Source organism: Cololabis saira, chromosome 9 (genome assembly GCF_033807715.1).
Source record: "Cololabis saira isolate AMF1-May2022 chromosome 9, fColSai1.1, whole genome shotgun sequence".
Classification (NCBI taxonomy): Eukaryota; Metazoa; Chordata; class Actinopteri; order Beloniformes; family Belonidae; genus Cololabis; species Cololabis saira.
In genome coordinates this window covers 35,268,948-35,413,126 of record NC_084595.1, presented here as the reverse complement: position 1 = coordinate 35,413,126, position 144,179 = coordinate 35,268,948, and the positions used below count along the sequence as shown (strand labels likewise).

The following is a 144,179-nucleotide window of genomic DNA, read 5'->3' as shown; positions in this document are numbered from 1 at the left end:
TTATGTGTCACACTATTTTTAACTTGGCTGAGTGCAATGAGCGTGGTGGTGACAGAGATACACCCCTCCTCCCCCAAATGGTTTGCAAATTTCTTTGGTGGCACTTAGAACCTCAAGTCCACTTTTTTTGGAGGGGAGTTTTCGGTGTGCAACTATTATGATGATCTGTGAGCAGAAATACCAATTAGTGTAAAACCAAATGAAAACATGGTTAATAGTTTTCCATTGGTTTATAAGAATGAGCGTTATGATTGCAGCCCCTTCTCCTCCCAGACTGCCACGTTTCTGCAGAATTCCTGGAACAATCAAAAAAAGGTTAAAAAGCAGTATTCAGTAAGGTGCAATCTGTGATTCTGCAATCTAGATTTCGCCGCTATTTCTTAGGATCAGAACCTTGGATGAGGCAAGTTTTCATCAGTGGGGTCTCAGGTAGCTTTACTGGGCCTCAACCATTGCTGTGTGTCTCCATTACCAGGAACAGCCCAAGACATGAATGAAATAACTTGGATTAGACACATGGGCGTAACGCTGAAAAACTATATGGAAAATACAATGTGTTGACTCAATATTGATTTAATATGGAAGATGACTTTGTTTAGCAAACAGAAACTTCTTCTCTTTCTTTTTTGCTACCATCGTTTTTTTTAAATCTATTTACCGTATATGCAGACAGAAAGCAGTGAAAGTGATGCAGTACCAACTACCAGTCAGCGGATTCCACCCGGTGCAGATAGAGACACAACAGCATAAAACACAGATCAGGAGGTCAGTCCTGGTACAGTTCCAGCCTCCTAGGTACATCACACCCCCGATACAAATGATTGTGCCTGTAACAGAGTTGTGCGGACCTTGATGATGACCATTCAATTGAATTGTAAAACATACAGGACGGCATCCCCCGAGGACCGGAGTTGCCCACCCTACTCTAGAGAGTGTTCCCAGCAGCTCATACGTGCGGTATCAAAAACAAACTTATTTGTCAATTTTACATTCAAAGTACTTAAGGACATTGACTGGCTTAGAGATAATAGAAGACAACAAAATAGTTTATGAAAGCAATTATAAAAGTGAAAGACCAGCCCACGCGCCTGTTCCATGAAAGATGTTCGCACACAAAACCATGTGCACGCCTCTTCCTGCACATAAAATGCGTGGTGAAATATTTGCATCTCATGCATTTCTTCACACCATGTGTATATAGTTGTTTTTAAAACAATTTAGCCCTGAGATTGGAGGAAATGGAAGCAATTCCACTGTGCTTTTTGTTTTCTTTTGAATTTGCTACTATAATTTACAGTTATTTAATGGCGGCTGCTGTAAATGACTCCAGCAGTGCATAAAGGTCCGACTTCTCTGGCAGTGTTGGAAGTACTTACTAATGTGACTTTGGAAGGAAACAAGTGTATGGGTGAAGTTCTGATTTACTGCTACAAGATAAGAGAGCACTCACATGCTGCTTAGGCTTTTAAAGGCTGTTTTAAAAACAGTCAACATGCCAGGCTCCATCTGCACACGTTTGTCTGATGCTCTCCATGCAAAGCTAACGCTTTGCAAAGGCAAAGTGCTCGTCAACTGCAGTTTTACCAGGGGTCCCTAGTTCTCCTTCTGAAACCCTGGCTCTTTCAGCAGATGTGCTTTTTGGCCTCTCATTTTTATGCAACTATTTCTTTCTTCTTTTTTTTTCACTTTGTGCGGTTTGCGGCTTTGAATTTTAAGAGCTGATCTATTCTCTTTTATTTCAGGAGCTGATTTCCCATTTGTGATTCCTGACCTTTTCTGTTGTAATTTAGGCCATTTGCAATGATTCTGTATTTCCATGTGTTATTTATATTCATTTAAACAGGTTGTTAAATTGATAAGAAATAACTGCTCATCAAGGTTGTGTTTTCTGAATTTGCTGCGTGTCGAACGAGGACAGGACAATTTAATTTACATTGTTCACTGCTCAAAAGGTAAAACACACTTAATGTCTGCTTGGACAAAATTTTACAATTTAAAGGTTAAATTTCTCTTAAAAGTTATGAAATTCATGTATGATAAATGACTAGCTGCATGATGAACAGCATTTTTCTCAAAGTTACAGATTCCCACAGTTAAAGTAGACAAAAGGACACATAAGGACAAATAAAACATGGACTCGGGTTCCCTGTCAGTTATAATGTCTAGTTTTTTTCAAATATCGACCATCAGATCAATCTCACATGTCTGATTACTGACAGTACCCTTGAGCCTGACGAATCCTTACCATTTTATACAAATGTTTTGTGTTTGTTTTTATTCGCCCAAGCGGACGTAGGGGTTACGGTGCCTGAATTTTCATTTTGTTGTGAATCGCCTCTATAATAACCCTCACCAACGGCACTTTGAGGGAAGCTGGAGTCCACAAGGGTCAGTAACTGAGAGATTATGGCCGTATGGGTCCGTCACTGTCATGAATGCTAATAAGAAACTGCACTTTTTGGACTGATCTTGAATCTGGGTCAGAGGTTATGGCTGAGGTCGAGTTTCCGAGGTCAGTAGGTTACAATAATTATTTTTTTGGTTCAGCTCACACACATTCTTCCTTTCACTGCAATCTTGTCACAGGAGAGGATGCTCACATCCTGATACAAATTAAAGAGACGAGCTTAGTTGTTAAACAGCAAACCGGACGGTTCTGGGTCTTGCGGGTCGAAAGAAAACTGGAATATGGATTAGTTTTTCTTTGTCACATAGCTCGTATCCAATGCAAAAGCCAGGTCCGGATGTAATGCTGCTGATGCCAATCAATGATACTTTTATAGAGCAGAAAAATAGCCTTGTCAGTGCACTCTCTCTGATTAGCAAAGCTCATCATTGATGGTATGAGCTATTGGCTGAGCGCATTGTCAGATGGTCCATAAATGAGGACAGGCATCTCTGGGACATTGATACTTGACTCCTGCGGACGGGACTACTGTTAGCTATGCAAAGATAAAAAAAAGTTCACAACACAATCTATTTTGCTACTATGTATGTTTTATGTTTGTTCCCTTGTTTGTTTGTATTGTTTGACTGAATTGTTTTTATGTTTTCTCTGGCGACTGCGGATGGAAACTAACATTTCTGCTAAAATCCGTTGTATTTACACTGCTTAATGTAGTGTTCATTAATATGCATTGTCCCGTCTAAATAAACTTTGATTTGACAACTGAAATTAAACAAGGAATAGAAGCTTAGAAATGTGACCACTGTCATAACAAGAAGAGCTTGTTCTAGTTCTATGGTGTGTGATGACGACCCATTGTTTTCATGATTGTGTTTCATTTTTGATTGCCTGTATTGTGTTCAGACAGACGAGTCTCATCACCGGATGGACTGGAGATAAAGTAAGTCCAGCGCTTGGTTTAAATAATAAAAAGTTTGTTCGATTGGTTGATTGATAAAACCCAACAAATACACTGTCAAGCAGAAAACATTTCAGATTTACTGCCGCTCACACCTCCTGCATGAGGACACCCTATTCTTAGGCAAGGTGGTGTAACGGCACCGTCGTCCCCCAGCCGAAAACTTGCTGTTTGAATCTCAGCTGGGGCCTTTCTGCATCAAATTTCCATGTTTTCTTCACAAAAACAAGCATGTTACGTAAGTAGATGATTATAAATCGAGTTTGCATGGTTGTTTGTCTCGTTTGTCTCAAAGTCGCCCTGTGATGTCCCTGGAAGAGGCTCTGAAAAAGGAAGAAGTGGGTGTCAAATCAGACATCAATAGATGTCTATGCAAAAACACTCAAGCCTGCTTGTGCTCCATAATAAAAGTAATATCTGTAATTATATTGCACAGAAAGAAACGAGTAGTTCTGGAAACCGTGTACGTGTGCCTGCCTGGTCATGACCTGATCTGGGCAACCGTTTATCAAATCTACCTCAGACGTGGTGGGTGTGCTGCTGTAAAAGTAAAAGGAAGCTTGAGGAATGGATGGTCTCTGTTCTGTGGATCAGCGTTACAGTTAAGCAGAGTTACGGTTCATTGAGGACGTCTCTCTGTGACCTCTTCATGATGTCACCAACTTAGTTGGTTTGTTTTTTCACAGCTGACACCAATACCTTTATGATTAGATCAAAATAAAAAAACATAGTTTGGATGATTCAGTCATGAGTAAAGGATGAGTTCTCTGGCATTTCTTCAGAATATTTAAGAGTAGGCGAGGATAAAATCCAAGATATCTAATAAAAGAATTAGCCGATTAACCATGATTTCATATTAAACATTGAATTTACTTTTAAGAATAAGTGTTTCCGTCTGTCTATGCAGGCATGTGATTTTTTTTAGATTTTTTTGACATTGTAGAAGTGCAAGAAAATATTTTTAAGTTTAATAGCAGTCAGGATTAGAATACTTTATAATTAAGATGTTAACACTTTAAAAAGAGTTAGAATGTTCAGAATTCAAGACGGCAGTGCAGGTCAGCCAGACCAGGGTGGACGTAGACCTTCGATAATAAAATTGCTGGGAATTTAATTTAACAAATGCTTAGCTGAAGGAAGTAAGGGAGTCAACATGTTTCCTAACCAGGTTTGAAATAATTTGTTACCGCAGGTTGCTTATTTGACGGAGCTTGTTGCATAAGCTCTTAGCTCATTGGGCTCCACTTGGGAATTAATCTCTGAAAAGCCCCTTTTGAATTCTGTTATTGATCAGCGCTTAAATTGCAACAGTTTCCAGTTCATTTGTTTTTATGATTCTCTGTAGTCATCTTTTACTTCAGAGACATAAATCACGCTCAGTGTGACGGACATAACAATGAGGCTGCTCTGCATTTTTCACCGGGATGTAACAAGGTGCTTTTAAACCAGTCAAATATCTGGGGGGGGGGCTTGGCTCAGCCGGTGGCGCTCTGCAGGCAGGTTTCTATATAACTTAGCCGAATATAAAAGAATATTTATTGTTGTTTAGTCCACATCTGAATACATATGATATTTGCTTTGAGACTATGATATTTTTTCTGCGGTGGCATAAAATCAATACCTTCTAAATAAACCTGAGTGGCGTCTCGGCTAAGGCGAGTTTGTTACAATGTCGTTTGGCTGGGCCTGCGGGTGCTTAAAAGGTGTGATGAAGAGTCATTCATCCACACATTTCAGACAGCCAACAACTTACTGATATGAAATAGAGCCTCAACAGCTTGTTATTGACCTTTATGGTGTTTTCTAAGTTATTTTGAGAAGTGAAATCAAGTTATGGATTGTGGCCTCACTGCTATTATCCACTGGAGTAGACCAGAGTGAGCACACCGTGTCCACGGGTTTACACGGGCTCAGTATTCGGTATAATGAGTGTGAAACGGAGAGAAAAATTAGCTGTAATTAGGATTAACAGTGTGAGCCTTCAGCATGAGCTCAGTGGTCTGCAGCCGGGGACATGGCACAGAGGACAGGCCGAGCACCGACTGAATCCCTCAAAGATGTGATTAATGGCAGCGGGTGTACACGTAGACACACAAACACAAACGCTGTTGGCAGCGCATAACTTAGTAGTAAGCCTCTTCCTGCGTTCTGTCACAAGGGATGGGGAGCAGAAAGCAGAACAGAGTGACTTTATAATCCCCGCTGTATTTATACTCCACCTTACTGACTTCTGTACTTCCCACCCGACTGCTTCTCTTCTTTCCATTGCTTCAATATTCCTCCTCGCCCATCTTCTATGTACACATATCTGATCATATATGGCTTTAGAAACATAACCTTCCCTCTTCTTTTACTTTTTTTTTTAAGTTTTATTTTATCAGGGTAACCTTTCGACTTTCTCATCTCATATTTTTCCATCTCATCCTGCCAGGGGCAATCTTGTTTTCGTCTTCTTGTTTTTTAAAATTCCATTGCTTCCTTTCCCCTCTTTGTTTCTCCCTCCTCCTTCTCTTGGAGCGGCAGCAAAATCACAAACAAGACGAATGAAATCTCTGGTGAGTTTCTTACCTCCTGTATATATTTTTTTAGGCTTCCTTTTTTGTAATTTACTGGGTGTGTTTTCCTACACCTTTTAATTTGGGGCTGTTTGACTATACCAGTTTTTTTTCTTTTTTTCTTCTTTTTTTCTTTTTTTTCTGTTTTTCCTTTTTTTCTTCTTCTTTTTTTCTCTTTTTCCTTCCTTTTTCCTTTCCTTTTTAATCTTGACATTTCGACTTTATTCTCGAAATTTTGACTTTTTTCTCGACATTTCGACTTTTTTCTCAACATTTCGACTTTTTTCACAAAATTTTGACTTTTTTCTCAACATTTCGACTTTTTTCTCAACATTTCGACTTTTTCCTCGACATTTCGACTTTTTTCTCAACATTTCGACTTTTTTCTTGAGATTGTACTTCAACATTATTCTTGACATTTCGACTTCTTTCTCGACATTTCGACTTTTTTCTCGAAGTGCATAATGAAAAAAAAATCTTCCCCCAGTTATAACTAATATAGATACATGCAGGATGTGTTGCCTTCATTCTCAGGCTTATACGAGACTTTTCATTTTTTGCGGCTCCAGACATATTTGTTTTTTGTGTTTTTGGTCCAATATGGCTCTTTCAACATGTTGGGTTGCCGACCCCTGGACTATACCAAATAGTATCTGATGTCTAGGACACCAGTATTGATGTGACGTAACAATCCTAATACTTTCAGTAACTTTTACTTGTAAACTTGTAAATACATTCCTCGTAAATAGTTAGAATAGTTAAGAGATGTATTGCAATTTTTCTTTCTAGCTATTATTTTTTTTCCTGTTATTTACGAGCTCTTCAATGGACTGGACACCTTTAGCCTGAGGAGACCTGGGATTTGTTCCAACAGGCCGTTTTAACCCTGAACAGATTGAAGCCTGTATAGAGGATGGAAGGATGCTCTGTAATTATCATAATTAAACTGAAGTGAAGACTACTGAAGCATCACACTGTTGACATACTTTTAAATGTATTTGTATAACCTCATACAAACTTATGTCCCACTGCTATAATGAGTTCACCGTGTTTCCACAACTGCAAGGCCAACTATACTATGAACTGCTGCTATAATGTGAGCCGCTCCAACCACTAATGTTCAATAGGAAATACGGATTTGTGAGACGTTTCTGTCGTATATTTCACATACACAGTACAGAGTACTCGGGATAGTCCTTCCTTGAATTTCACTGCTCTGAGCTAACATAGTAGAGTAAATGCTCACATCAGAGAGGTTGGCAGGGACTGGAGAGCAGAATGTACCGTCATGTAAAGAGGAAAATACAACCTTTTTAATTCTTCAGTTTTACTGAAAATCTTTTGTCCTCTCCAGATATTGACATTTGATCAAAAACAACCCCAGGAAGAACAACAGCATTAAGTCATCTAATTATGTATTTAGAGATTTTGAAAAAATAAATAAATTGGAAAACAGACCCCTGCTTGCAGAACCACCTTTAGTAAAACCAACTACTTTACGTGATCATTTTAAGTATCAGATCATTAATCTCCCAGGAGTCTGGCCCACTCTTTTTACCGTGTTGTGCTGCTTCAACGCTTACTAGTCTTTATTTAGCGCCATGAACATCAGACTTTAACGTGGTAACTGAGGCCTGCAGATTCTAACATGTAGCCCCCTTGTTTTTTTTTTCTTTCTTTTCTTGTTTTTCTGGGAATTCCAGAGTCTGACCTTTTGCTGAACTTGCAGGGGTAACTCCTGGGAAGATTGGCAACTGTTGTGAATGTTTTTATTCCAAAATAATCGTTCTCACTGCACAATGATGGACTCTAAATTGTTTGAAAATAACCTTATAACCCTTCAGAGATTGACAGGCAGCATTTTTTTCCTTGAATGTTATTGCTGATGTCTTTCCTCTTGGCTTTGTTAACACATGTCTGACTACTCCAGACCGGCAAACTATCGAGACTGCAGAACTCTTTGCACTTACCAGTCATTAATGAATGAGGTGCATTTCATCAGCAGCTCCTGGCTTCTAACTCTCCTCCAAACTCTCGTAGAAGCAATAATAATGTGCTTTTTCTTTTCTTTAGTTTTTTCTTTAGATTTTTGGATTAGTTTTGGAAGGAACAAAAATCATAACACAGTGTACTATGTGACATGCTGTTGATAAACTGAGTTTGTGTTTACCCCCAAATGATTTTTTGTTTCTTTGTATATAAAACCCTGGAAATGAAACACGACTTCTTTATCTTTGTAAATGACATTCACTGCTCAAATTTAGTCAATATGACACAGGTAGATCTGTCAATATTTGTTGATAGTTGCATCAAATTTTAGGTGAAATAAATACTGATAGCAGCATTGCTTCTCCTGGAGCTTATGGGTATTTTGGTAACTGGCCAGTTTAATGCCAGGTCTTATCCCTGATTTATATTGTATAGAGAGGAATATGTAAGTATGCATGCAACAAAGGTAAATAATAGTAGAGTAGAAATGGAGAGATAAATGAGCTTCCAGGCAATCCCTGATTGGATGTATGAATCCTGACTGAGAAGGTGAAAGGACGTCTCCTCTGAGGGCAATTTCTGCCAAGTCCAAGACTCTGGAGTTGGTAGGAAGAATGGTGAAGAATCATAAGAGGTCAATTTAAGACCAAAAAAATCAAAATAAAATGTATGAGGACTGAAATCTTGGCTTGGATTCATGTAACTATTGATTATTCCTCAGTACATACAGTAAGTTAGTGAGAGTGGAGAAATACACAAGGTTATCTTTCTTTCTTTCTTTCTTTCTTTCTTTCTTTCTTTCTTTCTTTCTTTCTTTCTTTCTTTCTTTCTTTCTTTCTTTCTTTCTTTCTTTCTTTCTTTCTTTCTTTCTTTCTCTCCAGGTGCAGCTTTGTGCTTCATACTTTACATCCCACACAGATTCTGGGATGTAAATTAATGGTTGGCCAAAAAATGCTTCAGGATTACAATGAACAAATTGTTTTTATGGCCTTCACCACTGCATTCACGCAATAAAAACAAGTTCAACTAGTTTAACTAATCCCTTCAGGTATTTGCTTAATTACTAGCTTTAAAAGTGATCATAAAACCATGAATAAACACCAAAGTGCTGCAATATGATTCTGCTGTTGTTACAACCAGTAGAAGTGCTGTTTTAGGCACTCTACTCACCACTCCCAGATCTCACTCTCTTTTTCAGGTATTACGTCTTTGCAGTAAAGGGTCACTGCTCACGCTTTTGCGACTACCTGCGGTAGTTCAGGCAAGACTGCGCCCATGGTTTTTTAATATAATAGCATTCTAGGTGGGGCTGTGGTTCGCTGACTCAATTCAGGACATAAGCAATCTAAAGTTTGCATAATCTGTCAGTTAAGCCATGTATCTCGTCCAAAAATAGTCTAAAAATGTGTTAAAAACTTTCAGTGGGCCAACTGCTGACTTCGTTGAGTCACATTTTAAGTTTCTATTTAATAGCACTAAACTGGTATTATGTGAAAAAAGCAATATGCACAAATGGAAAGAGACATGTTGCTCTTTGTCCCTTATAATTTTTTATTATCTAATTTTCTGCCTTATTGATTTTTCCTCCTGCGCCGTCTCTTCCAGCCCCATTGTCTTCCTCCTTCTCTGATACCACACAGAAGCTCTGACAACTCAGACGACCTGTAAACTCAGACAAGGAGGTTGAAAGCATATCTATTTTTGACATATATATGGGCATTTTTACAAGCAGTTTATACAATCTTTGGCCTTTGCTCCTCCTCTTTATTTCGTCTCTTCACACGCTCACAAATTGGATGGTAACTTTTACATGTTGAGTTTGACTGAATGAGGTCAGAGGAGTCATTCACAGCAATTTGCCGCGTGTGTGTGTGTGTGTGTGTGTGTGTGTGTGTGTGTGTGTGTGTGTGTGTGTGTGTGTGTGTGTGTGTGTGTGTGTGTGTGTGTGTGTGTGTGTGTGTGTGTGTGTGTGTTTAAAGAGCTCCACAGGCTGCTGTCATAAACAAAACAGAAGACAGCAATGTCCTGTGAATCCTGGAGTTCCCCGTTCAGTACTTTGGGGATTTAATTGCTCTCTCCCCTGTTTTGCTCTCATCTAAGTGTGTGTTTCGGTGTGTGTGTGTGTGTGTGTGTGTGTGTGTGTGTGTGTGTGTGTGTGAGTGTGTCTGAGGAAGACGACAGGAGAGACACACATTGCGAAAGAGAAAGGGGGGAGATTTACACTTCTGCGGAGTAACGGGGTAACAAGCACTTAAGCACGGGCATGGCCACTGGAAGGGGCGAGGCCTTTTCTCGTTAACTTTAATAAAACACTCCCCCAGTCAATGCATGAGGCAGTAAAACTCCTGCATGTAACGCTCTCCAGCTCCAGTCCTGCTGTATATCTGCAAAATTTCACTCTGCTCACACATATTCACAGAAAAACACTCCTTGTTAAAATATTCGTCCTCTACATTCATCATTTTTAGTTCTTCTGGTGTTACACCTTTTGAACTTGTTTTTCTTGTTTTGAGGGGTGTGTAAAATTGAATCATCATAACAACTTTCATTAAGAATAATACATGCATTAGAGTTAAAAAAAAAAACCAAGCCCTGCAATACCAAGACTACAGAGAAGATATGAGTGACTTTGAAAATGGAAATCTTTGTCCTGACATGGACCTGGTTTGATGAGAAGGGAGAGGGGAAACGCAGCGGAAATTAAATGTTCAGAAGGAAATGGGAAAACAAAGTGTGAAGGAGGTAGATAATAAAATCTGGAGGTAAAGAAAGAGTTAAGTTGGTAGAAGAAAAATCGAGCAAGGTCAGTGTGAATTTGTCCAGTCCTCTTGATTGCAGTTAAAGAGCAGTTAGATAATGTAAATATAATCGGTAGCTTTTATTCAGTTAATTTCTTGTGTTTTTGCATGTTTAGCACTTTATTATTGTATTAGCCTTTTTTCTTTCTCTATTAATACAATCACATGCTGATTATATTGAAGTCTGATCTTATTTTAGTTTCACTTATTGCTTGATTGAATGTTTTTGCACCACAGACAGCGTAAAGTGAGTTACAATTTCCCAGAAGTCAATAATGGTAATCCAATCCAACCGAATCATTCATCCAACATCTTAACACTATCCGTTCAAGAACATTCCCAACATAAACCTGAAGACCCTCAAACACATCCATTTAAGCAAATATCTTCTATAATGTTGGAATTGATTAATTAGGACTTGAAAAGTCAGTCCTTCTCCGAGATGCTGAAGCATTTCATCAACATGTCTGTGAGTTCCCTGAGTCTCCTCCTCCTCCAATTCTGCTTAATGGAAACCGTTTTTTTTTTTCTTCCAAGTTAATCTAATGGGACTTAAAAGATTAATCTTGAGTGTGTCAGGGGGTGCGGTGCAAGTAAATCTTTATCATACTGCCACAATAAACATAACTGACATTTGCATCTGAAGCGCTGAGCTACTCGAGGCTGAGGACATTGGTGTTTATTCAGGACTGTTTATCACATTGCAACTACATATGGGTGAACTACTTCTATGACGATGTTAAGGGATCTGATTGATTAAAAGGCTTTTAAAATGCAGTTTAGTAAATGCTTAATAAACAGGAAATCTTAGGACAGAATGTCTGAATGAAGCCAGAAAAAAATGGTGGTGATCTCAACATTCCCATTTTAATGAATGTGAGCCACATACTACTTACAGCTTAAACAGATGTTAATCACTTAATCAGATAAAAGACTCTGCTTTATGAAGTTTAATATATGGAGATGCACCCGTTCACATGCGGGCGCGCTGAGTGATGTGGCAGGGATGGCTGAGTAATAAGTCGGGATGCGATGCAATCTCCATCTTTATTAAGATGTTGAAAGACGTGGAGCCACACACACTCACCGTCACACACCTGACGCAGGGAATTTGCTTATGAATGACTGCACTCAAAAATCCGACTGAGGAAACAGTGAGACGACTTGAATGATTGCTCATGTGGATTCAACATAAGCAAAGAGGAGTAAACAGTTTTTTAAACATAATGCAACATGCCTTTAAACAAAAGGGTGGTGTGTATGGCGCTTTAGAAAAAAGCAGGAGGGTGTAGAAAGACTGGTTTTGGCTCAAGAATAATGAATAAAATGAGTGCAGATGGAAGAGGCAGATGGTTTCATTTGCGATGGGCAGCCCAGGGCTGCCATGGTGCTTGATGGGTAATGGATACTGCTCCATGGAGCCCATGGCCCTTCCTGGGGATTGTGGCACGATGTGAGTCACGTACTGATTGAGGACCAGTTTAGCATGTGATCTTTTAATTGTCCAGGTTAGGATTAGATGGGAGTAATTCCATCTTTCTCCCGTCTCTGAATGATTAACTAGACACGCCCGATTGAATACGTTGGTTATTGAACATAAACCTTTCATGCTCTCAACAACCTCTGAAATTAAATCAATTTATTTGACTTCTTTCAATCTAGTTTTACATCTCGCAGCATCTAATTCTCGGCCTCAACTTAATGTGGGCCACAGAGGGCAAACCTCTGAACTCTTCTGTAGTTTAAAGTAATATAACAATGATAGAAAAACCAGCGGCAATAAGGGGAAACATAAGGCAGTTGCCCTACACAGCAGCACAATCCTTGGATGAATTAATAACATTAACAAACAGATGTGAACAAGATAAGGTCAGTTAGATTTTATTATCGCTTCCTCTAAAAGCTGCAGAGATGTTAGTGTGTGCGAATTTAGTCGGAGATTCTTATGTAAAAAAGCGGCATCAACTTGCCTCAATTCTTCAACCTGATGTGCAGATAAACGCTTGGATGTATCTTTCCACGGAACAAGAAGTAACTAAACCCATTTGTCTCGTCTTCAAATAGCACAACAGAACAGTAAAAAGTGAGCCGCAGACATTCTCCAAAGGAGGGTGATTGTGCATTCAAGGCTAGGTTAGACTGATCTTCATCCCCAAATTGCAGGATTATCAGGCCACATCTGTTGGCCATTGACTGGCTGCATATGTTCTAATCATGATGTGAAGAGTAATTACCATTATGGGGCTTTGTTAATGTGTGAAGGAAAGACAGCAAGGGCACCGTTTTTTCATAATGCCTCACATTCCACGGGGGATGGTTGAAAGAGTTAAGAGTGACAGATCTTTGGAAATGTCAGGAGAAAAATATCTCACGATGCCCACATAATGGGAAACAGAAGGTGTGTGAGTGTTTCTGTCTTTGTGTGTAAGAGAGAGAGAGAAAGAGAGAGAGAGAGAAAGAGAAATGATTACTGTGAGGACTCTTGAAGTTGCAGAGAGATGTGTTGCGTATTCTGTTGCTTTGATTGTGCATGGTGCATGTTTGAAAACTGAACATAAGGTTGTTGTAACAAAAGTGTAAATGGTTGTGCGATTAAATATTCCAAATTCTTATCCTCATATGATCATGTAACACTTTGTAGGTATACTTTGGGTCTCTGTTTGGGCCATTATGCTACTGCTATTCACCATACCAGCATGGATGTGGCTCAAAGTCCTCCTCTCCTCTCCTCTCCTCTCCTCTCCTCTCCTCTCCTCTCCTCTCCTCTCCTCTCCTCTCCTCTCCTCTCCTCTCCTCTCCTCTCCTCTCCTCTCCTCTCCTCTCCTCTCCTCTCCTCTCCTCTCATAGACAACCCAGCGATTTGCCTTAATCCATATTGACTGCTCTGCGATGACCTCATGCCATAGGGTCCAGCACCGAGGATTTACTTTGAGACAGCCAATCTAAACAATATGATTTAACTTCTTTTCCTTCGGTACGACTGTGCGTTTGAGCACGCACATAGATGTGTATGTGCATGCGTGGAGAGCTTTACTTAATCACAAAGGGCCATCCCTTCTGTAGGTAAGCAAAGCTTTTCACTGTCGGTCTTGGACATGACGAATCGGACAAAGATGCAAAGTTAGAGATAAACCAAAGCCCGAGTGACTCCCCTGGACGCCCCACAGCCAAGACATAAAAGCCTCCTCTTCTTTCCCAACCAGTCGTTAGCTGACATGCCGACCTGACTACGCAGCCATGAACACATAATTTAACAGCAGGTTAGATTGCAGAAAGGGTAGGGTGGGACAGCTAAACTGCATGTATGCATTTACACACACGCAAACAGAAAAAAGTTAGACAATGAAGGAAAATTGTCGGGTGAAAGTGTTTCTGTTCTCACTCTGTGCAAATTAGCTCTTTGCTTGTTTGAGTGCATTTTTGGGGACTGCCTGCAAAGGTAAATATATGTCTGTGTGTATGCGCTGATTGTCTGTGCGTGTACGTTCTGAGTTTCTCATGTGTATAAGTTGTACCACCAGCTGGGCCAATTTTGGTCTCTTTGCTTAATTAATGGTTTGCCTCTGGCTCGGCTGTGCAGAGAGCTGCGCTCCGTCTACTCCTGCAGCTTTTGCTCTATAGGCACTGTTTACACACAAACACCGCATCCCTCTGACATGCACACCTACCCCAACAGGTGCACATAGGCAGCGTAGGAAGACAAAAGGAGAGCAAACAACAACAGCGGCAACAATGGATCCCTGACATGTATCTTCACAGCGGAAAGAAAAATCAAAAACAAAGACATGAAAAGTTTCCTGTAACCTAAACCTTGACTGTATAAATCGTTTTTCCCGACAAACAATTCTGAGCAACAACATTCTGGCATTGTAAAACGTGTTAAAAGTCACATTCTTCCTTGTAACTCAGTGTTTTTTCATTTTAATGACCCTCATTCTTTGTCTAACCTTTGGGTTTTGTTTGCTGGTCTGCCAAAAACAATGACCTCCCCGGTACCTCTTAAATCTGTCCTCTGCAATTCACCCATAGCTCCGTAATGCGGATGTAGCCCTTGTTGGAGCATTCATGCATTCTTCCCTTGTAGGAGTCAGACATGTGATTCACAATAATAGCAGAAAGCTCTAGAGATCCTCCACAGGATGGTGGTCTTTCCCCCCATGCAGCCTTATTAAGATGCATGTGTCTCAGAGACTTTCAAACGAGGTATTCCGTCTCAGAATCGAATGTTGTCTATATTGCCATATTCCCCGTCTCGATTTTCTCGTTCCTTTTATCTCCCTTGGGATGTTGCGCTTTACTACACCTTCATGGAAAAGACACCCACATGCAGGCTTCAGAAATGCACACAACACAAACATATTCCCAAATAGGGTAAGCACTTGGGAAATGGGCAATCATGCTGTGATTGCAGGTAAAAAGTACTGGGAGGAAAAGTTGCAACTTTCTACTTAAAGGAGCCGTCTGTAAGAAATGTCCAAAACTGGTACTGCAGTCACTTTCAAAATATTGTTGAGCGGCGTGTACCCTCCCCCTCCTCCCCCGACCAGAGGTTGCCAGGTAGGCTGCAGAATGCAGCAGGAACGTAGGCTGCCATGGCTGCGATAATTAGAGCCGAGCTGGCAACCCGGATGCCGAAACAATACTGACTTGGTGATTGGGAGATAGGTGGAGGGTGGAGCTTCAGAAACAATACTGACTTGGTGATTGGGAGATAAGTGGAGGGTGGAGCTTCAGAAACAATACTGACTTGGTGATTGGGAGATAGGTGGAGGGTGGAGCTTCAGAAACAATACTGACTTGGTGATTGGGAGATAGGTGGAGGGTGGAGCTTCAGAAACAATACTGACTTGGTGATTGGGAGATAGGTGGAGGGTGGAGCTTCAGAAACAATACTGACTTGGTGATTGGGAAATAGGTGGAGGGTGGAGCTTCAGAAACAATACTGACTTGGTGATTGGGAGATAGGTGGAGGGTGGAGCTTCAGAAACAATACTGACTTGGTGATTGGGAGATAGGTGGAGGGTGGAGCTTCAGGCCAAAACAAAAAATGACAACATAAACATCAGTTGAGGGCTGCAACTCCTCTTTTTAAACTGGAATATCCTGGCTTGAGTGCTGTTGTCAGTGACATAAGTATTTGAAATGAACATGATTTTTAAATGTCTGTTGACATATCGGGGTCATTTTATGATTTGTTTTATTATTGCTCTTACATACAGCTCCTTTAAGACCAAAAAAAAAACTATCACTTGGCTTGAACTTCAAAGAACCTCATGATAGGTACCATCATCATCTGCATTATAGGCCCTCAAATTATTTTTGTGTTTTTTCTTTTTGGTGTTCCTTATTTTTCCTCACCGTTGTCTGAGCAACTTTACAGAAAGTTTCATATTTCCTCATCCTGTGTTTAACTACTGCAAACTTTGCTAAACTAATACCAGCGATAAAGAGGTGCAAATAGAGCTTGGAGCAATAAAAGCGATCCAAGAGTCACCCGTAGGGACACATGACAGGATAACAACAAGCTGCTTCACAATAAAAGCCTCCTGATAGTTTACTGATGCACCACCGCTCTAACACAGCTTTACGATGAACAGTAAAACATAAAATAGGCTGAAATCTAAAGTATGAGGATGAATGGTCGTGGCCTCCTACTTAAAAGACAAAAAAAGGGTATAAATTGAAGTGAGCAAATGTTCTTATCGAGCGATCAAGTCAATTCTTTCTCTGTAGCTACAAGAACAACCAGGTATATCTTGAACCATAAAGAGATGTGCAGGACACAGCTTTGGTTTGAGGTGGGGGGATACGATTCATCTCTGGTCATCTGCTGCTTGGATCGGTTGTTTTGCAAGAACACAATAGCAAAAAACACTCATATGATGCACCGGATGGTATTTAAACACACGAACCAGGATTTTCAAACAATACTTGGAAGGTGACAGGACGAAGCACCGGTCTATCACATGATGGCTTCAACTATCAGATAAATTGGGTTAAGCCTGTTCAATAAAACTCCTGCAGCAAGTTTTTTTTCTACTCTTTAAATGGAAAAAAAAAACTGTTGTAAGCATCTTTGCAGACCTTTTTGAGTAAGTGTGCGTGATTGTTGTCACTCCCTAACCCCATCTCTTGCTCCCTGAATAGAAGAGATATTGCTCCAAATGAAATATCTTTTCTTTTTACGCACCAACCACGTTGTTTTTTTTATTTATGGACACCACAAGTCAGTACAATCTGCCGGATGCTCTTCTTGCCATTTTACCTTTCTTGAAAGTGCTTCAGCAAAAGTCCAAAAACAGGCGCTCATTTAAAGGTTAACAGGGTTGTTAAGATATATAGTAATAAACTTTAGTTCTTGTTAAATCCTACTGGCTGGACCATGTGATTACATCTTGTCTGGCCTCCAACAGTACAATGCATCTCTCTTCTATGTTATGTGTAATACTATTGATTTCTTATTTCTGTTCCTTACTTGTGCTTTCACGTGCTGTTTGCTAAGCGATAGGCAGAAAATCATTGCGGTTCAGGTTAGAAAAGATTGCAGTCTGACAATGTGCAACTCAAAAAAAAACTTCTCCTATGACACATTGTGGTTTAAAGAATGTTGAATTGCAGCATTTTTCTCTGGTGACTGGACAGGCCACGGACACATACATTAGCTCCAAGGCTTTTGACACAGATTCCACTTTGATTATCGTCTCACAGAACTTGTGAGAGTCCTGCATCAGAAGGTAAGTAGGGAGAGGCTTAGCATGATTTACCCAAGATGTGCTCAAGATATGACGGGATCACCGTCACAGTTTGGGATTTCACAGACTGAAATGATAATCTATTTACTTCACACCCTTCACACAAGGAACAATAAAAGAAAATACATATATAAAATACATACATATATACATATATATATATATATATATATATATATATATATATATATATATATATATATATATATATATATATATATATATATATATATACACAGGGGTGCACACAAGCCGGTACTCGAGGGCTAGTCTACTGCATGTTTTAGATGTTTCCCTGTCATCAACACACCTGATTCTAATCACTGGTCATCATCAACATGTCATCAAGGTTTACACAACTCTGTTGGTGACACAGCCTTGTCTATCAGGGTGGTGTTGAGGCAGGGAAACATCTAAAACGTGCAGTAGACTGGCCCTCGAGTACCAGCTTGTGTGTACCCCTGTGTATATAATATATATATATATACAGTGGTGGACAGTAACGGAGTACATTTACTTGAGTACTGTACTTAAGTACATATCCTGAGGATTTGTACTTTACTTGAGTATTAGATTTCTTTGGTACTTATTACTCTTACTTGAATACATTTCCAAGACAAATATTTTTACTTTTACTCGAGTAAATTTTATAGGAAGGCTGAAAAGTACTCGTTACTTTCAGGTCTGCTCTTTTTTCTTCTTCCCTAAAATCCTATTGGACACAAGCTGTTTTTGTCAAAGGAGGAGACCTATCACAGTGCACGCTCTCCACTGGGATGTACGTAAAGCGGAAATACGTCAAGCCTCCTCAAAACAATACCGCCAAAGTAGCCTGTGTTTGTCAAGACAGAGCCGCAACTAGTGAAGACATAGCCGCAACAATGGCTACGCCTGCGTCAGGAGAAGAAAGACAATCCGCTGAGTCGTCTGAGTCTGATAATGAGCCGGACTCGGAGCAGGGACTTTCACAAAATCCTTGGCCGTATCTTAACTCAATGTTTGAGTTCGACCGAGTAAAAAACGAGGGCACAGACAAACCACAGACATTTATTTTCAAATGTTTATTGTGTCTGCCGAAGCAGAACTACCTCTCTGCTTTCAACAACTCAACATCCAATTCTCATAAACAAGAGTTAAAAGATCCTTAAATTAATTTAGAAAAAATATAGTAATTTACTGATGTAGAAAATAAGAAATTTACTCTTACTCTTACTTTTACTTAAAGTAAATTTAAAAGCATTTACTTTTGGATACTTAAGTACCTTTAAAAGCAAGTACTTTTGTACTTTTACTCGAGTAATATTTTGACTGAGCTACTTTTACTTGTAACGGAGTAAATTTTGACCAGTAGTATTTGTACTCTTACTCAAGTACTGTATATATATATATATATATATATATATATATATATTTCGGGCCCATTACTGTATCATATATGTTACTGTAATTGACCAATTACTACACAGCATGTACTTCTGCAAGGAAGCTTAAAATTAATGCGTAATTTGCTTAATTAATTGCCTCGTTTCCTGGGTAGGGCAGTTGGGCTGTGTCTCCTTAACCTGCTTTTTGCCTCCTCCTCCCCCTCCCCCTCCTCCTCCTCCTCCTCCTCCTCCTCCTCCTCCCCCTCCTCCTCCTCCTCCCCCTCCTCCTCCTCCTCCTCCTCACCAGCCGGAGCCTCCAGGCCTGCGGTCCTGTGTGGATCCATTGGCGAGCTGTCACTCCTGCCTGTGTTCCTGCCTCACTGCTGGCAGGTGGTCTCATGTCCCGCCTAGGGCAGGAAAGGAAGTCACCAAGAAAGAAAGAGTAAAGGAAAAAGTTAAACAGAGTGAGAGGGGGCAGGGGTGAGATATTGCTACAGGTGAGAAGGTGAGCGTATTTACCATGTAGCAGACAGTGAGCAAATCGAGACACGCTTGTGCTCATTTATCTTTGAGAATGATTCACCGGCCTCCTTTCATCGCCACTTTTCCTGAAGATTTGAGTGTGATTGACGTGTGGGAGATCTGTTTTGTTTTAGCGCTGCTTAGACATGAGTCCGTTCCTGAACGTATATTTAGCTTAATGCCTGCTACGTCTATGCCTTGAGGCAAACATAATTGGATAAAAAGACTTTAGTTATTCTGGCCTGCATGAACTTGCAAACTACATGAAAAACTTTTGCGAGGAATTATATCATCTGGGCTGTGACAATGTTATGTCTCATGCTCTTTAGAATTATTACCGTCATTTTTCTTCAGGATCTCTAGAGACAAGAGTAATATAAGTGATTTTATAAGCCTTTGTCTCAGTCCAAGACATTACCTTGTCATCTGGATTCTTTGGTGGAAACGTTAAATATCCTGTGGACCCTGACCTCTGGATAAAAAAGCAGCTGATGGACACCAGATGTGTTTTTTATGGAAGCTGTCCGCCCTCACGTGCACGGAGTACTTTGCCGTACAAGTTGTGATGCATAACAAAGTCAAAATTTCTCCATTTCCTCTTGTTTTCTTTGGACTTCTGCTACATCGACCTTCCAGTTTCATGTCTCTTCTCCTGCAGAAAGAGATATTTACAGGCCCTGCCCACAAGCTTACAAGTTAACATTAAACTTCCATTATACTTTTCAGTCACACCCCTGAGCTGCTCTCGCTGTTTTCCAGCCGTCCACCCATGGAGACGGTGCTGTTTGATGAAGCTGCAGGGAAAGGTAAAGATTCAAAACAAAGAGAAGCGGAGTTGCATGAACACACCTGCTCCCCTGGGGTTGATAATTAGGAGGCACCACAACTATTGATAACTGTCGCTGGAGTTGCCAGCTGCAGCAATGCCTGAATCATTGCTTTTAACTATTGCTAAAGGATGCAGAGGAGAGAAAAGAGAAGCAAAACTTTTTTTTTTGGTGGCAACATTTCTTTTCAGACTAAGACCTTTTTTGTTAGGCAATATACTCTATTATTGCAGAACTGCCATGTTGATAGTGTGACTCTGTTTTTGCTTTTATTCATTCCAGTGGTAACTGAACAACAAATTAATTCAAAGCACATCATGAGAGACTGTTTATGATGCAAATGATTTGGTTCAGAAAGTTGCTGATTGGCACATCGGCCCCTTAGGCAACAACATCCATTTCAGAGGTGGTTGAAAGTCCTCTCTCCATCTAACAGATCTCTCTCTCTTCCTCTATGCTAAAACATCTCAGTGGAGGCTCGCCCTGGTTGGCCTCTCTGTCAGCAAATGTCACTGCTAATTATGACAGACTCCTTGTTCCCTAACAAGTCAGGGTTAGCATTGTTGAGTCTGTATGACTAGGTCGCATGGATGAATTGGGCTCCGGTGACCTCTCCTCTCCTAGAGGGTGCTGTTTGAAGGTAATTGTTCCAATATCCTGAGCTGCAGGGATACATAGTGTTGACAAGCTGGCATTAGTCAAATGTGGATGTTCAGGGGATTTCTCTGTGCTCTACTGGCTTGTTGACCTCCAGGTGTGGAAGTCTGGGGAGGTAGAAGTGTTACACTGATACTTATCACAAGGATTGTTAGCTTTGGTGATAACACTTCTTATGCATGTTTTTCACAGACCTTGGGGGTATGCGTTGTACAAAATGTTTCTAAATCCAGCTGAACATTTAAAGACTTAGTCTGATCCAATAAACCAGTATTTCTTTCCACTTATGAAGAGATAAAAGAGAACACTTAGTTTTCATATCAATTTCTACGCAACCTATTTCCAAAAAATGCAAGAAAACACACTGGGAAAAAAAAGTTTTAAATGATTTTATCGTACCCTATTTTTAAATAGCACAGATTTCAGTGCAGGATACCAAATATCAGCTCCTCAACAGTTTTTGTGTACTTCATTAGTATACTTTGTTCTTCATCATACGGCACACACCTTCAACCTTAGACACATCTGAGGTTCAGTTCAGCATGGACACTTTGAAACCACACTATTGTAATGTTTCTCAAAATGTGATTATTTTCCTGCTGAAATAACTGTGGACCTCCAAGGAAAAGAGGTCAATTTGACCGCATCCATTCATCCAAGCCAGGAGATTGTTATAATCTCTCCAGTGAGTCCTAGAGCTGCCCCAAGGCCTCCTTCCATTAGTAGATGTTTGAAGCACCTCCTAAGCAGACGCTCAAACCATCTTAACCAGCTCCTTTCAGTGAAGAGGAGTAGTGACTCTACGGAGTCCTTCCGTGCATTAATGTCTTCAATGATTTGATAGAGCAATGCCAATCACTCGTTCAGATACTGGTCACTTTCCCATTAATGTTCCTCACACTTCAAGACTCACAGTGCATTTCTGATGGTTCGCATTCATGCAGCATTAGACAAAATACCAAGCGATGTGTAATGCAGTCTTAACAAGGTCTCTGCTTTCTAAAAACATCATTTTAATGTTTTCTTTGAAGTTCATAAAAATGCCATAAAAAAATCATATCAACTTAACAAGCATCCTGTATTGTGTTCAAAACAGACTAGAAGTGGAAGAGGCACCTGAAAATATTGATATATGAACAAAAAGAGAGCAGAAGCTGCAGATTAAATACTTGTCAATTTTATTCAGATGCAGGGGAGCAAATGACTTTCAGCAAATGAGAAGTCAAATAAATGAGTGAGTGCAGCAGCTCCGACTTGTACTACATGTTAGTAGGTCCAATCTCGTCACATTGCTGTTGCAAAGTGCTGTAAAAAAGGACAAGGGATGTTGTTCGGACATGACATCAACACATTTAGTTGCATTGAGATTTTTTTTAACTGTATGCATCTCTGATAAGATTTGGCACGAACCCGTGCGCCATATGCCATCTGGTTGTAAAGCTTGAGCCTTTAATGGACGCTGCTTATATACTCGCTCATGACACCCTCGCCTGTCATTAATCTGCTGAATGTAGAACCATCATGAAATATGTTTCTGTCCTCCTTTGGCTCTCTCTTAACTTTTCTGAGCATGCTTCAAGCATCAAATTCTACATTTATTAAAATTTTCTACATAAAAAACAGACGTTATGTGAAAAAAACAAACAATAATTTTGTGAACTTGCATCTGTGTTTCAATCAAATGAAGAGAATTGCAGATTAAAGCTTTTGTTGGGTTTCAGAATATTTCCCAAAGTTTTGGAAGTAGAGTTTTTACTTAAAGCGTCTTCGTCTGCACATCTGGTACCAATTTTTTCCTTCTTTTGAACCATGTGAATGTGAATGCAACTTCAGCACGTCAAAAAGAATCAAATTGATTATTTATTCAATTATGGGTTATTTTGTGCTCCTCTGCACACCCAGTATGATCTAGTATACATATGATGACTAATGGTCTACTTGTCAGTTGTGACTATGAATGAAAATACTCACGTTCCAGCCCATTTCAGATGCCTTTTAACTGTTCTTTACTCAAACACATTCTCAAATTCAAAAGTGGTGAGTGGATGCTGATTTCTAGAGTTATTTATTCAGGTTTGTGTGAAGTGAATCTCTAATACTGTACATGTGTCATAGCTGCCCTCAGGATATGGTTTCACTAAAATGAAGCACAACAAATATTCTTGTACTAGTCACCACAACTGAAGGGTAAAAGTGGTAATGAAAGGCCAATATTACGATTACAAGCAAAATGGTGGCATTTTTTTTCTCACAGAGCCGTGTTGAGGATCACACTTTTTCTGTTCTGGGGAGTTTCTGCGACTGATGTTATGTTTGTGTCTGAGCAATTAAACTCACATCATCATACTGTTAGAGAGGAATCTGAATAACTTCATTTACAGCTTCCCTAATTTCATAAAGAAATGAGGAGAAAATGCAGAAAATCACGGCCCAGGTGTTGATATATTCCACTCCCAAAACAAATTCATAACTCACAGCAAGTAAATATATTAAGCACGTGAATAGAGTCTTATTTGCTGATAATAATACACTATTCCAAACAGAACCATGTCTTCTTATCAGATATAATTACACTAATCATTTCCTTGTCAGCAAAAAAACACACCATGCAAGTTTTCCCTCTATAATTTCCAGAGGCTGTACTTTCCTGTCTCTGCGTCTGTGATTATGCATATGGGAATGCGTTGAGGTGTGCAGACGCATTCGAACTCAAATCTGTGCAGCATGTGCTTGTGATTGCATGTATGTGCACACGTGTATTTCCGACCATTTGTGTGCAAATATGTGCACATACAACTGGCAGGAAACAGATGTCGGCACACTGAGCTCCTGTGTGTCCTCCATTCCTTCCATTTGAAAAAAAAAGCTAAATTATGAACACGAGAAGGAAACAGTCTGTCTAAGTGACTGAGTGATATCTGAAAGGGGAGGATTACTGTGGCGTCAGTGGGATATGAGGCATTTGCACATTCTTACAGATAGTCAGGAATGTCTGCCTGAGACAATGGGACCATGATTCACTGATAAATACACATTAGATTACTTAATTTTCGTCAACTTTAAAGTTTTGACACCTCAAAAAGGAAGATGCACTTCCACTATGTGTAAATGGAAAGCCTGCAATTTGTCAGTAAAGCTTTCTGTGTCTATCTGTTTGGAGAAAATGATCCTAATTTGATCATCGTCATAAGCCGTCTTGCAAGCTCGGATCTTGGCTTATCCTTTTATGTGTGGAATTACAAATGGCCTGATTATAAAACTTTCCACAATGTCAGTGAGAATTAGCAGGCTAAGCATACACTAATGCTATTGTACCCTCATCAATGATGTATAGCTGAGCTCTTCGGTGGTGGCCTTTTTCACAGAGCAACAGCCACCAGAGAACGGGGGTGAAACAAAGACAGACAGAGGCGGAGGAAGCATTGTTTGAAAGGAGAATCAACTGGTATTAATAAGAGACTAACGTTCCTTGGCTGGAAGCTTATACACAGAATGATCATCCTGCTCCTTTACTTTAAACAAATCTGGATATTAGCTTTGTCTTGGGCCTATGAATACATATTTCCTTTTATATTTCCTTTTGAAAGAAGAGTCATAAAGGGACAATGGAACATCCATTTCTTCCAGGACTTCAAACAGACATGAGTATATACGTATATACGTATATGTATATATATATATATATATACAAACAGACTCAAAAACAGTTTTTTCCCCAAAGCCATAATCACCCGGAACAACATGTAAATTATCCTTGTTACTGTCTTTTTTAACTGTGCAATACTTCTCCCGGACTCTGTGCAATATTCCTAAATATGTATATACTGTCATCTGTAAAAAAAATAAAAATAAAATAAAAAAACGATTCAAATGCACCTTAACCTTTTTTATATTTTTTACATTATCTATATTTCTTATATTTCTTACTGTTTGCACTAATGTTATTTGTCTTGCACTGGAGAGGTGATGCTACTTCAAATCTCACTGTACCCAGGTACACTGACAATAAAGGATTCTGATTCTGATTCTGTATATATATATATATATATATATATATATATATATATATATATATATAAGATGTAAGAGGACTTGATAGTTGAACAGCCCGTCTCCGCCCAGGTTTTTGGTCTAAGTGTTATTCAGAGTTGAGGATAGCCTCTCCTAATTGGGACCCTTATTGCAGAAGCCAGGCGAAGAACCATTCACATTAGGCAAGGGACAATGTACTCATAATATCTATATCAGCGGACTCCTGTCTTAATTCACTTTTATTACATCCATTCATAATGCTCTCATAATGATGAGATGGATCCCAGCCAAGGGATTTTCACAGTGTCACCTTTATTATCACACACTGTGATTTGTCATTTGCTACTCCACAGGTCCCTGTAATAAGGATAAGTTAGACTTCTCTGAATTAAATTTAAGGATAAAATGCCCCCATGTTATGTATTCTTTATCATTAACCCTCCATTCGCCCACTGGAAGCACTTGCACTTAAGAATAATACATGGGAAATGTGTTGTTTTTTTTTTTTAAATCAACATGAAAATGTACCTTGATATTGTTGTAGCTAATACCCTTAAATTTAAAAGCTCACATGCTTAAGAATGCACACGGCTCCACAAAAGTACCTTCCTGTTTGGTTTTATTTCCGTGTAGCAGTGAACACATCACACAGCTAGAGCTGATGTCATTACTACAGGGTGTCATAAAATATCAACACAATGCATCAAAAATAATCATAAAGAAATGGCCTACAACATTTGTCGCAGGCCAAGTAAACATTTATACTGCAGGGGCAAAGGGCTGTTTGTGGTTTCCCTCAGCGTATGAGAGCCAGCGTTTGTTCATTTAGCTGTGGACGGGGAAGAAAATAAGCGGAGAGCATAACTGCAAGGCTGCTGGAAAAACCGGGCGAATGTCAAACATAAAACAGCTGTTTTCACACCAGTGACGACTCGTAATGTCCAGATGAAAACTGAAATGTTCTTGTAAATTCTTTATCAGTTGACGGTACGTCCCGAAACCCCACGGAAACGAGCACATGCGGCCGAATTCATTCATCCATGAAAGTAAAACTGCCCCAGGGAACATTTACTGAGGATGAGAAACAAGACTTTAACCATTTCATGTATGCTTTGTTGTTTTCTTTTTTTAATAATTCATACATGAAATGTATGAATTATTAAAAAAAGAAAACAACAAAGCATTTTTTTCTCAGATAAAATTATTTTACTTTCAAAGACATAAAATAGATTTTTTCTTTAAATCCCTTTTTCATTTTTATAATTTTGAAGTTAGTTTCCAGCCCTGTGGATATCAATCAAAAAGTTCCAACTGAAGGATTTTTATTCTTGTCTTAAAATAATCAAAAAAGTTTAGTTGTTTAACATGTCCCAAAGTACATTTTCATTTTCAGGTTCATACTGTTTTGGCGTCTTCGGACGGCAGCATGGGATTGAGTTTTCAGTCATGTAAATGACAATATTATTAAAAAATGACTTAAACAGCTGTTCCCCAGTATGATGTTTCAATACTTTCTTTTATATAAAATTAACGGTGAAATTCAAATGTGCAGAAATTAGATTGTCAGCAAACAGAAAGTTTGGTTGATTGTGGTTTTCAAGCGAGTCTTTGGTATGAGGGACAGCTTTCCATCTGTTATAAGCAGTTCAGTTAAATTGACTTATTCTCCCCTTAGATTGCACCAAATAACAAAAGCCACGAGGGACTACCACTGTCCTTGAATTTTACTTTAAAAATCTGCAAAACTGTCTGTCTTTGGGGTGTTCAATACAGTGATTCAGTGCTCATTCAAGTTTTTTGTGTTTTTTTTTACATCTCTATTTTTTTTAGCATCCGTAGAAACAAAAGGCAAGCCATCGCTTCTGAAATGCTCAGTCCTCATCGGAAGCCCTTGTCCTTACATTGCTCCGTCGGCCGCACTGATTGTGTACTAATGGCAACATCAGGCCCCATCTGGTGCCCGTCATTTGGATTCAGGGCAGGGCCCGTCCCAGCAGATACATCCGATTAGTCCATCTCATCGATTTGTGCTGGCTCGTCATGACTTAGTCAACTCAAGGTGTCTCTTCTATGACATGCTGTCTCCTTGCGATTTAGTTTGCCAACACTCTAAGTGCATTGAGTGTGACAATAAAATCTTTAATCTAATATGCATCCTAAAGAGGGAGGTGGTGTGGAATAAAGGGATAGCGAGGACCCAAACGGAGGCGGGGGTGACGTTCACCACTGACTCAGATGTGATGGGCGTGACTTGAATCAAGTTTGTGAATGTACAGGATGCAGAGCTTAAAGTTATGAATTATCTGGGATTTCAGGTGTAACGTGGCAATAAATGGTTTGTCAGACTAAGTTATCAAGTGACGGGGATATACCACGCCAAGGGCTTTTTCCTACCGCTTTCTGAAACCTATCTCGTCATCTATGGAGGAAAATTGTGATTATCGTCTTCTGAAATAGACATCATTTCTTACTTTTATTTTTTTTATCTGCGCTCTAAAGAAATGAAATCCCATTTTCTCCTTGCATGTAACCCGACCTAATCTGTTTTTGCCGTTCAATAGTGTGAATGGGGTTACAGGGCACAATACATGCACAGTATTCTCAGTAATTCTAACCGGCACGTATCCCGTTGCCTGGGCTTGTGAGAGACAATCATATTTATGGACGTATGAGCTGTATACCAATGAGATTTGGAGCAACATTATCTGAACAGGTCTGCGTGCACACCCTCGGTAGGCTGCAGGCTCGATCTACTGTACTTCAACGATGCCTTTGCAAGGTGTCAAATTTTGTAAATCATGCGTTGTTAAGGTGTGGGGATGTTTACAAAATTTGGATGGCAGGGCATGATGACTCCAAAGGCATGTTGAAAGCATATTTAATTGTAACATGTTATGGCTTGTGACATGAAAAGCAGGTTATTACAAGAGAATAGTGCCACTTTGTCAGCCTTCGTTCGTGGTTTACGGTTTATTAGGCGGCTCACAAATAATCGACACACCTTTAATTTTGCCAAAAATAGAAACAGAACTGCCTTCTCGCCTTTGTGCAATTAGTCTTTTTAAAAATGTGTTCTCTAATGGTTCTGATGGAAAAAGTAAAGAAATGTTGGAAAAAGAAAGTATGAATCAACCACCCACTCGACCAGTCAATCAGACTCCTCATCTCGCCCCGCTGTGACCCTGGCTGTGTGAGTGTATAGATAACTGCACATGAGAGGAGAAAAATCTCGGGCACGAAGCCAGATACTTGTCATTTTGGCCAGAATTACTCCTATATATCAAAGTGAAGCTCTTGATGAAGCCAGTTATCCTTTATCAAAAAGGCATTAGCAGAACCATGACTGAAATTGACTTAGATGATAAAACCTCAAATTTAGATAGTGCTTAGTGGGATAACAAGTCCCTGTGTGCATAATAGTGGAGTTTACACAATTCATAGGAGAGAATAATAAGAGAGCAGCAGATGGAAGAGAAACAGTGGGGGGAAATATGGTTGTCTGTCAAAGTTTCATTCTACTTTAAAAGCAGATCCAATGATCACTGATGGTACCTCACGGTATCCTTACTCTCCTCACTAATCAACTGAATGGGAAAACAAACCAAACCCTTGAAAGATAGAGTTCAAGCCGTCTTTTGCACTAGCTGCAACATGTGGATGGAGCCGAAGGAAGAAAAGGGGGGAAAAGGGGGCAATTTAGGTAATGAGCACAGCCCCCTATGATAGTAGCAGCAGGTTAAGAAAGCGGATGGGGATGAGCCAAAGAAAATGAAAGCAGCTGGAGGTATATATGCTGTGAGCATTATTCAGTCATGCATGCTTGTTATAAAATGTGTGCGTGTGTTTGCATGCAAGTGTGTAGACTTTGTGTGTTGGAGAAAGATTGGACGCAGCAGGAGAGGAATGCAGACATGGCTGTAAAGTGGGTGTGAAAACAGCCATGTTCACTGACCTCAAGGCTGACCTCCCCACCCTTTCCCGCTTGGTAGCTGATAGTCTCCTCCATTGTGTATGCGTCATGTGCGCAAGGGACGCTTAACACACACACACACACACACACACACACACACACACACACACACACACACACACACACACACACACACACACACACACACACACACACACACAAAAAGAGCGAGAGAAAGAAAAGATTTAGAAAATGCTAGACACTGGCCAGAGTTTGTGTGATGATGGCTTTGTGTGGTGGCAGTGAGAATGCCCCCCTGTCAGTGTGTGTGGTGATAGCTGTAAGTGATTGGCCCCGAGTTTATACTACAGAAGGAGAACAGGTCAAGAGGATTATCTTAAAATATTAGCTGCCCCCTAACCTCCTTCCTCACGTCTTCCCTCTCCGTTTTCTCTTCCCTCGTCCCTCTAACTCTATATATGCAAACAGCACCTGTTGCCGTCTTTTGATTTAACTACATTTAACTTTCTTAATTTTGCAAGAATAAATAAATGTAGATTCAACTGTCACGGACTCAATCAAATGTAATGTTTAAAAAAAAGTAAAGTTTTCTTCTACTTTATATTGGAGGGAAGGCATTGCAGAGACTTTGGATAACCACTGAAAATATAGTTTAACTGCTGGAAAAAAACTGAAAAAGAGAAGAAAAAAAATATTAAGAATTTCCTTAAGCACGTTATAAACATATTTTATTAACTTGGTTGATTTTGTAGATGTTTCTTGTCAACTTGCACTAATTTGTTCCAGCATGATTTTGCCTACATGCGCACTAATGCACATCTTAATAAAACGCATGTTAGGGGTATTATTGCATCTAAAATCTGCGATCTATAATTGCAGATTTTGAGATGTCTTTTAATATTTTTTTAATCTTGCAAATTTTCTACATCAATTAAAAATAATCTCTGCGTATTTCATGTACTATTCCTTTCCAGTTTTACTTTTTTTTCTCTTCAGGGTGCTTCATTTGAATTCAGAGCTGCTGTGTTGGGTGTGATTAAGGACCGACTCGGACTCGGACTTGAGTGCTCGGCTGCAGAGAGCCGCCACAGCGGGGCGTCCTGACGCGGGAGCGGGGTCCCTTGAACCCAGTTATCCCCCCCTCCCTGCAACAAGACCGTCCTGTTTCATCTCTTCTGCGTGGAAGTAATTTCTCAGCATTTTCTGCCTTCTTTTTTTTGTTTCTCTGTCTTCCTAAATTTGTAGAATAAATGCAACCTTTTATAGGAGTTTGAAATGCTTTCGAATGAATCCACAGTGCTTAAAATAAAAGACCAATATTTTAGGATTTCTAGGCTTTTCTGTTGTCAAAAACATATAAAGTGTTGAATTGTTCTGAGTAAGAGTAACTACAGGACCTTTTTTTTTTTTTGCGCGTAATGGAACACGCGCCCGAATCTCTGCGATGTGCCGGGGGGAGAATCCAGCAGCGGATCATCGGAGTCGCGGCCACCTCTCTCCTCTGTCCCCTTCCATCTCTACCTTTCAGTAATTGAATTAGCTCGGTTTTGCGTGGGGGGAGGGGCCTTGCTTTGTTCAAGCGACGCCCCTTCAAATAATCCCAAACCAATGGGACTATGCCCCGCTCCGCCGTAACCAAACCCACTGGCTCAGTCTGCGTCTGGAGCTGCTGCCGCCGCTGCTGCTGCCCTCACCAACGCGACCAACAACGACCAGCACGACCCTGGCCACGGTGCGCGCCTGCCTGGGAGAACGCAGCACTTTTTTTTTTTTCCTCGCCCATGCACGTCGCACCATGTTGTCTCATATATGAGGAAGACACTTTGGGACGTGAGCGAGCGTGTGCGCAGAGAGAAGCGCACGGGAAGACGCAGCGCCGTGTGTCCTCTCCCCGACACCACCGAGCAGGACTCCTCCCCAGCCCGGCCACCGTGACACCTCCGTTTCAATCTCCCCGGGATGATGACAGTGTTTCTCACGCCGGACACGAACGAGCAGATGTAACATTCATCCTCCAGACTGCTGCTGGCTTTGACTGTATGGCTTTAAAAAGTTGCCTGGAAAACATGGACATCTGACGTGCGCAACCCACAGCGTCATTGGACACATCGAGCCCCCCTCTCTTTTCTCTTCATCGCATCTTGGGCTGACTAATCCCCTGCGTTTTGGATTTGGAGTAAGAAAGAGTGTTGAGCAGTTGTCACTGGCCGTGACACAGGCTGCATCCAGAGACTGCGTGCAGACGGGAACTCACTCACACCGCTGATCACACTGCCTGTTGTGCTGCGCTTTTGCGGCTCTGCGCTTATCTCACTGTTCGTGCATTAGACACTGAAACAAGGACATTTTTTTTCCCACCCTACCACGGATTTTTCCAAAGCTGCAGAAAAAACAAAAATCCTATTATTCACAAGGACCTTCGCCCTGCATCTGAGAGAAAAAACACAGTGACGCCTTCTTTTTTTTGCCACTTCACATCACCTTCAACCCAAACAAGTGTCATCTCAAGTGTCCCCCCCACCCCACCTTATGAATGGTCCCCATCCCTGCTTTCCTTTCGCATTTGTATTTTGAACTGCATCAGAAACACTGGACCACATGTGAGGGGGATTCACCACCTTGTCCCGGTTCAAGCGCCCGCAACAACTCGACCGACTGACGCGGACACTGAAGGAGGAATACGTGTTGAAGTTTGGGCTGTAGTGATGCTGCAAGTGGAAATGGTCATCTTCGTGTGCCTGGTGCTGTTGATGTGTGTGTTTAGCCAGGAGCCCGGGTCCAAAGTGGTGGCCGACCGCTACGCCGTCTTCTGGAACCGGACCAACGCCAAGTAAGTGCAGCGCGCATGCAGGTCTGCGCCGAACCGCGGGTTCCCGGGATCACACCGGTGTCCCCTCCGCAGTGAGGGCACACTGCCAGTATCTGTAGCCAGCACTTTTAGTCGAGGAGAGGAAAAAAAGTGATAAATGAATGTATAATATGTCTGGGTGTTATTTTAAATACGTGGCAGCTCATGAAGCAGGAGTAACCAGTGCGCAACGAGGCCCCGACGCACCATCACGGTCCGCTGTTGCGGCGCGCAGTCCTGGTTTCACTATATTCAGCTGTGGATGCTAAATCTCTAAAACCAGGAGAATAATATTAATAAGTTGGTTTTATGAGTTTGGTGGACTAAACACGGGCGTTTAGACGACAACGAACTCGTCTCAACCAGACTAAAGGTCAGGGAGGTCCAGATAAACGCTTATCTGCGCATTTATTTACCTTAATTCCCCGCTGTATTTACAACGGAGGGAAACAAACGGGCCTACACCGTCATAAACACCACAGTTCTGCTTGTGCTCCGTGATTCGGTTACTTATCGTCTTCCTAGCAGTTAAAAAAAAAAAAAATCCTATAATAAACAGTAGTCAACGTGAGCCCAGAACACGTATCCGTGAATATTCGAGAGGCACCACATCAGAATAACTACATGAAATGTCAAATCGACCTTTGGGCACCATAGAGACAGCTGAAGCCCAAGTGGAGGGAAAGAAAAAACCTTTTAGTGTTTCACACTCTTTTAGAGTTTTAGCCTTTAAAACAAATGTATAAAAAAGCTCTTGAATTATATATATTTTAAAGTTATACACAGAAGTTGCAAAAATGAAACAATTCTGATCAGTTTGATGGTTTTCCACTCAAAATAATGTCAATAATCTTTTTTCCTTTCTTTTTTATGTCTGAAACTATAAACCATTGTTTTGTTGCATGTGCACCAAATACAATGCTGTGCAGTATTGTGCAGTGAAATATTTAATAAAATGTCCTTTTCTGGCTCCCAGCAAATAAAGGACAGTTTTATTTGCTAAAATAAATAATTTGAAGATTAAATGTAGCATTAAATGTAGCATTACAGCAGTCTGTGCATGTTTGACAAGGACAACTAAGACTGAACTTTTTGAAAACTTTTAATTTATGTGCCTGCTTATTTTACACGGACAAGTTTCAGTAAGTGAATATTGTTTTGACTATTTTTCATATTGGTGATTAAGGTCACCTAGTCTTAATTTAATAGCAAAAGCATGCATAATGAAAATGATTAAAAGACGTTGAAAATGGATATAATTAGAAAGAGGTTACCTTTTTCTTTTCGTCTGTATTGAGAAAGGTGTTTAATAAAACACAACAACAAGCTAAAGGGAGTTGAGGGAGGATTTGACTTTCTGTCGTCTGCGATCGGCCACAGTTGTGAAGTTCAGCAAAGTTACGAGTAAAAGTTTGTCAGATGTCCTAGAATTTCAGGCGCCACTCTCCTCGAGCAGCCTTGAGTCAGCTTCGGTGTAAATTGAGCATGTTTGTTTCCAAATAAAAGTTTCTTCGGGAGTCCCGCTGTACAGCCTGTACAGCCCTGTATTATGTCTGCTTCTGCTGGAGTTTACTGAGATCCTTCTCTCAGCTGCCAGTGGCACCTTGTTTGTTGAATAAAAAGTGTACAAAGCCATTAATAACAAGGGCTGAATTTGTTACACAACTATTTAGATTCAGTCTGAAGTTTGGAAAAACATAATTTATTTCTTGAAACGATTAGTGGTCAGGGCACAAACGGAGCGCTGACTGTGAGCTTGCTGAAGCCGGGGCCAGTCTAGCGGGGTGTGTAGATCCTCGGCCTGATATGCCGCAGACCGTGACTGCTGTGTTCTTGGTCGCTGCTTTGACTCAGCCTGCCTGTTTATTTGTGGACCACTGTCCTCTATGGAGGGAAACACAATTTCGAGTCAGATCTTGATTCTTGCCGTTGATAGACATGCTTTCACTGGACTGCGTATTTTTTTAAGAAAAAAGTTTTGACTCCACTGGCTGCTCAGTTTACTCGATACCTTCCAGATGTGCTGACGAGTTTTCCCATTTTCAGTGACGGAGTAAAAGGTTAGTAAGCAGGGGAAAAAAATTAGAAATCTAAATAAATTGACTGTTAATCTCTTATTTGACCCAGTAAAACTGACAGAAGCAGAGGAAGCAGAGGAAGCAGCAGCGCTGCGAATCGCTGCTCCGCATGCTTGCACTTCTTGCCTTTTACTTCCTTTGAGCTCCAGTAAAACCTAAGAAATAGATAGTTTCCTGAGCCTCATCTGTTTCTGAAGCCCTCGCCTTGCCCGAGGAAAGGAAACAGGTTCTCACACGGGCTGTAGTGCTAACAGTCGCTGTGTTCTACTTACTCTAAATAGTTTGTTTGACTCTCGCTCCTGCAGGGCTGAGGCAGGAAGCCAGAAAAGCAACTCTAAAGCAGAAAGGAAAAGCAGAGAGGGCCAGATAGCAAACTTGTCTTATTGATGACTTGGTTAATATGTATCGAGTCCCTTTCGCCCTGCATTACTAGGAAGCTGGTGTGGCGCGGGAGCTTGTCTCTTTGTTCTGAGACTTCACGGTCACGCCGAAAGGCCCGCCGTTTGGAGAATTTACACAGAGAGCGCTCATGCACACAAATGCGCACTCCTGAGCCAAAGGCGGAGGTTACGTATGATAGTGGTAAAATAAGCTTAATATAATCTGCTAGGAACGTTGTTAGCAGGTGATTTAAAGGGTCATTTCAATGTTTTTTTTTAAAACTTTTTTAAAGTCTCACTTTTTGTTGTTGGAGTTTGATCATAATCCCAAAAAAGCCATTATATGCAACTTTTTCTTTCTCTGTTTGAAATTGGAAGGTTTTTTTCGTTTGTTTTTTGCAGACTTTCAGATCTCTCAATAATTTATAGCTATAGTTTGAGGTTTTGCTTTTAATTTATGAGGCCAAAGTTGGACGTTTCATATCACCGTGCGCTCTGCGTTATCCTCTGCTTGCTGACTTTACGACCTGAACTGTACAAGAAAGTGCGAGACAAGAAACGAGTCTTCTGCATGGCAATGTCTGCTGAAACAGTCTCATGCAAAAAAATACTGTGGAACATCTGCTTCCAGCTCTCCAACTGCAATCAAAGTGCAGCTCAAAACTGAACAAGAAATGCCAGAGAAGAAGCACACATGTAATTGTCTGCTCATATTATGCAAAACTGTTGGAATGTTTGAGCTGGAAAGTGAGGAGTGAGGGATCCAGAACCCGTTCTGTTACTGTCTGAGAGAAAGGATACGGTTGCAGACGCTCACAGCTCAGATCAGGAGGAATATCCAGTGGAAGATCTTTGATGAGAAGTGGATGTATAATGCAGCTTTTTTTCAGCACATTTACTTTTTCTTACAAGTCAGGTTTGTTTTCCAGCAACTGGAAATCATAAGCATACGGTTGATTATTGAGGATTACTTAACTTGTTTGTACGACTGTTATTTGTGCCACAGTTGTTTATGCTGCGTCTTTGTGGGATTGGGGATTTGGGGTTGATGGCGAAGTGGGTTTCCTAGCCCTTCTGCTGCCTTCATACCACCGTTGTCTCGCAAATGCAGCACGAGACCTAAAGCTTGCTAACTGCTTTGTTGTTCTGAATAACATCTTTATCTTGTCTCTTTTATGACGGATCCATTCGGATTTTTCCATCAAAATCTTCTAAATAGCAGTCAGTGTAAGAAATGTTAAGGTGTTATGTTTCCAAAAAGAGATTTCCCTCAGTTTAAAATTACATTTCTGCCTTCTGTTACTGCGCGTCAATGCTTGCGAGCGTTTAATGCAATAAGGGGGCAGACTTAGGCTCTGGTGACGTCTCAGCCGTAAAGTGGAAGACATGGCCTTTCCCTCTCGGCGTCTCCATATTCCTCCTCGCCTCTGCCTCTCTCCCGCGCTGGCTCTCGGCTGTCCACCTCACCCCGATTCGCTCTCTCCCACCTTCCCTTCCCCTCCCTCCATCTCTTCTTGCCAGGCACAGTAAATGGATGAATACAATTAGATATTTTCAGCGCCCCCCCTCATGGTTGACGGCGGAGAAAGACGTGCAGAGGTCAGGCTCACTCTGAGTAGAACGGAGAGAGAGGTCACGTACGTACGGCGCAGAGTAACGAAGCAGAAAGTTGGCCTGTGAATGACAAACTAGTAACTAACTCTCCTTGAAGTGGAAGGTGCTATATTAACATAAACACTGTGATGCAGTTGTGGTCATGCAAAATTCTCAAGGTGATTTGTATTTTGCTGCATAATATGAAGCCTGGCAAATGCGCTTTTTTCCTAAGTTGCTGCTTTCTCCAAATGTCCCGTAACTGGAGACGCCCACTTAGCAGCCGCGCCGCTGGTATCGCCCTGCTTTTGTGGCAGTCACGTCTGCATCATCTTTGTGCATATTTTCTGGTGTAAATGGGTGTACTCGTGCATGCAAAAGGGACAAATGTGCCATGACCAAACATAAGGTTTGTTTTGTTTCCCTTAGATTCATGGAAACAAGTGAAAACACATATTTTCCCCCTTGGCTTTTCATTTCCTGTCATACAAGGGCAGACCCCTCACTAAAGTACACAGTCATTGATGTTGAAAGTTGGTCTTGAAAGATGTTAAAATTACATGTTCCGTTATACATTTTTACATTAACTTTTTATTTATGAAACAGTCCTGAAAACCTCTAATTTCTAATTTTTTTTTCTCTTTAACACTGATTCTGTTGTTGTTTTTTTAGACTTAATCATTTTTATGCAGGCTCAATATGAGCTATTTTATGCTCACCTCTGGCTCTCGTCATCTCCCTTCATCTTTGTCTTAGAGTTGATTAGTTCTCGTTAATGACCCCTTTCTCTGTCATTTTTTTTCTTTTTTTTCCACGCCTGCGGTGCTGGCAGGTATGATTGCCAACCAAACAGGGAGCGGAGGGGACGTGGAGAGAGCAGAGCAGAGGATATAGAAAATTTAACACGAAACGTGTTGGAAAACCAGCCAACTGTAATGACAGTGTTGCACGATTTGATTCTTTTATTAGCTTTAAATGGCACTTTGTATTTTCTCACCAGACCTGTAAATGCACTTTCCGTTTAAATTAGTTTTTTTTGTTTTTTTCCTCTATTAGCTAGAAAATGAGCCCAGCAGGCAGTAGTCAATGCTTAGTCAATGTGCTTGGCAGAGCAGCTGTTCTTCAGCGCGCCGTGGAAGAGGGGGAGGACTCTTGGCCGTGACCCTTGTGGAGGTGCTATGCGGTGGACAGAAGCAGCCCTGTCGCCAGGGGTGCCTGGTGGTCAGGCTGTAGTCTTGGATATGCTAATCCTGTTGAAGCCAGCCTACAACTGGACAGAAAATACATCCCTTGTTGCAGTTCCTGTGTGTGTCCGTGTGTGTGTGTGTGTGTGTAGATTGGACATTTTTTTTTCTAAATTCATTGTAAGCCTTCTCCGCACTTTCATGTGAGCAATTGATACTGTTCCTTTAAACCGTTGTTTGCTGATTAATTCCCTCAAACATTAGAAAACTTAGATTTGCTCCCGATTTAAATAAATGTCTCCCATCTTTACCAAGGTCAACTGTATTAAATTGAGAAGAGCCAGAAATGCCTCTGTCAGTTCAAATGTTTGCTTATCCGTCAAAGGAGCGGCAGGATTTCTTGTCCGCGCATGGCGAACTTGGACTTTATTGAATGGACGGCTTCATTTCGGTTGCACATGTTCCCTTCGCTCGCCCTGGGAGCCACATATTAATGTCCAGGTTTTTGTTTTCAGAGTAATCGCTCTGAGGTCAGATGGAGTGCTGAAACGCTGCTATCAGCTGAGCGATCTGTCTCTTAGCCCCCTTTCAACCCTTGCCATTCAGTCCGCGGGGGAACATTCTGTATCGCCGCACTTGGAAACAATAACGTACTAACCAGATTATGAAACATTCACATGTGCAAATCGTGATGGGAAAAGTTATATACTTGCATGAGATCATCAAAATTACTGTTTCCCCTCTTTCTCTTTTTTTTTTTTGGCTGGTCCGTGGCCTTTATGACATATGACAGCCACAGGCACATGTGCTTGTTTATGCATGGGCTACTTTTTTCCTATTTTCTGACTGTCTCTGATTAACTCCGAATTTTAAACTAATAAACATGGTTTTTCCTGAAGTCACCCCACTCCAAAGTTATAGTTTCACCGTGAACTCCTTCATGGATTTACAGTTTTAAAAAGGAAGGAGGAAACGGGGAGAGTAAAATAATACATGGGCTTATGTTTCATTTTTAAGATGCCTAGAAAGCTGCAATTAACAGAAATAAATGATGGCTGAGGGTCCAATAAAGGTTGAAACTCCAGTGCAGGAATGTCGTTTATTGTGTGTTATAGCTGCTCGGTCTTGGCTGAAAATGGCGCTACCATATCCTCCTTCATGTCCTCTGCTCTGTAAGATGGAGGCTTGGAAGCAGCTGTTACTGGATGGATCTACCCCACGCCTACCCGAGAGGGGCGCTACTGAGAGGCGTCTGATAGCTCCGTGTGCCTTCTGCTCTCCACCCAAATCTTTTTAGGTGTGCAGCTGAAGTGAGAGCTGCAAATATTTGCTTCCTTCAAAACCAGCCCTCTCTGTTCTGATTGGACTTTGTTAAACTCAGTTAGTGTCAACGTCATATTACAGGCTTTTAACAGCAGCTCCCTGTACATGTAAAGTCCAAACATCTGATGAGGTTTTCAATTTTATTTTTTTTCCCTGCTTACTATTCAGCTGGAAACTGTGACGGGAAAAACGGTTGAGACCGTTCAGTTTTTTTTTTGCTAGACACATTTTCCACAGATAATTCCTTTCATGGTAGACTGGCTTCGGACCTTACGCTGCCGTTTTCCTTATTTAACTTGGAGGGGGGGGGGTGTGACTGGATGTTTTTCTAGCTGGGCAGCAGTGTGGAGAATAGATCCCAGAAGAGAACACATCTCCAGCTTGTGAATAAAGACCTAATTGACGGGTTGTAGCCAGTTGTAAATGACTCATGAGGTAATTCGTCTTCAGAGACAGACGGAGAAACACACGTACAGTTGTGTGGTCTAACTCTCCTTTTGATCTGATACAAGCTGCTTGGTTTATTTCCAGACTTTTATTTCCCTGAAAAAAACATATTTCAGCCATGATGTGCAGCTTTTAGCCAAAGATGGTGTTATCACCTCCCTCGCCTGAGTGCGTTGCGTATCCTTGGCCTTCTCATGTTTTCAACGATTATTTCTTTGTTTGTGTTGGCGGCCACGAAAAAGTGGAACAAAATCAGGGGGAAAGACGTACTTTTGCACTTTTTTCTCAAATATGTGTGTGCTTCCTTTAGAATCGGTAAAGTTTCCATTGATGGTGGCACTTGTCAATTGACCTGGCAAAAAATAAACACACAAACAAACAAACAAACACTCAGACAGTGTCGGGCTTTGCTTTTAGGTCTGCGGTCGTAGTGAGGCCTGCCAATAATGCGCGAGCTGCATTGACGGTCTAGCAGTCTGAATTGACAGTAGAGAAAAATACTAGCTGCCAGCACCCCCCTGCCCCCCGCCCTACTACACACACACACACACACACACACACACACACACACACACACACACACACACACACACACACACACACACACACACACACACACACACACACACACACACACACACACACACACACACCCATGCCGGGCTGTGATACTGAAAGGCGGCCATTGTTCTGGCCCCTCTGTCCACTCCAAATAGACCACGGCTGATAGTAATGTATGCATTTTCAAGGGAAGGAGAGAAAAGGGCAGGGCGAAGGAGAGGAGTGAGGGAGCATGGTGTGAATGGAGAAAGAGGACGGGAGAGGGCCCAGCTGAAGTTGGAATAGGGTTTTAGGACAGCAAAGGGTAGGAGTGGAGGGGTGTTATGCGAAAAGCCAAACATGGGTGGGGGTTGTCGTCGCTCAGGGGTGACGGTGTGTTTTTTTTCTCCCTTTTTTGAGTCACCTGTTTCCCTTTCCTCCACATCATCTTGTCCATACTCCTCCCCGTTCTTTCTCTGTCCTTGCCAAAGCTTAAGATCCATGAGCTCAGCGGCTGTCTGTCTTCCTGGCGGTGGCCACAGTTGTTTGGTCAGCGGTGGGGGGTGGGTGGGGGACTCCACAGCTTCACCCCGAGGATATGCTGTCGTCATGGCTTGGGTTTAGTGACCCTGGGGCTTTTTTTCTACAGAGATGGGATTAAAACCTGCAGGTTTAGACCCCTGCTTTGTTTCTCCCGGCAGCGAAGATTGCCACACACAGGGTGGCGTTTACACGGGGGTTGGTATTTGTGGTACCAGGTTGCATGTTGGTCTTAACTACTGCGACACATTGCACGCTGTGTCCTTGAAAGTGCATTTTCCCGCTGAAAAGCATGCATCAAAGTCAGAATGCCAGGGCGTGTGCAATGTAGCGGCTTAATGGAGGGTTTCGTTCCAAAACGCCGTATATCAGCTTGCGGAGACAAATTGGCACAACAAGAATGAGCTGCTTTTGTCCTCAAAACACATTTTACAAGCAAAGGCCGTAAAATGATGTGTTTCTCTCTTTGTGATGTATAATGTGGATAATTACGGATGACTGTAATTCAAATGGTAGAGGACACAATGCTCCTCTTATTTGTCTTTCCTTAGCTGCATGACTTTGAAGATGTGGGCGATGATAAAAGTATACGAGAAAGGAAAATAACGGACAAAATGAAGGCGATTTTGGCCTATCGCAGTGTTTTTCTTTTTTGAAAAAATGTCTCAAGTCATAATTAAAATTCCACTAAATTTAGCTCGGGATACTGCTACGCTGGCATGAAAAGCTCAATTTCTGCTCTCCTGGCTTCAAGGCGACAGATACTTGTCAGAAGGACACGGACTAAAGCGGTTAATAAACCACATTTAAATGAGTGAGACGCTGAGACTCTCATCCTCAGCAGAGTTGGGCTTTTACGCCCAGACCGGCGAGAGGCTTGTGCTCGCGGGCGCCCGTGCCTGTGTTTTGCTTGCGTAGTGGTTTGTGCGCATGTGTGAGATTGCGTGCGCTCGTGCAGTTATCCTGAGCCGACCTCTGCTTTAATGAAGCAGCAGAAGCGCGGGCCCGCTACTATAGCAGAGCACAGCACTATTCTTGACCCATTTCTCTGAGCCCGCTCCTCCGAGAGCTGCTTGATAGTTTTCCCATTTTGTGAAGTTGCATTGGGTGTGCGTGTGCATGTCAATCGTTGTTTATGCATGCTGGTTGTTCCTCATGTGTGAAGCGATTCTGAGCGTGCTTTTTTTTTTCTCTTTTCCCCCTAAAGAGAAAACGATTGATCTCCAGAATGTGTGATGAATCCCATCTTCACCCCCTCCTCTCATCTGTGCCCAGCTTTGACTGGTCGGGCTTTCAGTGAACATTATCTCACACCAGCAAATGTGACACCCCAAAGACCATGCACGACCGATACCGTACACACATACCACGTACACAGCACACCGCTCTGCTTTGGTAGGGGCACTTCATTATTTCTTTAGTGAGGTTCAAGTTGCAAGGAGATGTGGTATTTATCCAGCTTGTTTATTTTTTTTCTTCTAAATCAGCGAGCAGTGAGCTTTGGAGTGCAGCAGCCTTTGAACCGCGTCCTATCCCATGACTGCAGCCCAGGGTATTAACCCAGAACCACTGAGAGGCTTAAAAAGCCATCAGCTCATTGTCCGGAGACACAAAAAACCCCTTCCTCTAAAATCCCCCCCCCATCCTTCTCTTCTACTTTCCTCCTTCCCTCCTTTCTTAAGAATGCCTTGAGCTGGCCTCTGCCGGCATTCATATTAATCAGTTTTAGGGTTCTAATGAGATAAGTGAGACTTAAGGGGAGTCCCCAAAGTGGCCTAAGCCCTCCAGATAAACAGAGGTGATGAGCGCTGCCTATGGCTACATCCTCAGGAGTGTGTGTTTGTCTCCAGGAGAGTCATGCATACAAAAGTTTTTAAAGTCCTTAATCTCTCTGTGGGGCTTTGAAAACCAAAACATCACTAAACCCAGTTTAGTAAAGGGAAACTCATCACCTTGCTCTGTAAAAGCTGAGGTGGTGACTGATATGGGTTTAGCTGATTTCTTTGTTTTTTTTTTTTTTGTTTTGTTTTTTTAAAGGACTTGAAAGGGCAATTCATATGTGCATTTTACCCAAGTGTTTTTGTTCCTCACTTCTTCCCTCCTTTGTCTTTGTGTGCACTTTCCTCATACCCTCTGCTCCTTTTCCCGACCATCAATTATCCCGGGAAAATATGGGCCACCATGTTTCCTCCCACTCCTGCGCTGCTTGTGCCATATTGCCCTCTCAGTTGCGTCCTCCCTTCCGGCGTCTTTCCTGTCTCCAGGATTACCACAGATCTGTAACTGTACTGTCCTCGGGTCTTGGGTTCCTGCTGAGGTGACCCAGCATGCCCACCGTCAGCATTAAGCTCAGTGTTGTGGCTGCACAACTTGATTGACAGTTGCCTACACCCCAACTTTCTTTGCTTTGTTTTTTTTGTTTTTTTCTGGGAATCCTCTTGAGTTTTGCATCATACCCCTTTCCTATTTCTTTTTCCAGAGCTTGATTTGAAATTTTTAGGATTTTAGAGACTTAAAGTTGCATTCATTAGACAGGAGTGACTTGAGCTTCTCAGCAAGTATAGCCTTCTTAGGCAAATTCAGCAGTCTGTAATTATCTGCAGTAACTCTAACTGGACATCGTCTGGTGTTGGGAAACTGCTTATGGTAAGATATGAAAGAATAATTGTTTAAATCAAAGACCGCCGATGAAAAGGGGAATCATTTATTGTCATTCATGAACTTCTCATTCATGGTTTAGAGAAAAAAATGATACATTAGTTTTTTTTTGTGTTTTTTTTGGCTGAACTATTCAGCAGAACTTGTTCAGTGGCGACGACGCGGGTCTCCAGAGACTTCAGTCTCACCTGCTGTTCTGTTCCTCAGGCCGCAAAACCCGCGACCGGAGACATTCCAGCCAGGATTAGTGCGTGCATGTCAAACGGAAGCACAAATGGGAGACCATGAACTTTTTTTCTTTTTTTTTTCTTTTCAGAAATCGAAGGACATTTGTCTGATTTGAGCTGAAAAGGCTTTCAATGTATACTAAATTTAGTTGTGTCCTATGTAGATTTTTTACTTTGCAAACTGCAATGAGTTAAATTCTGATTAAAACTGCATCTGTTTAGTGTTGTAAAAAGTATTTCATTGAACAACAAAAACGTCAGTCATTAAAAGAAGCAGCAGCTGGTGTAAAACATTTAAGTGCATGCAATAAAAATGTAAAACTTCTTAATAGGTAGTCCAAAATGTACATGAGGGAAAAGGATGCAATCCAACAAAAATAAATAAAAGAAACAAATAAACGTTTATTTATATTATTTATTCCACCATGTGAATTTCTATTTATATTAAATAACTGCCTCTTAATTGTATTGATGTTATGATTTTATATAGTTATATGTATTATATTAATCAAGGTGTTCAAAGTCAAATTTAGTGGATTCAGAACTTTGCTATGCAGAATTTACAGTTAAGTTCTGAGGGAGAGGAAAAAAAAAACAAACAAAAAAATGTAAATGGCTGCTAATTATCCTGTTTAGTGAAAAGCCTGACAATTTGCTCATGTTTCAGGGGGATTTCATGAGGTACAGAGTTGAGGTAGACTAATAGCCTGTTGGGAAATGAGATGCACCATATTTCTCACATTGGATTAGTGTGCGTGCTTGGCTTTTGGTGGAGTGATGAAATATTCATTACTGTGTGTGATCTCTGGAAAGAGCCACACTTGAAAACCTTATCACGCAATCCGTGAAAAATCAAGTTACGGTGGACATGTTTAGAGCATGAAGGTGGAGGGTTCATTTCTGCTCATTTGGTGACTTTAAGCAAAAATATTCCTGATTCACTGTACATGACTGCACATGTTTTTCATTTTAGTAATCTCAGCATATGTGCTCTGCTAACTTTTTGTTTGTTCATTTTGCACAGGTATCAGTTACCAGGTCTGTGAAGGTGTCAGACTTGTCAATTTGTGAGTGACACAAGGCTTAGAGCAGCTTTAGAAATGTGCTGTAGCCTCATTCCCCCCCTATCTGTTCTCTGGCATGTAAAGAGCCGTGCGTGCGTACATTAGACCCAGGTCAGACTGTGTCTGCTGCCGTACATTAGCTGCAGAACATTCCTGCCTGTATCACTGGTAAGAGGAACATGGCACAAAGATGGTTGAATTATTCACACTCATAATCGGCCTTTATGTCCCCCTGCCAAGTCTGGCCCCTCTGTTATTCTAGTGCATAATTGATAGTGCTCAGAAGTGGAAAAGTTAGAATAGCAGAAATAATGCGAAGCGAAAGTGTAGTCAGGCGGCATGAGAGCAGAATGGCGGGCTGGTTGGGGAGGTAAGGGTGACAGGGGGATGAAGGTGGGCCCCAGTCGGAGTTGCGCTGTGATTGTGTTAGCTTGTACGGGTCCTGGGCCCAGCTAGGGGAGGATCGCGTGTGTAGGGCCAGCCAGGCAGACTAGTCTGGTAAGGGGGAGCGGGATAAGAGGGGGATGAAAGGAGGTGGGGGGGAGTAAGATGGGGATGCCGCGTAACAAGGCTTGACGCTGAGCCGGCCCAGAATGTGAACTTTTCCCCCTTCAAGCTCCAATGGGGGCAAATACACATATTTTAAATTTAATAGACTTCAACCAATGAGAAGGTTTCATCTTTTAACTGTCTAGTTCGACATGTTGCAATTATTTTATGCAGATGATTCATACTTCATTTTTTTCTTTGGACTTAATTCTGTATTTTTTTTTTTTAAATATATGTGCATGCTTAGACACCACACGGCAAGATGGTAAGATCAATAAATGGGAATCCTCAGAGAAGAGCAACGGTTGGCTTCTTTCCAGCATTAGAGGGAGGCCAGCTTTTGAGAAAATAAGATGGTTAAACCTGACAATGTTTACAGACGTTACACTATCAGAAGTATACGACGGAGTATTAGGGCCAAACTAAGACAAAAATTTTTTGGAAATTACGAGAATAAAGTCATAATATAATGAGAATAAAGTCGTAAAATTACGAGAATAAAGTCGGAATGTTGTGAGAATAAAGTCGTAATAGAATAAAGTTGTAATATTATGAGAATAAAGTCGTAATATTACGAGAATAAAGTCGTAAAATTACGAGAATAAAGTCGTAACATTACGAGAATAAAGTCGTAATGTTGCGAGAATAAAGTCGTAATATTATGAGAATAAAGTCGTAAAATTCTGAGAATAAAGTTGTGACATTACGAGAATAAAGTCGTAATGAATAAAGTGGTAATTTATGAGAATAAAGTCATAATATTATGAAAATAAAGTCGTAATTTATGAGAACTCTAACAGGAAGAGCAGTCTTCTCCCTGTGTTAAAATGAAGAATATTGAGCATCTTGTGAAGTTATATTTATATATTTATAATATATTACAACTTTATTCTCGTAATATTACGACTTTATTCTCGTAATTTTTTACGACTTTATTCTCATAATTTTACGACTTTATTCTCATTACATTATGACTTTATTCTCGTAATTTCCTTTTTTTGTTTTTTTGTTTGGCCCTAATACTCCGTCGTAGAAGTATGAAAGAAAAAAAAATATATATATTTTGCTTGACATTTTTTTTTACGAATCTCCAAATTAACATCATATTATTACTCATCTCCACTTGTCCTCACAATTTTATACCTTTTTAAAACTGGTGTTTCACATCTTTTTATTTATTTTTTCCTAACTTCAGCTTTCCCTGTGACTTCTTTTAAAATAAAAAGGACCAGTTCTTTGGAAGATCCAATCTGTCTCAGGTGAAGGTGTTAACACAGCCCCAGGTGTGGTTTGCTTAACCCCCTCTAACCCTTAACAAAGCCGTGCTAACTGCTCCGTAGTTGGGTCTTTTGTGTTCCGTAACAAAGCCCTTTAGCTCCTAATAACACCACAAGACTGCTGGTGTCAAGAGAAACCTGAGATAAGGTCCACATCAGAGGGCTGGTGGGAACTGTTTAATCCACCTCTCCAAACTAAACCAACACACAGGCAGGGATTGCGTTTTGGCAAAGTGTCCCGTTTTCATGGAGGGAATGGATGGTGTGAGCACGAGGAATGGTGTTGATGGAGAAGTAGAACGCCGGTAGTCTTTTACGGAGCTGGGAAGAAAAGAAAAACAAAAAAAAACCCACATCTGTTTGTGGTAATGCCCGCTCACGCCGTCCTGAATTTGCACGTACCCCTTAATAGCATCACGGCGGGATTACACGCTGCTCCTCTCTGATCACGTCTTCATCAGCTGATCCGTTTCACTGTTTGAGTTGATTTGAATTGTGGCTCGGTAAGATAGAAGACACAGAGCACCAAACAACATTGTTCAACAGAACTTTCCATTAACATTTAAATGAAAGCTGTAAATCTAACCTGTGTATATATATTTTTTTTCTGTCCACATCCCTTTTTGCAATATGTAAGAAAGTGTCCGTCGCTAGAGCCACCACAATGTGGCCATAAAGCCGTCGAATGGAGACATTAACAGCGATATGTCTCAGAAACTCATAAAACCAATTTATGAGTGCACTTAAGGCCCGTACACCTACTGGAGCCATTCTATAAAGATGCAGACTGAGATCGCAGCGAACTCCTCCCAATTACCCACATTTTAAAAGTAATAAATGTGGATCGATAAGTGATAGTAGGAGGTTAATCTCTGACTTTGCCCGGTTATTTCCAATCTCGGCACTCCTTTTCAGACTAAAATTGCTGCATTTACAAGCTTACCATTGATTTGTTTTATTGTTTCCTTCCTGCGGGGCCAAATGTATTCAGCCCTTTTTGCAGTATTCCTCCAGAGATGATGCCCCCCATCTTCTGTGTCGTAAAAGTTTCGATGAGATTTGAAAGAAATTGCAAGGAGTCGAACGCTTTCCGTCGCCATAACATCACTCACTTTCAGATATCCCGGATGAAGAGAACTTTAGTAAAAAGAACCTTCAGTAATCAAGACAACAGTATAAAGTAGTCCTCTCTTTCTTATTTCCTCTGTGTGTGGAAACTAAAGCTGCAGCGTGCTGCTGCACACATTGTGACCATCCAGCAGCAGGGTAGTGTATGCTAGCAGGCCTCTCCGGAGCTGCTTTCCAGTGTGTATTTATTTCAAGGATCAGCGTGCCGGCGCGGGAATGTTACTGGCACTGGCAGGTATGGATTAGATCCCTCTCTGTCTCACTGTGAAGTTAATTGAGGGAATCTTCCCCCTACAGTGGACTGGGACTATTTCAGATCTGCATGCAGATGCCATTTACAAAGCGCAGCACTTTCGCTTTTAATTTGAGCTGACAGTTTCTGACTCCAATCTGATGAGACTGCATCCAATAAATCATTTCTGTGACCTTTTACACACTCCCTCCTCATCAGACCAGCGCCCCCCAGTAGCCACTAAGGTAATTCTAGTAATATGATATGATGGCTTATTATGGTGCCACTAATTACATTGTACAGCGGTTAGATTTGTTATCTCGCTTGACCATCATTTGTCTTCACAGATGGTTTGTTTTTGCTTATTTACAAGTTAATGTGAAATGAATCTGGACTGCTGTTGCTGATATTTATTTAGTGTAATTGTTAAAAAGTACCTTTAATTGTTGTCCCTTTTTTATACCATAGACCCCCCCCCTATAATTTATAGATTTTAATTGGTATATTATCACAAAAAGTCTCATCAGCAATGCCCTCTCTAATGCCTTTGGATGGCATTTAGTTAAAATTCATACAACGCTGATAGAGAAATGAGCTGTTTTTTTTTAACACATTTGTTTATACATGTGTTATTTATGTGCACTTTTTAGTTCACAGATAATTAATTAGATGTGACACCAAAGCTCAGATTATCCATGTGTTTATTTGCTCCCAGAGTATATTGTGATTCATGAGCATTCAAGAAAAACAAATTGGTTTACTATTGATGTGGTATTTGCTTGTCATAGCCCATCATAGGAATTAATGTTAAAAAACACTTCAATTGAATATGAGTTGATTAAATCTCTCTCAGTTCTATTTTTCGCCCTGTCCATGTCCTTGAAAACCGGAGAGACAACATTGCCTCGGTACTTTCTCATTTTCCCCACAGAGTTTCTAGGTTATTGTGTCTGTTGTGCAAATGTTTTACTTCCACATATATCTGGACGCGGAATAATTCCTTGCCTTCTGGTTTTGTTTTCTCTGCGTCTCCGCTGGTCTTTTAATTGTGAATTTTTCCAGTGTTTTACAGCCCAGTAATGATTTTATAGCGAGCTGTTTTATACCGGTGTCCAAACCAGCAGCCGGAGGAAGATTTAGTGTGCTGTTTCTGTTGGGTAGTGAGCTCTAATTGGAAGGTCAGGAGGACGTGTTTGAGAGTAGCAGGAGATCACCTGCATACTGCAGATTTAAAGGTTATCCAACCCCACCTGCAGACACAAACATCTCTCTTTCCCTCTCTCTTGGGAGAATTTACACCTGGAGTGATTTACATTTTAAAATTAGGGTGAAACTTGCTCATTTGTCTTGCATGCAGATACCCAAAATTTCCCTTTTGAGGAGTTGTATAGAGATGTCACAGTAGTCTATATTGATTCTCTCCTTTTACAGTTGCTTTGACACCGGGAAGATGTTTTTCAGTCTGGTCACTTTGGTCTTGTTGAGAACAGCTGCTTCTGGTCCTACATGGCATGCCAGGAGGTAACCACAGCGTCGGCTTGGCTGGGAGGCTGAGACGTCTGTGTGCTTGATGCTATGAAGTATGTGTGTGTGTGTGCGTGCGTGCGTGTCTGTCTGTGGGCCTCCGTTTCTGCATTTCGTGCCACATTTTCGTGTCTATCGCCAGCCCTTCTCTCACGCTTGCCTGGCCCTGTGTCGTTGATGGGGTTTGGGTGGGGGGGGCCGTCGGGGAGTTGGGGTGGGGTAGGTGGCTGGTAGATAAGTGCTCGGTGTCTGGCTCAGACTGCTGATGTGGGCTTGGCCACATGGTGGGCCCACAAAAGGAGATCTCTGGGTGATTCTTGGCACGCGATATTTCCAGCTCTGCGTGAACGCACAGCGCTCCTGCTGCAGACGAACTTCCATTGTACGCTCGCAGACACCCACACACACACCTTTGACATTTGGGCCAGCAGTAAAGCATTTTCTTTTTTTTTTTCCTAGCCTTGAACGAAACACTCTAGAGCTGCATTGTTCATGTGTGTGCTTGTGCGCATCGTGGGTTTTTGATTGCATGTGTGTGCATGCGCATCCAAGCACTGGGTGCTTCCCCAGCCACCCTTGGTACCCATGCAGTTATTGACAAAAGAAGGAAAGGTGAGGTTACTGCAGACAAAGAGGCAGAATGTGCTGACGAGAGCATCCCAGCGAGAAACGCATGGAGGAGTGTGGTTGGAAGCGAGGATGCTGAGGAAGTAGGTCCACCACGGCCTGGTTCAAAGGAAGCAGCTGCTGTCCAAATCGTTTCAACCTCATCCCGCCTGTTCTTCTCTCTTTCAGTCTGGTTTCTTTTTCAAAGAGCTGTGTGCTGTTTAAGCAAAAAAATAAATACATAGATTTTTCTCCTCCCCCTTCAACCTCCTACATCCACCATCCCCCTTTCTTTTATTTAATACCCCATCACATGGCTCTCACAGTCCAAATCAATACTGCATCTGCATGTGGAATGGGTTAAAAAACAAGCATGCTCTAAAACATCTCACGGTTAGCTCAGCTCTTTGGGTTTGTTCCCTTGTTGCTACTTACAGTCCACCTTCTTGATGAATATATCTGTAAAATATATAATTATTTCATTTGATGTGCCTACTCACTTTGCTTGTTACCTTCCTCTCAGTGCAGCAGCAATCTAGTGCATAAAGGTGATAAAATAAAGAGAATCCTTTTACTGAGTCCCTCTTGAACCTGCGCGCCTCCTCCGCCCCCTCACCAAGATGGTTTGGAATGGGTTTGACTGCTTTTCTGTTTGTGAGTAATGAATTGTATTGGGTCTTATAAGGTCAGTGAGGAAAAAAAAACCAAAACACTCACAACAGTAACCCCTCACCCTCCTTGGATGTTGTGCATGGGCGGGTGCATGTGCATTTCAGGTGTTGCTAGTGTGAGCCAGCTACCCAGCATTTTTATGCAGAACTGACTGTATCTGCAGCATTCTCTGCTTTAACCTTCTATTTGTCCCCAGTCAAGCTTTGTCCTGCGAGAAACGAGCACGCATGAACACTTAAAAAAACAATGTCAGGGACCAAAACACAGTGACACCAGTTTTGCATCCCTGTCTCTTTGCTTGTTTGTCACCCCAACTGCTACCTGCCCCATTTGACTACATTCAGCGGCTCTGTGCAGCGACATTAAGAGCTGTCATGCCCAGTGTGCAGCTCCCATGCTGGGTCTGCTGTTTCCCCCGAGCTCCCCTCTCTGATGACAAATGACCTGTGTCTCAGGATCAGACATGGGAGCTGCTGTGGAGGCGGGGTTAGGCAGAGCTTAATAGTGTAAGGTGCCCAGTTATATGAACTGAATTGAAAAAAGGGTACAGACAAGGCAGTAAAAAAGAAAAGGCATACTGTGACAGTAGGGACTGAATCTTTGAGAGCTGAACCCTTTGAGGCGACAGCTGTCTCTTAATTGAGTCATTTTTTTTCTTTGTTATAGAATTCAGTATTTTATAGCAGCATATGTAAAAAAAAAAGCGGCAATTTGAGCTGAACAGACAGTATAATAGGCAAATAATTTAGCAGTGCATACTCCCTATGTGTGTATATGTATATGTCTGTGTTTATATGTATATGTGTGTGTGTGCATAAATATATACACACACATAGTACACACAAATACATACACACAAATGCACACACATAATGAACATAATAACACTCATCGCAGCACAGCTCTAGAGAATATTGCCTTCTGAGTGTGTCTTTGTATTTTCTGCAGAGACCTTTGGAAATGTGCGTCTATTACACATGCAGCTCAAGAAAAAATAACTTTGAAATTGAGGGAGTGGTATCACCGAGTAATTTAGGCCTATTAGAATAGCCACTGATTGGAGTCGCTATTATTTCTGTGTGTTACTGAGTAAATGGCCTCTGATTCACTGCATATTACAGGACGGGCAGCCCGAGGGGGTCGGTGTGACTAACAGTTCCTCTTTGTTCACACCAAGGCTTTCATCAGGGCTTCAAGACCCCCTTTTTCTTTTTTTCTTCCTTTAACTGAAATGCCTAATTTATCCCACATGGATCCCTATACGCCTTCTCCCCTTTACCTATCGCCCCCCACCCCCACCCCACCCCCCCTCCCCACTTTCCATTAATTTTTACATTCATGCAGCACATCAAAGACCTTCCTTTCATACTCTCACAGTCGTACGACTCACATTTGCACCTTCCCTAGCTGCTTGGCTTCATCTTCCCCAGTCGCTCATTCGGGCTTAGGTCTTGCTGATTCAGACAGCTGTCACTGCAGCATCAGCACTGGGGGCTACGCTCTGCAGACACTATGCAAAACCCCCAGACATTGTGGTGCGGGGGGGGGGGGGGCAGACACACGTCTAAGTATTCGTCAGGGATTTACATTCATTTACTTTATGAAGAATGTAACCAAAATAGGTGTTGCCTCAGCGTCATTTCACGAGTGAAAGGCTGGGTGCTATGATTGTATATGCAGAGAGATGGTGCCATAAAAGAGAAGTCAGAGTTACAACAGCTAGTGTTTAGAGATGAGTGCTCTCCATGTTGTTACCTCCTCTGCTCATTCCCTGTAATTGTCCCTGAATAAAATTGTTAGCTTTTGTGACAGATGGGATATGACAGCCATTTTATGGCCAAACGCTCTTCACTGATTTAAATCAGGAGGAAATTGACCTCCGACATGAACTTTGTGGGGATATGAATTACCTCCAAACTCAATGGAGCTCACACAAATCAGAAAGAACAGCTTTTAATTCAAGTTGAATCCAATGATACTATAGTTAGATATTGTTATCCTCCCCTTATATTTTGCGCCTCAGCTTCAGTACGTGGAAAGAGTGTGGTTGGCTTTACTCAACGGTTTGATCAATTACCCACAAGGACAGCAGTCTCAGCAACTGCTTGCAAAAACTGTGGCTTTGGAGCTTTGTGTGAAAATTGCATTGTTAAAAAAAGACTTGGTGGATATTTGTCACATTGGGTGGTGAGCGATCTGAACCTGTCCAAAACATATTAATATTGTAAGTGATATTTTTGTTGAATTTTGTTGAAAAAGCACCAAGTAGAATTTCCCTTTAGTTTTGCTGTATCGTGTCTGGTATCAGGCTGAAATCCATGTAAACTGATGCCTAAAGACACTGACAAATAAAATCCTTACTTGGGAACGTTAGTTGGGGAAAACATTACAGGATAAAGTCTGGAGTCAGTAGTACGGTCCAGTAATTATCCCTGCCACTGTTCTGTGTGCAATAGAGGACAGAGCCAAAATACCAAACGTATCAATTGGTTCATTTTTTAGCAATTATGGTTGGGTTGGCCAAAGCTGCTGGAATTAATTTGAGACACTGGAAAACAGCTAAATCTCAAGCTTTAAAACACAAGTAAATACAGTGGTTGATACTGCACCCTGAGAACTCATTCTTGGCGGATTTAAAGGCACCATGAAGGAAAAGAGAACTGCACGTTTGGATCTCTTATAAACTGATGTAAACCAACTTTCTCACTTGCATACAATTCCCTTTTTGTTTGGGCTACCCTGGACGTCTTGGATGCCGGGGTTGTTGTTGTGCCATGAGCGTTTTGGCTTTATTCTTTTTTTTTTAAATAAATCTTTCCATTGCTAATACCGTAACTGATTAATCAAAAAGGCATTTATTTGTATAAAGTGATTTGAGGTTTTAATTTAGTGCTCTATGCATGTGAAAGCCACAAGCTGCAACAGATCAACCTCCTTAAACAGTGCGGCTTGCCTACAAGCTGAAATAGTTGTTCTTTTTTCTCTGGGTGTTGAGAGATTTGATCTCTGATCAAGACCCTGATGGTCGTGGAGAACTTGCCAGATTTCTGTGTGTTTAAGTTCTCTCCGTGTCTTGTCTCTTCATATAATCCTGAACTGACTAAACACTGAAGGATGTTGGGTTGTGGGTGCTTGTTGTGGCTGTTGTGCTTTTTGTCTCAGTTCTTTATGACAGCAAGTTCAGGGTTACCATCTTCTGCAGAAGTTTTTTGGAACTGATGAGATGCCTTTTCAATGCCGCCAAGACTAAACCTCTTCATTAGACAGCTAGTTTTCTACTTTAACTCGCTTCAAGGCCCGTTTGACTTGTGTGCATGTGTCCTTTTTGGAGCGCGAGTCCGTTGTCGGTTGATAAGTGCGTGAGCACTGCTTGGGATGCTCAGTTCCTGCTGTGCCGTGAGGGATGGGGGCAGTACCGTCCATAGATTAAACACCATCTGTTGGCCGACACTCGACAATCACATTGGCCTCATGTACACAAAAAAACACAGAGACAACCTCGCATGCACCTTGTATGGCGGGATCTGTTTCATCATTATTTACCTCTTCACTTCCCCCCCTCCTTTTCTGGCATTCACCTCTGTCTTCTCTCACTATTTGTCTCTTTTCTGTTCTGACCTATTTTTCCTCCCTGTAACCGTGATTTATGTCCACCATCCTTCTCCTGTTTTACTTTCATTCGCCCTCCCTCTTACTCTTTTCGCACTTCTCCTGGACTTCCTAGTGTCATCCCTCTTTCTGAGTGTCCTTCGTCCGAAAGTCTTGCTTTTCTTTCCCCCTTAAATATCTCCCTCCCATCCTAGTAGAGTGTTCTGGTGTGAAAGGCTGTCATTAAAGAGATGCCCCTGTCTCCTGCTGAGTGTAATCATCTATGAAAGAGGACAAATTAATGTAACCACATCTAAAACTGGGGTGTGTGTGTATGTGTGTGTCACTGTTTGAGTGGCTCAAGATGCCAACATGGCCCACTTTGTATCGCCCAGCACTCACCAAATCCTTCTTCAAGGTCACATCCAGTCAGACCAGACTTTTTCTTCCTGCTTGTGTGTGTCTGTGTGTGTGTGCGTGTTGTATGCATGTGTGTGCATGTCAGCATATTGCAGGTCCCATGACTCCTGTACCTTTATGAATAGGGCTCATTCTCTGCTGAAATGCTGGCATATTTTTCAAATCTTATTTTTGAAATTGACCTATATCCCGCAGGCCAATTTCCCAGCAGCTGATATTGAACCCAAATAAATGTGTGCATTCTTGCATGAGAATAGTGCGCTTGTGTCAGCGATGCGTCGGCGTATACAAGCTCTGTTTTGGTATCAGCTTTCTTTGCATTTCGCCTGTGTTTGTGTGTGGCATCTCTGTTTTATCCAGCCTCCTGAGGTTCAGTGCTCTCTGGCTATTCTGAAGGTCAGAGATGACACCGTGGGAGAGGCGTCAGTCAGCACTGCCACCCCTCCGTCTCCCCCTCTCTCTATCTTTCCCTCTCTCCATCTTTGCTTTCATGTATTCTCATCTCTCTCTTGTGTGGCTCTTGGTATGTGGACATTATTAAATTTTCCTCCGGGTGGGTGACGGAGAAGAGAGGTGGGGATCAGGGGAGCCATCCCTTCTTTCCTGCTTTCATCTGTCTCTCCTCTTTCATTCCCACAGGGGGACTCCCGGTTGTTGGGTCCTCGCGGTGAAAAGGTAGCCCAGGAACCTCTGCCCTCTTTGGGCACTGCGCTTCATGACAGCTCCCTGATTCCATCTGGGGGTCAGATAGTGAGAAAGAGATAAAAAAAAAGAGTGTTCTCTCTCACATATTACACAAGCTGTAGTCTCTTTAAGGGCTTAAGCCTTACATGAGGGTAAAAACTCAATTCTGTCCTTCTGCTCTGCTCATCAAGCTTTCCTCCATCAATAAAAATAAAAAAAGTGCTTTGCAAGGCAAAACAACCTCCAGCATGGACTTCCTTTTCAAATTCACTTAGCATGCTTTTCCTCAAGTGAACACATTTAATTTAAAATACAGCGTTTGAGTTTATGTCTGCGGGTGCAAACATGTATGTATGCATTTTCCCTCTTATACATATATTTATCTTTATTTGTCGTTTTGTGCCGGGCTGTATCTTTTTTTTATCCGCCCTACTAAATGATATATCTCAAAGTGAAGGGATTTTATATGAAGTGGAAAGCACACTAGAAGAGTTGATTTAAGTCAGACCATAATATGCTATGAAACATCACATTACAGAGCAATTGTGTCACTAAAACAAATTGATAAACCAGTAGAGGTATTTGATTTATTCCTTATTTTTTTAGATTAGTAGTTGGAATATTTTTTTGTTGTTTTTTTGTTTCTATTTGTATGTTTCGGAATCAAAACACAGCCTTTGGGACTGTGGGTGTGATGCCACCAAACTGGATTTATATGAAGATATTACATATGTTTACATTCAGAAAATCAGAGCACAAGCCTGTTGAGCTCAATGTAAAAATGAGGACTCAAATCTTTTGTTTTATCTTATGCACAAAGTTGTTTGATTCAATTGAACGAAAACCCACAAGGTCTCGTTATTGTGCCTTTTATGCACTTGTTCAGTGTCTGCTTAGCGTTTTCCTGTTTCCTTTTCTTCTAATACTTGGGTGTGCCCCGGGCCCTTGTATCTCATGCTGTCTATGTTATTGCTGGAGAATCAAATGAAGTAATTTGATGTTTAAAATGATCCTTTCCCTCTTCTGTGAGCTGATTACAGTCTCTGTGCATTATATCAAAATACAGTTTATTTATAGATTATTCGCTCATAATTCCAATTAAGAAAATGGGCAAACATTAAAATGGTAGAAGTTAAATGTCATAAACTGTTTTCCATTAAAACAGTAAAATAGAGAATGGCGATATATTGAAGAAGATGTGCTATTTTACATGTTAATCCACTGGTTAGGCATAAAATCCAGCTGATTTAATAACAGGGGTATTGATGATGGAGCATTTCTCACTTTCACTAAATTCATCATCTCCCAAGACAATCAGGGGATTTCGTAATCTCATCTCGCTCTCCCCCTTAATAATGGTGGCTGCTTTTCATTTGGAAGGAAAAGTAGATGAGTCAGACGTGCAGTCTGTTTCTGTAGACTTTTGTCCACTGTTTTGTATAATGTGTTCTTTATGCAATGAGTTGTGAGTAAGCCCTTCACGTGCATTTGCCTAATGTGGTCATGTACGTTGGAGGTCACAGTGATAAACTGAGATCTCAGTACAGATACGATGTCATGACAGATATTGTGATTGCCACTAGTGAGCGTGATGTTTAAGAATCTTCCTGTTTTTACTCTGAAGTCTGCAGCTGGCAGGGTGGGATTAATTATGTGTTAACAAGAGTGATCCAGTCTCTTTTCATCCATCCTCAAATTATGCCTCTTTTCCACCTTCACACGTCGCCCCGCTGATTATACCTGACACTTACTTCTTCTCATCGTCTTAGATGACAAAGTGTTACTGTTGCGCTCCCACAGTCTCATCCCTCACCCACGGATGGCCCACATCGCAGCAGAGGCAGATATGAAACCAGGGGTGAAATCTGTCACATCTTCCCTTTTGTTCATGGAAGTAATTTCTCAGCTCCTGGAAAGGCAAGTGTGCAGCATCTCTTAGGGGTAAATGTGATTTATCCACTAAGCCATTGCTGGTGGTGGCCAACATAGCCACAGGAGCTGCCAGAATCACAATTAATGCTGATCTATCTGCTGGTTTGACTTTTAATCAACAGCAGTTCTAATGGCTGAAACCATGTGAGTTTTTTTTTTATTTTACCTAGTTTGAGAAGTTGATTGAGGGGACAAGGAAAGAAAAATGATAACCCCTATTTTGTCCAGAATGTTTTCTACTCTGTCAAGAAATAGCCATTTTTTCTGGTAAAACCTTTCAGAGCACATCCAAAATGAGATTTAATTTTGGCTGTTACACTGTTTCCTCCATTTTCAGGAGGAAATGATGGAAAGTGGAAAATAAGAAAATTCTAACACTGACCTACCCCATTACATCCCATTATTTTTCTTTGGAGCTATACTGGGCGGAAAAGCTCAGGCGTATAATAAAAAAAAACAACACTAGGCCTCCATGAGACATTGTTGCCAACAGAAACGAACATACAGCGTTAAAGTCCTGAACAAGATTAGGATGAGTCAGTGTAGAAAGGAGATGGTGGAAACGACTGCTGTAACCAAATGTTTGTCTAGGTATCATTTAATATGGGTGCACTGCTGAGTTACAATTAATTTGCTAATTAATTCATTAATGAATCCGCCTGTCATGATGGCGCCTGTTTTTTTTAGTTAATTAATTAATTAATTAATTTTTGTATTATATCATTACATTTCCCCCCCTCTGTCTCTCTTGCATGAATTAATCACAGTTGAAATGGGTTTGTTAAATTGAAGCGTAATTTACGAATGTTGCACCAATCACAATACCATCAGCTTGCAAGAAAAAATGAATCAATTTCATCTCTGTAATTATTGACAGGGGGGTAGGGAAGGGGGAGTGTTTAAAATACAAATGCCCGTTATTGGTTCTTTGATGCCTGTAGAGGCTTGTACTTTCAACAGGTTTGACAAGAAACATGATTTGCTATCATCTGGGAGTTTGCCCCTTTTCACAGCTCATCACATAGCACTACTGCACTGTTAAAAGCTAGAACAACCTAAAATACTCAATAAAATACATTTAATGGCGACACATTACGTAGTTGCTATATTACGAGTCTGGAAAAACCGAGGACATCCAAAAATGAGGCTTTAGGGGTAGTGTGCATGACGAAAACTGGTGCGAATTGAAACTTGGCTCCTGTAACAGGATGTGATAAACTCCAAGGAAGAACAGGTTGTTCATAGGTAACTTACTCACACCATTTAGAAAAAAGCACAAGACAGGGAATAAGAGAAACAATCTTGTGAATTAGTTTGAAAACTGTACTGGGTTTCATGAAAAATGTACAAATAGAGTGATTTTCTTTCTGTGACTGTTTCGGACTTTGCCATTAGACGGGGCTGGAGGTGATGTTGAGGTTAGACCAAGTCCTGAACGTAAAGCCGCACCATTTGCTGAGCTATGATGGTGTGTTACATTTGTGACTCCCACAGACTGTGCGTGTGCATTAATGTGTGCATTTTCACACTTCTACCATATCAACTTATGTTTCCACCACTTGCCGTATCTTGCAGAGCGGAGTCTAGGAGGCTACGGGTTCAGGCTAAGACCCTCGTAAAAAGTTGCGATGGCGGGCGATTGTGTGAGAAAGTGTTTATGAACGTCTGCATGGGGCGCCGGCAGGGCTGTGTCTCGGCTTGGGTTTTAATTCCAAATGGACGTGTGAGGACTGGCAGAGTCAAACATGTGTCTATGTGGGGGTGGTGTGGTCGGTAGAAGCAGTGTGTAACATGGTTATTGTAGCGTAATCAGCGTGGTGACCCGAGCCTGAGTTAATACTGAGGAGTTTGACCTTTTCTGTTGGCGGGAGATCAGGAGGGCTCTCCACCCCCCGTGGATTTATGGTAGCATTTTTTTCAACACTTTTGTTCCTCACAGAAACACGCATGTATGTATGCATGCACTCAAGTGTCTGCCCCCCCACCCCTCCATCTGAATGCCAGATGTGTGGTGTCGAAAATAGACAAAAATACTTAACACGAAACACACAGCACTTATAGGTGTCTCTTCAGCACCTACATTGGTTTCCATTTATACTATATTCTGCATATATGCGGAAAGTGTTAGAACGGGAAAGGCTAAAATATTGGCGATAGGGCTGTTCGATTTTGCCCAAAAATAAAATCTCGATTTTTTTCTCTCAAAATCCGATTTTCGATTACGATTACGATTATTTTGTGAATTGACAAAAGGCGAAGAAATGATTTCAAATATGCTGTTTTTTTATTGAACATTTGCCCCATTGGGCTTTAAGTGCAAAACTTTGCTCTTATTAAACCAAAAATGAATGAATAAAGTGCAAAACTCTGTAAAATAAGTTGAAAAAAAGTTTTAAAAAATATAATAAAATATAAAGTTTTATCTCTGAAAAAAAAAATCATCAAATCAGTACTTGCAAACATACAGTAAGTTATATTTCCAATTAAATAAAACAAGACATTTTCTAATTAAACTAAACTGGGTCTTTGCATGCTAAATAATAATGCAACCCATGAAGGAGGTAGAGGTGTGTAATGTCAGTCATTACATTTGCTACTCACATTTGCAAGTTTTTTGCAAGGAACACGAGCCGGTCTACCGCATCTGGCTTGAGGGATGCCCGGTGGCATGTTACAACGCCCCCTCCTACACTAAAGACCCTCTCTGATGGGGCACTTGTCGCAGGTATTGAGAGGTATTTCCATCAATCATTAATATGGTATCAATCATTAATATGTGTGCAGACAAGGTAAAAAAAAAATAAATAAATTAAAAAAAAAGTGAAAAATCGATTTTACGATTTTCACGTTTTAACATCGTTCTAATTACATAATCGCGATTACGATTTAAAATCGATTAATCGAACAGCCCTAATTGGCGATAGTGAAATGTGTTTTTGTTTCTAGGTGAAAACAAACAGGTTGGACGAGTGAAAGAAAAGTAATAGGGGAAAAAAAATGCAAAAAAAACGAAGAGCCGTTGTCCTCATAAAAGCTCACCTGTTGCTTCATTTACATTTGGAAATGCGCCAGGTTGCACCTGCCTATGCCTAAGGGAGATATCTGCATACTTCCATATCACAACTACTTACGCAGCTTCACTTATCTTTTACTGCCTTTTCTCCACTCTTTGACTCAATCTCAATTCCCATAACATTAGATGTTATGAAAGCTGAAACATCTCTCTCTCTCACTCATACCTCTTGAATCCTCCCAGTAGTATTAAATTTGAGTTGTTCCTTCCAGCCTGCCTTCCCCACATCTTCGGGTCCCCAAGGAGACATCCAAAGCCCCCGGTAGGAAGCCCCAGGCTTGGCCCGTAGCTGCTTAGGGACTATACGCAAGGGTTTACTCCCCCTAGAGACCCTGTAGTGGTTGTAGAGGTCCTGTGTTGTACCACAGGTGAAGGGGAGTGAGTAGTGTTGGAGTACAAGATTGTCAGGGGACCAATCAAAAATAAATTAAGCAAATAAGTGATTTTTATTGTGTGTGTGAATATTAAGGTCATGAAAGGTTGCATTGTGGTTAAAAACTACCCTACTGGACTGAAAAAGGAAAAGCCCCCAGCGCGTATGTCTTCAACCCCTCCTTCATGTGAATCTTTGCCTGTATTTGTCAAACAGAGCGAGAACAATTTACTGCAGTGGTTTCAGAGGCCCCTTCTCAATCTCTGCTTTGTAGGGATACGATGATGTCCCACGCTATGAACAGAACAGGATAATTAACCCCCTTCAGTGGTGCTAGCTTGGCTCATGTGGTCAGCTGGTTGGAGGTGGCTGTACACACAAATACGTGTACACATGAGCGCACTGACAGGCATAATCGTTCTCACACACGGGCATTAAAACAGGCAGAAATGAAAACAAACTGTCTCAAACTGTTCTATGCTTGGTTCACTTTGACTGAAGGAAAGCGGCGTGCCAGCAAATGGAAGCTATGCATAATTTCTGTCTCTTTTGTGCACATGGTGTGGTTTCAAGGATCTACTGAGTGCCTTTCAGCAGCTGAACACGATATACCCTGTAATCTTTTCTCCTTTGTTATACAGCCTGGGTAAAAAAATTTCAGCTCTGATGGACAACTTCACAATACGTGGGTTTCATCCCCCCCACCCACCCATTTCTCACTGAGAATGTACTTTTTTTTAAGTTTATTGACAGACTACACTTGCATTATCACAGAACAAAAATAAATATTCAATATGGTGATTGGTTAGAATAAAGCTTATTTCTCATACTCTCTCAGGTAGGGCTGGGCGATTTTGGATTTTTGAAGTGCAATTGAAAGATACTGTAAATCCTCCTTGAGTTTAGTAAAGTGACAACATTTACAATTTTCTTGACCAAACAAAGATGACTAGACGAGCTCTGTCTGTAATGCAGCCAGCTGCAAAAAAGGAAAATCGATTTTCTGATTTTCCTTTTTTAACATCGATTTTGATTAATAAATCCGATTTAGATTTAAAATCGATTAATCGCACAGCCCTACTCTCAGGTAATTTTGGCTTTATTCTCAATTCCCCCCACCACCCATGCAAATAATGAAACTATATATTTTATTAGCCAGTGTCTTCTGGGTTCACAGGTCATAGGATCAGAGTTCCACCGTTTTCAGGCACATATGATTGCTTTTCTCTTTTATCTTATAAATAACAGAGAAGAGAATTACAGCACGATGTGCTTGAATTTGCCACGCTCTCTTTCTCTTAAGTGTATGTGTGTGTGTGTGTTTCAGATTGTTGCCGAGCTTGTACATTGTGGGGGTCAGACACATCATTCGTTATCAGATGGCCAGAGCAGCAATATACTGTATGCTAATTGTTTGCTGCTTAATATGCTACATCAATCAGGGCTAATTATGACACAGTTTCAGCACTCAGCTTTTGTTTCAGTAAATGAGATGGAGTGAGTGAGAGAGGGAGGCAGGAGGGGGAGGGAGGCTGTGAAGTACTTCACAAGTGGAGCAAATTGCTAATACAAATGTGAGTGCGGATGTGCGGTGTATAAAAGGCAGTCGGTGACTAGTCTTTCTGTTCCCCTTTAAGCATCAGAGCAACTGTCGTTCGTACTTTGAACAGAGCTCTCATATTTTCACTTTACATTGCTTTCTCCAATAGATGACATTCAGCGTTACATGTGCTACATTTTGAGACCGAGCAGGAGTTCCACTTTAACATTCAAGGCAACAATGCTCAAAATGCAAAGCAGATATTTTAAAACCAGCTTAATAAGTGCCCTGTGATCCAAATAAGGAGCATAATTCTTGTGACAGCCACATTAAATGCCTTTCATGATTAATTAACTCAAGAATTCTATTTAATGGGCTCTAATCACACAGCGCAACCGCCTCTATTGCCTCTGAATTATTGTCAGATATTGTGATGTGCTGAACTATCAAAATATTATCTCTCTTCTTATAGAAGTTTTAAGAGTGCACACGAGTATGAAGGACTGCTGTGCAAGCTCTCTCACATGCACTTTTTCAAAACTTGGTGACTGCAGCGGTCGGGACTGTCGCCTGAGTGCCTGGGATACGGGCCCTCTGGCTTGTGAGTCTTTTTAATGGACTCCTAGACAGTCCATTTCTTTTGTGTGAGGAGAGCAACTCTGGTGAATGCAGCAAATTAATCACATTTGGACCTGGACTTGGCTGCCACTTTCCCGAATGAGCCCCCTCGCTAAGGTGCAAGTAGGAGGACCAGAGGGGTCAGACAGGCACAAAATGGAGGGTTGAGGGAGAACAGGGGGAAACCTCTTTAGTTTAACTCTCGGCTGAAAGAGGAACAAGGCTGTCATTTTGTATTATTCCTTTTGGCCCCCTTTCGCGCTCCTGCTGGCATTCCTGCTGCATTTGTAGTACTCATAGTATGTCTGAGATTCTTTGTGTGTTTGCATGCGTATGTGTGTGTGTGTTTTGTGAGTGTAGGAAGAGACGGGGAGTGTTCTAGATGTTTTGTTGTGGCAAAGGTCAGCTTGTAGTGCCAGCTGGAGGGAGGCCTGTGAGGCCCTCAGGATAGAGACATGGGGATAAAGGGCCAAAGAATGAATGGTAGTGATGATGCTGTAGAGTGGAGTGTAGATGGTTGCATAACAGCGTTACTGTTTGGTTTGGTAATATTTATTTTATCAACGCACTGAGGCCCGCAACGTTTTCTTATAAGAGCAGAAAAAACCATGGCTTCTTTCAAATGCTAACAAGCAGGGAACAGAATGAGGCTGCCGTGGCGAGGGAGGAAGGGTGTTCGGGTTGGAGGGTTTCAAGTGGAGGTGAATGCATGGAGACGAGGACAAAATAGGCTAAGCAGTGAGAGGATCCCCTTGGCTCGCCGTGGCCCCTGCTCAGTATGCATCCCCACTGCCGGGATGACACTGAGGGCAGAAAAAGGCCATTGTTCCTCTCAGTTCTTCCTCTTTATTTGAAAAGAGAGATGGATGGAGGAGCGAAGGAGAAGAAGGCAAAGAAACAGAATGAGGGTTTGGATGTGGGGCTCATCTGTGACCCACTCTGACCCGCAGACACCCGCCACAACCGAGTCTTTTGTCTGAGGATGGAGCTCCCTGTGACCTCCTCCGTGTAAAATCGACCCCCCCCTCCCTCCCCGCCTTCCCCTTCAGAGCCACTCGAATGTGACAAGGTCAGGGTTCAAACACTGTCAGGGGCCCGGGGCAGTCAAATAGAACTGGGAAGAACGGCGCTGCACATGTTTCTGTGAGCCCCTGCCTGTGCATGCTTTCTGGCTATGTGTTTATACGCTTGTGAACGCACTGGTAAAAATCTGTGGTCGTGTAACGTAATAATGAGGTGGATTGAAAAGACCAGTCCTACAGTTTTAGAGTCATTAAGCTAATGTTGCTTTTTATGGTCATTTCAACACCCCTCCAGTTCTCTTTTGACGTGTGTGTGGGGTTGTTTGGATCTAGGGGGGATCTAGACTGCTGCAGGGACTCATTAGGGATTTGTCTTTTAGTCTTTCAGCATAAGAACAAAACTACTCAAACTATGGAATGAGGACGTAAGAGTTTTGTGTTTTCATGACCTCCAGTGTGTGGTATATCAACTATTACTGTGTTTTAGTTAATCAGACATTAGGGCTGTTCGATTTGGCCCAAAAATAAAATCTCAATTTTTTTCTCTCAAAATCCGATTTTCGATTACGATTACGATTATTTTGTGAATTGACAAAAGGCAAAGAAATGATTTCAAATATGCTTTTTTTTTTTTTATTGAGCATTTGCCCCAAAATGAATGAATAAAGTGCAAAACTGTAAAATAAGTTGAAAAAAAGTTTTAAAAAATATAATAAAATATAAAGTTTTATCTCTGAAAAAAAATAAGCAAATCAGCACTTGCAAACATACAGTAAGTTATATTTCCAATTTAAAAAAAAAAAAAAAAAAAAAAAAAGTGAAAAATCGATTTTACGAGTTTCACGTTTTAACATCGTTCTAATTACATAATCGCGATTACGATTTAAAATCGATTAATCAAACAGCCCTATCAGACACATATATTAATACACCATATCTATCTCTTTATTTCTTTAGCCCCTCTATACTCCACTTTTTCTCTATTTAGTCTTTAATCATTGGCATATCATAGTTTATATTCATTGGAGAGCTCATATACTACTACAAAATCACAGGAGCCTGACTGTTTCCATGTGTTGGTTTTTATTACTGGTTTCCTGCCTGACTAATGTGGATTTTATCAACTCAGTATGTTTGCATCAATGGTTAAGAGAAAAGTCACTTTTTACTCTTTAAAAAAAAAAAAAGGTCCAGTTAAACGCCATGACACAGTATGGAACGCAGCATATGTGCTTGGACGTGGACACAAGTCCTATGTCACACATAAACACTCTCTCTCCTTCAAACACACACAGTCTTCACATTCACACTTCACAATATTATGCTTTTGGGATCAAATAAATCACCATGCGATCACATACACTCCGGCCGTCAAATCCCTGGCACAGCATCCACCAATATAAACAAATTTCATAGACTTGGCCGCTGACTAGAAAACATATATTAACATTTTCCTATATATATTTCAAGCTTGTAAAATGAAGGAAGGGGAGAGACGGGATATACAGCTGGTAAAACTTTCTGAATGATGCACTCCGATGGAGTGGAGTGTTTAAAGTTACAGCAAATGTTGGAGAGAGAGAGAGAGAGAGAGAGGGGAGCTAAATGTGGAAAACATGAGGATGCTGGCAGAAAAGCAAGCAGTGAAGGATCAAGAAAGGGACGGTTTGACATGGTTCTGTCAAATGAGCGTAATTACTAAACACCCCAAATTACATGCTCTCATTTAGTTATACCCTGTAATTTACTGCTATCCACATCTTTTGGCTCCTCCTTTCTGTCCTGTGCTCATTCTTGCTCTCTGTTCCGTCCTGTCCCCCATTGATCATTTCTTTTTTCATATTTATATCTTCTCTTTGTTTCATTTCTACATCCTGTTTCATTTGAGGCCGTCACTGTAATGCTGCATTGTTGTCAGTGCGTTGGGTGGAATCAAATTTTCCCTTTAAATGGGCAACCCGTTTTTTTTTTTTTTTTTTTTCTTGTGAAAGGTAATACCATCACACATAAAAGGGGGGGAAATATAGAAAGCCTGCCTGCCATGCAAACAGACGTGTCGTTGTTCACTTAATTGTGTTGAAATGATGTATGGCTGTGATTTGGACCTGGCGTTACCAGGGAATTAGGCAAACAAGGACTGGGGCGGAGGCCTAGAATAGCAACCAACCACATTTGACTGTCCAAAATACACTAAGAAGTGATGCTGTCTCCACATGTTAAATTCAAACTTGCTGTGGGTGTGAGACTATGTGTTCTGGGTGTGTTTATTTAGATTAGCTTCTTGTCAGCGAGTGAAACATCATTTCCAACATCTCAGGCTCTCGCATTTCCACACGCACACTGGAGGCAACCATATGTTTAAAAATCAGGAGCTCAACTCAGGGTTAGAGTGCCCACTGTGTACATCTGTGGGTTTCCTCATGTGTACGTCCAAGTGCGGGTATGTATGTACGCGCCTTTTCTAAGTACTTGCATATTTTTGAGTGTCTCGGTGTGTGTATGTGGTGAAAGGGTGTAGTATTAATCCAGTGTGATTGTCCTGTTCTGATTACAACCCGGTGAGTTTGCTTAGATTGGCACTTAAAGTGGCGTAAGCAGACACTAGAGAGGTAGTAAAGCCTCTGCCACAGACTAAATACCAAGCTAAAATGCCTATATCCAGTGTTCCCCCCCCAGTCTTACCCACAACCCTTTTGTAGTTTTTTCTGTCTGGCTTTCAGTTTGTACCTTCTTGAATGATTTGAAAAGTACTCTCCTTGCTGCCTGAGTTTCTAGAGTGTCTTGGACAAGAATGAAGCGCTAAGAAACACTTTCTGTGCCAGGATTGTGTGGTTGTTTTCACAGCTGGAGACTCTGAGGATGGATCAGGCTGCCACTGCCGTATCTCTGCTGTGGTAGCACACTGATGATGTCATTAACCTGCTCCATCTCCATCACCCTCTGACATTTCCACGGCTGACAGGGTTTTGAACGTGGCGAGCAAGTTACATCAACGAAGGGATTCCATTACTGCCTTTGTCAGCCATAACTCACAAAACACAGACAGAGTCCACCACGTGCTCTGCAAATGGTACACTTGAGCTCGAGGGCTCCCACTAGACACGTCTAAGCAGGCGTGCGTTTGTTTCCAGTGAGGACATTTGGGGTTTTTCAGGGTCGAAGGATGTGTGCTGAGTCCTTCTTTGTAGTGATAATCGCTAGGTGCGGCCCCTGATTTATAGTCCCATCAACGGCCACAGAAACCATCAACAGAGCGATGTAGATGAGCGTAGAGGTAACGAGATGAGAAACGACAAGAGCAATGAAGAAGTGAAAGAGAATGGGGCTGTGATCAATAGAAGAGAGTGGTATCCATTTGGATAATGGACAGTGGACATTATCCACAGGATAAGTGAACAGGGTCAGGAGTGGTTTCATTATCCACCTCATCCCGATCTCTGTCTTGAGGTTCTGTTCACCTATTTGTGCACGTGCGTGCAGATGTATGCACGAGTGCTTGTTCAATCTTAAATAACACTCTGTTTGTTTGTGTGTGTGTGTGTGTGTGTGTGGGGGGGGGGGGGGGGGGGGGGGGGGTTACACAGTAGTTGGTATAGACTGGTTGTGAGTCAGCTCCATCATCTCTTAGTAATATTAAGCAAATTAGATCCTTAAAGAGAAGGAGAAGCTGATTACACAGTCGGTGTGGGAAACTGACACAACTTTAAAAAGAGCATTGGGATTATATGCAGTACTCGAGTTGTAAAATAAAATCAGGGGGGATGGTGGATTTTATCATATTTGGGGACAGATAATTTGTGCTGATTACAGATAATATAATATATTACAAATAATAGCACTGACCAAAACAATGACAGAAAAGAATGACATAGCAGCAGTTAAATGCAGCCTTCTGTAAGCTTTAAATATCCACTGGGCTTACATCAAATACATCAAAACACAACAATAAAAACAGTTTTCTGAACTTATCAATATGACTCTGTCCTTCACAGGATAAGTAAAATGGATCACTGCAAAAACTCAAAATCTTAACAAGAATATTTGTCTTATTTCTAGTTAAAATGTCTCATTTTAGTAAAAAAATCTCATTACACTTAAAACAAGACTCATCATTGGAAAAAACTACAATTTTCACCTGTTTCAAGTAGATTTTCACTTGAAATAAGTAGACAAATCTGCCAGTGGAACAAGATGTTTTTGCTTGTAATAAGAAGATAAATCTTGTACCACACGCAGATTTTTCTACTTATTTCAAGTGAAAATTTACTTGAAACAGGTGAAAGTTGTCATATAAGTTATTTTTCTGGTGTTGTTTTTCTGGTGATGACTCTAAATGTTGAAATAGCAGTAAAACCACATTCATTGATGAAATGACATAAGGGATGGAAAGGGGGGATGGTAGTTTTACAGGGGGGATGATTTGGACCGTTTTTATTTCAGGGGGGATGCCGTCCCCCCTCATCCCCCCTCAACTCCAGTACTGATTATATGTATCAAATGTTTACAAACATAAACAATCACGCGTTTTATCTGTGCGTTTAATCTGATAAACCCGCCTGATCCGAAGCAGCTCTATACGTAGCCGCATCATGTGGACCCCCCTCTGAGTGGGCTCTCTATTCTTTTTCAATTGGTTTCCATTAGTTTGCAGGCTGTTTGCCAGTGCACACCAGTACGTGCATATCTCTTGAAGATGGAGGTGAAGTGTTCATGTCACCTTTCTCTAGCATATAGTACACCATCACACCTTTCGCAGTAATGCTTTGAGGTGTGTTTGAAATGTAACTCCATGGCTGCAAGGTTTCTCCTTGCTTGACGTTTTTTCCCTTTGCATTCTTTCAGACTATTTTTTCTTCTATCTGTGACTCTCTTTACCCTCCCTGTCTCACTATTTGTCTTCCTATCATATCCCAGCCTCTTCTATTCACTACTGCCTTTTATTCTTTTCTCTTTTTTGCCTCTGAGCCGAAAATGGACTTAAATGAATGAGGTCAGGGAGAGCTGTCAACGCTGTGATCATATGACTGTTACCAGCTCTGCTAAAAGCTGAGGATGCACTTGCAATGGCAACTCTGTGGGTCTCATGACAATCACAAGCTCAGGAGAAAACTGATAAATTAATTCTCTCTTGAAGACGAACAGGTTGATAGGTGCAGAGGGGGGTGGGGGCATTTGGTGAGGCAATACGCTGTTCTGTTCCAGGACTGTGACTCTCATTGGATAAAAAAACACAAAATTCAAGTTTTTGAACTAATTAACAATCAAATAATCTCAGATGAAACTAAGACGATCTGACCCCTGGTAACTGCCGTGTCTGGTTACGTGTGTGGTCACAGTTTTTTCTTGTCAGGGTGGCTCTTCAACTCATGCTGAGACATCAGAGAGATCATGTGAGACGGTGTTGATTTGATCTAACACCGACACCCCCAGTACACACATACAAACTCATGCACTCTCTGAAGGAGTGGGATTTCCCCCTCAGCCCAGGAGGAATGTAGTACACCATTTCCAGACACAGATGGTATCTGTCTTGTCTCACATCTACCATGCAGGTAAGATGTTAACATAGAATGGCCTCTGTTTGATTGTGTTTGCTTGCACATCTGCATTGTTATTTGCATTTAGCCACTTTTTTTAATTACCATGACAATAATTATTTTATTTTGAATTTAACTGCAGGCTATACTTTCAGTTGCTGAATAATATGATGGCACCTCAGTAACTTCTGTCACTGAGTTTGGGTCATGAGGCCAGCAGCCCAAGAGGAGAGGCCCAGACCTCCCCGCCTCTATCAGCTCTTCCCTGGTCAATCGAGAGATTACATTTCTGCAGTGTGTTCTGGATCTGTCCTGAGACCTTTACCTGGTTCAAAACACCTCACCAGGGAGACGTCCAGGAGGCATCCTAACCAGATGCCTCCTGGACACTTCAATTGGCTCTTGCGTCCATCCGCCCTTCTTTTCAGCCACCTGTATTTTGATCTTTTTTCTTTTGGGCTGTTCTTGCAAAGCATGACCCTAGGTAAGAGTTGGTAGATCAGCTGGTTAACAGAGAGCCTGGCTTTTTGCTTCAACTCTCTCTTCACCACAATAGACCAGTACAGAGTCCACACCAATGTAGATGTCGCACCAATCGGTCTTTCAATCTCCCATTCAATTCTTCCCACTCCTTTCTTCCCTCACTTGTGAGTGAGACCCAGATATATACTTCAACTCCTCCAACTGAGTCAGCACGGTACTCCCAATCCAGATGATGTATTACACCTTTTTCTGACTGAGAAGCATGGTCTCAGATTTGAGGGTGCTGATTCTCACTCAGCTGCAGACTGCTCCATTGAGAGCTGAAGCTCCTCATTTAATGATGGCAACAGGACAACTTCATCTGCAAATTGCAGATCTGAAATCCTGGGGCCACTGAAACAGACCCCCTCTGCCTCCTGGCTGTGCTTGGAAACTCTATCGGGGGCCATTTGAGAAGAAAAAACTTGAGTTTAGTAGATGAAATTGAACATAGAAGTACTGATTTTCTAAGTTTGCTAGTTTCCAAGAAAACACTTTTGGATCCCATTTGAGACTGTGTTTATCTGAGGCATAATATCTGCACTCAGTGTCCTGGGGACATGGGCTCCATTTTTGCCCAAAATGACTCTGCTGTGAACAATACAGCCATGATTCAAATGGTTTCAGTTATTGATATTCGTGTGCCTGTAAAGACCCAATCTTGTGGTAATTACTAAAAGTTGAACTAGCACTAAAGGGTTGGCTTTGATTTGTTTTTCTTGCAAATTACTTGCTATATAATAGGATTTTTTGAAACTTTATTTCTCCAAATTTTTCACTGCAACCTCACCTAACAATTAAAAAAAAATATGCAATCAAACCGTGCATTTACTAATTCACCATCAAAACTGCTGGCTTTTTCATCTTAAATGCAAATACATATAATGGAGTATGCAGTTCTCCATTATTCTGCCTTTATATATATATCTTCACCTGACATTAACAACTCAAGTTCATGGCTGTGCCCAGTCAGTGAAATGTTGTTTGGCTTTAGATTCAATGCTCAAGTCATGGACATGCATCATCTGATTATCAGTTATTGAGATCAGGCCTTCCCTCAGATGTTCATTGATCCCAGGGGTTTATACTTGACAGAGAGAGCTGCTACTGCTGATATGTTTAAGACTTCCTCCACCATCCAATCTTTGCCTTCTTCATTTACCAATGAAAGACTACTCATCGTAGCAAGTTATTTAATCCATATGTCAATAAAGACTTTGTGCTGCGTCGTTTTCTCTCATGTCAAGCAACATCCAGGATTAATTCAGTCATTTCTCTGACAGCAGCACCTGCACCATCTTTCTCATTGATTCTGGATGTTGTTAACTTGTATGCAGAGCAAGGAAGAAGTGGGAGATGTTTTTGCACTTATTTTCTAACTCCGCTTCATTAGTCACAAGACATCATTTACTTTAACAACCTGCAGTGAAAAATCTGACAGTTTGGTGCCAAGTTGTTGGTTTGATTGCATCTCTTTGTGAGTTTTGTGTGGGGGGAAGAAAGAATGATAGAGCCAGATTGTGAATTGCAAGGAAAGAAATAGCCTAGAGATATTTAGACAAACTACCCTTTGCTAATGGCTTTCACACACCATGTGGTTAGAATGACTCCTGGTAAGATGCTAAAGCTCTTTATGTCACCTTTGGGTTCACGTAGATGTGCCTTGGGCTGCTGCTGTTTGTGCAGGGACTGTGTAGGCTGATGGCTAACAGCATGTGTGTGTTCGTGTGCACAGCGTGGATGAGGTGCATCTGCTTTTTAATGTCTCCCTGTCATCCGAAGACTCCACACACACACATACATACACACACACAGTCTCTCTGTCTAGATGGTTATAAATGGCTGGGTGTGCAGTGCCTGCAAGCTGTCATTAGGAAGCCATTAGGAGCATTCAGGGGAAGGACAAAACGAAACGGAACAGAACAGTGGAGGAAACATGCAACTGAGATCCTCCTGGATCAGCGAGGCGACATCCTGCTCCTTTTCCTCCTTCATCCTCCCACCCGGTGGCAGAATGGAGGTGCTCTGCGTAATGGCCACCCCGGCTGCCCCAGGCCAGCGGCGCTGCTGTCGGACAGGAAAATATACAACGAGGAGAGGCTGCAGGTGAACAGAAGGGGGGGGAGTGGAGACAGAGGAGGATGGATATCAAGCAGACGAGAATGATCCTGATATTGGATAGGGGAGAGAGAGAGAAGAAAAACAAGGAGGAGAAATATGGAGGGTACACGGGTGAGAAATATGAAAGAAAAAAGAGAGATTATGTGGAGCCTTTTGATTTCTTAACTCTCACTTGTTGTGTGACACAAATCAGGAGGCTGGGAAAGAGAAGAGAAAAATCAATAGTTTGACTTTCTTTTCTTCTTCTTCATGTTTCCCCCTCATTTTTCTCCATCACACAGCAGAAAGCAAAAGCTGTCTCTACTTATTCTTTCGGAGCAAGTTCATCCCTCTTCTTTTTTGACTCTCTGGCCCCTTCTCTTAGTTTGCCAAACAGTGAGACATATAGGTATAGGATAATAAACAGATTGAGTGAATCAGGGTAAGACTGAAGAAAAGAAAAGGGGGAGAGTGAGAGCGAGAGGAGTAAATAAAAGCTTGTGAATAGCTGCTTAGAAGTGCGGACACATGGTCTCCTAGCAACCAGGACCAGTGATGCATTTTTTTTTTTCTCTCAGTTTGATTTCCTTTAAAAGACAAAAGAGAGGAGGGGGCACTTTGATTACGAGATGGGCTCTGCGGTTTGGTTCTTTATCGACCAGTAAAGGAACAACAATACAGACATAGTACAGGTCTCAGAAGGCTGGACATTTCGGGAGGGGAAATGAAACGAGGAGACCGGATAGCTGGATAGCTGACAGAAAGGTGACTAATAAAAATGAAGAAAACATTGTAAAGTGAATAGATTGTTTCATGGACTGAAACAAGGACACGCCCCGCTCTGAGCGAGGAGTTGGATCCGTCTTGGGATGATGTGAGAGCTGAGACAGAGCGAAGGAATGCGGACACGAAAGACATCTTGAAGGGTTATGAGAAAAAAGGGTGGAAGTGGAACAAGATTGAGAAATGCTTGTTGATGATCTGTTAGTGGTTCCCAAGATGTTGCCAGGAGAGAAAAAAAACAGGTGAAAGGGTTGAAGTGGGGAGAGTTTTTTAACAGCTAAAAAGAGAAAATACAGATGGTATGGCGAATGTGCGAATGGATGAGGGGAAAACTGTTAGGAAAAGTTCCCTTCACTGCGGCCATTTTATCATCCATGAAACTTTCTCTGGAAGGAAACATACATTTTCTTTAATTCAAATGAAAAATAGAATGAATGAACAACAAAGCTTTTGTTCAGCCTAGCATTTGCCTCCACCCACAGATGACCCTCAAGAGAATGAAGCAGGTCTAGAAAATGGATGGATGGATGTTCTTTTCTAACACCCACTGGCAGGAGGGAATGATTGCTGTGAAAACCAAATATTTTGCTGCTGTGGCAAATCTCCAAAACAATCATGATCAATCTGTTACACGCTAAGTTATTTCCTACCATGTTAACAATGGCACAGTAAGCCAAACAAGGAAATGAGGATAAGTGTATGTGTGCATGTGTGTGTCTGCAGCTCTGCTTAAGTCACATGCTTCTATGTTACTTCACTCTTATTTATTTGATTTTTTTTTTTGCAACTTTATGCAGTGTATTTCGGCTTGTATTACTAAAGCAGCTTCTGCAATGCAAATTGTGTGTGGGGGGAACTCATCTGGGATCTGCGACACCACGAGCGGAGAGATCAGAGAAAAACCGTCTGTATATATGAGCAAGCTTATGTGTAATTGCTCCGTGTGTTTAAGGGTTCATCTTATCCTGCACAAGGGGGGAATAGTGTAGATATGTGAGAGACTGTTTCCTGGAAGAACAAAGGATAATAATATCAGAAATGTACAGTAAACAGCAGTTAATCAAAACAAAGAGTAGCTTTCAGCAGAATTACAGAGAGTCAAACATTCCACAGCGAATGCAGCGCACCATAAATAACACTTATCAATGACACTCAAATCATCACTTAACAGCACTATGTCATGCAGTATGTCGATGCAGGCGGTGAGCACAGTTGCAGAAGTAGACAGGAAAGGAGGGAGTTGGATCAAAGGAACTGAGATTAGATCATATCTCAAAATTAACTTTGCGGTGCCACCCTTGCCTTAAGATGATTACCATGCCCATCTGCAGAGAGAAGGAGAAAAGTATGCACGTTAACAGAGAGACCTGAAAAGCCAGAGTGTGGACAGAGTGTGTGTACTTTTATTTAGCAATTTGATTTTGTTTTAACATTTATTTTTAGGGAACTATATCATACCTTTGGAACTAAAAAGACTTTTGACCAAATGATCCAAGTCCTAGTTAAGTAATCGGATCTTCAAAAAACTGCTTCCAGACTGCTGCTTTTTCTTTTGCTGCCACGTTATTTCTTAATTAAATGCATTCTTAACATTCATTTTGCTACCACAGATGCTCTTGTGGCCAGCTTTGTCATGTTTAGGCATTAATTTACACATTCAGCTTGTCCCAGTGACAATCTGCTGCTTTGTTGGTGTTTGGGGACTGCTTGCCAAAAAAACACAGCAAAAGGAGTGACGATATGAGCAGTGTGCATTCCTCTTTAATCAGCAGCCTGCCAGCCCCGGTGCTTGTTTACTGTAAGCAGTGTCATGCCAATCATTCTATCTTCCTGTCAGTGGTGGGACTCGGTGACAGCATGTTGCCCAGGGCCAGTTTCATGGTTGGTTGTCGGAGCTTGCACCCACATGCAGGAACATTCGTTCACACGCACGCACACAGGTCTCACTTGTATTTAAAAAAAAAAAAAACACATAGACGATCGTCTTATCACTTCCAGGCAAACCCCCCCCCATTTGTTGCATCATAACGGCGTGTTTTTGAAGCCTGAACCGAAACCAGCTAGGAATTCTGATACCAACAGACTTTTCCTAGCAGTAAGTGACCTAATCAGTAGCCCCCGGGATATCAACATCCATCTACCTGCTCTATCATGCAACAAGGTATCAACCTGCGGGCAGCTGGCCTGCCAGCTCCACTGTGAGTGTTTTCTTTTTCTGTCAGTGTGGTCTAGGACGTGTGAGATACTTTTCCGACAGGCAAAAGTAGCGTGCTGGAGGGCATGTCAAAGAAGGGATGTATTGTTCGACCAGGTACATACAGGAGGTGTGCATGAATAAGAATAGGAAGGGGAGAATAGAAGACTACAAGCAGCACATATTTCTCCAGTGGTTGCTGCTCTTCAGGCATCGGCGAGGTGGTTGATCCAGCATAATGATGAACCATGATGGATGGACACGGGAACCTGCGGCCGCTCGGGGCAGCTCTCATTGGAGCCGAGCAGAGGAAGGGAAAGGGGAAACATCCTCCGGCTTGCGAGTTGCCGCCGAGCCAAGAGAGAAAGAGGACACTTGGAACATTTGTTTATTTATTTCCCTCCCATATGCTGTTTCCTCTGTAATGCTACAGCGAGTCGGCTCAATGAGGCATAAGGTGAATGCTTCATCAGCTCTCTGAGGATGGATGAGTGTTTCGGCCTTCTCAAACTTCCCGTACAGAAAGTCATTCTTTTGGAAGTTTCTTCGTGGGAACACAGCTTTTCCAGCGTTTTAACTGGCCTGCGGACTTAGCTGCACATTTTGTGTTCCGTCCAATCCTTCCCCTCACTGTGAAACTGAGAGTAAAAGAATAATCAATGTACAGCCAAGCCACACGGTGCCAGACTGATTGTATCCGACACCATTTCATAACAGGTAATTAATCTGGCGATGGACATCGGCCAAACCTTATGAAACAAAGCAACAGTGTAATTTACAGTCAACGCTTCTGAACAGTACAAGCATATCGCTTTGAAGCTGTCTGGAAGCAAATTTGTTCCTCTTCCTCACACATTCACACGAGTTGCAGTTTTCCTGCAATGTGTTGTGCTGCAAGAGGAACTTGTTCTTCACAAAACTTGAGAAACTGTAACAATGCCATCTCATTAACAATTGTCCTTCTTTGTGTTTGTTTACACCATATGGAGGGTTTGGAGCAGGAAGGGTAAAAGAAGGTTTTGATTTATTTTACATCCCAAATAGTTTTGACCTTGCCAAAATCTGACCACTTCTTTGAGCTGGTAGGTTGCTTAAGCCCACATTAGTATGTACAGCCAGGGGCAGGGGGGGGGGGGGGGACTGCAAGTGTTGGACACAGGAATACAGTTGCACCTGGAGACTGCCCATTTATGAACATTTACTTCAGTGTTGCGCCCAAGGACAAGGAGCCGAGGCCTCCCAGTCCATCTGTGTGCAGGATTTTGATTCAAAGTTCAATATGTTGCACTTATTTGTTTGTGCCCAAATGTTATAAATTGTCCATGACTTTCACAAGTTTTGAATCTTGCACCAAGCATCTCAAACGAATTGGACAATTATACAAAACATGGTTGGTGGTAATGCTGAACGGTACATAAAATCAAGTATCAACATTTGTCACATCCCTTCAGATTTATCTGATGATACTGTGTATAAAAATGGTATATCATTAGTTCAAATCAATAAAAATGATTTCCCCAAGCATAGCAGCATTTCAAATTATATTAATCTTTTTCTTTTACAATTCGGCGACATCCTCTCTAAGTGGTACGGCTTCTTTAGGAGCTGGTGTGACATTTTACATTCGCTCGGTTGGAAACTGACTTGGAAATTGCACTTCTAAATAACAATCTTCACAGTGCAAGATGCAAGCGAATTCTCATCAACCTCCTCCCATCATCCATGTCTGACTTTCCCAAAATATTGCCTGTGAATGCATTGCTTTTTGGCTGCTCAGGTTTTTTTTTTTCACTGAATGTTTCAATTTGCTACAAAGAAAAAAGAAGATGCCAAAAATTAATCGAGTTTCTGGAGTGCTTTGTTTATTACATGACTCCCATGAGTTGTATTTCTGATAAAAGCAAATTGTGGGTGTTTGTTTCTTGGTGAATATTTTTAAAATAATTGCAGACTGTTTGATTAAAGTAGTTGCCTGTCCCTGCTATTGCTTTAAACACAGGATGAGGCAGATGTCTTTTTAAAAAGTATACCCATAACCTCATATGGCAATGGTTAACATTTTCAATAATTGCTTTCCTTGTATTCCCTTAAAACCTCTTTTAATTATGAATTCAAGCCTCTTCTTCTCGTGATGTCAAACACAGTTAGTCTCATAGGTACGAAAGTCCTCATTCATGAGGCAACCAGCTTTCCGAACTGCATAAAAATGAACTGAATTCCCTCTGCCTAAATCAAATTAGTCTGTAGCCAATTGCAATCTGGTATGGAATTGCACATCAATTTGAGGAGGGAGCCTTCATGACAATAAGAAAGGAAAAATAAGACGGGGATGTGTAGTCCATTTTACACAAGAGGTAGGAGTGCAACCGCATTAGCCTGCAACATTCATTGGTCCTTTTTTTAATTTGTATATGTGTGTGTGTGTGTGTGTGTGTGTGCCTGAGAGAGCGCTTTTGATTTTGATCATATACATATGTGTATCTAATGGACAGTAATTTCATTTAAAAATTGGTTAGGTGGGTGGCACAATCGGGCATCTCATTTCAAAACTATTTCCAAAGGTGACACATGCGCAACGTGACTCTGTGACTCTGAACGCATACTGAATAAATGTCTCTTGGCTGCTATCTTGGTATCTAATTATTCCTTTTTTCATTAAATGGGTAAATCAGATTCTAATTAGCTCAGCTGTCATTCACTGGCCGGGGAGCTGGAGATGGTGAACATGCACTGGTAGGTATTACTGTGAGTGTGTGGGTGTGTATGGGCGGGGGTTAGGGGGGGGGGTTGGGGTATGTGCGTCTAATAGCATACACTCTCTTCTGTGTCCCCAGGGCGAGGCAGAGGTCTCTGGTAATTACTTTTGTTGCATCAGGAAAGAATGCTGGTAGAGAGCAGGAAGGAAACCAGAAAGAACCAGCCAGGTGGTAGACCTTTGATTTAAGCTTCATCAGACAGTTAAAAATGGACACTTTAACTAACCTTGGAATATATTGATGAGTTAATTTTTTTTTTTAAAGCGACATAAGAAATGCAGAGCACGTTTTGACCGCCGTTGATTGTGAAATCCTCCAATTTGCCTATTTCTGAATGGCCGCATACCTCAATGTGCTGTGCTTTATTCTCCGTGTTTTAATAGTGGCTAAAGGAGCCATCAGCGGAAATAAAGCAGAGGAGAGGGTTGTGTAACATTAACCATAGCTGCTCTGACTAATTGGCCCTCAAGAGACTCGCTGCCAAAGGAGGACACTTTCTTCTCATTCCTGTCCTGCAGCAGGGCGGCCCTTCTGCTCCCAGCCTGCATCTCTCTAAGAGAGATAGGCGTGGACTATTAAGGGCATTTGGATGCATGTAAGTGTCTTCAAGAGACTACTTGAGTGGCTTCAGATGTGACAGCATTCCCTGTCTGATTGGTTGCAGCACTGTTTTGTCCGAGCCCCCATTTGAATGAACTGAATTGATGGAGAGAAAAAAAAAATGGCTATCTCTGCCAGATAAGATAAACATCAACTCATCAGGAATTCAAGCCTTCAACGACCAAACAAGTCAGCCAAAGTTTTCCATCACCGAGCCCTGTCCGGAATGTCAATGTCGCCTAGCGCTGATTGGGATTCTCATCCTAGCTTTGGCCTCTTTGCTTTGGGGACCTTTTGGAAGATTAGTTTGGGAAGCTTTTGAAATGTTCAGGACTTTTGCATTGGGCCACTTGTTTTTTTGCTCGTTTTTCTAAGCTTTAATTGCAGTACGGAGAGAAAGGAAGGGAGTGTGTGAATATGCACATGTCCCATGTGTTTCGACAAAACAGCGTAATTGTAGGCAGTGGTGGGAATTTGGAATTGGTCTGGCTGTGAGCAAAAAAAAAAAAAAAAAGAAGTCCTGCATAATCTTCACTTCTAACATCATTACTTTCTCTCTCAAACACACAGATACACACATATATATTGTACATACAAACACACAAAGAGCCACTTCAAGTAGCTAATGAGGCCGCAGGTAAGAGGAAGGATAAACTGCATGGGTTCGTGACTTGTGATCACAAGTTCTGTTCCTCCTTTCAATGAAACCTCAGTTTTATTGTGAACAAAGGAACACCAATGGCCAAATGTAAAAAGAAAAACAAATGCCTCTGATGAGTCAGCGCTTTAAAGTTCACAGTTTTTGTTGAATGAAGCTCACGACACTTAACACACCTTACAAACACCGGCCCAAGAACAAACTGACAGTTTGCAGTGCCTCAACAATGTTCTCAGCGAGTGTCCTGCTATCAAGAGCACATAATCCTTGGACGTACACAGATTGTGTAGCGATAGCAATAACTACACCGAGCACACCACTGTATATACTTGATATTCGACTCGGGGAGGCTGCGTCTGCGCAGGGCACTGGTTGACTGCACTCCAGGATAAGTCTGTGTTTGATTTAAAGCCCTCTGGAAAGAGAGGAACTAATAAGGAATAAATAGTGCTGCATAAGTCCTACCGCTGTGACTTTGAAAAGCACACTTTAGAAAGCAAGAAATGAGTCATTGTCTAAATAGTTGAAAGCTTATATTTAAAAACATTCAAGACCAGACATCTGAGGTGAGAATGAAGAGCCAAAAGAAATGTAGTCTCTCCAACAGCCACTTGAGGCCTGCTAACATAACCCCATGTTGAAATGAACAACTTTATAATAGAAACAAGGAGCCTGGTGCACAAGAGAAATCCATCCCCTGCATTTTGGCTTTAAAAAAAACAACCAAAACCAAAAAAAACCTGATGTCCAAAGGGCAAGTCAAGGATTCAAACTTTTTTCATCAAAGTCTTTTATCCAAACTGCTTTTCCGCTTAAAAGCAAGAGCTTAGTTGTTTTTTTTTTCATATTTTTTATAAATCTCTCCAGGCCTTGTTGCTCACTTATGACATCCCGGATATGTTTTTATTCAAGGGAAGGGTGTGTTTGTGTCTGAGGGATTATTTCTGTTCAGGTCATTTTAAACAATGCCTCTCTGGAATATTGTAAGGAGACATTAAGAACAGAAAAAGTTATGTTGCAAGGTTTTCCTTTTTTTCTTTCCCACCAATTACTTTCTGAAAAGGGGTCTCCCGGGCCTCAGGGCGAGAGGGTTCCTGGTTCGATTCCCGAGTCCTGGTGGCGTTTGCATGATCTCCCCGTGCGTGCAGGAAGGGTATCTGGCATAAAAGTGGACTATGATCCGCTGTGGCGACCCCACCAAGAAAGATTAAGCCGAAATGGTTGGCGATGGCGACTTTCTGAAAATGGTCTTAACACAAAGAAAACGTCCTTTTTTCTTCTATATTTATCTCTCTTCCTCAGTGCAGTGTGGGTGTCTTGATAGTCAGCTCGCTGCATCTGGCCGCTGCCTCACGGTACACTTTTATTTTGTCAGTTCATCTTTGAAACAAGTGGCATACCTCTGGTTTATGCTTGTCGTTCTCTATAAATAAGTGCCGGTGTACGCACCCACAAACTTGCCATCTTGTTCACGTCTAATCACCACACGCTCATCCCCGGTACACATAATGGTGTAATGACAGTCGCACTCAATGTTTGTCATCCATTTTTTACGGCCAATTAGGTGAAATGGCAGGCATGTCTCACAGAAACCTCAGTGGCGGCGTCTCAGGCGTCAGATATTGAGGTAAATGTAGCAGATTAGAGCACTTGTGCAATTTTGTGTTGTCACGTATGCATGAATTTGTGTGTCTGCAGTAATAGGCATGCAATGCTCGTTTTGTGTACACTCTGTGCGTGCGTATGTGAGACGCTACACAGACCATCGTTAAGTACAGTAGCGCTTCATCATTCCTGGACTCTGACATCAATCACAGCAGATTAACTGACACCTCTCCTACCCACACGGCTCTGCTCCCTGCCTGCAGGCCCTGACCGATGGGCGGTTGCTAGAAAAACAACACGCACGCTCAACCGCTCAACACAAAGCCTCTGTCTCTAGCACACACATAAAAACCAGGGCATATTTGTCCTCCTCCCTTTGCCTATTTTCTCTTTCTGCGTCTTTGTTTTATTCTCTCCATCTCAATATTTTTGTCGGCCCACTCGCTAAGTTCACTCTGTTTTGATATATTTACAGTTTCTCGCGTTCGTGTGAAGCTGGAGTTCTGCGCTCTGGTCCAGTCGGGTATACATTTCAGTGAACGTTTGGGTTCATCCAAGGAGGCTGGTTGCCCACTGGGCTCGGCATCGAGCTGATCCAGTGCTTAACGCAGTGATGAGTGGCTCCCCGAAGATCGGAGCTCCAGATTACAACCTTCGCCGGACTTCTGGCCAGTTCAGCACTCTCCAGCTGGGAGAGGAAGACTGATGGACAGATAGATTAGTTCTAGACATTTAAAGTGTGAGTTGAACCGCTAGATTGAAAACTACTTTGACATACATTTGTGAATTGACAAAGATGTTAATCATTTTGTTGGCTGAAGAGAATTATTCTTGTAGTCATCTGATATAATGACATAAAATCAATGTTGGGCTGCTTTTTTAACCATGCACGAGGAGGTCGGGACTCGGTTATTGTACAAAGTGATTTAAAAAAAAAAACTGAGGCCTGAGTTTCTATGTGAAAGCACAGAAGTGAAAACTTGCTCTTCTTCATCTGAATGTTGTGACATTTCAGCATACCTTGCGGTCAAAATTAACTGGAATAAACTCATAAAGCCTTGACAAATAAAACTGTCATCACACACACACCCTCACACCCACACACACTCTCACACTCACGCGCTTTGGGAACAGAAAGATAGATTTTTCTGCCGTCTGCAACTTTGCCACAGGTTGTCTCTAAATCCCACTTCCAAGACCTTTTTACATGTTAAATTTTGCCTTGTTAATACAACATGTAAGCTCAGTAATCATGTACTTTTATTCAGATATGAGACGTGAAACTCAAGCACGTGCAGACCTGTAGACTGTAAGGAAATCCCCCCGGCTTGCTTGATTGCCTGATTTGTTCAGCTACTTGCTATTTTTAATCATGTAAAATAGATGACCAGACTTGGCTTGTGTCTTATTTAAAGGCACCTGACAGAGCCTGGGCGAATAATGAAGGTCAAGTCTGCATTTTAATTTGCTCTGATTTGAATCAAATCTATTCCAACGTCTGCTTTGTGGTTTGCCTTCGAGAGTTCATGTGTTTCATTTTCTCTTTTTTAAATCTCTGTCTTTTTTTAACAAAAATAATTTGCAGGATAGAGGGGCTGTAAAGGGCTTAGTGAAGAGTGTTACAAATAACAGATATGAGTAGAAATGTGTATTTAGATGCCATAACAATCTGTTATCAAAATGGAGAAAGAAAGAAAACAGGATTCTTGTTGTAAACGTAACATACCCAGGAGTATTTGTGTGTTGTGAGAGGAGAGCTTAGTGTTTTGTCTTTAAAACATTAATAATATGAAGATGAAAACACTTATTGGGGAACTGCCACTGTTGATGCTGCAGTCGTACACAGGGCCTTCTCAGGAGCATGATGTGTTTCCTGAATGTTTAAAGCATATCATCAGAAGCGAAGATTTACCACTTACGTGCTCAAACACACTTCTTAGAAAGCCAAACCTTTACATGATGGAAAGTAGGGCTGTGCGATTAATCGATTTTAAATCTAAATCGGATTTATTAATCAAAATCGATGTCAAAAAAGGAAAATCGGAAAATCGATCTTACTTTTTTGCAGCTGGCTGCATTACAGACAGAGCTCGTCTAGTCATCTTTGTTTGGTCAAGAAAATTGTAAATGTTGTCACTTTACTAAACTCAAGGAGGATTAACAGTATCTTTCAATTGCACTTCATTCCCAGTAGGGAAATTTGTTTGCTATTTTTCTTTAAAAATAAAGATAAAATATTTTAAACAATTTATTCCATTGTCTTTTGTAGTTTTACCAAAAAAATCGAAATCGAATTCGGGTTTTCAGAGAAAAAAATCGGGATTTTATTTTTGTCCAAAATCGCCCAGCCCTAATGGAAAGTATAATCACAGAAACGTTGCGAAATAAGAAATCATACGATGCTGAGAGCTTACCGGGAAACGGGATCAATTATACTTAGTCAACCTTTAAAAAAACAGTCTCATACACACCTGTGGAAGGTGGATGCTGTTGTGTCTGACTTTGTTCACCAGATGACTGTCAGCCTGTTGAACCAGCCGAAATCTGCAAACCACACAGGGTGTGGGTCTGTGTCAGCACCGTGTGTGTGTGTGTGTGTTTGTGCTTCTTCTTTTTTTTCTCTTCAGTAAAATGACGCTGTACCTTTTCTTGATTAATGGAGTGTGACGGGATTATGCTGATTCAGTTCATAACTATGGCACGGTGACACAGTCATTATGCAGGCTGAGTGTGAGGGTGTTTTGATGTCTGTGTGCGTCCTTGCGTGGCCGTTGTCAGACACAGACAGGTGAGTGGAGATGGCGGAGCGGCGCAGGCGTCCCGCTCTTTTTTGTCCTCTGTGCCAGATGTAAACGTGGCAGAGAGCTGTCACCGAGCCCTTCGTCTCATCTCATCTAAACTGCTCCTGAAAGCAAAGGAGCGCTGGGTAGAGGGGAGGAACAGGTGTGAACAGAGGAAGGAGGAATTACAGTGTGAAGAAGTGAGTTTATTAAATTAACAATGAAAAAGTTTGAAGAAAGACTGGGGTGATGTGATTCACGTGTAAGGATGAGAAAGACACAAGTAGACCAGTGATGGAGGATCTTGTGTAGAACAGTTATGTATGATTTGAACAACGCAATGAGGAGATGCGAGTGGTGGCCACACAAATATAAATGAGTCTGGTACCTTATTTCTGAGAGGAGCCATCTGATAGAGCTATGACCCTCAGAGCACTGATACAGTGGGGAGAACAAGTATTTGATACACTGCCGATTTTGCAGGTTTTCCCACTTGCAAAGCATGTACAGTAGAAGTCTGTGATTTTTATCATAGGTACTCTTCAACTGTGAGTGACAGAATCTAAAAAAAACAAATCCAGAAAATCACATTGTTTGATTTTTAAGTAATTAATTTGCATTTTATTGCATGACATAAGTATTTGATACATCAGAAAAACAGAACTTAATATTTGGTACAGAAACCTTTGTTTGCAATTACAGAGATCAGACGTTTCCTGTAGTTCTTGACCAGGTTTGCACACACTGCAGCAGGGATTTTGGCCCACTCCTCCATACAGATCTTCTCCAGATCCTTCAGGTTTCGGGGCTGTCGCTGGGCAATACGGACTTTCAGCTCCCTCCAAAGATTTTCTATTGGGTTCAGGTCTGGAGACTGGCTAGGCCGTAAACTTCTACATGCTTTTCAAGTGGGAAAACCTGCAAAATCGGCAGTGTATCAAATACTTGTTCTCCCCACTGTACGTGAAGTGAACAGCCAAGTGATGTCCCTAAACTGAGCTTCTCTTTACTGTCTTATCATATTAAACCCACCTTTTATTAAATAAACAGCTGTGATTGGCCAGGCCCGGGCCATGTGGAGATCTGTTTTTAGGTTATATTGCATAAACTTTTATTGACGACACTAGAGTTTGAGTCCAGTGCTGATACCAGATTAGGGTTAAGTAAGTCAAACATCCGCCTCTCCTCCTGCAAGCTGTGGGTCATCCCCTCTATGCTGAATATGCTAGAAACAAAATATGTTATTAAAACTAAAAAGGAAAGTGTTTAGGAGGCATCTCTTGACACAATTGATGTCCACATTCCTCATCAGTGGCCCTCAGTCTTGGCTCAGTTACCCTGCAGAGAAAACTTTATTTCAGTCACGACCAGCTCGGCTCCTTTACACCTCATGGAGCTGGTACAAGTACAACTCCTGATAACGACTTCCCTTTCTAGTTCATGGTCCACTTTACTGTCACACAAAAACCCCAAATACTTCAACTCTTTTGCTTGGTGGGGGGGTATAGGCAATCTGATGTAAAGGACCGTGATCCCAGTCTTGGAGTGTTATCTTGACCACTTCAGACTCACTCGTAAACTGCCTCTACAAGCTGAAGGTCACGAGTCCTGTCTGAAGAGAGTCTGCAAGATCGGAGAGAAAAGTGAGAAAACACACCAGGAAAATACTTCTTTTTATTGTTTATTGTTTATTGTTTATTCAGAAACTGAATGAGTGATTAGTTTGAGATTGTCTCATCGGATCAAGCTTCTGTCAAAACAACAGATAATATAAAGTCTTTGACAACATTGCAGACATTTCCAGCCTGAGCTAATGAGTATGAAGGGTTTCTCCAGAATGTTGTGTTCTTCTCAAGAACAAAACAAGCTTCTAAATAATCATGTTGCATTCTTGAGGCTGCCGGGGGATAAGGAAGAGGAGCGGATTGAGGAAATGGCAAGAAGGCAAAAGATCAGATGAATGATGAAAGACTTTTGCAGTGGGAACACACGCAGAGCGTATTTGTCTCCTTCCCTCTGCCCTCGTCTTCACCAGCTTCACGTCGCACCACGCAGCCCTTTGCACACGTGCGTCTGTGTGTTTTGTTCAGAGCGGAAAGCCAATCGCAAACGTGGAAAACAGGAGCTGTGTCGTGGGAATGTTGCACGGATCCTGCATACAGCCCACAAACTGGGCATGTGGAGGACAGACGCCCACCCACTCTCACAGAGGGGGTTTATGTGGAATCCAGTAAAGGTGGACAGCTGTCTGTTGAGCTTCTCCCAAAGTCTCCACATCAGCTACCATTCATCCTTGATTTTTCCTTGCATTTCTTTCAAATGTAAGACACCCTGGAACACCAGTGTGGGCCACAGAGAAAAAGTGAACTACTGTTCTGTCACGGGGCTCTAACAAATCAAACCGACCCCGGGAACCATCGGCAACAACCAGACCCCTACTGTGTCTCCTCACACCGGCAACAAGTGGAGACGCAGTAAAGACCACTTTCAGCTCATCTACTCCTGTGCGTGAGGACATTACCCCTCCAGAGGAGAAGGGGTTGTTTTCTTGTACGTTATTTTATCAGGACAAGTGGAGGGGCCATTTCAAAATAACATATACCGCACAAACATAGAAAGAAAGAAAAAAAATGAGTTCCTTTTGTTTCGGTTTCTCCACTCATCATGCCCATGTTTTTGTGAAAAGTGTTGCTTGTTTTGGAGAGAAATGAGGATGACGAATACGTTGGATGTTGAGCGTACGCCTGATTGTCCACTTAAGCCCCTTTTCCATTATACAGTTTACGACTCGACTCAGCTCGCCTCGACTACTCGCCGCGATCTCAGTTGTTTTCCATTATAGTTGGGTAATGGTGTGGGTGGGGCCTCGTTCTCGTCTCGCTGCCCCATCGAGCCACCTTTGAATGCGGTCGTCGGCCACGTTGGACATCATCATCAGAGACGTTACTCTCCGGGCCATCAGTGGCCTGCAGCCTGGCAACGTTGCTTTTTCAGCCTGACTCAGCTCGGTTGGAACCCCAGCGGAGTGGGTGGGGAAAAAAGGAGGCACTATCCGGTACGATCATTTAGTGGAAAACCCTTAAACCGAGTAGAGTTGAGTGTAGCCGAGTGGGCACTATAGTGGAAATCCCTTTTTTTGAACTTGTAAGAGCGAAATGTTATTTTGGAAGCTAGCTGGTAAATTCTCGATTTGCTGTACTGGCTGCAGGAAGTTGAAGTTTTTAATGAATTTAACAATTCCAGTGTGCCTGTTCTGTGTTTGCAGCAAACAGAACTGAAACACAACGCAACACTAAAGGTGCACGTGTGCTTGAAAGCACTTCCCTTGTTATTCGTTTTTCATTCTTTTTGTGTACATGCACACATAAGTGTGTGTATGTGTGGGTGTGTGTGCATGATGGAGTGCCAGGCAACGAGTCGATTGGCCATATGTCTGCACAAATGAGCTCTTTATTTAATAAGGCTGGTGATCTAAATTGTCATTACTGTCAACATTTAACCGTGGTCCTCCCTGCCAGATGGTAGTTGGTAATATATCACAGAGATGAGCTCTCTCAGTTTACTCTTTACTCATTGTATGATAATCCAGCCCAGATTAGAGAGGCCTCCAGCGTTTTGTTGGGCTATCCGAAACTCCGAGTTACGCTTATTGCTTTGTTTCAACAGTTTTAAGGTGATGATGTGCATTTTAAGCACTGTTTTGTTTCCTGGAATGATTTTGTGTTAATAATTCTTTAGTCTAGGGTAGGGCTGGGCGATTTTGGACAAAAATAAAATCCAGATTTTTCTCTCTGAAAACCAGATTTTCGATTTCGATTTCGATTTTTTTGGTAAAACTACAAAAGACTATGGAATAAATTGTTTAAAATATTTTATCTTTATTTTTAAAGAAAAATAGCAAACAAATTTCCCTATTGGGAATGAAGTGCAATTGAAAGATACTGTAAATCCTCCTTGAGTTTAGTAAAGTGACAACATTTACAATTTTCTTGACCAAAGATGACTAGACGAGCTCTGTCTGTAATGCAGCCAGCTGCAAAAAAGGAAAATCGATTTTCCGATTTTCCTTTTTTAACATCGATTTTGATTAATAAATCCGATTTAGATTTAAAATCGATTAATCGCACAGCCCTAGTCTAGGGTGTCGCCTTGGGTTTATCTTTATGTTATTCACGTGCACTTAGGTAGTTTAGTAGAAGTAGCCTCTGCAGGTGTTAATAGTATATGCTGTGATTTAGAAATCCACAATGTTTCAACGGTGGATATTTGACATCACATTGGTATAATTCCTGTTCTGATCCTGTCACCACATTCTGCTGCTGACAATACAAGAGCACTGATGAAAATGTCAGGCATGTTTGTTAATGACAGGCATGTCCCAGATGAGGTCAGGTGCATGAAGAGCCAATTAAACAGCAGCAGCAGATGTCTCATTACAGAGCTGTCTACCAGGCACTTAAAGGAATTGAAGTGAAGAGAGCAGAAGTTTGGTGGACAAGAAGAGTATGAAGATGAGGCGTGTGCGCACACATTTGTCTTCACATCATGAGAGAGGTTGAATAGGAGCATGATGAATATGTCTGACGTAATGATGCTAGGAAATTGTGGACCTTCGCGTTGTTGTGATAGATGTGATGAGTTTCAAGTCCAGAGACAAAGAGGGTTTGTGAGACACAGACTCCACTGAAGGAGACTCGACTAAGAGCTGTTCAGGTTCAGCACAGTGTTTGGCCCTCAGCTATTGTCCTTTTCTATGTAAGTGTATGCCTTGCACAGCTGATCAAATACTGTATTACACTAGCAGTTTGCAAATTGTTTACTCTGCTCAACATCATTTTTACATTTCCCTTGTGCATACATTTTGGCAAAAGGGAACTTTTAATTAGTGCTCATGCAACGAAAGCCTCAGTCACTGGAAAAGGATTGATTATGACAAAACAGAAGGGGAAAGCTTCCCTTCTCATTATCATGGCAACATTTGAACTGCTTGTCATACAGTCAGATTAATTTACTCTTATTACAGTTTTTTACTTGGATCAGTTTGAAGCTTCAAAAAGAGTGCACTTAAGAACTTAAATCACCTCTTCTGGAGTGGAAGTGGAAGGAGGAACCGTGGCACATTCAGACAGAGTGGAAAAATGTTGTGTCTGACAAGTCAAGCTTCAGGGTTTGCAGAAGTGCGGCTTCAGTGAAGGATGTGGAGAAAGAAAAGGAAGAAAAAGACAAAAGAGACTGATTGCATAAGAGGAAGGTTTATAATATCACTATTCAGCTTTGGAGTCACTGTGGCTTCATCTGATGGTCCGTGTCTGTGCTTTTTTGTTTTGCTTTGTTTTTTTTTTCTTTAAAGAACCAGTGTACCAGACAAAAATATGAAAATTGCAAGTGCATGGTTTCCTCGGGCAAATGTGCAAATCGGTTGCACGCTCAAAAGTGGTTCCACTCAAACGACAGTGGATTTGAGTTGGTCTTCAGTTTTAACCAATTACAATTTAAAAGAAAAAAAGTACTTTTTATGTCCGTAGTTCCACTCCTTTTATAAAGTCTAAACAGGGTGTACTTACAGTTTTTGAGCTGTATGTAAATGTCTAAGGGGGACTTGGAACTCTTGGACCCTCCGGAGGTGCGTATAATGAAATAACATCAAGAGGAGAAGCAGGCACAGGAGCTATGAATTGTCCTCTAGTCAGTAACACCTCATTTCATTTTGTGCTGTCTGTGTGAACTGAGACCTTTTTTGGGGGGCTTTGTCTTCATTTTGAGCCTTCCTCTCGGTGTCGGGATCCCCTGATGGGGTTTAAGTGCTCAGGTTAATTGCAGCCTTAAGTGGTGCCCCCCACTGCAGCTTAAGAGGACATTTCCACACCATCCTTAATGTCCTTTATTATTTCACTCACACAATCACCTGTTCACTATTGTTTCAAAGCGACCTTTTGGGAAATACCTTGGGCTACTTCTCATCTCTGTCCCCTCCTGTCTCGCGCTCTCTTTCTCTTGCGTGAAGCTGTGCAGCATCACTTTTGTCTAACAGGCGAACTTCTAAAAGGTGCAATATGTTGGTGGTACGTAGGAATGGGCGATATTTTACCGTTCACAATATACCGTCAAAAAAATTCCTCACTGTAAGAATTTGTCATGTCGCGGTAAAAACGATAAATTCCCGTTGATGATGTTTTTGTGTAAAACTGATTTAAGGAAGGAAGGAAGGAAGGAAGGAAGGAAGGAAGGAAGGAAGGAAGGAAGGAAGGAAGGAAGGAAGGAAGGAAGGAAGGAAGGAAGGAAGGAAGGAAGGAAGGAAGGAAGGAAGGAAGGAAGGAAGGAAGGAAGGGAGAAAAGAGGAAGGGAAGAAGGAAGGAGAGAGCAGGAGGAAGGAAGGAAGGAAGGAAGGAAGGAAGGAAGGAAGGAAGGAAGGAAGGAAGGAAGGAAGGAAGGAAGGAAGGAAGGAAGGAAGGAAGGAAGGAAGGAAGGAAGGAAGGAAGGAAGGAAGGAAGGAAGGAAGGAAGGAAGGAAGGAAGGAAGGAAGGAAGGAAGGAAGGAAGGAAGGGAGAAAAGAGGAAGGGAAGAAGGAAGGAGAGAGCAGGAGGAAGGAAGGAAGGAAGGAAGGAAGGAAGGAAGGAAGGAAGGAAGGAAGGAAGGAAGGAAGGAAGGAAGGAAGGAAGGAAGGGAGAAAAGAGGAAGGGAAGAAGGAAGGAGAGAGCAGGAGGAAAGAAGGAAGGAAGGGGAAAAAGGAAGGAAGGAAGGAAGGAAGGAAGGAAGGAAGGAAGGAAGGAAGGAAGGAAGGAAGGAAGGAAGGAAGGAAGGAAGGAAGGAAGGAAGGAAGGAAGGAAGGAAGGAAGGAAGGAAGGACGGAAGGACGGAAGGAAGGAAAGATAAATTCCCGTTGATGACAAACATGGCGGATCTGAGAGCGAGATAGATTCATAGTTAAAAAGGTGGAGTTGAATTGGTATTTTTTTTATCCTCATTTTTATTGTTATCGGGATAAATGCCAGAAATAATCGTGATACATTTTTTAGTCCATACCGCCCATCCCTAGTGGTACGACACTAAACCACAGTCTCTTCTCTTCTTTCTTTCTGCAATGGCTCTAACTTTTATTTCTTCCCCGTCATCTGTCAACCCCCCTGTACTTCTAAGAGACAGCCAGGAGGCAGGCGATGGGAGTGGTGTAATAACAGGGAGGTAGAGAAGGAAGGTGGGAAGATTCAAATGGCGACAGGGAAACAGAGGCGTAAGCTGTGAATAATAACTGTGATGAAATCCAGATGAGAAAAGTATAGGTGACAGTTATTCACCTGCTGTACTAGGATGTTCTTGAACTTGAAATTCCACAGGGCAAACGTGATATAAAATCAATGTCAGCATTAGACCATATATTTGTTCAAGCATATGCTGCATGTGTCAAATTCTGTTGTAACTTCTGTTGGTGTTGTGAACGTGGCTTTTCTGTGCCTTTGACACATTCATATGCACTTTCTTTACGAGATTTCTATCACTGCTGTGGCAGAGATGTCAGGGTGGCAGATTAAAAGCTCTGCATGCTGTTTTGGGGATTCAGAGCTGAATTAAGGAGGTTATAACTTCACAGCTGCCGCTTCCACATGACTGTGAGGGACCTCCAGGTGTAAAATTCTGTCACTCCTCCAAGTTTGCTAAGGTCAGCGTGCACCTCTGTGCAAGCGTTCACTCAAAAAATTGGAACGGGGCAAACTTTACTCTACACTCCTGAAACACACAGTTTTCAAACGTTAGTAAAAAAGTATAAATGTACAGTTGCTCACAATTCCAGTCTCGTGACTCATCAGCGGTTTTCAACTGAGTGTTTACAGGAACTCTTCTAAATGATTACGGACTTATTCTTTCTATTTCTATTACAGGAAATATGAGGTAAATCTTATCGCCTTTTTGGGAACAAATCATTGAATTGGAGGCGTGAACGGTTATTCTTCAATTGTTTCACCGTGGTTATTTTCTAAAGGACACTGCCGCTCAGTCAGACTAATTTAGCTAATCGTCCCTGTGCTTTAGATCACAGTGGAAATGCAAACAAACAGAGGTCTGAAGCAATTATTCAGTTCCTTGAGAAAGCCCCTGAGGCTGAAGTAACAGGTAGTCTCAGTCCAAACGGCACTTAAGCCTCTGGGAGCAATGGCCAATATTTATTGACTTCAGGTGCAGCCAGTAAATAGCCGAGTAACGGCTATGATTTTCACTGCGTTGTTTGAATGCGGACACAGTTTTTAAAAGGTGAATAATAGAAAGGATAAATCATCATTTGAAGATAGCGTAGTGCTCTGGGATTCAGTTTCAGTTTGCGTGTTTCATGTTATGTCCCATTCCCATGACGTGCACATGTGTGAATCAAAGCGTGCTCAGAGCCGGTTAAAAACAACCAGGATGAAGAACAGATTACAAACAGAAAACAGAAACTGTCTTGTTTTTTACGTACAGTATATATTTATGTCTGTCCTTCAAGCTAAAAAAGAAAACTGCTGCACTTCTGGAAAGATTTACTGTACATTGATTGGTAAGCTGCACAGCGTCACGTCTCGCTCTTTTTCTTTGTCACGAGGTACTTACTGTCATCCCACCTCCCTTTTCGTTGGTCTTTATTTGCCTTTGTTTCTTGCTTCTCCTCCACACGGACTAGCTCTCCCTCCTTTTCCTCTCTAATTCTATTCATGAGAGCTGCACACTCCATCATTCTGTCTCCCTATATCTCTGTCTGCCCTTCATTTTCTCCCCACCTTTCTACACTAGAGAAAGATGGAAAGAGGGCGAGAGAAAAAAAACAGAGTGATAGGGTGGGGGGTTGGGGTTGGAGCGATGGACGGATTAGGTGACGGTGATAAGCGATCGATCTCAAGGCCAAACAGTCCAGGAAAGACCCCCTCAGACCCCCCCTCCGTTCCTCTTACCTCCTCTCTTGGTTCTTCTTTTTTTCCCCTCTCCAGTCATCTGCTCCTCTTCCCTGTCCAACCTTTGTTCCCTTCAAGCTGATGAGGGTTCATTAAGGATCCACTTTGTGTGCGTAAGTGCATGTGAGTGTTTGCATCTGCGTATACATGTGTATGCATGTGCACACTTATGTCTATCCGTTGATAAGTCATGAAGGATAGCTCCCAGATGTACCCCTAAAGAGCTTTTAGTGCCTCGCTATCACACACACATGTGTACACAAAAACACACACGGGCCTGATAATGGGTTTTTTTCCTTTTTTTTTGTGTGTTTTTTTTTGTTGTTCCAAAGCACAAAACATTTGGTCCTTGATTGCTGGACAGTCGTTCCAGCATGCTGGGCCATGTCTGAACATTAGTTTAGCTCTGCCTTTCCCTTACAAGCCATCCGCTCTGAAGGAAAACCACAGCGATGGTGTTTCATCCACCTCTTCCTCCTGTCACCGCCGCCTCCCATCATCCCCGTGTGTCTCAGAATCTGCCCGCCACAGCATATCGCCCTAACGAGGGCTGTCTATTGATCAAGTGATGCTCTTTGTTCTGGACACTTAAATGGACCTTCGGCAACTCTCGCCAGGCCTTTATGGGAGTTGTTATGGCTTGGGCCTGATTACAATAGAGGCACTTAAAATGCTCAGTGCTTGATGTTTTATGCAAGAGCACGTTCAGCTTCAGGAGAGTGTATCTGCTATATTACAGTGTCCCTTAAGTGTATGCATTTCAGGGTGTTTTTCCCTCACTGTGCTCGCCGCCGGTTTGTTTTTCAATCCAGACAGTATTTGTTTAGCGTAGATGTTGATGATGAAAATCTAAGCAGCTCACTCGGATCGAGGTTTACAATCCAGATTTCCTATTGATTAACTCAGGTTCTTGTTTATCCAGACGTGTCTAAAATAATAGTTTCGTAAAAACATCTTTGGTTATTTGTGAGCTTGTGTGTTCATGCTAGGGCTGGGCGATATGGACCAAAAGTCATATCTCGATATTTTCTGGCTGAATGGCGATACTCGATATACATCTCGATATTTTTTCTGTCCCATAATTGGGGTTTCCCCCAAAGCATTATAGCCTAGCATCTCTGTTAGCTTCATTTTTTTCTGTTTTTTCTTAATAAAACAATCAGTTTTAATACAAAGCCTCGTGCCAAATGTCACACAGGTTCCTTTATTAACAGAGGTCTGCACAATATCACGATGTATAAAACAAATGAAATAAAAATAAACTGCCTGCATATATAGAATAAAAATGCTTCTTGAATAAAATAAAACAAATATCCCTTTCCTGCATAACAATTAAAATACACTGTGCAATTAATACAATGTAGACAGTAACAGGCAGACTTTTCCACTGAGGTTGACAGTTGTGCAAATAACAAAACATTTGTGCAAATCTCAAATAAAACATTCAAGTCAATTTGTCATAAAATAAGCTATATCAAAATCAAAGAAAAAAAAAAAAAAAGTTTTTTAAATCGATATAAACGATATTGTCTCGTACCATATCGCGTTTGAAAATATATCGATATATATTAAAATCTCGATATATCGCCCAGCCCTAGTTCACGCCCCTGCATATATGTTTAAATGTGTTGACGTGCCCTCCCACATACCGCTTTAATTCAAGGCTGACCAACTGTGACTAGAAAGCATATGGAAATATTACACACACCCACGCAACCCCCCCCCCCCACACACACACACACACACACACACACACACCTGCTCCATACTCCCAGCAAATAAGCTTGTCCAGTCAATCGTGTCTTTCTCTGTTTATTCATGAAGCTCCCACTTCAAATATATCACCACTCATCAAGAAAGATATTGAGTATCGGCTGATGAATTGTGAAAGCGTCAGAGGTGTTTGGATGTGTGTCTGTGCTCACAAGTGTCTCTGAAGCACTTCATGGCACCAGCTGGTGAGTAAAGATGCAGCCTTGACTTTTGTGAAACACTGATTGTTTCTGGTAATCTGGCCATTGTCATCTGTCAAAGTTGCGTAAATGAGATGTGTGAGTGGTTTGCAGTTTCACAGATTCATTCTCACTCTGATGAGCGTGTCGCAGTCAAACGGCATGAAAGAAGCCAGAATCCTATTTTAAACCCAAGCCTGCGTGCGGGGTCATACTGCATGCTGTTACGCCAGAGCGCAAAGTTGGTGAATTAGATAATATCTTTCCCTCTCTATCTTTTGTCTGTGACTTGATGAAATTCTCCCTCTTTCAAAATCAGATTTTTGCGGCTTGCACCAGTTTTGAGGTCTGTTTTACTCTGGAGAAAATAAAGTTTGTCTTGGATCACTTCATATTTTTCTTTCTGTCCTTATCAGGATTGGTCTTGAGCTCACTCCCTGAAATATCTTTGTTTTTTTTACTGCAGTAGAAACAGGTCAGCAATACTTATGGGAAATAATTTTCTTTATCTCACTGGATGAAAAAAGGCCGACTATTAAGTGGAAAAACCAAGGAGAGGGTATGCTGCATCTGTTAACAGATGTGCAAGGAAACCCTGAAGGATGCAGATGAGGGTGTGAAGAGGGATAAGAGTGTGATTTGATTTGTGCTTGAGTTGATCCCCAACACCTGTGGGAGCACTCACCCACCCTGACAAAGCCAACACTGCTGCCTTGATACGGACCATCTCTTTGCACACACTTGACTAATGTCTCAAGCGGGACATCTCACCCAGGCATCTGTGCGTCTGTGATGAAGGGGCCCCTGCTGCGCCATGATGGGGACATCAATACCAGGAGGTTTAGGCTTTCTGCACACTACTGTTGGTGCAGAGAGAAAGCAGCAGGTGCAATGAGACAGGCACTAAATGGAAGACAGGAGGAAAAGGGACAGCGCAGGACAGAGTGATTATTTTCTTATAAATGTAGATCTGAACCTTACCGCTACAATAAACTCTGAGAAATACTCGCATTAATGCTCAACCAAGGAACATGAAATCAGTTCAGCTCTGAGCTATTAAAGACTATTGAAATAATACCCCAGATGTACCACAGGCAGTACAACATGTGGCCCTCATCATCATTAAGTAATAATTGGACCCTCTTTTATACGGATTGATGGTGATTTTATTTAACAAGCTCTTGCCGTACCCATTGCTAGCATGTGGTGAACGTGCAGTATGCAGTGCTGAAGCAGGAAGCCCTGACAGCCAGCTCAGGTCAGAGGATGAGATGGAGGAGACAGCTGGAGAGGAGTGTGTTCTCAGAGATGGATGGACGCAAGGATGGAAGGCATTCTCCAACTGTGCTAACTTTAGACCGCACATGTTGGTAAAGCTCCCAAAACTTGTCTACAGTGTGTCACCACATGCTTCCATAAAACCCCCCTTTGTGTATGTATGTATGTATGTATGTATGTGTGCTGGTGAGTATTTCTCCGCTTGCCGGTGCTGACTAGGATGCATAAATAAACAGCTCAAAGGGCCCAAATTGTTTCCTAGAATAACAAATCCCATTGCCGTGTTGAAATTTCACTCTGTTCCCAAAAGCTTATTGTTCCAATTTCCTGAACTGTGACGCAGGTTCAAGAGTTCACGAACTCACAGTTGGAAGTGTGAAAAGAATGTCGCCCGTGCCCACCAAAGACGTGACCTAGAGACCCCATTTCAGTGCCAAAAGCTCCAAAGGGGATACTAAAGTAGGCCAATTAGTTGGAATGAATAACTCGTTTTGGTTTGGCAAGAAATCAATCAGTCTTTATTATCAGAGGAATGATTAGAGAAGGGTTGGAGGTGATACACACATGGTTATCGTCTTCCTAATAATTGCTTTGGATGTGATTATTTATTACTATTATCTTTTTTCCTTCACTGGAGCACGGCGATAAGGAGTCAGGAGTAAATACCATAAAATAACCACAGCAAATTGCTGTTGTCTTGAACAAAAATGCACAGACTCAAATACGTAGGCCCATACAGTAAGGTCACCCCCGCTCCACCCCCCACCCCCGACTACACAGCGTGCTTGTAGCGCTAATCGCCAGCGGCCCAGAACAAAGGCAAGCTGAACATCTTTCAGCTTGTTTGACGAGACGAGGCTTTTTCAGACTGACAGAGTTCCTGCTCTGTCAAACGGGGTCTTTTTGAACAAGGCTGAGTTGGGATCAAAGACAAAGATAGGACTGACTGTTCCCACTTTGCATGGTTTGATCCTGCTTGCTGCAGAGAGAATAGAAGCACACTCGGTCTCCTCGGAGGGAAAGTTCTGCCATTCGTAGACGGGCGCCATCACAACCAGCCCGTTTTCAGTCACATTTCATGGACAAAGTCACTCTTACTGCTGAAATGGTTTCATTTTAAGTCGGAATGAAACCGTTTCAAATAAGAAAACTTGAATCTGCAACTAAAAAATGCATACTGTTTGATAGAAATGAGAAATATACAGTGAGACTGTGATAAAGTTGATAATCTCTGCAAATGAACCGTCTTGGGACACGGTTCTCATAAAACACTTAAAAAAATGCCTGGATAATGCAGTTTTTCTTCTGCATGGCAAACCTGACTAAGTTCTGCGTATTACATTCCCAAAATGTACTCGGACCAAGACCCTGCAAGCAGGCCCTGATCTATACGATTAAACATTTAGCAAGAGTACGTATGTGCTCACATCTGAGCATGTGTGGTGGATTGCGTGCAAGCCCACGTCTATATTACATAGTGACCTTTGCTGCCCAATATAACGTTAGCATTGCCCACAATAAGACACGCAGTCAAAGTGCCCGACACACCACTTAACCCCCTGCCTGGGACCTTGACAGCTTCTCCATGGGAAGCTGACCCTGAAGGTCCTGGAAGATGCTTTGTTCACACCCAACACACACACACACACACACAGCTGGCTGCATTAATACAGACTTATACTCCGGATATGCATGCGCACACATGTGTACACCCTGTAATAGCTAAAGCACCGCATAGCTTTTAAACAGGCATAAAGAATTAGCAGAGAGGCCCATGTGTCAGCTCCCTGCTGGCTAAAAGATCCCCGATCTCCGCTACTGCTCTGGCCGTCTCTGCCTCAGTTTGTCTTCATTCTGACACACAAAAGCATACACATACACGGTAAATGAAATATTTACTTGTTTATTTATTTGTATTTAGTTGAGGAAGAATTTGAAAACCACCCACCTCATGCTGTTTCAACATCTGCTTTTGCAGTGTTTTTTTTTTTATTTATTTATCTAAATATAGCTTTCAGCAATGTAAAACAAATGTTGTCTTAAAGTTTTGGACAATTTTTTTTTCCTCTCAAAAAAACAAGCAACATGAAGAAATCATCTTTTTAGTAAACACCACATATGAGATATCAATGAAAAAAATGGCCAAAATATGAATTTATAATAAAAACAAAACAAGAAACAGGGGTCATTCTTGTATAAGCCCACCTATTTATAATTATATGCTAATGTATGGAAACACGTGTTTTATAGGCGGCCAACCAAATGATATAAAAAAGATCCGTGGAGCTTGGAGCAGTAATTCCCCGTTGAGACGTGTATCTGCCGTTGCCTTGTGTCGAGGCCGGTTGAAGGACCTGCCCCACCACCACCACGTCAACCACATCTGTCTCCCATAAAGTTATAATTGAACTTGAAGGTTATCTGTCCAGAGAGAAGGCTGGACGAAGCAGTCATTGTAATCTGATTTATTAAGTCTTTATAAAAGTTTATGTTAAAATAGTTTGGATGATAGCTGGTGCAGAGTAAAGCCCCTCCAAAGGTTTATAGTTCACTTTATTTTGTTGCCAAGATGGGTGCACAGGTGACTAGAAGGGAAAATCAGCAGCTATCAGGTACGAATGTATATATTAACACAGTCCTTTAGTACAGTGAAATAATGTACTTTTATTATGTGCATCCCTTGGGACGCACATAATAATGTCCTATGAGCAACAGCTGGGTTAGTGTTCAGATCATGAACTGGTTTCCCAGAATGTGAGATTCCAGCGTTGTACTACATTTCACTTCGCAGCCCACTTATATTGCCTAAAGACAGTAATTAGTGTAAAAATGAATGGCTGATATATCCTCTCATTAGGGGAACAAGCAAAACCCATTAAATGAAATACTCTGGCATATGTATGAGCTCAAGAGAGACGGAGGAGGGGAAGCTATAGATTACAGCCGAAACGCATAGAAAATCAGCCTTGAGCAAACGTTTGGGATTGAAATCCTGTCGGGCTTTAAGTTGTTTAAACTTGTTGTAAAATTACATCCCAACAAGATATTACCAAACATGGTATTGCCTAAAAAGTCTCCTACAACTCACATAAAATGCGAGTATCCAGGAGCAATATTTATATATATTTTTTTTATCCCCGATTTTTTCCCATTATATCACCCAGTGTCCAGGAGCAATATAGTTTGGAATCACATGACGACACCAGAAATATTACTAAACTGAAAGAGTGCGCCCTGTCAGGACACCCGCCCCCCCTACACCACAGTCCACATCTGCATCTTTTTTCCCCCCTAACATACATGGTTTGAAAATATGTATTTTTAGCCAAACCGTGTATTTTTAGCCAATCCCAATCATAACTAATTACTTTTTAGGCTTAAACTAAACGGAACATCCTCAGAGCTCAAAACTTGTATATACTTTGTAAGGGTGGGTGAGGTATAGACAGCCCAAACTAAAGCTACAATCTGTCCGTGAGGAGCTTATATTGCCTAGATAAACACTTTAGAGTGAGCATTTGGCATCCCATGGCTCTCTTGTAGAAGTGTTACATACCTAATTCATCTAAAAGCTGCTTCTATCACAGAAACACCCGCTTTCTGCGCTCGCAAGCCGGCACAGAAACAAAGCGCGTGCTGTTAGTGGTTTGTGAACTGTGAAAGAGCCGAGCGATTTATGAAAGTGATGGCATTATAACATTTTGTCACAGCTCCATGGCAACCTACTTGAAGGTCAGTGTGCACCTTTTTCCTTAGTGTATGGGAATCTAGTTGATCAGTATGTGAGTGAGAGAGAAAGACTTCAGTGATCGGTGTGATAAAATAAGGGATAGAGATACTTGTTTGTCTCTCTTCTTTTTAGTGTTTTTTTTTTATCCTTTCCATTTGGGAGATGGCAGCCAGGGATCAGCACATACTTTAGATCATTCTTCAACCAGAAGGTCAGCTGTTCGATTTCCAGCCCTTCACTGTGTCTGAGTGACACTGAATCTCTACAAGTGTGTTTGTGTGAATGGATGAATGAGAAACACATGGTAAAGCACTTTGTAAGTGCAGACCATTTAGCTTCATGCTAAATGAATCCTCCACTCTGTCTCTTGTTGCATTTAAACCTTTATACATGCCTTTTTGTCATTTACCCTGAGAGGCTGGGGGGGGGGGGGGGGTTATATAGCAACATACAGGGGAACCGTGGGCTGACATTCTTCTGTAATGTGCCGTAGAAAGGTGGGCAGCAGTAGCTGTATGAAGTGGGGGGGGCGAGGCAATGTTTGTAACGGCCGCCACATATGGGGAATGTTTCTGTTCTCTTTTTCTCTCTACAGTTGTTACTCTACCCAAATCCTTGTTTGAATGGTTCTGGGTAGCATGTTTTAAATTGAATCACTGCTTCATTTTTAAGAGCCTTTGCAGATGCATTAAAGTATCCAGTGCACTTAAGCACTTTTTTGTGCCTTTTAATTTCAGCAACACATTTTTTCTTTGTAAATTTACCACTTCAGCTACTTCAGACAGGCTGGTTTGCACCAGCGATATTATGCAATGTTGCCCGCAGACATATGCTGTTTCTTGTGTTTAACTAATCTCGTGGGATCCTTTCAGAGCAAGCTAGACAGTTTACCATTCAGGACTCAGACCGAGACTTTAACTTTCCACCCATTTCCCTCCCCCAACAACTGAAGGACATGTTACACGACTAAGAGTTGTTTCATTGCTGCTGTTCTGTCTCAGCTGCTAACCCCCCTCCCCAACATAAAAAAAAAAAATAACTATGATTAATGCCCAGCACATCTTGACACTCATAGATGCAAAGCTAATAACTAATGTTTGATACCCATGTGTGATTGTGGAGAACTTGCATGCATCTACAAGCAAGCACAGAACCATTCTGGTCCCAGTAAACATGTCAAAGTGAATAGTATGTATAAAGGGATTGAAGTGGGTTTGGGGCAGCCGTGATTCAGAAGAATGGCCCCAGGGTCTGACAGGATGTTGGGGGGGTTGTGTCATTTTTCCCCTGACTCCCTTGGTGATGAGGGAACACATATAAAGAAATCCTTTTAGACACAGATCTACACACATCTATGTACACATCCCCAGTCATTCGATCACTCATACATCAGTGTAACACACCCATAGAAGTGCCTGTTTGGCAGAGTAGAGAGTGGATGAGCTCAGAGGAAGTATCCTCCTGCTGTTTTCCCCTTGTTTTGGACTTTAACTCCACCATACTGATGTAGACTACATCAAATGCTTAGTGGAGCCCTACATCTCGCCATTTCACTCAGCACCGAGAGCAGAACAAGAACTTGTCTGTCACTGCTCTTAATTCGTTGTCTCCCCGGGGCAAAACGAGCGCCGACAGACATAAATGGCAGAAATGAATATTGCAAGATCACAGTCAAGGGTGACGATTGTGGGAGAGAGGTTTGAATGAAGAGCGATAGAGCGGGGGGCGGGGTGTTATGGGATGGAAAGATGTTGAAAAAGGGAGAAGGGCTCTGCATAGAAGAGGTAATGAAACTAGATGTGGAAGGGAGAGATGAAGGAATGCATGCCGCTGCGCTTCTTGCTGATGACAGTCACTATATTATTCTGGGTCGACCACCTGCTCTGAGCCCTGTGGAACACCATGCATAAAGCTACAGCAGATGGACACAATAAAATGTACCATGACAAGCAGCTATGCACTTACGTGTGTGTGTGTGTGTGTGTGTGTGTGTGTGTGTGTGTGTGTGTTTGTCCATTGCATCAAATAGCCCATATAAACATTAAAATATGCTTACTTTTACACCCTTTCCTGCTCCTGCTCTCCACATGCCCAGGAGGCAGTAATATGTGATATTCTATAGGTCTGATGTCACCGTGTCCTATCCCCTAACCCTTCCCAGTGCTGTAAGCCTATCGGCCAGTTAGCCACTTGGGAATGTGGTTGTCAACTCCTACAGCAGTGTGACATTCTCCCATGTTCTACCTCTGACTTCACTGTCCTCCTTGTCTCTTGCCTCTCTGCCCCAGCACTTAGCAGTAGTGTATATCTAATGGTAAAGGTATCATTTACTTCAATCTCATGTAGGGCTGGGCGATATGGACCAAAATTAATATCTCGATATTTTCTAGCTAAATGGCGATACTCGATATATATCGATATTTTTTCTGTGCCATAATTGGGGTTTCCCCCAAAGCATTATAGCATAGCATCTCTGTTAGCTTCATTTTTTTCTGAGGCAAACCCTTAAAAAAACAGTCAGTTTTAATACAAAGCCTCGTGCCAAATGTCACACAGGTACCTTTGTTAACAGAGGTCTGCACAATATCAAAATGTATAAAACAAATGAAATAAAAATAAACTGCCTGCATATATAGAATAAAAATGCTTCTTGAAAAAAATAAAACAAATATCCCTTTCCTGCATAACAATTACATTAAAATACACTGTGCAATTAATACAATGTAGACAGTAACAGGCAGACTTTTCCACTGAGGTTGACAGTTGTGCAAATAACAAAACATTTGGGCAAATCTCAAATAAAACATTCAAGTCAATTTGTCACAAAATAAGCTATGTCAAAATCAAAATTTTTATTTTTTTTTCTTAAATCGATATAAACGATATTGTCTCGTACCATATCGCGTTTGAAAATATATCGATATATATTAAAATCTCGATATATCGCCCAGCCCTAATCTCAAGTAACATCTCCAAGAAGGTTTTATAAGTGCAAGGTTTAGGTGCAAAAGTGCAACATTGATTTCAGATGACATATTGGCATACAAAAATGTAGACAAGCCTGGTCAAAATCTAGATTACAGAGAGACATTTTATTTGAATATGGCAGGAAGTTTAAAACATGAAACATTGTTATCAACATTGTGATTAATCTATTTCTCTTCTGTATGGTCTAAGTGTGAAAAGGAAAGGCTCAGGTTACACAAGTATCCAAGATTTATAAATCCCCTTATTCTTCAAAACTCAGCCAAGCAACCAGGAGTAAAGAACTGTTCAAACAAGCTGCTGCCTAGCACAACATTGCAGGGCCTTGTGCCCACAAAGCGGTGGAAAAGCTATGACAGGATAGCAGAGCATTATTCAGGTCCTCTTATTTTTTTTTTCTCTGAAAAACAGCCTGGTGTTTAAAAGAAGCAATTGAGGTCAAGTCGAGGTCTGAGACACAACCACAACTTTAAGAAAGCTCCTTGCAGGCATGCTAGGAATGCAAAACTTTAGGAAGGTTGAGCAGATTTAGCGTCAATGTGTATTGACATGTCCAAATCTGACCTTCGGGAGAAAAAAATACTTACCAACCATTTTTAACTTTGTGGTCAGCAAAAGGTTAATTGTCAGAGGTTTGCAAATATACTTAAGATTCTTAACTTTTGATGTAAAATAAAATGGCTGAAAATATCCTGCTTTATGCTCTTTAGTTTGAACAGCTCTAAAAGATTGATGCTTGTAGAAACAAGTTCTGTTAATCAATGAAGTTCATTTGTTAAAATCATTTATCAAAAAAAGCTTAAAATTAAAAGAGGATGGCTTGTGTAACAAGACAATGACTGGAACACACCTCAAGATCCAGAGGCCAAAACTACTTCCAAAGTCCTTCCATTCCATAAACATCTGCCAAAGAATATGTAAAAGAGGCTCAAAAAAGCATTTCATGCGAGCTGACCCAGTAATTGCAGGAGCCAAAACTTTCTGCAGAAAGAGTTAGCAGAAATTACCCAAACAAAAACATCAGTATGCAACACTCATAGCGGATATATCAAGCACATTTAAGTGGTGGCATCTGCCAGTGGGAGTGGTAGGAAGTCTTGACCCTGCATAACCTCATTTAAAACGTTATATATATAGAGACTATTCATCAAAATATTAAAGGAATGTAGCAACTTTATGTTAGTGGTGAGGACTCTGCATGCCTGTCGAACCTCAACAGACGATAATCCCATTTTGAAATACTTCTTGTGTCATTATGAACACCACTTCTCTTCCGACTCACCTTTCCTGACATCCAGAAGTCAAGTCAGGTGGGAAAACAAACACAAACAAGCAGATAATGCAAGAAAAATGACAATTTCTACCGTCTCATTCACACTGAACAACATCCAAGTTCAGCTATACTGTAACTTACAGTCCACATATAAAGTTTTTCTATGTAATGAATAAATGAAGTATCTACAGTAATTTGGCTGGACCACAAATTGGACTTTAATAATTGCTTATCCATTTTTTCAGAGCTACGTAGTTATTGTAATTTTCTGCATTTCTTCTTCTTTTTCTCTGCAGTTCTTTTGAGATGTAACGTGAGAGTCCCAGAGGGTAATTTTAACCTTTGTCGCCAGTCCCTCTAACAGAGACTTGTTTTTGTTTTTTCGTGTCAAAGGTGAAAGTTGCTGAAATTGCGGCCTTGTGAGAACTGTAATCTTACAGCCAAGAAGATTGTGGAGGGAAAATACAGTTGTCAGCTCTTCATCTCTCTTTCCTTTTCCCCATTACAGTCCTCTCCATCAGTTAAAGCGAGAGAATAGAGAATCTCCGCCTGGAAGGTCAGGCCCTTTTCTCACTGCTGTAAAGAAAAAAATAAGGATGATGAAGTGCAACAGGCTCGCCCTTCTTTCCTCCTGCCTCCGTCTGTCTGTCAGTGCGTTCTTTCTCTTAGCTGTCTGTCTCTTTCATCCTCAGACCCAAAACCGATAATCTGTAATTAGACAACTGTGCAAACTATATTGAGACGTGTTTGCGATGTGTTGAAAGGTACAGAAAAGCTTTGCTGCGTATGTACGCTGGTCGGGGTTCAGAAGGAGTTCATCTCCTCGTGGTTAAACATGTTTTCCCTCTGAACCAAAATCAACAAATGACTCTTCACCCTAGCAATATGCTCATCCACGCACGCACGCACGCACGCACGCACGCACGCACGCACGCACGCACGCACGCACGCACGCACGCACGCACGCACGCACGCACGCACGCACGCACGCACGCACGCACGCACGCACGCACGCACACACACCGGACACACACACACACACACACACACACCCGACAGAAACATGTTCTTAGGTGGTGGGGAACACGACAGAAATGCCTTGTTTGACTTCTCAGTGCTTTTTTTTTTAGCTTCTAGGTTACTGAGATCTTTTCATTTATCAAACTGGGGAACATTACCTGAGGATATTGAATTGAAAACTTATCTGATGCAGGATTTTCACGGTAGCGGAGAGGCTTTGAAATAATGTAAGAAGATCTGATTTGGGGTTATGAGTCGGATTGGGAAGTATGAGAAACGCAAGCGGGCAGGGAAAAGAATGAAGAGGTTACAAGCGAGGAAAAAAAAACCCAGAGCAGCAGGGAAAACAGGAAGAGATACACTTTAGTGATGCCCTATTTTGTGTTCTGACTTTATCATGCAAACAGCTGTAAGCAATGTTAAAGTAGTCTAGAAACTTTGACAAGAAGTATCAAAACTAAAGAGTGAAGCAGGGTAGCTTCAGGCATTTTTTTTTTCTTAAAGGTTAAGCATTTTAAGGTTATATTTTGTCACTGTGAACAAATAGTTTTCCATCCTTATAGTAAAAAATGTTATATTTTTGCATATAACTTTTCTCTCACAAAGATTTATGTTTTATCCAGAGATACTATCAGTTTTATCTGTGATCAATGCCACACACAGGAGGCAATAATTACCTCTCTCATACGTGCCATAACCTCTAACCTAAAATAATAACATTAATAATTGAAACAATTCATCTGCCGCATCAAACGTTGCAAACGAGTCTCCACCCGTACGTGCGAGTGACGCCCTGGACCAGTGACATTTACAGTGGTGCTGCTATATGGCAGTACTTTTGAGAGGTTCCTCCTCTCCACCTCTATTGAATCTCACTTACTCTACTGGTTAGATGACTGTGATTGCTCTCTGCCCGTGTCTGCCTCTGAGCTCTTGCTCCTTTCCTCCTCTGTCTTTCTCTTTTACTCAGGTTATCCATCTCTCACTGAGCTTCTCGCTGTCTGTCTGCAGCCACCAATGCACAGCTCAGAGAAGTGGCTGATAGGACTGCACAGAGTTCAGTGTGTGGGCGTGCGCGTGTATTTGTGTGTATGTTTGTCCCTCAGTGAGTGTGTGTGTGTGTGTGTGTGTGCATCGCAGTACGTGCACTGCAATGTCACTGGGCTGTGTAATTGAAATGGAAATGAGCCAATCAGCAACTGCAGTGGTGTTCCACCTTACCCAGCATTCACTTCACTGTTCCAGCTCTGCCGAACTCACTCACTCTGTTTGTGACTCTCTTTGCACTGCCAAGTGTTTGTGTGCATGTGTGTGTATGCTGACAATTCTTGGCCGCTCGATTTTTTAACCTGAGGGCCCGAGGAGACAGTGTGAAAATATAATCAGTCAGTAATAACAATTATCTCCGTCTCCGTGATAAACAGACAGATGCATCTACGCTGTGTCCAGCTGATTTTTCCTGGCTTTGTGTTGTGACCCACAACTCACTGGAACAGCTGTGGGATAACAAAGACATGTAATTATCACCATTTGACAATTAGCCTCCCATCCAAGTTTGCTCCTTAATTACCTGCTTTTTGCTGCTTGAAGGCATCCACATGCCGCTCCGGGCTGGCAGAGTTTCTCACAAGAATGGGAGAGAAATTGTTTCCAGAAGTACGCCATAAAAAGCAGGGAAGGGACTGAGGTCGCTTGGCGTGCATGCATGTGTGTGGCATTGGGGGAGGAGCGAAGACATCTTGAAACCAACTCCATCTGAACAGCTTCTTAAATGGTTTGAAAAAGCATTGTCTCTCACTCAGGAAGTAAAATCCTTGAAGTGGTCCAGATATTGTAAAGAGGAGAAAGCAATTGTCAGCATCTATAAAATGTTTGGTTCAGTTGATTATCATTTTTATCAAAAGTGTGCACAATGTCTGTTTTAGCAGACTGAATAATGATCCACCTATGGAAACTGGTTAGAATAGTGCCCCTTCTTGGGTTTTTGGAAACCAAAAGCAACGAGCAAGATTACAGCTATAAACCAGAGACGCTGCAAAGTTCAGTTGAATAAGTCACCTGCCACTCAAAGATGTGCATTATTATAACAAGGGGCTTTTCCATTGTTGATGCACAAACAGGTGGGTAAAAATAAGTCCCAGATACCGCTGGAAGGGGCAAATTACCCAGAGGCCGATGCTATTTTAGCACCAGCCAGTAATCATGTTGGTTTCTGCCGGGATTCACAGCAAGGGTGTGCACTGATGACATTTCTATTCATGCAACGACTAACTAAACAGAAAAATACAATCACTGACAGTAAAAAAAAAGTTTCTTAGTAAATTTAGCAACTTTTTCTGTCCCCATCAGCTGTTGTTTTGTGTTCTTCCCAGAAGAAAAGCTGTTTCAGTTGACTTGTGCGTGCAGTTTTTGTCTCACGTTCCCATCTCATTAGACTACTCAAGGAAACAGAGGGAGACTCTGTTGTTTGTCACCAAATTAAGAACCAGCTAAGTGACCACAACATTCTTTTTGAATTTTGTCGGGCCACATTTTGCTTAAACTACACTGTGAATTCTTACTGATGTGAGGCGTCTTGACACAAACAAATCTTTGGCATACTTGTATCACATTAGTTACGTGATTCTGGTGAGAAAACAGCGTAACAGAACAAAAGCAAACCCAAAACCAGGTCACCAGACATATTTAGGTGTTCTGCAGTGAAGGTGTGTACACTAAGAAATTAAATTAGCATTTCTATCATGTGTTTGCGCACTATATCATCTCTCATTTATAGCGGTGTATTAGTATACAAGTAACCTGACCAGCAGAGCAGCAATCCTCGATCTTAAGCACATCCTTACAACCTTGTGAATGCATAAATTTAATTGCTTTAATAACAGAAAAACACAAAAACAGTATTCAATTTAATTGGCCTGTTCAGTCACATTTGTACGCCTTATTATTTCAGTTTAAAGGTCAACACGGTGTTGCAAAAACCTATTATCTAGAATACATTATGCACGCTACTGCTTATAAACGCATGCATAAAACAGCCAGCTGTAATGCAGCGTTCATGTCCACTCCAGTTGATCCTGCAGCGCCATTGCAGTCGTTCACTTCTATTGACCCCGGTACCACTGCACTGTCTCTCCTGCCCGCATTTCCCTCTCAGGATTCAAACAATGCATCGATTTACATTTTATTGGTGCATAACTTTTTTTCCCGTGTCTGCTGAAAAGTTGCGTTGTTTGTAGAGCTGCAGTGTACCGTTACAATAAACAAGGCACCAGCTGCATCTAAACCGCCCACATTAGTCCTATGATATCTGTGTTTTTGGAAGGACAACAAACACAATAAATCCTTCCAAAAAGAAGAAGAAGAAAAAAAAAAAAAAGAAAAGACAGAAAGAAATATCTTGATGCAAAGCAATCTCCAAATGGACTTGGCTGCACGCAATCTCATGTCATGCACATGCGGTTTTAGTAGTATCCTTTAATGATGACTGCATGCTCGGATGGCTTCTGCAAAAGATTCACAAGGAGCCCGGCAGTGCTGTCTGCAGTACTCAGCCCTGCTGTCTCACTCTTTTCATTTATTTTTTTTTGTATTCCACCACCCTCTTTGACAACCAGGTTCTCTCTCTCTCTCTCTCTCTCTCTCTCTCTCTCTCTCTCTCTCTCTCTCTCTCTCTCTCTCTCTCTCTCTCTCTCTCTCTCTGTCTGTCTGTTTCTCACATTCACTCTCTTTCTCACTCTTATGCCATTAGCAGCTTCTGGCTGCTTCTCGATGCCGTACCTTTTGCCAACGTACCAAGGCAGCTCGCTCCACTGTGAACACAAACCCGGTGCACAAACGTGTGCGTCTTTTGCTGCATATCTGCGTGCCGTTTGATGCACGTTACAAATGCCTGCCCCGTCCCTCTTTTATGAGGTCACTCACCCAAACATCCTTTGGTTCATTTGCAGTCAGGGCCACGAGCCACTATTCTGACTGCTGAGGCACAGAGAGAAGGGCAGCTGAAACATCAGACACACACATCCATACTAGCTCTCTCATTCGCATTCTCTCTCTCACCCTCACACACACGCTGAGTGTACACACACACACACACAGGAGCGGGGACAAGCAGATGGGAGGATGTCACCATTAAGTCAGTGACATTTCAGTGCAGAAGAGAGGCACAAGAGAGGCATTGCTCTTCCCGGACCTCCACCGACATGTTTTAAATGAAATGCTACAGATGAGCACCTCCATGCTTTGGTTGTAAACACTCTTACACTGGTATTTACCCTACACGGTTAAACACAGAAAAACTGAATTTCACGCTTGCTCATGCTCACATGTACACAGGCGCACATAAATATACAAATAGGGGTCAGAAGAAAACACACAATCACACAATTGACAGATGGCTCGGTTGAATTTGTCGCTTGATTGTTACATTAAACATTCGATTAAATAAAACCAAAAAAAAAAACATGTCTGTAGTGACAGCTGAAGGCAGCAAAACTACACTTTGTTGAGATTGATATGTGCTTGTCTGGTTTGTAGTGTGATTGTTATTCCGTGATGTTAGTCCGGACAAACTGAAATTGAAGAGATCCTTTCTTTAGAGTCACAAATCCAAGATGGCACTGAAGAGCTGTTACAGTGTGACTTGAGAAAGTGAGCGGCGAGGGAGATGTTATGCATCTGAGCAGAATACACCTTCAGGAGCATCTAAGGAAGTTTGAGCCAGAAGGAAAATACACAAGATCTTTTTTTTTTCCTTCCCTGGTAATGTACACCCTCCTGGGAATTGTTTTATCACCGAATCCCTACTCTTTATAACCCCCTTTCTGTTTTTCAGAAGAGCCATGACTTGTTTACTTTAAGGCTTTTTCAAGACCTAATGGACATTTTGTACTGCAGTGCAGAAGTAAAGACTGCACGGCAGAGAAGGGGTTCACAAGGCTCCCTGTGTATGTTAATCCCGAGGCTCCCAGGTCCCCCGGGTGGGATTGTTCTTTTCCTCATGCGTGCCACTCTTCTGTTCCGGGGCTCGATGATCCCTTCTCGCAGATGCCAGGGGGCATGTTTCAATTAAAAGTTTTCTCACAACTCTTGTAAGGTTGTAATCTTACAACATTAAAATTACCTGGGGGAAATGAGCCAGTCAGCCTAAGTTGTGTGTGTGTGTGTGTGTGTGTGTGTGTGTGTGTGTGTGTGTGTGTGTGTGTGTGTGTGTGTGTGTGTGTGTGTGTGTGTGTGTGTGTGTGTGTGTGTGTGTGCATGTGCGTGTGGGCTAGTCACCTCTGTGGTTTACGTCACCACTCTCAGGGTGCTTCAAGTGTGCATGCTTAATTGGGGGCATCCCTAGCAAGAGAACAGGTGTTTGACATTTTTTCCACCGAGCCCCTTATGACCCCGAGGTTGGGGTGATACCACCCTCGATAAAACAAGAACACTCAACACAGATGCTGCTCTCCAATTCTGTGAAAATTCCACAGATGAGAGGCATATTTGGTGGGAGAAGAGAAGAGAAAAGACTGTGATTTTGTGTGTGTGTGTGTGTGTGTGTGTGTGTGCGTGTGTGCATGCACAGATGCTAGATTGTGACAGTGTGTGGCCTTTTGATGAAACTCCTTGTATGTATTGCAGCCCTCTGACCCTGTACGGCCGGTTCTAGATCATTGCTGCTGTAAAGATGCCTCGCTGCACAGCCCTCAGAGACAACCCGGCCCTGTATTTCTCCCATCATGACATTTATTGTCCTGCCATCCTGTATCCCTGTGACCATTTCTACTTTACAATCACTCTTTTGGTGAAAAATCTATGAATAAATGTTTTCTTTTACTTGAGAGATCTTAAAACTGGTTTCTTGCAACATGTTTTGGTTGTTTTTTTTTCCAGCTACGGTTACTCCAGTTTGGAAGTATTGCATTTGGGAGAGCATGCATATGTATGTGTGAATAAATATCTGTTGCAGGCAAAGATTTATAGATAAACCAACCCATCCAGATTTATTGAAGAGAGAGAATGAGATTGTCAGTGCTTGTAAATTTCAGTAAAGTACTTTTAAGAGTTCTAGGAGGCTGTGCATATTCCTGTTTAGATTCTCAATTCAGACCAACTTTTATCTCCAAAATCTGAAAGTAATCTACACGCACGGCTGGGTTTCGTCCTGTGACTTTTAGATTCAAGTACAAAGGTTAACCTTTTCCAAATCTCCTCCCTTCTGTTTTCCAACCAGGTTCCATCGTGGGGACTACCACATTGACGTGTGCATAAACGACTACCTGGATGTCTACTGTCCTCATTATGAGAACTCGGTGCCTGAGGAGCGCACGGAGCGCTACGTCCTCTACATGGTCAACTACGATGGCTACAGCACGTGTGACCACACCGCCAAGGGCTTCAAGCGCTGGGAGTGCAACAGGCCGCACTCCCCGAACGGGCCGCTCAAGTTTTCAGAGAAGTTCCAGCTCTTCACGCCCTTTTCCTTGGGTTTTGAGTTCAGACCGGGCAGAGAGTACTACTACATCTGTAAGTAACTACTGTACTTGCATTCTGCAAAAAAAATTAAATAAAAATTCTTCCGCAGATTATTGAAAAATCAAAGGTAAAATGTAAGTTATTGAGATGTTGAACAGCCATAAGTTAGTATACCCCCTGGCCAGGGCCGCCGCAAGCCGTGCGACCGCACGGGGCCTCGCGCCCCAAGGGGCCTCGCGCTATGGGCTGTTTTTTTTTTTTTTTTCCAAAATAAATATTTTTTTCAAAATTTTTTTCCTTTTTTCCCTTATAAATATTAACAGTCACGTTCCATTACAGACCTAAATGTGTACTAGTCTGTGCATATCAATAAATATATGTGCAATGATGCGCGTGTCTGTTGTTCAATACAACTGCGTCTGACCAAGCGCAGACACAAGCTGCTCTGATCCAGACGGTGGAGTTGGAACAAACTGTCACACAATGTCGAGAGAACGAGACAGATTCAGGAAATTTCCATCAGAAAAAAGAAAAAAACTAAAGAAAATGGAAGAGTTTAATGCCTCTCTAAAAGGCTTGTTTGATAAATTTGTTACAAAAATCACCGATCCGAACGGGTCTCAAGCAGCCGTGGGGCCCTGCGTCGAGGCAAGAGATGATGATGAGGCAGGGGAAGGTATCCAGTATTTTGCTAATTGGAGAGTTAAAATTGCGCGTATAGACACCCGATCCGACCCGAAAAACCCAAAAATTTTGCGAGGCCCCCCCCCAACCATTTCGCACAGGGCCTCGCAAATCTCCCAGACGGCTCTGCCCCTGGCGCTCCGCGGATTGGGTCGATGACGAGACTGCATGCAGTCAATAAAAAAGTTTTTGGAAGTGTATTATATGGAAGCATCTTGCACCCCTCATAGCTCTTTAGTTGGCATTTTAACTTTAATATCTCAGCAAGTTAATGAAGTGAAGATGTGAGAGATGTGAGAAAAGATGTGAGAAAAGATTACTTTTGTGTTTTAATTCTGGTAACACTGGTTCTTTGACATGATTGGCACAGTTTGAAGGCCCTCCCACAACTTTTACAACTAACCCATTCAGACCAGAGGCGCCCTCTAAGCATTGGAGATGCAGCCCCCATATGTTGCATCCGATCTAAACGCGTTCATCCGTCAGAGCAAAAGAGATGCACTATTTTTCCACAGTGTTTTTCTCAGCTTTGCTACAAAGGGTTCAAGGTGGCATGACAGTGATCCCGGCAGATGCTTACATGCTCTGCTTTCAGTCGAGTCTTTCAGAGCTCACAGAAAGCCTTCCCTAAAATGGCAGTGGAATTCACAGGGGAGTAAAACTGAGACAGTTTGAAAGTTATAGCTCACTTCTCCGGCTGCACAATAGTCCATCTCTCAAAAAAAAAGAAAGCTCTTCTGTCTACATTATGTTATGCTTCTATTCAGCTTGTAGTACATGTTACATTGTCCGCTTCTTGGCAGATGAATTGAACCAAACAGAGTTCATCTGAAGTTGAAGCCTCCTGGGGAATGAGGTTTTTATCAAAGCCTGGAAATAAGTGGAACCGAGTTGTCCGTCCACATGAAGGCTGGTGCAGTGACTGTCAGGAGGCGTGCTTGTTACTGTATATCGTGTTGCTCAGGTGCTGAGAACCTTTTGAAAGCTATTATTTTTTCTTCATGTTTAAAGTTTTACCTCTCGATGGCTAGTGGCTGTCATACTCCGTACGTTTGCAGAGCTCTACTCATTCAGTATGATCTCTGTTCTAACTTTTTGTGACACTTTTAATCTGAAAGCCAGCCACGCCTTCTTGTTGTTGTTTTTTTCCATTTAACTTTTTGCTCCCTCCACACGGTGCCGTTTTATTTCATACTTGTAGCACTTGTTCTAAACACCTCGCTAACGTAAATGTGCAGTTTCTCTCATGCTCATGTACAGCTACAGGAGAAACAGCCCCTATCTTTTGCAGAGGCCTTTCAAAATCCTGGTGTTTCGGTCATTTGTCTGCTAGAAAGTAACCAGATCTTCCTTATGCTTTTACAGCCAATTTGCATTTGACAGTCGCACAAAATGAGATAAGGGAAAATGAAAGTCTTGTAACTTGGGAGCATAGATGGGGGTTAGTTTGAGGTTATAAACTTCATTCACCCCCTCAACCTCTATCATGTAATTATTTTACTTTTTTTTTGTCCCCAGTTGAGAGATACTTGTCCTAAGGGTGGGATTAAATTACACTGCAACCAACAGCGCTTCCATGAAACACATCCATTCTGCCATAGCACGCCATATTGGTTTAGTGGCCTGCGGCTTCATTGGCTATTGAATGATTTCAGTGTATAGCTGTGCTGGCTACTGTAGCGGATATTAAAGTCATCTACCATGAAGCTGTCTGACATGCGATATCCCTCCGCCATTGTGTCCAGGCTGACTCTCCACAAGAAAAGGGGCAGATGGCCGCTGATGGATTGGGCAATCACTTTTAGTGATCAAAATGTAAAGATGAAAGAGGAAGATTGAGAGATGAGGGGGGAATTACATTACTACACACACCAATTCATCATTTACACAGCCGTCATCATCATCACTGTTGTCATCATCGGACAGTGGGGACACAGGTGACATCAGCAGCTCTTGGCTCTCTCCTCGTTTTGCTGCTTTTAAACTATATTAGCTGTCACGGCTCAGACAGGACAGAGAACCCAAATGCACAACACCAGACAGGATCAGAGTCCAAGAGGCTTTAATCTTTGTCAAAAGGCAGGCAGGGGTCAAACCGGGTAGTCAGGCAAACAAAACCAAAAACGGGCAGGCAAAAATCCATACCCCAAGAATCAGGCAGGCTCAAAGACAGGCAGGCAGGCAGAAACAAAACAGGATATGCAGGCTGGAAAGCGAGGCAAAAACACACGACAATCTGGCAAACTAGAAGGTGGAAATGGGCCGGTATATGAGGGGAACTGCTGATGAGGGAAACCAGGTGTGGAGCTGGGTGGGGAAGCACAGGTGAAGGGAATGAGTGGATCTCTGGCTGATTAGGGTGGCAGGATCTGGAAAAACAGGGGAGTGAGTTAAACAGTAAAAAAAAAACCTATCCTACACTGTGAAACTGTGACAGAACCCCCCCCTCAAGGGACAGATTCCAGATGTCCCAAAACCCCCCACCCAGGGCGGGAGGAGGGAGTCCGGAGGAGGGTGCCGGCAAACAAACGGCCAAAGCTCCGGGGGCCGTCCTCGGTGCCGGGCAGACCAGTGAGGCAGTTCCGGGGGTCGCCCCTGGGGCGTAACAGGCGGATCCGGGGGTCGGTCTGGGGGCTTGGCAGACTGGTCAGGGGGTCGGTCTGGGGGCTTGGCAGGCGGCTCGTCAGGGGGTCGGTCTCGGGGCTTGGCAGGCTGGTCCGGGGGTCGGTCTGGGGGCTTGGCAGGCTGGTCCGGGGGTCGGTCTGGGGGCTTGGCAGGCTGGTCCGGGGGTCGGTCTGGGGGCTTGGCAGGCTGGTCAGGGGGTCGGTCTGGGACTGCGGCAGGCTGGTCAGGGGGTCGGTCTGGGACTGCGGCAGGCTGGTCAGGGGGTCGGTCTGGGACTGCGGCAGGCTGGTCAGGGGGTCGGTCTGGGACTGCGGCAGGCTGGTCAGGGGGTCGGTCTGGGACTGCGGCAGGCTGGTCAGGGGGTCGGTCTGGGACTGCGGCAGGCTGGTCAGGGGGTCGGTCTGGGACTGCGGCAGGCTGGTCAGGGGGTCGGTCTGGGACTGCGGCAGGCTGGTCAGGGGGTCGGTCTGGGACTGCGGCAGGCTGGTCAGGGGGTCGGTCTGGGACTGCGGCAGGCTGGTCAGGGGGTCGGTCTGGGACTGCGGCAGGCTGGTCAGGGGGTCGGTCTGGGACTGCGGCAGGCTGGTCAGGGGGTCGGTCTGGGACTGCGGCAGGCTGGTCAGGGGGTCGGTCTGGGACTGCGGCAGGCTGGTCAGGGGGTCGGTCTGGGACTGCGGCAGACTGGTCAGGGGGTCGGTCTGGGACTGCGGCAGACTGGTCAGGGGGTCGGTCTGGGACTGCGGCAGACTGGTCAGGGGGTCGGTCTGGGACTGCGGCAGACTGGTCAGGGGGTCGGTCTGGGACTGCGGCAGACTGGTCAGGGGGTCGGTCTGGGACTGCGGCAGGCTGGTCAGGGGGTCGGTCTGGGACTGCGGCAGGCTGGTCAGGGGGTCGGTCTGGGACTGCGGCAGGCTGGTCAGGGGGTCGGTCTGGGACTGCGGCAGGCTGGTCAGGGGGTCGGTCTGGGACTGCGGCAGGCTGGTCAGGGGGTCGGTCTGGGACTGCGGCAGGCTGGTCAGGGGGTCGGTCTGGGACTGCGGCAGGCTGGTCAGGGGGTCGGTCTGGGACTGCGGCAGGCTGGTCAGGGGGTCGGTCTGGGACTGCGGCAGGCTGGTCAGGGGGTCGGTCTGGGACTGCGGCAGGCTGGTCAGGGGGTCGGTCTGGGACTGCGGCAGGCTGGTCAGGGGGTCGGTCTGGGACTGCGGCAGGCTGGTCAGGGGGTCGGTCTGGGCCTGCGGCAGGCTGGTCAGGGGGTCGGTCTGGGACTGCGGCAGATCCATCCAGGATCGCCTCAGGAAGGGGAACAGAGACCACCTCCAGAACAGAGACCGGCGGGACCGCCTCAGGAACCGAGGGCTGCGGGACCGCCTCAGGAACAAGAGTCGGGGCAGACAGGAGGCGGGGAGCCGGAGTCGGGGCAGACAGGAGGCGGGGAGCCGGAGTCGGGGCAGACAGGAGGCGGGGAGCCGGAACCGGGGCAGACAGGAGGCGGGGGGCCGGAACCGGGGCAGACAGGAGGCGGGGGGCCGGAACCGGGGCAGACAGGAGGCGGGGGGCCGGAACCGGGGCAGACAGGATGCGGGGGGCCGGAACCGGGGCAGACAGGATGCGGGGGGCCGGAACAGGAGCAGACAGGATGCGGGGGGCCGGAACAGGAGCCGGAGCAGGAGCTGGAACAGGAGCCGGAGCTGGAGCTGGAACAGGAGCCGGAGCAGCAGCTGGAACAGGAGCAGGAGCCGGAGCAGGAGCTGGAGCCGGAACAAGCTGGGGCTGGCGCTGACGCCGTCGTCGTTGCCTGCCCTGAAGGCTCCTGGGCCCACCCAGAGCCAGGCGTGTTCCCCAAAAGGGGTCCCAATACTCCTCCTCCTTGGCCCAGCGCATGTTATCAGCCGATTCTCGGGGAGCAGGAACAAGCTGGGGCTGGGGCCGACGCCGTCGTTGTCTCCCCTGAGCCTGCAGGCCTCTGGGCCCACCCAGAGCCAGGCGTGTTCCCCAGAAAGGGGGAAGGGACTGGGGTGGGTCTGGGACCACCTCGGGAACAGCAACAGGCCGGAACTGGGGGCATGTCCCTGTCCCCTTCACCGTACGGTGGTAGAACTCCACTCGGTCCCCATAAAAAAAATCCCACAACTCCTCTTCCTTACGTGGTAGGTCCATGTTGGCTGGGTTCAGTCTTGGCCAGATTGTACTGTCACGGCTCAGACAGGACAGAGAACCCAAATGCACAACACCAGACAGGATCAGAGTCCAAGAGGCTTTAATCTTTGTCAAAAGGCAGGCAGGGGTCAAACCGGGTAGTCAGGCAAACAAAACCAAAAACGGGCAGGCAAAAATCCATACCCCAAGAATCAGGCAGGCTCAAAGACAGGCAGGCAGGCAGAAACAAAACAGGATATGCAGGCTGGAAAGCGAGGCAAAAACACACGACAATCTGGCAAACTAGAAGGTGGAAATGGGCCGGTATATGAGGGGAACTGCTGATGAGGGAAACCAGGTGTGGAGCTGGGTGGGGAAGCACAGGTGAAGGGAATGAGTGGATCTCTGGCTGATTAGGGTGGCAGGATCTGGAAAAACAGGGGAGTGAGTTAAACAGTAAAAAAAAAACCTATCCTACACTGTGAAACTGTGACATTAGCGATAAAGCTTTTATTTCCATCGTCATGGTTTCCATGAGAAACTCTTGTCCTGTCAGGTTGCTTCAACATACATAAGAACTGTTTTTCTATACACACGTCACAAGTCAGTGATAAATACAATGTGTACCTTAAAAATGAATGCAAAGCCTGCAAACTGAATTACAACACATAAACTTTGATCGGAGCCTCTTTCTTTAGCGACCCTTTCAGTAAAAAACTCGGCAAAGTGAAAAGACACAGATAAACTTCCAATATCGTCTATAAGCATTTATAGCTGTCAGATTATTTGTTCTTTTGACTGACGTGTCAATACAACCCTGTGGTATTTTACTGTACCTCTTAAATGAGCAGTAACATGACTTCATACAAGGCGTACCTCACAGCAAAGAATAAAATCCACTGTGCTCTAAAGACATGGTTATAAATGGTACTTTTGAACTGTATGTCTGTGGTATTTGCACCAAAATCATTATGACCGATAGACAATAGATAGATAGAAAGATATACTGTATATCTAGATTATATGTCTTCTTTAACTCCATTTAGTTCATCACACAGCTCATTTGTTCACAGTTGGGTTCAGTTTGTTGTCCTTTTCACAAATCTTAGCAGAATGATGGCCTCTGCTGGGACATCTTCAGTTGCGTAATCCCGGTAATTTGTCAATGCCTGGTAATACCATTCTTAGTTAATGAAGTGAAGATATTGCTTTATTCTTTTTAATGATAATCATAATATTATGTCCTCTACAATTTCTGAGATGTGGATGCTTATTCAACTATGAAAGTACCTTGCTGATGTTTAACTTGCATGCTATTAGGAGGGCAATTTGCTTCCTGTGTTTTGATGAAATTCCATCTAATTATTGTTGCTAATGATACTAAAGAGTCAAATACTGTGCAAGCGTGGGCAAACATTGATTAAATTCGACACCTTTATCGCAAACTGCATTATTTTAAATACCTTTTTTCCAGGTGTGTTAAGTTTTTGCAACTCGTTTTTGTGGCACCGAACATTTGGATTTAATAAAACTATAGCACAAGTTTAAACTTTGTATTGTCACTGTTCACAAAGGCCACCTGTTGAAGCTTGAACACACTGGGATGAGGAGGCATGAATGATGGTGCCCGCTCTCGTAAACAACCTGATTTTTGTTCCTGCTGGGACTCATTAAACGTTTATCTCATCATCTCTTACAGTGCGCAGAAATGTTAAAGTACCAGAGGCCAAATGTCTAAATAATAAATTTCAAACCATAATTAGTGACTGATTGCATTCATTTTTCAAATATTTAGTAGCTTATTAATTTTCCTTGATTAAAGCTCTTAGAGTCATAAAAAAGCATCTCGAGGTAGACTACATGAGCTTCAGCAAAGCCACAAGGTTTCTAATATACAGTAAAAAGTAATTATATATGACACTTCCAATACAGCACACTTTGCCGCTCTACTTCATTTGCCATGTCAACCATCTATACATCATTTATTCAGCTGTCTTAGATGATAATTAAGCAAAGTCAACTCTGACAGAAACCCTGCCACTTTGATTGGCGCCACCTAAGTCCAAAAACATGTCGTGCAATGAGCTGTTCGGATTTTCAGGGTACCGTAACATCACCTAAATTCGGATCATGCAGCATTTTCCTCACTTGGAAAGTTGGGAACACAAAGCTGCAGAATAGACCAAAAAGAGCTGTAAAGCACTGTTTGATTACTTTTTCGACTGAATACATGTCTACTTTCCCGAATGCAAGCAAAAATATTTGATTAAGAGCTAAGGAAAATGTGAAAAAAAATGTATTAAATAAACTAAGCATAGTAAAATGTAACATTCAAAAGATTTAAATGCAACATGACATGCAGCATCAACACACTTCTCATGCTTTTCCATACAGCTTTACATTAATCAGTCGATAAAAATGTTTGTAATTTGACATCTGTCTGCAAATCTACTCTTGTTTCACTAGAGATTGAAAATGTGAGTGTTTAAAAACACCCTGCACCACAGAGCCTTTATTTAAAAGCAGTGCTGATGTACAGTATCAGAAAATTAATCTCTTCCTCATCTCTGTTAACTTTCCTTAGCCAAATAACTGGAGGGACGTGATGATGGGAAAATGTGCCCTCGCTGACATGATTGATTAGCTTTCTTGTTTATAGATGAAAATGAAGATGTCAAATCATATTCCTGCCGAGAAAAGGCCCGTTAATGGTGTTTTCGCCCTACGAGTTTGATGCGGGTCGAGAGTTGATTTGTTGCCTCCCTGATAGAATTAGAGGGAGGAGACAGGATTCTGCTGTCATCGACTTCAACAACACAAACGGCTTAATCAACGCTCGCAAGATGGGGAGAATTCAGATAAACAGAGGCAATAATTCTTCATTTTTGTTTGCGTCAGTCTCTTGTCTCAGTCTTAGGTAACCAATTTAGAACAATGAGAAAAGTACAACTGGAAATGGGCCAAGACTTCTTGTAGACAACACCCAGCTACGGTTTCCCTACAGGTCAACACACAAACCGACTGACAGGAAACAGAGACAGAAAGAATTAGCAGAGGAATTAACATTCAGGTGGTAAAGTTTAACAGACTTGTGGTGGTGGGGGGGGGGTCTAAATCTTGTCCCATTTTCAAGGAATTCAGCCAAATTCAGCATTAGCAGTGAGGGACTTACAGCACTGAGCTGTGTGTCTCCGTGTGTGTGAGACAGATGGGATAAGCCAGGACAGTGGGAGAACATGGGTCAGAGTTCACAGTGCATTCCTGGTTTAAGTGAAACCCATCTCACAGAACGCTGATGCCAGCACATTTTTCTAATATGGACACAATCCGCGAGATTGCATTTGAGTGATTTTAATCTGAAAAAGGCAGAAATCCAATATCTGTGGCAGCTCACTGTGAGAGATGAGTGAGAAGAGTTATGACATTTGTAGGCATGTAAGATATGTGGAAAATGGGAAGATACTTGCTGTGATACCAAAGAAGGATACTGAGTTGTTTTCTTGCTGACTGTCTCGTCTACCCACGCAAACTGTGACTGCTTCCTACACGATCAAAAATACTTGTGTCCTAAGTAGTCCATGGCTGATGTTGAGTAACCACTTGCTAAATCTTCATCAAAACCACAAGGCTGGTGATGAATCTACCTTAGGTTGTAAAAATGAAAGAAATCAGCAATGTTTCAGCCTGTCTGCAGCAGCCTCTAGGCCAATATTTAAAATACAACTGATACACAAGACTAGACTGATATGTGCCAAGCAAATACAAAGGGAAACCTTTTGATCTTCATGAGGCTTTTTCATTAGCTCCTATTCAACTTTACTGGACCACTATACGCACAAAGCTCTAACATTTTCCTCAAAACAAAGTCTATAGCTGTCTTGTGAATGATCATAAATCCTGTGATGGACTATGCTCCTTCAAGCTGCTCTCCAGGGAAGGAAAAGGGTAGCAACGGAGCAGGGAGGAGCAGCGGGAAAATGGCATTAATGGCCAAATGAAATAGAGGCAGGGAACGGTGTATGCAGCCTGTATTTTGTTTGAGCTTTGGGAGAACCGCTAATAATGATAAAGAGTCAGCCCCCGTTCCATTTGTGGTACGAGTAGGGAACCTGCATGTGGACACTAACATAACTCAGGCCTTTCATCCATTCATAGGAAAAATCCACCCTGTCATCAGCATTCAGAGATGATCCGACAACATGGAGTAATGTGAGGGGAAGCTACGCTGAAATGGATCCATGCATGTACATTTTGCATACATAAAAAGACATACAATAAGCTCACAGATGCACAGTGTCTGGAATGCATTATTGTAATCCTGACAGATGGATGGACCCTCCACCACCCCTGTCTCCCCTGGTTACTACATCATTACTCGTCTGTCCTTTTCATTTCATCTCTCGTTTTGAATTTAAGTTCAGTACTCCCTATAGCGCAGACCCCCGTATATGTAACGATGAATATGGCAAGCTTTGATGGCACCCACTTGTTTTTTTTTGAAGATTGGCTGAAGCATAGAGTTGCAGCTAATGGAGCCAGGACCTTCTAATTAATCACTGAAGAGTGTTGCACTCATTGTTTAAAAACACAATTTATGTACTAAGTATTCATGGCTGAAGAACAATCACTATGTGCATTGAAAATACAGAACAAGTTGATCTCTTGAGGTGAGGAAAGTCAGATGAACTGTCATAACCGGATGGAGATGAATGCAGCAAAGTCTGAGTGCTGTCCAAATGGCCTGTTTTTTGAATGGGGAAACTTGACCAATGCCGATACTTCCACACGAGGAAAGCCTCTATTTGTTGGTAAAGAGCAAATATTATGCTTTCCCTGACTTTCAAAAGGTTCAAAATTGTTTAAAACGGTCATGTACCCAGTTTTCAGGTGAAGCTGTCACCTTTAGAGGTGCATGACTGATGAAGCAATAAATATGTTATGAAAGAGAGTCATTCTAGGAGCTTCCAAATTTTAATGATTTATTTTGTCTCCAAACAACTTTCTACTAATGCAAAATAATTAATTGCATCCGTATATTGGCTCTTTTACCTCCAAACGGAAATCAACCCTTCACCACACATCCGTCCTCACACGGGGATAGATTGGAGAATGTTTTTGCTTGAAGCATCCTCCAATTTTTCTCTGTTGCCATGGCACGTGACTGGTAGTAACGAGCATGACTAGTATTCTCAAATTGTCGATATTTTATTCTGGTTGCATTCATACCTTAAATAAAATCTGACATCCGTCCCTTTCCTGAATAGGTGCATTGATTGAACACTGCATTAAACACACCATAGAAAATGACACTCGATTAACACTTCAGCCTGCAGCATTTTGATGTGATTCAGTGACTGTAGGATTGGCCATGACAAGCTCATTGGAACGCCAAAAATGTCTTTTTCAGAAAATAATAGAAAACAGTTGACCAGCAGGCTTAGCCAAGTTAGGTTTATAACAGACCATATGCCAGGTCATGGCACGCACGTTGACAGCTCTGACAGCCCCGACAAAGGCAGGTGAGGGAGAACAGTCTCTCATCAAGTTACCTGAGTTTGACTGCCAATAAAGTAGTCATCACTTTGCCTGCCAACAGAAAAAGAGAGGCCTCGAAAAGCCAAGAGATCACAGGAAAAGCGGGACGGACGAGGGCTGTGATTTAAAGGGCACAAGGTTCCTCTCAGCCTATTATAATTCACGCATCTAACGGCCATCTTCAGGAGCTGATTATTATTCACATTCACAAAGACAAGGACATTTCATCCTTGACCATTAAACCATTGACACATACAATGATGAGTAGACGTTTTATTACAAGGAAAGTCAGGATGATTTAAATCCATTCAGCCCGTATCTCGCTCGCTTCTTCTCGTTCATCCAGCGCTCCGTGAGGGGCCACACATCTGTTGCAGGACTGTAATTTTTGGTGGGGACATTTTTTTTAAACAGTTGGATGATGATGAAGAATCAAAAAATGAAACACAAACATCCTTTTTACAGAAAGCCACTGTTCTGAACTAATTATTATGAATTTGGCAAACTTTTTTCATTCCTCTGCTGCAATGCATTTCTCATTTGCTCTGGAAATTGACATTTAAGTCATAATGATACTATATACCTTTATATTCAGCAATTCTTGATATTGAATAATTTTATTGTATGTTGTCATATTATGTTTGTATTATTTTTATTGTGTAAATCAGGTTTCACTTGAAAATGAGAACATGTCTCTCAGTGAGACTAACCCGTAAATAAATAAATAAAAAGTAGGGCAATGCAACTGAAAATAACCAAAACCTCCCACATATTATTAAACCAGTAGTGGATTTCTGTTTTGCTTTTTTTTTTTTTGTAATGTGAGTTTAGAGACAAGAATTAGTTGATTTAATTAAATACTTTTAAAGACTTTTTGATCTTAAATTCGACAGTTATTTGTTACAGCACTGCCATTTGCTTTTTTGAGAAAATGAGGACGCTGGATCTACTTTAACTTAATGGCAAAAGGAAATAATTGTATCATCACACCATTGCACTCATTGCAATAGTGTGAGGAAATTAGTGCAATCATTGTATAATTAGGCATTATCGGTTTTTACTCATTTCCCCTTCTCAACTTAGTCCCCCCCCCCCATCTTCTCTTCGTGTTTGACCTCGTCACCCTTACGCAAGTGGCATAAAGAATGACTTGTTCGCATTAGTCGGGGATTGAAAGATACAGGAAAAGAGCAAGAAGGCCAGCGATTATCAGAGGGGAGATTTTATGTTCTCACACATGTCAGGATCCAAATTCTCTTGTTTTACTGCTCCTGCAAACTCCTCCATCCCCTCCTATTGTGTGTTCGCTGTTGTAGCATATGGTTAATGGTGTTCTTCCGTTAATAGTCTCTTTCATCACGGCCCACACACACATACGCACATTTTTGGTTTGATCATTCTGTCTGTGAATACAGAATGTGCTCGTGATTGTCACCACAGGAAAGATTATCCTGGCCACTGGAGGAGCAGAAGATGGTACACATTTTTTGGAAAGCAAAAGCTGTGTAAGATTATTTGTCTTTATGTGTCCCCTCTTTTGGAAACCATTCCATGTTTACTAAGACCTAAACTCTAGCTAGGTTTGCACTGTGTGATCCACATGACTAATCTTAGCGGATGAAAGGCGGGAACAGTGGGCGGTTTTACTGAAAGATGGGAGAATTGGCTAAACAGACGTACACAGTGCTGGGTTTTCTTTTAAACCCATCCGATCAACCAAATGAGAAGGGACAGGCTTGGACTTTGGTGGAGCCAGAAAAGAAAACAATCGTGTCCAGAGAAGTTGAAGGCTTTTTGTCTTTATAAATGACGGGGAAATAAATCAGTGTGCTACTCAAACATAATGTGTTGCATTTAGCCAGCCTAAACGCTGCTTTTGCTTTCATGTCACAAGACTTGTGTTTTATGTCTGGCATGTGAATCTCCCACTGAAAAACAGGAAATGCGTTTTCCAGATAACATTACAGTTGCAATGAAGCCTGGCTCGGGCTGTGATTGAAACAATACCGTAAGCTGCACTGAGCCCACCTGTTTGTTCTTCTGTAATTGGATTCTGTTTCATTCCATTTGCTTTAATGCTGATCCATAATGCGGTGTACCCAAGGAGCTCGTCCTCACCAACCAACCAGGGGGTGGTGGCATGGGCGAGAACACTCAGCGTCCTCCCTCCAACCAAACGGGGCATCTTTTCAGGGATTTTGTGCTCTAAAGATGCCACTTGATCAAGGTGGATGGACCGATGGTTAAGGTTCTGGAGCTGATGGTGACAAAAATAGGAGGTATTGATGTTTTGGCCGGAAGAACAATAAGCTGGCCCTGAGCAGCCTGTAGATTTAAGACGAGCAGGCACTCAGCATCGCACTGAGGGCCTCCAAGGCTAGAACATAAAGCCCAGCCTTCATTCATCCTTTACAGTTACACTCAGACTTGGTTGCAGCCATTCAGTTCATATTTTACTATGTTACTGAAACAAATGTAAGACCTAAGACTGCCCAACCAATAATAATGATGACGATAATGATTGGTGAATAACTGGAATGGAGTAAATCAAGACTCATCAGACCATATGATCTTTTTTTTATTGTTCTAAAGTCCAATTTTAACTAGTCTTTGTAGACCAAAGCTTGTTTTTCCTCTACTGTCCTCACTGAAAACTGATTAAAAAAAACAACAAAAAACCCTCCGTACCCCCCGGATATGCAAAAAAGAAAAAGAAAGTTGTATACAAAAGTAAAAAAATAATAAAACAAATAAAGCGAATAAAAAAATACATAAGATTACTGAATCAATTAACAATGTCAAGAAAAATGATTATTTAGAATGTATTTAAAGACAAATGACATGTTTTTGATTTCAATATGGTGTATAAGAAACACTTCAAATAATTATAAAAACATGTTTTTTTTTGTTTATTATTTTATGTCAGGAATTAAAGGGTTAATTATTTCAATTTGACAACTTTTTCCTTGAAGATGGTAGCTCCTCACCATCAATCCTGGTTTAATAATGTGTTAGACATTTCTGAACTCATTTTTAGCAGTTTCACCATAATTGAATTTTTTTGTTCACTAGATTCAGATCAGTATATGGTCCCCTGTGAGAAAAGAGTAACACATCTTATTCAGACGCACAGGCTGTGTCATAACTGTGACCGTGACACAGGGTTGATTAAAATACAAGAAACTGCTCACTTATTAATTGGGGTTAAATAAAATGGCCTACTCTTAAATATTTCCTTTGTTTGCGTAGACAGAGCAGCTGACAGTAGTCTTAAACAAACATATACTTTATTTATTACATGCAAGTTTTAAGTACTCTGTTGCAAACTGCTCACAAAAAACATTGGAATAATGAAAAAATCATCAACAATGCAACATATAATGGATTAAAGCTACTTTATTCAGTTTTCCCCTGTGTAAGAAGCTAATCGTGTCATGGCCAAGTCTATATACATCACAACAGCTCCCCAAAGTCCCATCACGGAGGAGACTCCCACATGCTCTTCGCCCATTGTCATCAGGGCCATACTTCTCTCATGATCAGCTGCTTTGCTAAGTGGCTGGTGTCGATGGCTGTGACTCAGCTCAGCCCACAGTGATGATGAAGATGAAACATTTGGAGATGGTTAGTGTGTGTGTGTGTGTGTGTGTATGTGTTTGGCATTGCATGTGCGTATATTGAAAATGGGAGGGTAAAGAAATGGAGCAATAAGAAGAGTGACATAAATTGTGTGGGTACTGTTGTGTGTATGTGACAGAGTGGGTGAGCGACGGCGGCCAGGGTTCATTAGCGTGTCATCAGCTGCCTCCACACCAAAATAATAAGGTCCTCTTTCTCTTTGTTCCTCTCCGCTCTCGCCTCCCCACATCTGCCCGAGCACGAACTGAGCTGTGACAAATAGCATCTGATCTCAAATGACCTCTCTTGTGCAGTGACACAACATGAAGATAGCAGCTGATGAAGTGACAAAATTAAAATGATAACAGTGAGGTCATGAAGGGAAAGGCGTGGAGAGAAAGGGCTTGATGAGCTGTGCAGAGTGGCAGAAGAGAATGCATTATGTGCTTGATAAAGGCTGGACATCATAAAATGAAGACCACTTAGTGCACCGGGGAGTTGCTGTAACTGAGGGATGATACTAGAAGGGAATACAACCCTGACTACATAATAATTTTATCACCGAAAACATTCTGCAGCTATAAAGATAGCTCATACCTATCTTAACTGTCTCAACACGAAACAGACGCTGGAACATTATACCGTGATGTTTACAGACATTTGTGAATGTTAGTTATCGAGCTGTTATTTAAGAGGATGAATAAAACATTGACTATGGATTGGAGAGATTTTTATTTGGATACGTCTTAGAGAATTCAACTCAGTGCATAATCTCCTTGCATGGTTTAATTCAAACCAGTCCTCCTTTTTCCGCCCCCTGTCACTGTGATAATTTTTTCCCCCTGAAAATTAATGTGGGGCATGAGAGCGAGCGCCCTGTAGCAAATGAACAAATCTAATCCTGACCTGTAGCGGCAGCAGAACAGGCTGATTGGATGAGTGGGACGGACGGACCGCCAGAAGGAATCCTCCGTCTGATGCTGTCGGAATCTTTTGCTGACAAAAGCAGCAATTTTCTTCACTTATGTCCTCTGGCATGTTGGTTTCATCTGGTTTAAAACCAAAACAATACCAAGACAATACGTTTGAATTTAAAGAGAAAAAAAAATCAAACAATTCTTGTGAATGCATTATCTAAGCAAATTCGCTGAACTTTGCTTCCAGTTGTTCTCAAATTCAAGCAACGCTCGTACTTTTTCTGAGACCAAAAGACATTTTAGTTTCCATTTCGTATTGGTAGTTATTTATAACAGGATTGTTGGGTGAGAATGTGCCTGCTTCCTGCACCGTGTGCACATGGGATTTTTGAGCAATTTAAGCCCGATTTATTGAAGTGAAAGTTTGGGAGGAAAAAAATCAAACGAAATATACAAAACAGTCAATTTGACAGTAGAAGTACTAACAGGTTTTTATTTTTTTTGCTTTTTCTGCTTTTTTTTGGCAGTTTCCCCCAGTGTTTTGTTGTCATAAATAACTGCAGCTCCATGCCACATTTCTGAGCAAGGACTACTGCTTTGGTGCTGTTGGAAACCCTTACTATGGCCGTTTCAAGAAAAACAACTATTTACAGATTCAGATTTTCTGGCAGAAGATTACTGAGGGCTCATGCATCAGTCAACATATCATCCATCATATCGTAGTCCATCTGTACATCTGTCTCTTTCCAAATGATCTCCACACAAGTCTGTCATAAACGTATATACGAATAATCTGCTCAGTTCCACACAAAGCACGGGTTACGGGGCATCCCCTCACACCCAGTGTTTCAGCTGGTGCCCTGTTTCTTTCACTTTGTTAGCCCCTTTGGAGTTTTGTTGTCATCAAATCAAACTGTTGATCGTTTTTGTACATTTTTTCTGTTCAGCTGCTTATTTTCCGGTTCGTGAGTCTAAAGCTGAGGCGCCATGTGGCTCTTTTCTCTCCCTCTTTCCTCCCCCCGAGTGTCTCACTTTACTAATCGGTATATTTGCACGTCTTCCTCCCTTTTCCTTGCAGTGTCATATCTCTCTAATAATGGTTAAAACAGTGTTTTTATATGTAAATGGCTACGTGGGGACATGTCCACATACATTTATGGTTGAAGCTGCGAGTGGAAATCGAACCCCTGCAAAAACATACCCATATGCACACGCAGCTTTATAAATCTGGTCCAAAAAAGAAAAAAAGTTATTTTTTTTCTCTTCTGCTTTTGTCCTTATGTGCAGTTTTTGTTTAGTTTTAGTCAAAACTTCAGTTTTTATGCATCTGGCCCCAGGTGTACATGTGCATTTAATTTTTTAGGAGGATGTGGATATGATAAAGAAAATCCAGTTCAGCTTTTAGGAACTAAAGCACCTACAAAATGAAAAATGGAAAAAAAAACACAGGGAGGAAAAAAATGCAAAAGGTAAGGGGAGGGTTAGATAAAGGCTCTTGTGAGAAAAATCTAGATATCTTGAAATAGGAGGTCTTGGAAATACATGATCCCATTATACCAGATTAAAGCACAGAAAACATTAAAGGATGATATCATACTGGGCAGGATGGGTCTCACTAAAGCTGAGGGGGGTACTAGAACCAAAAATGACCAAATTGCATTAATGGGCCACAATAGTGGGAAGATCTGAGAATTTTTTCTCCTTGTGAGAGGTCCCGACCCGTGACAGCAACATATATTTTTAAACTTACCGATCGCTCTCCTGCAGAAGTCACCCACCAAGCTCCAGATGACATGTGTTTGACCCCTATCCTTGTCTGCAGAAGACAGCACCTGGTGCCTCACCACAACACCATTAGCGGTCAACCACTCGTACGCACACAAGCACGCTCAGACGTTCTCGCACGAGTCCACCACTTTAGATATTTTTAGTGGATCTGATACAACTCTTATGGTAACTAACGCCCTGAGATTCACACCCCACGGACTCGACAGGAAAGGATCCATTTCCTGACATCAACCACAAATCATGCACACATGCAGCACATCCACCCGCTGTCCGTGGACTTTGCAACTTAAAGAGTCTTGAGGTTTTTAAGGAGGAAAATTACATCGGTTTGCACATGTAAAGTATTCCCACGATGTTGGTTCTCGATTGTTTTTAAATACGTCCCAATGATGTAAATACCTCAATCCCTCTTGATGTGTCCCCATTTGTAGAATCTGAAATGATGCAATTAAACTGTGTGCAAAGCGCTCTCCTTTTTTTTCTCGAGAGAAAGATTTCCCTTGCACATCTGCAAATGCTTTCAGGCTACAGTTCCACAAGAACCATGTCTAATCCTACAAAATCCATTTACAAGTCAACATGAACTATCTGAAAGTTGTTTTCTTTTTGCTTATAAGAACTAAAATATATAACTGCAGCGGAAATGTTTTATTTGCTACAAAAATAACACCTTGTGTTCCTGCAATACTAATCCTCCACGTTTTCCCCTCCTCTTTTCTCCCCAGCCTCCACCATTGCTGAGAATGGGAGGAAAACCTGCCTGAAGCTCAAAGTTTTTGTGCGACCACCAAGTAAGTGTGCGAGGCTTTGTAGCCAGATTTACTGAAGAACACATTTGGACTGAAACATTCAAATGATTTAACCCTTTCATGCCCGACATATGAAATAATAGACAAAAAAGCCTTTATTTTTAAGAAAAGAAAGAAAAAGGAAGAAAAACTATTTAAAGTGTTTATAATAGATTGAATTTAAAAAAAAAAACTCAATTTTGTCTTGAACAGTCTTCTGATTATTTTTTATAACAATGAATGGAGTAATCATTGTAATTCTTTTTTTATAGTATAACATTTTTTTCATCATTGTGATGGGCTGGTGCAGAAGGCTCAGAATTGCTTGTAGCAAATATGATATATCAGGCATTGAAGGGTTAAGATCATTGTGATTACTGCCCTGAATGATCCCTTTCTACTGTCTGACATCCTCCTTTCATTTATCGTAGATCTAAATTAGATGCTCAGATTTGTTTTTTCTTTTCATTTTGAATCTCTGAAAGTTTGTAGACTGTGATTATGAATTGAAATCATCCGAATGTTGCCATTGCTTGAGATGTTTTAATTTGAGGGTTGGAAAGGTGGGTCAGTTTGGCAGCATGAACCTCTTGGGTGCACACCTCTAATGATTCCTGACTCTCCCTATTTTCTGTTATAGACAGCTGTACGAAAACTATTGGCGTACATGACCGCGTTTTTGATGTAAACGACAAAGTAGACAATACGTTAGAACCACGAGGTTAGTATGGCTTCCTGCTTCCTTGTTTCTCTTCTGTATGACTTCCATCCGTGTCTGCTGTTCTGTGCTGCCTGTCTGGAAGTTGTCCTTCCACTTCACTGCCTGATGCTCTCTCTGAGACGGATTATTTTCCGGAAGGGTGTTATATGTCACTCCTACTGCTGCTTATATGCTGTTGAAAAGCCTGTTAATGTTGCTTATGCTCTGGGCAGTCTACTGTCTGTTAACACATACTGTATAAGCATATGTGTGTGTTTGTGTGTGTGTAAAAATGCATGCAGCTCCATTGTACACTCATACCATCACAGTTTTCATCTTTACAACAAAAGCTCTGCCCCAGTAACTTCATCACTTGAATATCTTAATTAATATGCTATAAAAGCTGTAAGCATTCACACAATCTACTCAAGTTTTCAAATCCTCAGTGTTTAGTGTTGCAGATCAGCATCATTCATGTTTTGTGCTCAGAACACACTGCATTGTCACATCTGTATATGTGAGCTGAAACTGAGCATTGAAGTAAATTATAGTAGGCAATACAATGCTAAAGAAAATGAATAAAAAAAAGTAAAATGAAGACAATACTGTACACACAATCCACTTTAACCAGAATAAAGGCATATTTGAAGTAAAGAGTAATCAAATTAGTATATGTGTTATGATCACGGTGGTCTTACTGAAGTAAGATCTAAACACTGTAATTGCTATGTAATGATTCTTGGATTCCTGCTGCGCATTGCAACACCAAATTGTAATGCTTCTGGGAACCGAGACATAACAAAAAGTGCAAAACAAAATTTGCTATTATATTTGTCTATAAGCGTGCACACTTCTAAAAAAGCTGTAATGGAAGTTTTTGCAAGATCAGGAACAAAACACAATGGTTTATGATACAGTATAAAGCCAGCAAACAGGCGTAGGAATGTAAAAGGGACACAAATACGATGTGAATCAACTATGCTCTTGAGCAAGGAAAATTGGAATATTTAATAAATATTCTTAAAGCAACTCATGGAAGCGCTAGGGCTGAAGTTGAGGACACAGATATTTGTTAGGTGGACTTTTGCCATTGGCACAAGGAAAAAAAAAAGAAAAAAATCTGCATCTTGAAATTGAAAACCCAAAGTCCACCTAACGAATACAATTGTTGTGCTCACTGACGCAGCAAGTGTCACGTGCAGTGCCTGAGACCTCAGCTGTGTGGCACACTTTAAATGGTGCGGGAAGCTGGCAAACAGACTCCTTATCCGTCACATTTATTCCTAGAAAAGAAGATTTTTTTTTTCTCCACTGGCATACAAATTATTCTCCATCTGTTATGCACTACGTGGTTGGTCTCAGTTGCATTAATAACTCATTTGCTCTCATGCTCCTCCCAAGGCTGGGGGCGTGTGGCCAAGCGTGTGCCCCCCTCACACTCAACCACATGTGGGTGGCCCTCCCTCCCTCAGTCACATGTGCAGACATCCCTCATTAGGCTGTAATATTGTCTTCAGAATACTCAATAATTAGATCATTCTTGTCCATGTAAAAGTTTAGGTTTAATGTAGCACATCATTTTGTTTTTGTGAACTTATTTCATAGTAAATGAGTTATAAGTATACCTTTGATAATTCATGCAAAGTTTGAGAAACTACTATTTTAGTACACCATATTTTCCACACTATAAGGCACACTTAAAATCCTTAACTTTTCTCATAAATCTGCATAATCAGGTGTGCCTTATGTAGATATTTTGTTGTGCTTACTGACCTCAAACCAATTTCATGTGGTACACTGCGCTCAAAAGTCAGTCAAAATGTTTTAGTGCGACTTTAGTAAGCGATAAAGCCACTCCGCTTGATTGACTGTCGGACCATTCCCAGCTGACTCAGGGACGTCGTATTAAAGTCGGTCCTTGATTGAACAAGGGTTGCAACGTCAGATAAGGTTAGATAACTAATTATGTAGCGCTGGCAAGCAACCATCATCCAGCATCTAATCAATGTTACCATACTATACCTTTACTACTACCTTAGCGTAAACCACATTTTCAAATCTGTATCATAATCCAATTATAATCAAATGTTGGAATACAACGTTGTTCCAACCTCACACTAACTTCAGGTGTCCGCTATCGCTGGCAACGATGAACCAATCAGAGAACAGGACGTAGTATGATGCTTACCTCCACCACTTTTTATTTGTGTATTCGTGAAAGACGAATTATTTAAAATGTGAATATATTTTTCTGAATTTGTTACAACTGAATCATACTCACTAATATATATTGCGAACGAGTGGAATAAACTTCGACTTACCAGAGTATACCAAGTATAAAAACATATTAAAAAAATTAGAGACCGTGTCACAAATGTACACACCTGAATTGCATCTACACAGGAAGTGTAGATGCAAGGACATGTGAACACGTGAGATACCCCGTCTGCATCCTTTAAGGCTGACTCTTATCTACATTAACCTTTATTTTTAATCCCCCTCATTGTGTAATTGTGCTCTCCAAAAAGAAAAGAGGGAAATTGAAACATTCATCCTTCATCTCTTGATGTCCCATCTCTCCTCCTACCACACATGTACACACACCTTTACAGTTATACAATACTCTGTTCTTTCTTTCAGTCCTTTGCTGAGCATGGTTCAGTTTCTTTCCCATGGTGCAACAGACACCGCTGCAGACAGATACTGATAGCACTGCCAGACACAGACAACAGCAGCTCAGTTGGTGAATGAATCTGAAATGTTTGTGGAAATGAGAAACACCAACTGAGGATCCAGTGGCAACTCAGATTTTATGACACAAACCTAAAAATCTCAGTTAAGAACCGATTCATAAATTATGATATTAGTAAATAAAACATATTCCGGGTTAAAACCAACTTAAGACTTGCATACTTGTCATCTTTTGTCTTTGATTCCCTAACACAGTAGAGCATCTTGTAGCCTACCATGAATTAATTTTGTTTTATTTTTCCTCTTCTTTTTTTAGACGATACCAGCCATGAAACGGCTGCACCTTCCCGGAGCAAAACGAACGCTGCGCCACACCTGAAGAAAACAAGTCCACTTCTAGCTTCATTGGTGGTCAGCCTAGCGGCACTCTTCACTTTATAGCGCCTCCCTCTGTGCAGGAGGTCATTTACACCTAGCGTGGCCTGAATCTGCCCTAGGCTGCAGGGTAGGGGTGGGATATGGGTGGATCCAGTTTGCTTAATTGGGCATAAGAGCAGGCTTCTCAAGGAACCCTCTATTTTTTTCAGAAAAATATTTAAGTGGTCTTTCTCCTTCTGTGAGTGAAAAAAAAACAACAAACAAACAAAAAAAAACATTGATGTTAGAAGCGGGAGAGACAGTTCCCCTCTTAAACCTTAAACTAAGATGCCAAATCCTGTTTTTTGACACTAAACGATTCTTATTTTCCCGTGACTTTTGACATTGCTTTACATCGCATTTATGTGATTGCCACACTGATGTTTACACAAACAGCTACATATACTGTATAGCACACACACACACACACACATATATACACACACACACACACGCACATGCACACCATTTAAGAGCATCACAGCATTTCAGACTCATAGCATTTAATAGCAGTAGTAATTTGACAAAGTTGGACGTGGTAGTGAAGATTCTAGGACTTAGAAAAGACTGTATATACACAAATAGAAAGTTGTCCCGAGACCTCTCAAGAAGCCTTTCAATGAAATGTTTCGATCAGTGTGTTTATGGTGTTAGATAGTTTTGCATCTCTGTTTTAATGGAAGGTTTACAAGAAGAGCAACGGTTACAAATAGGGCCAAATTATAAACCACTGCACGGAGGAAATATGTGCATGGCACGCACCTTAGCCCACTGACGTTCACTGTCGTGGTTCAAAAGATTGTTGCCAGTTTCATTTCAGTATAATGTGATTGTACGTTATGGATAAGCTACATATCAGTTCAGTAAATGAGCAAAAGCAAAACCGAAGGAACCAGTGACATTTTTTTCCCAATGAAACACCTCCCAAAGAATTTACTTCGCTCTGGATCACAAAACGATTGCATTCAAACTTTCTCAGACACTTGTGTTGACTGCTGTAAAGATGGGGGATCAATACCTGTGGAGAGTTGATCACACAATTTTCCTGCAGAGCAGCAGTTGTTTTCGCTGTTCCAGCTGAGCATTAGTCAATATTAACGCTCCTATAAACATTTAGATCCACAGCATTTTTATTTTCAAAGAATCGCCCTCTTTATTGATTTTTAAAATGAGTGCTATAAATGATTCCCAGCAGAAATTGGACATTTTATTTATTTACTTTTTTCTAAATTATTAAGTGACTTTGTCACTTGCATCATAAAACGTTATCTTAACAATGGAGAAATTGTAAACTTTGATTTTAGGTCAAATTAAATGAGAACAATAACTGCGGTTTGGGAAAAAAAAGCCTTTGAAAAACGCATTTCATTTATCAGTGCTATTTTTATTCTCTCTGATCTTTAGTCATTTGTTATGATGATAGTTTATAGTAGACTTAAACACTTGTTAGATTCTTCTCACTTTCACTTGACTGCAGCAGCTAGAACAGCTTTTACAGGATTTATGTATAGTTCCAATTAGTTGATATCACATTGCTTACACAAAAAGAAAAAAAAATATCAAAGCTGATGCAATGTACCGCTCTGTTTACTCTAGCTAGATTTATGTTAGCACTTACATTCAAAGGAAAGCTTTGTTCTGTGGTGATATTTAGTTTCCTCCGGCTCGCACGAATTTATATAACGAGAACCATTTTTCTAGGGATTTGTTTCTCTTCTCTAAAAGTGATATGAAACGACAGGAAACCTAACTCTTCTGAACCCGACTTCTTTTAAGAGCCAGGGTATGAAAGACGGAGTATCAATTGGTTTGGAAAGAAAGATAGAAAGAAAGAAATGGAGCAAGTAAATGAGCACACGGGCGACGGCATGGCCACCTTCTGCTCCTAGTGTTACTAGTTTAAGTGACTCTTTAATGAGGTTCAAAATGACAGGCATGCGAACCCCATGTTGTGGCAAAGAGAGTTATTTCTGGTATTAAAAATAGATGCTGGAAGGCTTGGGGGGTCTCGGGATTGAGGGTGGTGGGTGTAGATTTCCACAGTGGGGGGGGTTTAAAGCACCGATGACCTTGCAGTTTGGGAGAATTGGTGAGTGAAGGAGACTGATAGAATCCGAGGGTGAGATGGACATACCGTTCATAAAGACATGGGAGGAGACTGAAGGTGGTGTGTTTAGTGCCTAACAAAACAAATCTGGACAACGAAAAATCCCTGCAACACTACTGAAAAAATCTCCAAATCATTGACAAATATTCTGTCGAGTACTATTCAGTTTCAGAGGCATGCACGTTTTTTTTTTTTTTTTTCTGCTTTGTTTTCATGTTTTGCATTTTTTTTTTCCTAATTTAGGATAACAGACTTTGCCTTTAGCCATTTGTTGTTGTTGTTTTTTGTAACAATGCTATTACAGCAGAATAGCAGCTGAGCTATGAAGGGTAATAGGCGATGAGGCCATTTAATGAGGTACTAATTTTCTGGATAACGCCACGGGGAATAAACACTGCGTAAGATTCAAAAATGGACGTTTGTCAGCAAATTAACACTAGACGCTTATCAGAAACTGACTTCAATTATACTCCATGATTATCAATGCTATTTTTCATTATTGCTATCATTACCATGATTTATTCTACACACACCTTAACCTGGGAAATGAGGATCAGCTTATATACTGGATACTGTGTATCCTGAGGTAGTCAACCACAAAACATCTAGTGTTAGGTTAGTATCTGTTTTGTACCTTTCTGGAGGACAAAAGAAAAGAAAATGAGAAACATCATTGTTAAAACTGTATAATTATTATTATTATTGTTATGATGATAATGATTATGACTATTATTATTAGGAAGACTTGATGTAAATAGTGTTTGATATTAAAGTATTAATTTGGTTCTTATGTCTTTTCTAGAAAAAAAAAATACCGTATTATCTCTGAGTTTTGCGGAGTGTGTACTGTTCTCAAACAATGCATTGTGTGCTTTGATTCCCAATGCCTAAATAGACTTAATGAATTAATATGAAGGCGGAACCTTGTGGGAGCTGTGCACATACATCGGTGTACAGAAGGCTGGACTTTAGCCAACGTGGGGCTCACCTTTTACATGTTTCAAACCAGTCACCCAACCTTTCGCCGCCTCTTCATGTACGGATCCTGCCTTGGAAAAACGCACTTGGGACTTGAATGATTTGTACTTTACTGCCTTCAGGGTTTTCAGAGCATGTTGGTCAACTAAAAGATCAGCTATGAGTGGACTGTTGGCTGTTTTTTTTTTGTTTTTTTTAAATGGAAGGATCTCACCGATTTCATTATGTGGCATGCGCATGAACTTAATGACAATTTAAACAGAAATGGAAAAAAAAAAAAAGAAAAAAAGAAGTTTTAGTGGGTTTTTTTGTTTGTTTTTGTTTGTTTGTTTCTCTTTCAGATGTATTAGATTTTCTGATCATTTTCATGTTGTGTGTTTTTTTGCATTACCATTTGAGTGATGTCAAACTGTAGTTACAGGTGACAAGTGTACATAACACAAGCCATTGTTGTAATGAGGGGGCGGGTTGGGTGTCAGTCATTTTGTAGTTCAAAAGCAACTTTTACTTTTCTTTTTCTAAGGATGGCTGTCTCTGTAGGTTCTGTGGTTTTCATCCCCATGTCTCCTCAGCCTATTCATTCTCTTTGGGCGCTCCCATTAGGAGTACTTCAAGAGTAGATACATCAATGTGGACATTTCTCAGTGTGAAAAAAAAATAATGTGTGAGACCTATAGGTTTGAGTGTGTGTGCGTGCCTCATTTGCTGTTGCTGCAGTGAATGGGAAGCGGCAACCCTCTTTGGCAGCAAAGAGTGTTTCCCATGCCTTAGCCCTTCAGCCTCTGCCCTGGAAGCCCCGTCTGTGTTCAAGACGCTCTCTGCCATTGTGCTTTTACACGGAACAGCTGCTGGCTTCGAAGATACTGCAACAGGGCCCTTCACTTTCTCTCCCTTACAACAACCCCAAATCGCCTGTCACTAAGGTAGACTGTGGTCCCGGGCGCATTTTCAAAGGATTAGTGCACACCCCTCCACAAAATCGTGAACCGGATTGTTAACGGGATAAAAAAGCCTACCATCGATCCAGGTTCTGTGCACATGGGTAAATCTTCTCAGCTCTCTTTTTTTACTGAAGAACCACTTGTTAATTTCATGTCCTGCCTCCTCCTCCTTGTGCTTGTATAACCCCCACCACACCAACTGCTGTCCCTCCTCCATGACCTTAGAACCCCAGTCCTACTTTGACATCAGTGGGAAATGTTTCCAATCTGCTCTTTTACAGTATATAACCAACAAAAAAAGCTGACAAAAAAATTATCTGTATTTGTATATACACGTGTCTGAGCAACTATGGGTACTACAATAAAACAGAAATACATTGCTTTGACGGTTGTGCTGTTGCTTTTCTCTTCTTCAATACAAACCTACGAAGTCAATTTAAATGTAAAGTGATCATGGTAGTAGTAACCATTAAGGTTGTCCGTGCATTAAGAATGTTTCTCTGCATGTAACAAAGCCACGATAAGAACTGAAAATGAGCATACTTAAATAGAGATATGCCTCATTATGTGTCACATCACATCTCCAACAAATTGTCCCATAAGCACACTATTCTCTCTTGAGGTTTCCCCTGTCTGTCTTTTTCTCGGGATGTCTGCACAGTGAAATCACACCCTATAAAGACAAACTGAAAGGAACACTATCCATCAGGATCAGAATAAGACCTTAAATCTCCTTTCACTTGAGTGGGGCACTAATGAGGATGCCTAATAACCTTCTGCTGGACCCCATCAGCACCATTTAGCTTCACCTTCCATTATCTCTGGTAATTAGACTGAGAGTCAGAAACCCCTGAGGACTAAAGGGGCGGAAACGCCCCCCTGATGAGCCAGTTACAATCTAGCAATGTCATGAAAATCAGTGGAATCTGACTTTACAGAACATAGGGCTACTTTTTGTGGTAATGTCAAGCAGCTACATTTAAGGGAACTGGATAAAATAAAATGAACTGACCATAATACGATTTTTTTTATTTTATAGATACCTTCTCCAACAGTTAATTTAAAGACTACGATTGTGAATCCTTGAGTTTTTCATTTGTTCACTGCCCTTTTAAGTATTTTATTGGCGGGAGTGAAGCAAAAGATATGCCACAACTATGAGCTCAAAGACAATATCAGTGTCCAGCTTTGCCCTTGAACTCAAAGAGAGGGAAAGAAAGCATTAAACCTGTGACAACTTTCATTTTTAAGGATATACAACCTCATGGTACATTATCGTGAAAACACCAGCTGTTGAAGCTTCAGGACCGACTCCCATAACAAACTCTTTTTACAGAAAATTACCATACCTAAGCTCTTCAAAAGAAATAAAGCCTAAACAAAGGGTTAGTCATCAAACGTTTATCAAGTAGTCCATTACAAATGTAATTTGTGTATTTTTGTATTCTTCAGTGAGTTAATGAGAGACTGATACTTTAAAAATGCAGGTTTTTACATCAAGGATGGATTTCCCATTTTTCAAAGCCCTTTCTAAATAAAAAGGAGTTCAGAATTGTGTGAAGTCCTGGAAATTCTAGACCACAAAAGACTGAAATAAGTCTCGTAACGTCATTGGTCACTTTCAAAATTGTTTGCCAAATGTTAATTCAATTGAGCTGAATTGTGACGCAAGTGAAAATTCAGTTTTCTGAGAAAGGAGTGAGAACTATGTAAATATATATCCATCCATCCATTTTCTATACCCACTTTATCCTCTGTAGGGTCTCAGGGTATATATATATATATATATATATATATATATATATATATATATATATATATATATATAATATATATATATATATATATATATATATATATATATATATATATATATATATATATATATATATATATATATATAATATATATGTTCAGTATATATATTAAAGCAATTAGTGTTTTCATCCACAACCACTCACAAGGAATTATGAACGTATATGAGAGCAATATGGGAGCTGGGAGCATGAACCATGGATTTCTTTGCATTACAGTGAAGTATTCAGCACTCTGTGGGCTAAAAGAAAATGTGTTTATGCAAAAGATATGAAATCTCATCCAGGATGCAATTCTGTCCAAATGTATCCTTTTTCAAAGCTGGAACTTTTTTAAGCATCAGTGGATAAGATGCTTTATGCATGAACACACTTGACATGATGAGCCAATTAGTGTGAAGTTGTTCTTCCTGGTCTTTCTACCAAAGAGGGCTCTGGAGATGCAGGTGTGTGCGCCTAAGAAGACCAATAAAGCCAAATCACGGTGCCTGATCATTAAATCTGGGATAATGATAGCTTTATGTGAAGATGTATCCCAGATGTACCATTAACTTATGAACATAGTCAAAGTGTGTGACCAAAAGTGATCGAGTAATGGGTTGAGTTGGTATTCAGCCAAAAGCATGTTACTCTTGAGATGGCGGCATGAATGCAAGGATGTGCAAAGACTTACCTGTGACTTTCATTTTTTTTTTTATATGAAAGTATATTTTTTTGATATGAGAAGTTTTATCTTAACACAATAACAGCTCATCTGACAGCCCTGAAGATGCCACTTTAGTGAAAGGCTCTAAAAGGCATCTTTCTCAAGTCAGCTGGCTCACTTATTGGCTGCATGGTGTTCCGTTTCCATGTGAACAATCAGTTTGACTGACAGCTCTGAATGATGTCAGTTAATCGCTTCACTGGTGTGAAAAGGTCATAAATCACCCAATTACGTTGCACCCCTTTATGAATAGATATTTTGGGGGAATATTTAAAACGCCTCTAAGGCATATCAACTTAGTCAACCCCATATTTATTGAGAGAGGGCTGCTTGGTGGCTGCTTGTGCCAGAAATAACTGATAAGCTGAATACATTTTAGAGCCTCAGTCACACTGTGGAATGTCACAGTTTAACTCAAAATGTACAATTCAAGGTTGGGAGTTCTGATTTTTGACAGCTTTGACACATTTTAAGAGAAGGTTTAGAAGGAAAACAATGAGAACATATTTAAAAGAGAGGAAAAAATGAATTTATAATGAAATTCTATATAAAGCAAAAAAAAAGTATCTTTGAATAAAGGCATAAGCTCAATGTTTTATTGTAGAGTTACGAGCAAAACATAAAGCACATTTGTTTGAAACACTTACTGCTTTCAGAGTAGGTGCAATATACCTCTGCTGTGTTAGATCAATACCCATTTAAGTATAATCTCTTGGTTTCTTTCATGGAATTTGGAGGCTCAGCAGCTGAAAGAAAACAAACTCTCAGATCTTGATCTTGCAGGACATACCAATGAGTTGTATAGTTTCAGCTCAACACAACTGATCTAAGGAAATGAAACAAATTAACTATTTCATTCAAGGGTTGTAGCATCTGAATACCAGAAAGCAGCATGTTGTGTAAAGTGAGGTTAAATGCTTTTCTTGCAAAGGTGCTGCAGGAACTCCTCTGCAGCACTTTATAAAGATGCTTTCTGAACAGTTGTTAAAGGCCACCCACTGCTCAGGCCAAGGCCACTGAAATATGCTTCACCTAAAACATTTTCTTTTACTTGTGTCTCTCACATGGTTACCTCTCGCATGTTCTCCTCATCTCTCACCTTCAGGGTTTTGAGATGAGGAGCTGTAGCCAAACCAAAAGGGGCATTATGGGAATATGTGATGCCACTACAAAATGTTAGCTTTAATGCAAGAGATATTGATTGAAAGAGTGACTGTTTAGCTGAGTCTATATTTTATTCCCATGTCCTGTATTGTCATTTCACCATTACCTAAGAAGAAGGAAATGGTAATTCTCTTTTGAAATCTAAAGGCCTGCTGTTGTGTCTGTGCTGTCACTGCTAGTTTGTGTTGTAGTATGTTTGTGTAAGGCTTTCAAACAATGTTTCACACCCCGTTTGATGTGCTATGCTAAATATTCGCACATGCAAATTAAAATCTCCTTTGAATTGGCAGTTCATTTTACATGGAATTATGAAAAATAAAAGCTACTAGAATTAATAGAAAGTAGCCAGAGGTTTACAGAAACATAGTAAACAAGTATGATTACTATAAAATTTAATTATTATAGTAAACATGTTACAATAAAACTTGTAATGTGGTTAGATGTTTTTGATCACATAATCATTTTACTTGAATAATATCCTGTCAATTTGTTGCATTGCATGTTACCTCAGCCAGCTTTTGCGCTTTAATACAGTAACTACAGACGTGTAAATTATTTAGCCAAAGGCATTGATAAAGCATCATGTCATCAACATCTCAGTCTTTTAGACTTCCTGATTGTCTAAGGATGGCTGTCTCTGTAAAGTAAAGTCTAGATGGCCCTTTTTTGTGTTTGGTCCAGAGCACATGGTATCCATTTAAAAGAAAGATCTGGAACACTGGTTCATGCATGTTTCATGGTGTGATGGCTCATCTCCGAGACCTTCAAGTCCAGAAACTGCCCCCTGGATAAGGATATTATAAGGTTACTTTATTGCATGGTAAAGTTTAAGTGGCATTTATGAACAGAGCTCTGTATTTTGGTGCTTCACAAAAGTTTCTCAAAGTAATCCCTTTCCTACAAGGTTGGTTGATTCAATCCCATCTGAGGGATCTAAATCATTTGTGTCCAGTTAAGGTTTGGCACTTGCCATTTGCGCAGGAGAAATTTGGTAGATTTTTCAAAAAATTAATTGTAATTCGAATGGTATTATATACTATAGAGGGAAGAATATTCAAATCCTTTTCATATTTTTTTGGTGTACAATTGTTTTTGTTTTTTTGGTAACATAGCTTTTACATAAGTGTCCTTGAATTTTTCTATTTTTCCTCAAAAACTCACCCTTTGTTGGGTACTCTTTAATTAATATGTTCACAATACCAGTTTGAAATAATATCAGAATTTGTTGTTTTGCATTAGTTCTCCCAAACTGCCTCTTCATAAAAAGGTTCAAAAAGAAGAAAATTAATACATATTTGAAGATGAGTTGAAGCTGAAAAGACCAAAAATGAAATATATTTGGTTCTTGTCTGCAGTAGAAATTAAATTTAATCGCCATTGTATGTTATGCAAAATGTTTTTAACGGTTTTCCCTCCCACATCAGCTACATGTACATCAAGCACAAAAAGTGAAAGTTGATATTATGAACTGTACATTCAACAAAAAGAAAACAAAATAACAAGGAAATGCCAAAACAAATGCATTTTACATTCATTCGGTACCTTTTCTGCAATGCTCTCTCCATAATCACTTTTTGTCTGGAGATGTCCGCTATGAATTGTCAAAAGCCAGACTGAGGAATTTCAATGGGGTCACTGTCCCTGATTTCATGGCAGAGCAGTGGATTCGAAACCTTAGGATAATTCTCCGAACTTTTGATGAGTTGCGCAAGGAAATAACTTCTCCATTTGTGCAGGCCACATCATGCCCAATGGAGCTATCATTCCTACAGAAAAGGGAACGTGATTGTCTGAAGTGTATCATGTGAACAGAAGATGCCAAAATCGTGTTTCCACTGCAGTTTTGAACTGGAGCCTTTTGGCGAGTTACATCAGTTCTGTGTTCATAAAATAAAGCATTCTATGGAAAGAAAACTGTGCCAAGGGCGAAACATAGAAGAGGCTCAGTTATCTTCTGTAGCTGTCTTGAATCTGTGTAAAATATAATCTCAAGATTACCAAGGCATTCAGGAGCAAAGTGTGCTGCCCAATGTCAGAAAACTTGGTCTCAGTCAGATCATAGATCCTCCAACAGGTTAATGACCAAAACCCAATTACTGCCTAGTATGAAACATTGAACTATTCTGATGTATCCTTTGAGCCCTGATCGGAATCCTGTTGAACATCTGTGGAAAGAGATGAAACCTGGAGTCTAGAGAAGGCAGCATTCACACCTGAGACACCCAGACCAGTTTGTTCATGAGGAGTGGGCCAAAATACCTGTCTACAGATGCAGAAGTCTAATAGAGAGTTACAGAAATCACTGGACTCCAGTGATTGCCTCAAAAGGTTGTGCAACAAAATATTAAGTTATGGATAATAATGTGCCATGGACAGTTTCAATGATTTCTTTAAATATTTCGATTGAACGACAATTCAAAGGGAATGTCTGATTATTATTAGTCAATGTTGAGTAAGTTATTTATTTTTACTTTTGCCAATTTCTATATTAGTGACCATTGTAGGTTGAACGTTCTTTAATGGACGGATGGAAGAGTACCAACAACTGTGTCCATGTCTGTGTGTATGTTTATTTATACTGTTACTGTCTATTACACAACATTATGGTTGCCTACACTATCCCCATGTTCGAACATGTCAAAAATGATGGATGACTTTCAAATTTTTCAATCACTGCAAAAGAATCATCTGCATCATTACTATTTGGTGGGCAATGCTGTAGAATTTAAGCAACCCACTTCACAACATTTTGCAGAAGAGGTGAGAGCTTTTGTCATCTTCTTAACAGCTCATACCATTCTGAGTGAGTGCACCACAGAAATGAGAATATTTCCTGCCAGTGCCCATTGAATGAGTGAGGCAAAAGTGACAGGGATATTAAACTGACATGTCAGCACTGGATCATAGAAGTCTTTGCCCCAGGGTCATAAATTAGATTCTAATGATTTTGTCATCCTGTTAAAACAATAACTTTCAGACCCAGTCTCCGTTTTCTTTCTTTATAACCTTTGATTTATGCTTTTAATTTTTTGATGGCTTGAAATAGTCTGACACTTTTGCCATTATGATGTTGATGGGATGAAATATTGTCACAATTCATTTTCCTTTTAGGGTTTAATTAGTTTACTTTAAAATGCCATCCATCACTACTGCTATGGATGAAATGCCATACAAATATGAGCACTGAGAGCAGGGAGACTTGGCAAGAGGAAGTTTTACAATTCACTTCCTGGGAAATAAATGTTGGCTGAATTATTCATAAAGCTTGCCATAACTTTCATCTGATTCTTAATTCAAGACTTTCCTTCCCCACTGGTATATCATATCACTCATTCACAGTTTCTTTGAGGCACGTCTGCTAATGTGACTTGACGTACATTATCACTGCTGGTGATAGCATCATATTGTATTTCAAACGGAGAATGCAGCCTGTCCAAGATCAGATTAGCATACAGCACAATGCGGTGTTCTAGTTCTTTATTAAACCTGATGTAAACTGAGAATTCGGTCTGAAATGACACATTTTGTTACACACACCTACACACCCATACTAATGTTGCAGCCCGGTAACCATATAGGTCAGTATAAAGTGTTTGGTTACTATTTAGGTTATTCATTTAAGAAGTTATTTCAAGCTTTTCTTTTAATCTTTGTGCTCAAAATCTGAAAATGCTAATTAAATACATTTATCAGAACTTTTTTTCTATCATTTAAAAGGTGTGCATATGCTTACTCAAATGAAAACCTGACAGAGAGGTATTAGGGAGAGATAAAACTGTGCTTATAAATGAATAGAGCATGAGGAGAGTATGAAAAGAGATCTTTGTAGAACTGATGAATACAGAAACAGAGAGAAGAAAGGTGGAAGGTGCAGCCAGTAAGGCTGAAGTGAGAGCATATATAATGAGAATGGAGAACAGATCAGCACCTGCTCCTGATAATGTACTAGTTGTTATGTCTCAGTAGGTGTTGGGCTCAAGTGCACGACACAGGAAGGTAGAGGTTGAATTGAGTGAGGGAGGGGGGGGAGGTTGAAGCCTGGCGGTCTGGATCCAAGGGAGACAGGAGGGTGAAGGAGTGGAATAGGTTGGCTGGCACTCCAACCAGATCACAGCATAACGTGTAGGGGGGGCTCCTTCCCTAATCATCCACAACTCATGTCACCTGCGGCAAAGAGCACACAGTGCACGATCTGTGGGGGTGGGGCAGACTGGTTGTTGTGGAGGGACAGCATTAGAGTGAATGAGTGGAGGTGACACCGTAACAGGACCCCCCCTCAAGCCAGAGACTCCTGGTGACCTGCCGGAGGCCTCTGGGTGGGCCTGGTAGAATTCCTGGAGGAGACCAGGAGACATGATCTGGGACCGGGGAATCCATCTTCGCTCTCTGGTCCATACCCCTCCCAGTCGACCAGGTACTGGTACCCCGGCCACAGCGACGGACCTTCAGAAGCCTCCTCACCTGCTGGCCGGTCTGGTACTCTGGGGCTGGAGACTGAACATCAGTTGGCT

The 144,179-nt window shown here is 41.7% G+C and overlaps 1 protein-coding gene across 1 annotated transcript; it reads left to right on the top strand.

Annotated features, from left to right (window-relative positions):
* Window positions 1-30,457: 30,457 nt before the first annotated feature.
* Window positions 30,458-136,371, top strand: efna5b (ephrin-A5b). Its single transcript, XM_061729365.1, has 5 exons — window positions 30,458-31,622; window positions 109,818-110,110; window positions 128,088-128,153; window positions 128,791-128,871; window positions 131,858-136,371. The coding sequence occupies exons 1-5, from the start codon at window positions 31,498-31,500 to the stop codon at window positions 131,980-131,982; spliced, it is 690 nt and encodes a 229-aa protein (XP_061585349.1). The 5' UTR covers window positions 30,458-31,497; the 3' UTR covers window positions 131,983-136,371.
* Window positions 136,372-144,179: the final 7,808 nt, after the last annotated feature.

What these genes read in the sequence shown, in the direction of transcription:
- efna5b (XM_061729365.1), top strand. Translation starts at nt 31,498, where the DNA reads ATGCTGCAAGTGGAAATGGTCATCTTCGTGTGCCTGGTGCTGTTGATG. An exon ending in TGGAACCGGACCAACGCCAA is followed by an intron (nt 31,623 to 109,817) that starts GTAAGTGCAGCG and finishes TTTTCCAACCAG; the next exon opens with GTTCCATCGTGGGGACTACC. An exon ending in CAGAGAGTACTACTACATCT is followed by an intron (nt 110,111 to 128,087) that starts GTAAGTAACTAC and finishes TTTTCTCCCCAG; the next exon opens with CCTCCACCATTGCTGAGAAT.